We start from the raw sequence: 144,179 nt of genomic DNA, 5'->3' as shown, positions 1-144,179 counted from the left end.
GATACATAGTGGGCAAAACTGAGTACTAGTATTGTTAAGATAATGAATATATGTGTATGTTAATAATTTCTTTATGTTCCATGTACTCTGATGACATGACGGAGTTGATGATGTAACACTGGAAAAAATACTAACTGGAAGGAAAAGAAATAATAAATAAATTAGAAGGTAGAAGACAACAATACCAAGAGTGGACAACCAAAAGTACAATAGAAGGAAGTACCAGGTACAATAAGATAGGACCGAGCTACGCATGTAGAAAATGCTTGCCTAGTACACCTATTAGAAAATCCAAGTACCTATTCCCTAAAATCCAGAACCTGAATCTTCAGAGGTTAACGCAATTGCAATCAAGTAGGGAGAATGCCATTTCTTTATCAGTATGAAAAGCATATTGAGTAAACAACAATTGAGATTACTGTACAATTACATTTAGTTGTATATGCATTCTGTCATGTGTGAAATAGCGCAGAAATAAAATCCAAACAGAGAAAATATTAATTTTGGTAACTGCAGAGGCGTAAAGATTTCTATAATGGATGGGCAAAACAATAACGAAATGTCATTTCAAAATCAAAATGCCAATGTAGCAGACTTGCATTTGCAAAACGTAACAATGAGTGGTTTGGAGCCGTCAAGCAGTGAGTATTTGGATGCTGGGTGTGACATGCCATTGTTGCATTCGACGCCCGTGAATACGGAACATTTCATTACAAGCAATACGTTGATTACAGTAGACGAAATTAATGACACCTCAAGTCAAAGGAATATTTTAAATGAAAGTAGTACACATAGTACAGACACAGATGCTGGTGTAGCCCAGAAGTGACTAGGGGAGATATGCAAGCCTTATTTCGAGCCTTAACAGGAATACAGACATGAGTGCAATGAAAACAGACATAAATTCAAAAATGTCGGTTTTAGAGTCCAATCTGAACACATTAAATTCAAAAATGTCGAGTTCAGAAACAATAAAACTGGACATGACTAATATGAAAGCAGTACAAGATCGGGAAGATAAATACAAACATCACACACGTATCAGGCAAAGTAAAAAATCTGCCCACAGAACTTAATAATCTGGATACGAAGTTCACACAGCAAATTTCGCAAATCTCCACGTAGGTGGATAATAAAATTAACGAAGAAGTACAAACTTCAGTTCACAATATGATCGAGAAATTAAAAGGCACAGTGGAAAGAAAATCTGAAACACTCACAAGCATGTATGGACAAGAGCTATCCAGAATCAGAGAAACACAGGATGATTTACAAGTAATACAAAAGAATACGCATTTTAGCATAGATAATGTACAATCAGAAGTAGCGCATTCATTCTGTGACGACTTACCAGAAAATGCAGAGAAAATCAAAGTGGAGATAGGATTACTTAATTTAGAACATAAAAGAATCAACTCATGCATTGTGCAACTTTACCAAACAGTAAAGGATAATACAAAAGATAAAAATAAATGTCATGTGACTAGGGCCTCCCATTGGGTAGACCATTAGCCGGGTGCAAGTCTTTCTATTTGACGTCTCTTCGGTGACTTGCGCGTCGATGGGGATGAAATGATGATTAGGACAACACAACACCCAGTCCCTGAGTGAAGAAAATCTCCGACCCAGCCGGGAATCGAACCCATGCCCTGATGATTAACATTCTGTCTCACTGACCCTCATCTACCATGGGCGGACAATACAAAATATGAAAACACAACGTTCGCGAAAAAATGCGTACGCAAACAGCGTACTTATGTAGAAGCGGTAAAGGAAGTAATGGCGGATAAGGAAGAAGGAATTTTAAAACGCGAAAAACATGATATCAAACAGGTAAAACAAAGATTAATGGATCAAATAGTTAGCGAACAAAGTACGGTAATATCATTGCCGGGGGCGGTAAGCAGAGCTATAAACAGCCATCCGCCGGTCTCAAGGTCACTCAACCCGGTATCTATAGAGCACTCCAGAGAAAGCTTAAGAAATGTTAATTGGGGAGATGTAAAGAATGAACCAAATGCTAATGATAAATGCAACATATTTCTTAATAGATTTATATCCCTTTTTGAACATTGTTTTCCAAAGAAAATTACTACATGTAACACCACTTCACTTTTCAAAGAAACCTTGTACAAACAAGTTTACGTACAACAATCAAATTATGATCCAGAATTTTAACAAGAAGAGTGCTGAACTGTGGACTGTCCAAAAGTATCAACACTTTTTCATAAATACAATTATTACTTAATTTCTACATGAGACACTGTCTTGCTTCTAGCAATTGCATTATTGTAACATGAAACACGATAGTTTAAACATTAATTATGCTTCTAACAAAACTAATCACACATAGTTTGATGCAGGACCAATTCTGACATAAAATGGTCTCCAGTTTCCTTTGTTTTTTTAAGAAAAAACATTAATATTTCATAGCATTAATTAATTGATGATGATGGAGTGACTTGATGACTGTGTATCAAATAGCGTCTCATTATTGGGTTATACAGAACATAATACGTGTATTGCATACTTTGACTTAATACAAATTTTGATACAAGTTGTTTTTCTTGGAGAATGCTACGAATTTCTTTTGAGTTGGCTTCTGTTGGAGTGAGAGGGACAAACCTTTACAATGCTTCAACCCAGCATTTGCACACAGTCTCTTTGGGAAAGGTCGCCTTTAAAAACCTGATTTGTACTGTAACACAATATCTTGAGGACATCTTCAGGTAACAACTACAGTAGGTTGACAAGACAATTACAGCAGGTTGACAGCAGCAGAAGGTCAGTAAGAACAAGTAGTTGACAGCATGAAGATGGCAATAGCAACATGGTTCCCCATGCTCTTCAGGATTTTGCGATGTTGATCGTGTTGTACATGCAACAGATTGTACAATACATATTAGCTTAATGCTACAGTAAACATCCCGGAAGCATTCACAAACACATACATTCGGGGTGAGGTGGGATGGCAAATAACGTATCAGAAAGTATAACATAAAAATTTGAATATAATACTTATTATCCCCATCATTTGTCAGGAAATTGTCAGAATATGTGATATATTACAGTAAACTGGAGTTGCTAATATTTACAAAATGTACCAGAATTTTTACTTAAGCTGTCCCTGCTAAGATGTTCATCTATAGAGTAGGAGTTGCCTATCAAAATCTGAAATGAAGTTTTTAATGATTGCTGACTTGCAGGTAATTTACTGAAAATGTGTGTTCCTTGAATATTAGACCCCTTTGTGGACCTAGGTAAGTGATTTTAGATCTTTATGTAGATTGTTGTTCTTATTCCTAGTATTGATATTATGTATTAAGCTATTGGTTGGAAATACTTGCAAAAAATTTCATTAAGGAATAAATATACAAAGAAGCAGTGGTGAGAATACGGTGTTCCTTGAACAGGTTTCTGCACGATGTTCTTAAATTTATACCACAAATGATTTTTATTACACGCTTTTACATGTTAAAAACTTTTGCTCGGTGTGTTAGCCCAAAATATGATGCCTTATGACGTAACAAAATAATAGTATGTAAGGTTTTTTATATTTATGTCTCCTACGTCTGATATAATTCTCACTGCAAATACAGACTTGTTTCGGCGCTTCAACAATTCCGTCGTATGCCATGCCCAACTGTATTTAGTATCGAGTTGTAACGCCAGAAATTTAACACTCTCAGCCTCTTTGATCTGCATATTTTCATATTTTATACACATGCTGTAGGTGGAGAAATCGAACAGTTTTCCAAATCTCAAATAAAATTTGGATTAGCGTACTTTCCCCAATAGGACTATCTTGCACAGGAGTATACGAATCTATTACATTACATATATTTTTGTGTTGTATTACAAGGCTGTACACTTATTCTATTAAGTGAACAGCACAAGAAATTAAACTTCGAATTTAACGTAAAATACTCAGCTTACAAATTGCTTCATGCTTAAAAACGCACGTTGTTAACATTTTACTTAAACAGTGCTGTGGCGAGGTTCCGCATACTTTCTGTTGCAGCTGCAAGGATAATACTTCCAATAGCGACCGATAATCTACATACAAATAATATGAAACTCTAATAATCGTTCAAACACCAACTGAAATGTACCAGAAGTTAATTAGCTAAGTTTGTCACGATTCATACATTTCCTGCCATTTCGCACTACTCGCAGTTACACTCCTGGAAATGGAAAAAAGAACACATTGACACCGGTGTGTCAGACCCACCATACTTGCTCCGGACACTGCGAGAGGGCTGTACAAGCAATGATCACACGCACGGCACAGCGGACACACCAGGAACCGCGGTGTTGGCCGCCGAATGGCGCTAGCTGCGCAGCATTTGTGCACCGCCACCGTCAGTGTCAGCCAGTTTGCCGTGGCATACGGAGCTCCATCGCAGTCTTTAACACTGGTAGCATGCCGCGACAGCGTGGACGTGAACCGTATGTGCAGTTGACGGACTTTGAGCGAGGGCGTATAGTGGGCATGCGGGAGGCCGGGTGGACGTACCGCCGAATTGCTCAACACGTGGGGCGTGAGGTCTCCACAGTACATCGATGTTGTCGCCAGTGGTCGGCGGAAGGTGCACGTGCCCGTCGACCTGGGACCGGACCGCAGCGATGCACGGATGCACGCCAAGACCGTAGGATCCTACGCAGTGCCGTAGGGGACCGCACCGCTACTTCCCAGCAAATTAGGGACACTGTTGCTCCTGGGGTATCGGCGAGGACCATTCGCAACCGTCTCCATGAAGCTGGGCTACGGTCCCGCACACCGTTAGGCCGTCTTCCGCTCACGCCCCAACATCGTGCAGCCCGCCTCCAGTGGTGTCGCGACAGGCGTGAATGGAGGGACGAATGGAGACGTGTCGTCTTCAGCGATGAGAGTCGCTTCTGCCTTGGTGCCAATGATGGTCGTATGCGTGTTTGGCGCCGTGCAGGTGAGCGCCACAATCAGGACTGCATACGACCGAGGCACACAGGGCCAACACCCGGCATCATGGTGTGGGGAGCGATCTCCTACACTGGCCGTACACCACTGGTGATCGTCGAGGGGACACTGAATAGTGCACGGTGCATCCAAACCGTCATCGAACCCATCGTTCTACCATTCCTAGACCGGCAAGGGAACTTGCTGTTCCAACAGGACAATGCACGTCCGCATGTATCCCGTGCCACCCAATGTGCTCTAGAAGGTGTAAGTCAACTACCCTGGCCATCAAGATCTCCGGATCTGTCCCCCATTGAGCATGTTTGGGACTGGATGAAGCGTCGTCTCACGCGGTCTGCACGTCCAGCACGAACGCTGGTCCATCTGAGGCGCCAGGTGGAAATGGCATGGCAAGCCGTTCCACAGGACTACATCCAGCATCTCTACGATCGTCTCCATGGGAGAATAGCAGCCTGCATTGCTGCGAAAGGTGGATATACACTGTACTAGTGCCGACATTGTGCATGCTCTGTTGCCTGTGTCCATGTGCCTGTGGTTCTGTCAGTGTGATCATGTGATGTATCTGACCCCAGGAATGTGTCAATAAAGTTTCCCCTTCCTGGGACAATGAATTCACGGTGTTCTTATTTCAATTTCCAGGAGTGTATATTGATAACTAAACTGATGGACTCCACCTACATCGTTATTTAACTGTAGCCCTGTCGTAGTAGTCGCTAGTGAAAAATAACTTGACAACCATTAAAATTAACGGGTATCAAAAAATACCTGGAACCGTGATAACGGTTACTCCAGAATAACCGTTTGGCCTATCTCTATCAGTCATTGGCTGACTGCAATTTGCAGCAAATATCTTTGGAATTGGATGCATTTTGCGAATACTGACTTGACCCGGGGTCTAGCCATCTCCCCCCCACACTGTCTGAGCGCTGTAGCTAGCGACCAATAAGAAGCCACCAGACGACTACCAATGAAAAAGTGCTGTGCATCAGGCGCGCGCGCGCGAAATTAAATTTTGTGTTAGTCACTACTCCCTATTTTGTTTGTTTGTGTATGCATTTCCTGCGTCAGCGTGTCCTCCGTACTGTATTTTCGAAATGATTTCGTTCGAAGATAGTGTTGTGGATGAGCGAAAGGCTGAAGTATTTGTAAGTACCATATTTAGTATGAATTTTCTGCACTTAATGTTTTTTTTAAGCGTTGAAATTCATTGCTTTCAATGATAATGCTGTCGGCGAACGAAAGGCAGAGTGAAATAGTTAATACTATTTCTCAAGTGGGTGTATTCTCTGCTTGCTTTTTGAAGCTATTAATCCAGACTGCTCACTTGACAGTTATTGGCAACTTGGTAATGTTGGCTACTTAAGATTATAGAATTACGGGGATTAAATAAAACATGAAAGATAAGGGTATTGGTAGGGTAAAAATAAAATAAGCACGATCGGGTAAAAATAGCTATTATTAGAGTAAATTATGGACGGAAATAAGGTGAAGGTACAGCCAACTTGTTTACCTGATCAGAAATCCTCATTTAAAAATCTTGCTGCGGACTCCAGTAATTTAAATGGTGTGATAGTAAGCAGGAGATTTAATAACTGTATGAAACAGTGCTCGCAAATCGTAATATAAAACAGCGGTATACCTATTTTGACAGATTTTCATTTCTTGGTACTGTAAAATTACCATTTAATACATGTTTCTGTACTAATTTGGTTTTTATGTTTCTTGTTACCCACATAGACTTTTAATGATCCTTTAAAAGAAGGCTTTTTTCGTAGGCCATTTTTTCTTTATGTTTCACATATATGTGAAACATGTATGTGTGTAAGAAGTTTCAGAATCAGCTAAAACTTGTTAACATTGTGTACTGGAATTTTAAAACACATTTGTATACTAAACTGTGAGTTGTTTTTTCCATTGTTTGGAAAGGTGGAGGAAAAGTGGAGTAAACAGAAGGCAATCATATCTTGAGCAGCTTACTGCGTCCTAAGTTCAGATTAATTACAAATAGTGTTTGCTTTTTTTTAAAAAATTAGTAACTTTTTTGTTTACTCTCTGTATTTCAATTTGGAAATCATTAGACTGTCAGTAGTGTTGAATGCCTAGAAATTACATTAAACTGCAACCTTTAAGAGAAAGACACAGAGTATGCTGTGGTAGTTTAAAATTAATGCCAGGTGTAAATAAAAGCTGTTACTCAACTGTAATTTAAACATACCACTGGTATCTGAGGGTAATACTAAAAATTTCTGAATACACAAAGATCTGTTCTCAGTAAAGATGAATATACTTGCTTGGCTACATGGGCCTTCCTGTAACTTCATTCAAGGTAAAACAGTTTGTTGCTGAGTTTGTTCAGGTACTACAGAAAGCATATTTACCAGAGAAAAGAAGTTTTGCCAGTAAGGATTGGTTTTCAGATTTTACCAAAAACCCAGCTCTAATCACCCAAAAACTTCAGAAATTTTAAATAATCTATAGGAGCACACCAACATGTCCATTTGTCTTTCTCTTAAGATTTGGAATTGGAACTATCAGACTGAAGTGTCTAGAAAAATTTGTTTAGGCCAAAACTATTAGTTTAAATACTGTTTGTAACATTAATGGACATAGTTAATATTTCCTCTGTATAAAAATCTACCCTTTTCCTCAAAACTTATAATACATTAATTTGTTTGACATAGATATGTCTAATAGACCATTATATGAATTCTTTTTATCTTGCCTCATACTTTCATTGTTCTGTCACCTGTGTAGGCACTTTCTTCAGTTTAGTCACTAGGTCTTTTTTCTGTGCCCCCCAAGTATTTTTTCTTTTTTCAGTGAAATGTTTGTGTGAATATGAAACACTTTTAACCATATTCTGACGAGTACAAAATCTTTTCACCCAAAATTTCGAAAGTTTAAATATTATTTTGTTTTTACCCCACCCTACCCAAGGTAAAATGTGTACTTATTGGTTCAAGATTCAAGATTCAAGATTCTTTATTAGCCATTGATCATGCAAGATGAAATAGGCTTCGTCAGTACATAAAATAATATTAATATTCCAGACACTATATATAAGGCATAGATATAATTAGCATATGAGTAACTTACAAATAACATAAACCTTAAGCAGGTGACTACAATGCTTAATACATATTCTTGTTTCAGATACATACAAAGGTACCAAAAATGAGTTACATTGTAGTAGCAAACACAGTAGTTACGTAACACATCATAACACTGGCAAATAAAGTAGTTACCTAACACAGTTGAAATACAAAGGTATTAGATATGAAATATTTTGTAACAGTATATATAGTAGTTAATTAAGTTAATTATGCAATTACAGGTTTATCTCTGTGCTACTCAGATCATAATATTCTTGCATAGAATAAAATGGATTGTCAGATAACCAATTGTACAAATTTTGTTTAAGAATTTTTGTGGGCATGTCCCGAGCAGATTGCGGTAGTTTGTTGAATATTTTTAAGGTATTCACTTTGTGTGAGTTACTACTTTTTGTTAGTAACTCACACAAAGTGAATACCTTAAAATGAATTGTGGTCTGGTCTACCATGTGTCTACATACCTGCTGCACTTCTTATATCAAATGTATGTTACTGTAGGGAGGAAAATTCTGAAATAATTTAAATGAAGCCAAGTACAGAAGTGATAGTAATACATGCTCTTCTCTCTTAACAGGAAATTCTCCCGCAGTGGAAAACACATGTGTTGGAGCTGCACAGAAATGATTGTAATGTGCAAGAAATTAAATCTTTAAACATCCTTGTTGATGTTAAAACAAGGGAGGAGTTTGGACAGTGGTTGGCACAGTTTGAAAACATAACAAAAACAACTTATACAATAAGGTGCACTGAACCTGCATCAGGAAAGTATGTTGTTTTCAAACAAAGGCTGGTCTGTCACCACAATACTCGCAGTATAAAAGTTCATGGTTCAGTGCAAAGGGCAACAAAAAACACTAACTGTCCATCAAAAATGACAGTGACAATTCACGCTGTGCATGATAGATACAGAGGTAAGTCTGTAGAGAAAGCAATGCTCTACAAGGAAATGCCGTGTGAGGTTAACTTGGTGTTGGGTCATAACCACAGTGTTGAGAGTGCTGCTGCTTTAAGATTTAGGCAACCATCAAGTGATGTCAAAGAAAAATTAATATCCCTGTTTGAAAGAGGTCATTCACCAGCCACTGCTCTTGAGTCAATAAAGGTTGAAATTCAGCTGAATTGTTCAGATTACCCTTTAGTCCTTGCAGACAGAAGCAGGTGTCCTGATTACAACTTTTGCCACTATTTGTTCAACAAAGTTTTTAAGAAAAAGTATGGGCCAACAGACTTCAACAAAGAAGGAAAGCAGCTGTTACAACAGAGGTTAGAGGAATACAACAGCGAAGTTGGAGCTGTGTGTGCCAAGATGATTCAGAAAGATGATGATTATATAGTATGGTAAGAGTATATTTACAAATTTGTAGCCTGATGAAAACTTTATGCATATACATTTAGCTACTATTAATATTTGTATAATTGTTTTTCAGCATTTGCTCACCACTGATGCAAAAAGTCCATACTCATGTAAAAGCTGCTTCCAAACTTGTATTTATGGATTCCACTGGTTCCCTGGATCATGATAGCAGCAGAGTGTTCGTTTTACTTACTCACAGTGAGTGTGGAGGTTTACCACTAGGAGTTCTGATTATGTCTTCAGAAAGCTGCGGAGTTATAGAAATGGGACTAGAGTTGCTGAAAGAGATAGTGGGGGAAAATATTTTTGGGGGAAACATCAATGGCCCAAGTGTGTTTCTGACTGACGACAGCCAGTCAGAACAAAATGCAATTAGAAGGTGCTTCCCAAACACAAAAACTTTGTTGTGTATATTCCATGTCCTGCAGGCAGTGTGGCGCTGGCTTCTCAAAGCAAAAAATGCTATACCACAGCAAAAACAGTGTGAGTTCTTCCAGAATTTCAAAAAAATAATGTTTGCGCAAACAAAAAATGAAGCAGTGGTAAACTATAATGTAACAAGAGCGAACATCGGTGAAAATCATCAAAATTTATTGAAATACTTGGAAGGGTATTGGGATAGGAGAGAACTGTGGACCCTTTCACATCAGCGAGGTATGCTTATAGAAGGGCACAACACAAATAATATAAGTGAGGCCTTCATGAGAATTTTAAAGGACAGGATTTTTGAGAGGGTGCGTGCCTTCAATGTGGTTCAGATGGTGAACTTTTTTCTCACAAAGGTGAATTTGTATTTTCAGAGGAGACTTCTTGATGCTGCTAATGGAGCAAGTCCTAAGTCTTTCTGTAGGCCTATAAAGGCTCCTTCACAGGAGATTCTAGCAAAAATCAGACAAGTCAATGAGGATGTTCTGCTCGTTCTCAGTGAAGAAAGGGAGAATAATTATTACATTGTTAATATGGCTGTTCTTGTTTGCACTTGTTGCCAAGGCAATACAGGGAAGATCTGCAAACATATAGACTGGGGCAGTACTGTTTTACCATCAGGAAACTACAGGGAGGTGACTGATAGTGACAGTATACGCAGACTGTATTATTTTATTGCTACAAATGAGGAGCCTCCTGAAGGGTGGCTAGAGCCTCTGTATTGCTCTCAGAATGCAGGGGCTTCAAGTTCTTCGGAACGTTTGGAGCAAATGGACACAGGTTTGCTCTGTGAAAGCCAAGAAGAGATGCCAGAGACACTTCACATGGAGACAGTTCCAGACAATAGAAATAATAATTTAATCGACGAGATAAAAGCTCGTCTCATAGATTTTTCAAATAAATCCCCTGAGGAAATGAGGAAAGGCCTTGAAGTCATGTGCGAAAAATTGAGAAAGCTTAAAACGCCATCTGCATGTGCATCTTATTTGGCAAATTTTGGTGAAGGTAAGTAAAACATACTTTTATATAAATGTTATGGCAAGTAATTCAATATTGTATGAATTCTAATTTTTGTTACAGGAAAATCTAGAAAAAATCGTGGTAACTATATTCCCGTTCAGTCCACTGCAATAAGCAGAAGAAAAAACAAGTTGGCAGGTCGCAGATGTCATCCGGGGGGAAGACAAAGACCACACTCTAAGCAAAGCAAGGAATTTGTAAAGACAGTAGAAATTTCTGAAATGGTAAGTATTACATTTCTAAATTCATGTATGGCATTTTGAAATTTATCTAGCAACTTTCCTTTCCCCAAAGGGCATATTAAGGAATAAAGTAATTATTATTTATTTAACATTTTTAAGTTTGAGGGAGCACTGCTGGACATACAGTGCTATTGGCTAACTTGCATAAATTTAATACTGTGTGCTAATGGTGGTGTAAAGACCGAAACAATCCACAAAAGAAATAAGAAATTGCAACTGAAAACTGCCTCCAGACTGACCTCACATCCAGTATTGATAAAGGCTATGGCATGCAAGTTTCTGGCACCATTTTTAAAATAATTCTTATTTTATCTGAAGGTAGCTCTGTTAGTGTAATTAAAGAAAAAGAAAATACTTAATTATGATTTGATGTGACTGTCACGTGGAATAATTTGTAGACATTGCTATTGAAAAAACTGAAGTCACTCCACACCTTGAACTTGGTGTGGATAATTCCATTACACAGCAAGCCAGCTGAATGATACACTGCAAATCAGTCATAAAGTGTTTACACATTCTGTTTCATTCGAAAAAAAAATTGATGTGTGTACATGATGTTCCCTTCTGTGCAAGCAGCATTGCATATTTCCATTGGCTTGTGACTTTCTCATGCAAACGTGAATGTTCAAACATAGTTCACAACACGTCTTGTTCCAAAGCAGTGGCATTAGTACATTATGGAATAATTGCTGATGGGTAAAAGTGCTCATATCTTGTGTTAACACAACTTCCTGATTGGCAGTTGCCTCAAGTTCCCCATTAGCTTAAAATCTCAGTCCTGACTATAACAAAAAAAATGGCTCTGAGCACTATGGGACTCAACATCTTAGGTCATAAGTCCCCTAGAACTTAGAACTCCGTAAACCTAACTAACCTAAGGACATCACACACACCCATGCCCGAGGCAGGATTCGAACCTGCGACCGTAGCAGTCCCGCGGTTCCGGACTGCAGCACCAGAACCGCTAGACCACCGCGGCCGGCTGACTATAACACCATCTAGGCAGAAAAACTACATCTGGTATTATCACCCATATTAATATACTCACGTTCAAACTGTTTGCTAATCTTGTTTAGATGTTAGGTTATTAACATCATGGCATTTCGTTTCTTTGGTCCAGTATGTCTTGCATGTACAGTAAAATTCTCATTACATGACATCTAAATTGTAACAATTAACTAGGCCTATATTTTTTATTATTAGTTATCTAAGTGTTTTTTTAATGTGTGGCATATACATATTATGACTTTAAGTAGCTAATTACAATATAAAGATGTAAATACACACAAATGTGGAGCCACTTTGAGTTTCATTCCGTCATTGAATATTTTGGTACAGAAATGGATAAGAAAAGCCATGTTACACAAACATTTTTCCCCAACATTAACCCAGTATTAGTGCAACAAACTTAATAATCCATAATTTAGAAATAAAGGTTTTCAGTAATGTTAATGTGGATTTTAATTTCTTTTCAGGCTACCTTTCCATCACCAGCTACGCAATCACCCCAGTCAGCTTCAGACTTTTGAAGGTGCGCGACTGTTTACTGCAGCATAGTGTGTAGGATTTTCTTAATCTGAGATCCAACGTAATGGAACTATTAAGGGAATGATTGTAGTAATTAAGTTTTTTCTTAAAGCTCAGGCCTAGCCTGACTGCTGAGGTATATTAAGTTTTTTTGTTGTAGCTCTGGTCTGACCCGATTATTCCCGGCGGGGTCAGGGATTTTCTCTGCCTCGTGATGACTGGGTGTTGTGTGATGTCCTTAGGTTAGTTAGGTTTAATTAGTTCTAAGTTCTAGGGGACTGATGACCATAGATGTTAAGTCCCATGGTGCTCAGAGCCATTTTCTAACCCGATTATTGAAATAAGTTTTTTCTTAAAGCTCAGACCAAACTTACTATTGAAATATAGAAGTTCTTCTTTAAATTGGGATATCCCAACAATGTGGATACTTATTGTGTATGTTGCACAAGTTTCTGGGAAATGTGAATTATCTTTTCTTAAAATGTAAACTACATTTTATATTCTGCATATGACTTTTTTTATTTACATCTGTTTCTTCAGGTTACATGTAGCTTATTTAATTTGTCATATTATGTCTGCTTTCTGAAGTACTTCTGTCAGCTGATAATGAAAAATGTTTCCTGCATTTTAATATATATTGGCAATAATAAACTAATATTGGCAGGAACGAACTGTTATTTTATTAATTGGTATTAAAACTTTATTTTAGAAGATTAAGTGAAGATATTTTGCAATGTTAATATAAGCATCACATTTAAATAGGAATTATGAACAGACTGCCCCCATTTACACCAAGGTTGGCATAAAGGAATTGCTTATGATGATAGCTTCCTCTGGCATGTAGAGTCTAAACAAAAATTTTCCATCTCAAATTAACTAAAAGGGAAGTAAATTATTTTTTTGCTGGGAGAACACACTTTCAGGCAACCATCCTAAACTAAACAAAAAATGCATTAATGTTGTAAAAAACTTAATTTTTTCATTAAATACCAAGCCAACTAGTCAGACTGCATGTCTTCATATCACAGTTTGTGACTTTAACATTCTGAAAATCAAAGGACAATGAATCTCTTTAAACTTTTATTTGAATAGCAGATAGAAAGCTGAACTAGGTAAGTGTACTCGCCATGAATGTTTATGTCCAGCTTTTGGTGACGCAATGTTCTGCTTCTGGTAAGTGAAGACAAAGGGGAAAAGCAAAGGAGTGTGGAAAAATTGTGAAATATGTGAGAAAGTAATAAGACAGAATGAGGGTCCAAAGAGACCTATGCTTGTGTGGTAAACAACCTGCAGATGAGGGTTGGCATGAGTAGGTGGATGAAAGCCAGATTCTTGTAATTTAACTGTGTGTTTCAAATCACTGCCTAGTCTACAGAGAGCTATTAACTGGACAGGAGAGAGTAATGATTTGTTTAATTTTGTATATGTATTAATGTCCAACTCCATGCATCGATGACAAAGAATAAGAAGATAAATATAGCACTGGCACACATTTACTAAATTCAAGAAACCAATTTAAGAAAGGTATTGACTATAATGATTACAATTTGTACACAACTGCTACAAAACAACACTGACAGTAAAACACAATTTGGGGTTATTCACATTACAGCATTTTTTAAAAATGATACTGTATTGCTATACAGACTGTTGTGTTATTTAAACTAATTGGGATTTCATGTAATGTACTGTAGTGTTTCTGTCCTAACCCATACCAAGCTCACTTAGACCTAGATGTCTGGTGCTCTTAAAACACCACTCAGTGCTGCCTTCAAATTGCCAGCAAGGTTATACATACATCTCTCACTGCCATTTGACTAGTGGAGTTATGTTCAACTTTAGTGATATTACCATCAACAAAAATGCAAAATTAAAAATGTTGAGAATGCAATCATATGTCCAAATTAATTTGTGATGTGTTGCACATCACTACAATCTATAATGCAAAGTAATCCCTGGAACATATTACTAATGAACTGACAGGCTATTTAGTTCACAAGATAGTCCTTTAGGACTTCAGCATAGTAAAATTGTGTTTTAATTGCTCTTTTCATAAAGAATGCCTATTAAGGACTAAAAACTGAACCATGTAATGTCTAAGTAACTTTGATTTTCTAATTTTGCAATTACACACACACACACACACACACACACACACACACACACACACACACAGAGAGAGAGAGAGAGAGAGAGAGAGAGAGAGAGAGAGAGAGAGAGAGAGAGAGAGAGAGAGACAAGCACACCACACATTTACGGATTGCATGCTGTTTGTGTGATCCATATCTGAGCAGGGGGTCATGCTTATCCATCACTGCCAGATATCAGCTTTCAGGTAAGTGATGCACTGTATTTCCTTTATGTATATACATATACAATCTTCAGTCATTATCTTGTGACTTAAGGTGCACAGGAAACAACAGTATGTATCAGGAAAGAAACTGGAATGAGTTACAACAGGACAGGTATACCAGCTTGCCCAGGAAAATGCATTAAACATAACTAATATTATATCAGCTTCACTTTTAAGACTTATGCCTTACAACATTAAGTCTCGGTCATTGTCTTCCTAATGAAACTCCTCCATCACACTTGTCAAACAGGGTGCTTCAAGTTGTTGAGATATCTCACTTCAAAAAAACTTAATAAAACATTTATCATAACCTAAATAGGTGTGTGTCACTCAGGGGACCATATTATACAAAGTCTTTTTCTTCATGAATGTTTCCCACAAACTATCATGCATGGAGGATAAATTCCATTCACTAACGATGGTACTAAGTAATCCCAAATAAAAATCCAAGCCAGCTGACAGAGAAATCAAATAAATGTCTCAAAGATGGTTAAAATTCATCACATAAAGACAAAGTGGCCCTAAACATAAAGAAAACTAACTGTATGAACTTCCATTCAAATAAAAACCATAGTGAGGTTTGACTAATAGTTAACAAAGATCGATTAAAACATGTGAGAGAAAATTTGTGGTCATTAATGTGTTGCCAGCTGGAACAAGGAGAACATGTGAACATTTTAGCAGAGCACATGTTACACTACTCTGAGAATTCTCGAAGTGATCTACTTTGTAAATAAACATTCAAACATCAGTTATGTGATAATATTTTAGGATACCAGTGCTTGGAATGTGTAGATTGTCTTCAAGGCATACACAAACAGAAAAAAGCACTATTGCCCACAGAAAAATCTTTAACTGTATGGAGTAATACTAGACAAATTTTTCCAGATAGATGTAATTTTTAAATCTGAGACAATATGTGGAACAAGCAAGTGAAAGTATATTTCCACATTTTCTGTTGTTCTTAAAATTATATATAGTATAATACAGTTAAAACAAATATTAGGGCCCATTTTTAGATTCAAAGTTGCGGTAAAAATAGAAAGTGGAAGACAAAAGATGGACAGATGTAAAACCTCCATATCATTTAACAGCAATGGGGGTATAAAAAAAGCTGACACCCAACACCTTAATCTGTACTGCACACTCAGTCTGGCATATTTAATTTTAAATCTGAAAGTTGTTACCATTTGAAAAGCCTTAGCCTACTTTGTTTCGCTAAGATCCAAGGTAACTGGTGTTATCATAACACGTTTCTTTACACTTAAACTAATTTAGTAAAATTCTTTAATTTGTATAAAAATAACACAAGTAAGACTTTTGGGCCTGTATGAATGTAGTATTATGAGCTTAGCCTGAACTATTACATGAGCACATGTTATTTTCTGATTCGACTAAAAAAATCTATTGAAGGTAAGTACATTCTATGCTTCTTTATAATGATTCCATCACAACACGCCTATAGTAAGCATATTTTACTGTGCCTTAAAAGCCTTTGAGTTCTGGTACTGGCAATTTACCTAATGTATCATGGCTGACTGTGCTACATTCAACTTCTATTGGGGCAAACAGATATATTAACAAACTGGAAGATTAATACATTTGTTAATGTGTCCATGTTTCATCCTACGTGCATGAAAATGATGTACAGTCCTAGAAACAATTAAAGAGTCAGTTAAATAGTAACATTTAATACTGTAAAAAGGTCATGAAAGAGCAATACACTAATTAGATTGGTTTGACTTTCTTTATCTACAGAAGCTTAAGGCTGCTGCCATGGAATCATTTTTTAGCAAAATTGGGATAAATGTATTGTATTATATTCTACTTGTTTTTATCCAGGATAATGCCCCAAAAATCCCCATAGGTACTGTTGCATACTTACATATGTTGACCTCTCATACATATGTTGTGTGTGCTTTGGAATTTTTTTTTGTGTAATTGAGTTCTTACTCAAGTTTGAGAAAAAAAATCAAGTTCATAATTGTATGAGCAATACACCAAAATACTGGTCAGCAGCTGTGAAACTCTATGTATGGTTTTATTGAGCCTTGGTCAGTCTTTTCTGAAGAGATTACTTTTGCACAGTAAAAAGTTGGGTCGTAAGATCAAAACATCTGCAATACAAATGCAACTTCGAAAAATACTTTTTTAAATAGGTACCTAAAAAAAAAGAAAGTAAATTTAAGAAAACTTTGACCATATTTCATAAATGTCTGACAACAGAATGATGTTCTTATAGATCCAGATGTCTTAGTTTTCTCATAATAAACCAGCTCATAACTCTGTGCCATAATGACGTGTCACACCACAACACCCTTATGTTGCGAGTCAAGGCGCACAGGTGGGATCGGACGCTTCCATTGACCTCTAGTTTTCGATTTTCTGTAATTAGGCTGACATTCCTGATTATGGCACATGTTGTTACATAGTACTGATGAATATGTGGTTGTCCACAGGTATTTCAAATACTCATTTACAGTGCAGTAGCCCAAATGTTAGTTAATAAATTTGTAGATATCTTTGACCAAATGTGTGGGAATCATTTACACCAATAATGTTCTGTGGCATCCTTTGCACTCTTATCGACTCAAAACTAGTAATCTATGTGTAATTTAAAAAATAAACACGTACCATTTAATTAATATTTCTCTGCTGACACATAAATTTTAAAAATTAATAAAAATACCGCAATAATTTGATTTTATGCGTTAGACATGGCTTGTGAAAGCCAGCAACGACTGTGGAAACAATGGCTTTGTTTATAAATAACTACTACCACACGATTTTTACTTTTATTTATATTTTTCACGACGCGTTTCGAGAAATAATTCTCATTTTGAAGTGCACTGTTCTGTATACTGTGCCATTTTTTCGTGGTGTTTGTGTGGGGTTCTGGTTCTTCTGTTGTCCTTAAATTCTTCTGTGGTCCAATTTTCTGAGCACAATACAGGCATACGTAAAAAAATAACAAACGCACATATATGGTTACAAGCGAAAACACCACGAAAAAAAGGCACAGGATGGTGAAGAATGCAATTGAAAATGGTTATTATTTAGCACAATGCTTCGTGCAAAATATAAGAACAGAAAAAATTGTGACTGGTAGCTCAGTTATTTATAAACAAACTCTTAAGGTGCGTTTACACTGCCATTTGTATCGGCACATGTATGAGATACATGTATATGCGACTTTGCGACATGTATCGCGACTTGTATGAGTTGACAAGTATCAACCTCATACATGTATGAGCGTGCGTTTACACTGGTTGATATGTATCACTGTGCGATAGCTTTCGACGACGATTTGGAAGATTTCACATTTTTATGTGCTGGTACACTTGCTCTTTTGGAAGATGATAGGAAGAAAAGGCGGAGGAAGCGTAGGTGGTGGCAGAGAGAGTTTCTCGCGAATTAACGCTAAAGGATGGCGCATATTTTAGAAATTATGTTAGGATGAGTATGAAGGATTTCCGCGGTTTGTTATCACTTGTGGCTCCTCTTGTGTCCAAAACCAACACAAACATTCGGGAAGCGATTCCACCAGAGGATCAGTTGGCACTAACACTCCGTTTTTTGGCCACTGGAGATTCCTCTTTAAACGAATATTTCATTACAAAACATTTGCATTGTCGCGCGATTGCTAATGCCAACGTCTCACACACGATTGTCGGCATCCGTTGTCAACATTATCACGCGAGGCCGCTGGAATAATAGCAAAAAATTGATATACGTGCCACATGCATGAAAAAATTATAGAATGTATTACATACTCTGATATATATATAAAACTTTTACCTTCACTTCTTGGCATAAAACTTGCACAATAGCCTCGCAAACACGAAGAATAATGTTGCATACGGCACTTTTTGATGTTCTATGTCGGCGCCTCCAACTCAAACAGCCGCCAAAGAGCCTGGTACTACGCATGCGCTAATCGTCAAAATAAGCGGCAGGCGACAAGACGACAGGAAATGATAGTACTGCGCATGCGCGAGTTCTTCAAATGTCGCTCATACATGTCGCGTATATGGCCAAAAAGCGATATACAACATGTATACGCGACATGTATGAGCTCGAGGGTCTGCATACAAGTTCCGTGAATTTTTGTATGAGGTGACGTATCGCGACATGTCAAATTGACATGTCGCTCATACATGTCGCGATACATGTATCCCAGTGTAAACGTACCTTTAGCGCAACAAAATTTGTGATTTGTCACGTTTTCTTAAGCTGACAGTTTTATTGTTCTATAGTAGAATGATTATTATATTTCACTGTGTTAATACAGAATCAAGAGTAAATTACATTCGAGGTTTATAGTAACAACCACACCAAAAGCTTTACGTTCTACGCGATAAATCGACAGTTCTCCGAGTTTACGGCGGATAATCATCACTTAGGCACAAGATATTCGTACTTGTTGTAATCTTAGCACACTATTCATAAAGAAGCACGTACAATTTCCGCGAAGAAATATAACTTTCGCAGAAAAAAAACAAGTTTTCACAACTAAATATAAATATCCACGCCTTGGTATGTACTTTCCTACTAGGCTACAACAAACATCAGCTGCTCCCAGCCCGGCAATACAGCTTTTATAAGGCGCTATCTGATTGGATACTCGGTTTCGCCCACTTCTGAACACTCATTGGTCGCTAGCTTGGAGCTTAGAAGGGTTGGAGGGGGTATGGCTAGACCCCGGGTCAAGTCAGGAGTTGCGATGCATTTTAGGTTGGGGAAATAAAAAACTCGTGTAGCAACTAGGGCTGTTGATAGAATATCGATATCTTTTCTAAAATATGTCGATATTTATCGGCGATAATTTTATCCCCAATACATCGATATCGAAATGGTAATTTCAAGTGCTGATATTTTAGTTTTATATTATTTTTTCTCCCAGTTTTTGGTAAATATAAGAAATTGTACTAGAACATAACTTTGCGTTAACTGAGTGAAAGCGTCTTACTGCTTTTTGAGCTTTCATTACGTCCAGTATTTTTTTTTGATTGTGTGAAGCAAGTATAGGTAGCACAAAGAAGTCATATTGCACTGTGGGGGGGGGGGGGGGGTGAATGGAATAACAAGATTTCCAGTGTGAAGAAATAGCATATCAGTTGCGTTAAAAAACAATTTGTAACAAATACTGTACTATTTCTTCACACCGACAATCTTCAAAACAGTTGCTGAAAATGATGAACAAAAATCTAAATGACAAGATTGGTCTTTGCGGTGGACGGAGACGTCTTGGCGGAAATGGTGACGTAATCGGCGCTACCAGCAGAAAAAGCAGCGTTTAACGCAAGTTTGACACTACAACTGCTAAGTAGAAATGAAAAAAACAAAGAAGTCGACATGAAATGTTCTGAATAAATCTGATACATGACGAAACCGAATGACGGACCCATCGGACACCTTTTATTGTGCCACTCAAATGCTCTTACCATTGTTAGCAAACTGAATATCGTTAAGCGTGAATGTGCGTTGTTGTCTTTTCAATTTTTGTTCTAAGGGAGTATAATTAGTCTGTTAGCTTGTTGATGGACAGCATATCTAATAATAAATCCATACATAAATACACAACCCTAATGCCAGCAGTATATTAACAATATTGTTATAGGTCGGTACGTTCATATTTTTTCCTTCGATATATCGATACCTTTTTCGATATACAGAGGACCGATAATTGTATCGTTTTTAAATTTTGATAAATTTGATTCCCAATAATTTTAAAATAGCATACAGTCCTTGTAGAAACCTCCACGCTTACTGGCACTTACAACAGAGAACTCAGAGAACAATCTAGTGAAACTAAAAACATTTATCATTATGGTTCCGTATTTCTCAAGCCGTGGCGTGTATATCACTATAAATAATCTATTGGAGAGCACATTTAGCGCTCTGATATACGTGCAGATGTGAATTTAATTAGAAAGAGGAAGTGTCGTTGCGTCTGCAAACTCCTACATTCGAAGTTACTCAAGTACAGAGTCCATTCACTAATCAAGACATTCGGCTTGTACTGTTGACAGGCACAGACACTTGACTCAAGTGCACGGTCGTAAGTGAGAACTTCTGAATGCTTAAGGCTCCACGGACAAGCACAGATTTAGCTCTCTGATCACAGAGAAACAAACTGATCTGCTTCAAGTGACACCAGAGGTTGTAGAGAGTTTCAGGGAGAGCGTAAGGGAACAAATGCCGGGAATGGGGGAAAGAAGAATGGGTAGCTTTGAGGGATGAAGTAGTGAAGGCAGCAGAGGATCAAGTAGGTAAAACGACGAGAGCTAGTAGAAATCCTTGGGTAACAGAAGAAATATTGAATTTAATTGATGAAAGGAGAAAATATAAAAATGCAGTAAATGAAGCAGGCAAAATGGAATACAAAAGTCTCAAAATTGAGATCGACAGGAAGTGCAAAATGGCTAAGCAGGGATGGCTAGAGGATAAATGTAAGGATGTAGAGGCTTATCTCACTAGGGGTAAGATAGATACCGCCTACAGGAAAACTGAAGAGACCTTTGGAGAAAAGAGAACCACTTGCATGAATATCAAGAGCTCAGATGGAAACCGAGTTCCAAGCAAAGAAGGGAAAGCAGAAAGGTGGAAAGAGTATATAGAGGGTCTATACAAGGGCGATGTACTTGAGGACAATATTATGGAAATGGAAGAAGATGTAGATGAAGATGAAATGGGAGATATGATACTGCGTGAAGAGTTTGACAGAGCACTGAAAGACTTAAGTCGAAACAAGGCCCCGGGAGTAGACAACATTCCATTAGAACTACTGACGGCCTTGGGAGAGCCAGTCCTGACAAAACTCTACCATCTGGTGAGCAAGATGTATGAGACAGGCGAAATTCCTTAGACTTCAAGAAGAATATAATAATTCCAATCCCAAAGAAAGCAGGTGTTGACAGATGTGAAAATTACCGAACTATCAGTTTAATAAGTCATAGCTGCAAAATACTAATGCGAATTCTATACAGACGAATGGAAAAACTGGTAGAATCCTACCTCGGGGAAGATCAGTTTGGTTTCCGTAGAAATGTTGGAGCACGTGAGGCAATAATGACCCTACGGCTTATCTTAGAAGCTTGATTAAGGAAAGGCAAACCTACGTTTCTAGCATTTGTAGACTTAGAGAAAGCTTTTGACAATGTTGACTGGAATACTTTCAAATTCTGAAGGTGGCAGGGGTAAAATACAGGGAGCAAAAGGCTATTTACAATTTGTATGGAAACCAAATGGCAGTTATAAGAGTTGAGAGGTATGAAAGGGAAGTAGTGGTTGGGAAGGGAGTGAGACAGGGTTGTAGCCTCTCCCCAATGTTATTCAATCTGTATATTCAGCAAGCAGTAAAGGAAAACAAAAGAAAGATTCAGAGCAGGTATTAAAATCCATGGAGAAGAAATAAAAACATTGAGGTTCGCCGATGACATTGTAATTCTGTCAGAGACAGCAAAGGACTTGGAAGAGCAGTTAAACGGAATGGACAGTGTCTTGAAAGGAGGATATAAGATGAACATCAACAAAAGCAAAACGAGGATAATGGAATGTAGTCGAATTAAGTCGGGTGATGTTGAGGGTATTAGATTAGGAAATGAGACACTTAAGGTAGTAAAGGAGTTTTGCTATTTGGGGAGCAAAATAACTGATGATGGTCAAAGTAGAGAGGATATAAAATGTAGACTGGCAATGGCAAGGAAAGCATTTCTGAAGAAGAGAAATTTGTTAACATCTAGCGTAGATTTAAGTGTCAGGAAGTCGTTTCTGAAAGTATTTGTATGGAGTGTAGCCATGTATGGAAGTGAAACATGGACGATAAATAGTTTAGACAAGAAGAGAATAGAAGCTTTCGAAATGTGGTGCTACAGAAGAATGCTGAAGATTAGATGGGTAGATCACATAACTAATGAGGAGGTGTTGAATAGGATTGGGGAGAAGAGAAGTTTGTGGCACAACTTGACTAGAAGAAGGGATCGGTTGGTAGGACATGTTATGAGGCATCAAGGGATCACCGATTTAGTATTGGAGGGCAGCATGGAGCGTAAAAATCATAGAGGGAGACCAAGAGATGAATACACCAAGCAGATTCAGAAGGATGTGGGTTGCAGTAGGTACTGGGAGATGAAGCAGCTTGCGCAGGATAGAGTAGCATGGAGGGCTGCATCAAACCAGTTTCATGACCTTCTGCCTTGATATTAGAAATCCTCGGTTCAATAATATGGACTCTCGACTCAGCCAATGATGGTCTTCTTTACAACCTGATTTCCTCCCATTCTTTTTAGACAGGAAACGACTAGCCAGCCCTGAGCAGCTCAAGTAAAAAGCTCCTCAAACAGTTTAAAGTGATGTCTGCATGAAGGGTTTTGCCAGTCACAGTGCCTCTTTGTAACAGTGCCAGGAAAGTGCTATGCGTTGTGTGTGGGAAGAATTCTCAACCATTGATTCCCAAGCTCCTGTGTGGCAACAGGAGATACATTCTGACAAAGTGGAAAACAACTGCAGGCAATTAATGATAGATGGCTCTTTACTGCCTCCTATCAACTTTTGCCCGGGCCCCTGATGACAGAAGGTTGCACTTACTGGACCGTTCCACAGGATAGCTTTGTGGCCAGTTGTAAAAATTCTACCCTTTGCCTGTTGAGAAAAGAAAAAAAAAAAAAGAAACTCCAACTTGCTCGAAGTGCTTCGCTTCCTTGAGCCTGGAGCCCCTCTCACTATACTAGGCAGCGCAAAAATTACTCTTGTAAAGCATGCTGTACTACAGTTGCCAGTGCGAAGCTGTCCAGTATCTACCAGTACAGTTAATAAACTGATAACCTTACCAAACATTTGAAACCAAATGATACAAATATGTTAATGTAATCAACCAAATTAATTGTTGTAACTGATTATGTAAGGAAGCAAAATACTGCTCCCTCACAATACGTGAAATTGATTGCTCTAACACTCCAGTGAGGTTCGTTGAAAATTGCTTTTACATTGATATGTCACAATACATCTTCCACATGTCATCTTTGCCTATACCGTAGGGTATGCCATTTTGATGTAAGCAAATGTCATTGTGAGGAGTGAGTCAAACTGCAACTAATGACGGAGCTGAAAAGGGCTCTTCAGGCACAGCATATTGTGATTTGGGCAATGCGATTTCTCTGTCAGGTGACTGGACTTTGGTATTCTGCTTGGGGTTGCGTATCCAAGAATAAGTTTTTACCTTGGCGGCTCCAGACGATACAAGGCAGCTCGAGCTATTCCTGCTGTGGAAATCTGCAGCTGCCGTGCCTTGGTTAAGAGGAAAGCATGTGTCTTAGAACTACGCAGAGGTACCTTACTTTTGTTCAGTGAATTTGAGGACAGCTTGAGATTCACAAAATGTTTCTTTCTACCGTCTTTCCCAGTGCCTTGCTGTCTGTTTATGTACCTTACCTGCTTTCATGGGTATTATAACCCTAAAAATACCAGATCAGTCTTCCTGCTTGCTTAAGCCCTCATCGTGGGTACATTGAGTGCGAGTTCAAGCCTGTATGTGTTTACATCATGTGTTTATACCAGTGTAACTTTGTAATCTTCTGCAATTAAGATACTGTGTTTTTACCTTCTTGTATGTGATATCTTTGTGGACTTGCTAGTTAACTTGTTAATTCAGAAAAAAAATCATGCCAGTTTCTTGGTATTTCAGGTACTTTCTGCTAATGTAATTGAAGTTCAATTGCCAAGCATGTGCATCCATTCAAATCTTGTTGATTTTCCATCCAGCATGGTGGCCCCTTGCTACCATTAAACCATTGGGTGTTGTTTTGAAACTGAATTGCAGTTGGCAGTTATATCTTATCATCTCCTTGTAAAGAGTTACATGTGTGTTCTGTAGTAAAGCCCGACTGTTTTTCTTGCTATTAATACTGGAGGGCTTGGTTTCTGCCACTTTATTGATATGTGGGTGTGTAATTAAAATTGTAGCCATAATTTGTTCAGTTCCATGATTGAAGGGTTAATCATCATTTATGATTAGATTACTTGTTGAACTTTATCATTTTTATTGCCAGTTATTACTAGCAGTTACTGGCGCCATCCACAGAATTGCCTTGATTATCTGGGAGGTATCTCATTAAAGCTGAGTAACTACCTGTTGGCAGTTGGTTGAATTCTGAGGTCTCAAGTTGCGCTGCCTCTTGATCAACAGTATTCGCATGGCCAAAAAATTTACTTGATGGAACATTATACCCGTCTCTGTTTTTTAAAAAATTACGTATTTTTTAAAATGTGAATGTGAATGCGCGCGTGTGTGTGTATGTGTGTGTGTGTGTGTGTGTGTGTGTGTGTCCTTTTTGGCGAACTGAATGTAAATTTTAAGGTCATTTTTAGTAAGTTTTCATTTCTTTGGTCAGTAAAAATAAATGTCATGTGACAAGCGCCTCCCATCGGGCAGACCGTTCGCCAGATGCAAGTCTTTCGATTTGGCGCCACTTTGGCAAGTTACGCGTCCATGGGGATGAAATGATGATGATTAGGACAACACAACACCCAGTTCCTGAGAACAGAAAATCTCCGACCCAGCCGGAAATCGAACCCAGGACCTTAGGTTTGACATTCTGTCGCACTGACCACTCAGCTACCAGGGGGGCGGGACGTTGGTCAGTAATGTTTTGTAAATCAGTAAACAGACTCTCAGAAAATATGACAAGGTGGATTGCCAAATTGTTTGTGACACAAATTCTTGTTTAGCTGCTGTTTGAACTATAGATACTGTATTAAATTTTTGCATTGTTGTTCTGTCACATAAACATTCCAAAAAAATTTTCTATGTCATAATGATTACAAGGTATCTCATTATAGGAATTGAAACTTAGTGATAAGCGATTAACTCTCAAGGAACTGCCACAAATTTCTTTGTCCCTGTGATGTGGGTTGTTGAAAGTGTTTGCTTCCATAACAGTAATACTTATGTGCAAGGCTCATTTGTTGTCTTTGAACATACATATTTTCATAACCATATATAACATTTTGGGTTTCCCATGTTTTGAATGGTACAGTGGGTGCCAGTGTAATAGTGTATTGAAGTCTTATTTGAATACAAAGTAAACACTGCAGTACATGTTCAGGGACGTGCACATTTATGAAATTTGATCACTGCTGAGACTTGTTACTGTTCTTAAAGTGTTTTTTAATTAACTGTTGAAAGCTTACACATAAATTTTTGTTAATTGGTTGAACTGATCTTCTAAGCATACATTGTTCAATAAATATTTGGTCATGAATGATTTTCAATCCTTACTTGGTCCTACTCCTCCTCTCCCTAGACAACCCCATGCAGTAGCTGGGTACCCATAATTTCTCTCTGTTAAGAATGACATGACATGCAATCTCAACAGAAAATGCAAGACAGCTGAACAATTACAAAACTGTTTGATTGAGCGAAATGTGATTTCTGGACATTCAGTAGCACAGTTGTTAGCAACTAGACTGAACATTAATATAAGTATCTCATAAATAGTATAAAATTGTGTCTCTCACAATATTACTATGATGACATCATCTATACTACAGAATATTTCTGCAACACTGTACTACTAGCAGATGATGCAGACAGTTCACCCAAGGTTAACGATCCTACAAGGTGCACATTACCAAGTGTCTCCACTCAAAATATACTTCTGACATCATGAAATTTAGTAACAAAACCAGCTCTGTCTGACAAAACTATTCTCATTAACATGATGAATAAATTTCATGAACCATATTACATTTAAAAAATGAATCTGAAGTAGTATACTTCATCATTTAAATTTATTTCCAAAAAAAGGGTATATCAATATTTTGTGACATAAAATAGGAATGTAAATACAAACTCTAAAATCTGAAATGCTTAAAAAGTGCATACAAAATATTAATCACTTATAAAAGTTCTAAAATTTGCTCTTGTTTATCTTGAACAACAGTCTACAGTAGAACAACCTCACGCAAAATATAGGCTTATATATATAAAGTAACTAACAGTCTTTAATCTTAGTGAATTATACTTTTTGATTTTTAATACTATATTTCCTGAATTTGTGAAATCTTCTGAACATTTAATTCACAGGAAGGAGATTGACAACTGACAATAGCTAAAACAAGTGAACACAAAAACATTCACAGTAATTCCCAATATCCAATCACAAATGAAATGATATGAGAGCAACGATGTTTAACAGTAAATTATGTAAAATTTTCTCTAGTCTTTACAAAGATGATTATCTTGGCCAGGCACACTGTGATATTCCTTAAGAAATACCCTAAAAATGCCATCAAATTTACAGCCTGTAAAGTATTTCGGTTTCTGAATACATTTAATTACTATGGCACCATATTTCAAGTAGAAATAAATGCATGACTGGGATAAGAAATAATACTGCAAAGCTGCTGCATGTACCTACAATACATGAAAAAGTTACCTCAACATATCACCTTTTACAAAACATCAGGCTGGGGAATACCATACTGAAAAATGAATCTAATGATCAATAACCCAACCCACAGAACATAAGATGAATGTATGAGCACAATTATCAACTGACTAATTTTACAGTCTACATAAATCATTTCTGCACGATGTTGAACAGACTGTTTTCTGCGTAAAAAAGGCACATCATAATATTTTGCATAAGATATGCTCACATATTACAATGGCCATTGACAATCATTACTTACAGTTACACTAACACTTTGTCACAAACATCAATGATATTAAAATGTATGTAAAAAGTATAGAAATCTGTCATTTCATAGGCTTCAAAATTAATTTTCACAGCCAAGGTACACTGCAGAAAATACTTTTAAGACAACATGTAAAAATACCTTTTAAGCATGTAGATGCATACATTAAATGTGTAGAGTTGATATAAAAACATATATTTCTCTTCAATGATTAGTCAGACTGTTTTACAGGGACACAGTAAGAAGCAAATTAGGCCACTGAAAAATGTTGTGGACGAGTTCACACTGTTCATATCAAATGCAGTGTATCTAAACCTGTGTTAGGTGGCATCACACTAAGTATGAAAAGTACCTTATGAATGTTTCTTATCAAGAGAAAATAAGTTACAGTGAAAACGATTACTGTGTCGCACCTTTTTGAAACATACACTGTAAACCAAATGCATCACACTTGAAACTCATTCTCCTATTATTGTACACACAATACTCTGAATACTCATGACATTATCACTTAAGACTGTAATGAGTTAAATGTTGCTTCCGTAAAACAATACAATTTTGTCACAATTAATAAAATCCACAAATTATTGGAGAGAGAAAGCTAAATGAATAAACTGTGTTATTCACCTCATTATTCTCTTCTTTTTACTACTGTAGAAATGACTCCAAATGCACTATGCTTCTTTTCAAATGCTTGAATTATATGTCAAACATTTCCTAAATATAAATCTCATAACCAAGATATGGTTGAATGGAAAATAAATGAACAACATATGGCACATATACCAAGTATTCTCCTTGGCTACATTCAATATGCCCAAATGTAATACATAATTATGATTACATTTCATACAGTTCTATAAGATACCAGATGCCAAAACACACTCCTTGCTACAAAATGGCTGATTTTTCTTCACAGCAAAACGTCCTCCCAGAAGAGATTTATGGCATGAGAAGCAACTGAAACAGTCACCTGACACATGCCAGTGAAGCTCATTCCAACTAACTCTTTGGTCACTGGCACCAATTTTTTTTCCACATGCATGACAACTCTGTAACAAGTAAATTATTGTTATTAGTGTGAACAAAGATTTCAAACTGATTTTGCATAAAGAGAATGCATCCTCAAACTAATGCTATGCATTGAAAATCAATGTTAAGGTACTACTCCAACAATTGCGAAAAGAACAAATTATTCCTAGGTAGCTATGTCTAACATCAAAATCAACTGAGCTCCAGAACTCTTAAAGTACTTGACATTTTGGTGATCTAGGTGTGAGAAAGCATAATGTTCTGTGGGTACACTGACTTCGAACTCACTGAACATGGTACACACAAGTTATTGTGACACTGTTCTCATTCCTTATGAGCATATTTGGTCTTTAAATATGTCTGCTTGTGTCTGTATATGTGTGGATGGATATGTGTGTGTTCGCGAGTGTATACCCGTCCTTTTTTCCCCCTAAGGCAGGTCTTTCCGCTCCCGGGATTGGAATGATTCCTTACCCTCTCCCTTAAAACCCACATCCTTTCGTCTTTCCCTCTCCTTCCCTCTTTCCTGATGAGGCAACAGTTTGTTGCGAAAGCTTGAATTTTGTGTGTATGTTTGTGTTTGTTTGTGTGTCTTTCGACCTGCCAGCGCTTTCGTTCGGTAAGCCACATCATCTTTGTTTTTTGATAAATTTTTCCCACGTGGAATGTTTCCCTCTATTATATTAAGTAGTATGTTAATAAGACATACTGTGGCATGTCCACGTGCACCAATGACCATTCAGCAGTTGTAAACTGCACTGGAGGAGGAATGAAATACCCTACCACAAGAACTCCTTACCCATCTTGTGGCCAGCATGGCAGCATGTTGAAGAGGATGCACTGACATTTGTGCCTATTAGGAACCATACCCTTCCTTTTATAACATCCAAAGGACCATCAAAAATCACAGTGACACCAATGTAATTACCTGCATTGTCTTTGAATAAAAGTGTTATTTCTGTTTGTCTCACTGTGTACTTGCTTCTGTCACATTCTGTACTATAGCAGTTCTTTCAATGTATGATGCTAGTTTCATCCAGGTGCATTACTTGGCAGTGACACATCATGCGAAAGTTACTTTCATCCTTAAGTTTTGCACACCATGGTATATATTCACAGTTTAAATGAGAAATTGAGTTATGAAAGAAACATTTCTTTCTGTTTACAAACAAAATTCCACATTAAAAACATGGTATCTTATTCACACAGTATCCTTATACAAACAATGATTCATGCATACCCCAAATTTAGTTGAAATTGTTCCAGATGTTCCTGAGTTACACTTTTATGCCACCCTTTTTCACTCCCACCCTTAGCCATAGGAGCACTAGTGATGTCTACTGTCATAATAATTTATTTTTTCCAGATACGCTGATATGTTGCTGTCTTTGCATCCCCAAAACTGCCCCACTCCTAGAGGTAAAATGTCGTCAGTACTGCGATCAATGAGCATAGCGAAACTGGAAGCTATAGATTTGATACTAATATCAGTCATCATTTATAATTTTAATGTCTGGGCCTCTCAGTCTTCAGCACTTGGGGTGGTAAGGGTACATTAACTTCACAGTACTTTTACACAAATAATACAACTGATGAGTCACGCACAAAATGTAGTTGAAACTATTCCAGAGGTTCCCGATTTATGGTTCTACATAATCCCCTTTCTGCCTGCACCCTTATACGAGACACGTAGTAGTTCTTCTCATATTGCTTCACTTCAGATAGCACCAAAGTATATCAGTTGGTGGGAGGAGATGTGGTATATAAACACACACACACACACACACACACACACACACACACACACACACACACACACACACTTCCCCTTCTCTCTGTCCATCTTCCCCTCCTCCATCACTCTATCTCTACCGTTCCCCATCTCTGTCCATCTCCTCCTCCCACCATTTCTTGGTTTCTTTTCCTCTCCCTCCTCTCTCTGTCCAACTTCTCCCCCTCCCTTTTCAACCTGCCCACTACCCTCTTCCGTCTTCCATCTGCCTCCTACACCTGCCCACCTCCCCTCCTCCCTCTCTCTATCCATCTTCTTTTCTTTTCTCCTCTCTCGACCCATCTCCTACTCACCTCTATCCCTGTCCTCCTCCTTCTCCACCCCCCTCCTTCCTTTCCACATGCCATTCAACCATCTACCTACTTCCTCTGACCATTTTCTCCCCCTCCCCTCTGTACATGACCTCCTCTCATTCTTTCTGTACATCTCCTTCTTCCCCCTCTCTCTGTCCAGCTCCTCCTCCTCCTCCTCCTCTTCTCTCCATCCATCTCCTCCTCCCCCATCTCTGTGTCTGTCTCCTCCTCCCCCATCTCTGTGTCCATCTTCTCCTCACCCTGTGTCCGTCTTCTCCTCACCCCCCTCTCTGTCTATCCATTTATTTCTCCTACCTCTCTTTGTACAGTACCTATGACACTCACCTCAATGGGAACTAGGTGATTCTTGCCCCAACAAGGCTTCTTTCCTGAAAGTAAGAGTTATGTGTACCAACTTTGGTTGAAAGCAATCCAGTGATTCAGGAGGAGATGTATATATGATGTAGATACTTTTGAGCTAGCATCTATTAGTTCATAATGAATATGTATATTTCTCTGCTACCACAATAATTCTATGCTTTACTTGCCCTGCACTGCTATGCTCACCATGTTGGAGGACACAAGGCTATTCAAAAATTAAATAGAAACTAGAGTCCTTCAAATATTCTGCTTATTTAGTGAATACATAAATTTTATGCAAGCCTTTGTCTTCTATTATCAGATGTAGGAATGAGTGATTCAAAAATCTCATAACTATGTAACATTTTCATTGTGTGTGTGTGTGTGTGTGTGTGTGTGTGTGTGTGTGTGTGTGTGTGTGTGTGTGTACTCCCACACGATAAGTAAACATTTTTATCTGTTTTACCTGTAATTCAGTCAAAATGATCAGTGCTGTCAGTAAAATGTACTTGTCAGAGAGGCTCCTGAAGCGAATTTCAGGCAATAACAAGCTGTGTTGTAGTGATCTAACATAAAAAAATTCAAAGGGCCATTGGTATATTCTTTGAAGTGTAAAGTCATATGCAACATACATGACATTTGGGATATTTTTGTTTGTATGTTTCAGCGGTAGACATCAGTTTGCCATTTATTTCCTCTGGGAGACAGTAAATTTGCTGAAAGATGATGTTCACTTTTCTAATACACTTGTCTGTACCTAGGTCAATCATGCCACAATATACAGTGTTCCATAATACAAGAAAATTTCATTCCATATGGGTCCCTAGCATATCACTATTACAGTCAAGAACAATCATTACAAGCACTGTTACAAAACCATGTGGATGTAGTGTTGTCATTGTCAGTCAAATATTGGGCATTAAGGTAACACTCCCTATTCCAGAAAGAGCTTAGGCATTAAGCTAACACCCCTATTCCCACATCATAGAATGAATTGCTATTTGTATTATTACGTGAAGAGAGAGAACAACCAAATACAAATATCAAGACTTCGAAATCAAAATTAACAAGAAATGTCAGCACCAAATAAATGTGTTCTACATGTTAACACTATGAATGGCCACTTCACAGCCCATGCCATTTGTATCTTTCCAAACAACAGTTCCTGTCCACCACCTACCTACACTCATGCTCATAAATTAAGGATAATGCTGATACATGGTGAAACAATGATCTGGTGGGTTGTTTGTAGGTTTAAATCACCTCAGGGTATGACCATGTGGTGCATTTGACCTGCGGTCATCGCACAGTGGCACTGGCAGCAGTCCACATTCACAGAGGTGTGTTGGTGCTTGTCGGAGTACGGTGCAGCGAGTAAGTGTGCAGATGTTTTCAGATGTGCTAATGGTGACTGTGTGTTGAAAATGGCTCAAAGAACACATATTGATGACATTATGAGCAGCAGAATACTAGGGCGACTAGAGGCTGGTCAACCACAGCAGGTCATAGCACGGGCCCTCTGTGTGACACAAAGTGTGATCTCAAGATTATGGCAATGATTCCAGCAGACAGGAAACGTGTCCCCGCACTACAGCACGGGACGTCCACAGTGTACAACACCACAAGAGGACCGAAATCTCACCATCAGTGCCCGCAGGTGGCCATGGAGTACTGCAGGTGGCCTTGCTCGGGACCTTATCGCAGTCACTGAAACTGTGGTCTCCAAGCACACAGTCTACAGATGACTGAACAGACATTGTTTATTCACCGAGAGACCTGCAAGGTGCATTCCACTGACCTCTGGTCACAGGAGAGCCCGTAAAGCCTGGTGTCAAGAACACAGTACATGGTCATTTGAACAGTGGTCACAGGTTATGTTCACGGACGGGTCCAGGTATAGTCTGAACAGCGATTCTCGCCAGGTTTTCATCTGGCGTGAACCAAGAACCAGATACCAACCCTCAATGTCCTTGAAAGGGACCTGTATAGAGGTCATGATTTGATGGTGTGGGGTGGGATTATGACTGGTGCACGTACACCCCTGCATATCTTTGACGGAGAAACTGTAACAGGTCAGGCGTATCGGGATGTCATTTTTCACCAGTATGTCCGCCTTTTCAGGGGTGCAATGGGTCCCACCTTCCTCCTGATGGATGATAACGCATGGCCCCTCTGAGCTGCCATCGTGAAGGAGTACATTGAAACAGAAGATATCAGGAAAATGGAGTGGCCTACTTGTTTTCCAGACCTAAACCCCATCGAGCATGTCTGGGATGCTCTCAGTTGACGTATCACTGCACGTCTTCAAACCCCTACGACACTTCAGGAGCTACGACACTTCAGGAGCTACGACACTTCAGGAGCTACGACACTTCAGGAGCTACGACACTTCAGGAGCTACGACACTTCAGGAGCTACGACACTTCAGGAGCTACGACACTTCAGGAGCTACGACACTTCAGGAGCTACGACACTTCAGGAGCTACGACACTTCAGGAGCTACGACACTTCAGGAGCTACGACACTTCAGGAGCTACGACACTTCAGGAGCTACGACACTTCAGGAGCTACGACACTTCAGGAGCTACGACACTTCAGGAGCTACGACACTTCAGGAGCTACGACACTTCAGGAGCTACGACACTTCAGGAGCTACGACACTTCAGGAGCTACGACACTTCAGGAGCTACGACACTTCAGGAGCTACGACACTTCAGGAGCTACGACACTTCAGGAGCTACGACACTTCAGGAGCTACGACACTTCAGGAGCTACGACACTTCAGGAGCTACGACACTTCAGGAGCTACGACACTTCAGGAGCTACGACACTTCAGGAGCTACGACACTTCAGGAGCTACGACACTTCAGGAGCTACGACACTTCAGGAGCTACGACACTTCAGGAGCTACGACACTTCAGGAGCTACGACACTTCAGGAGCTACGACACTTCAGGAGCTACGACACTTCAGGAGCTACGACACTTCAGGAGCTACGACACTTCAGGAGCTACGACACTTCAGGAGCTACGACACTTCAGGAGCTACGACACTTCAGGAGCTACGACACTTCAGGAGCTACGACACTTCAGGAGCTACGACACTTCAGGAGCTACGACACTTCAGGAGCTACGACACTTCAGGAGCTACGACACTTCAGGAGCTACGACACTTCAGGAGCTACGACACTTCAGGAGCTACGACACTTCAGGAGCTACGACACTTCAGGAGCTACGACACTTCAGGAGCTACGACACTTCAGGAGCTACGACACTTCAGGAGCTACGACACTTCAGGAGCTACGACACTTCAGGAGCTACGACACTTCAGGAGCTACGACACTTCAGGAGCTACGACACTTCAGGAGCTACGACACTTCAGGAGCTACGACACTTCAGGAGCTACGACACTTCAGGAGCTACGACACTTCAGGAGCTACGACACTTCAGGAGCTACGACACTTCAGGAGCTACGACACTTCAGGAGCTACGACACTTCAGGAGCTACGACACTTCAGGAGCTACGACACTTCAGGAGCTACGACACTTCAGGAGCTACGACACTTCAGGAGCTACGACACTTCAGGAGCTACGACACTTCAGGAGCTACGACACTTCAGGAGCTACGACACTTCAGGAGCTACGACACTTCAGGAGCTACGACACTTCAGGAGCTACGACACTTCAGGAGCTACGACACTTCAGGAGCTACGACACTTCAGGAGCTACGACACTTCAGGAGCTACGACACTTCAGGAGCTACGACACTTCAGGAGCTACGACACTTCAGGAGCTACGACACTTCAGGAGCTACGACACTTCAGGAGCTACGACACTTCAGGAGCTACGACACTTCAGGAGCTACGACACTTCAGGAGCTACGACACTTCAGGAGCTACGACACTTCAGGAGCTACGACACTTCAGGAGCTACGACACTTCAGGAGCTACGACACTTCAGGAGCTACGACACTTCAGGAGCTACGACACTTCAGGAGCTACGACACTTCAGGAGCTACGACACTTCAGGAGCTACGACACTTCAGGAGCTACGACACTTCAGGAGCTACGACACTTCAGGAGCTACGACACTTCAGGAGCTACGACACTTCAGGAGCTACGACACTTCAGGAGCTACGACACTTCAGGAGCTACGACACTTCAGGAGCTACGACACTTCAGGAGCTACGACACTTCAGGAGCTACGACACTTCAGGAGCTACGACACTTCAGGAGCTACGACACTTCAGGAGCTACGACACTTCAGGAGCTACGACACTTCAGGAGCTACGACACTTCAGGAGCTACGACACTTCAGGAGCTACGACACTTCAGGAGCTACGACAGGCACTGGTGCAAGAATGGGAGGCTATACCCCAGCAGCTGCTGGACCACCTGATCCAGAGTACGTCAACCCGTTGTGCAGCCTGTGTACATGTGCATGGTGATCATATACCATATTGATATCGGGGTACATGTGCAGGAAACAGTGGTGTTTTGTAGCACATGTGTTTCGGGATCGTTTCCTCAACTTATCACCAATACCGTGGACTTATAGATCTGTGCCATGTGTGTCGCCATGTGCCTGTGCTATTAGCACCAGTTTTGTGTAGTGCCACATTGTGTGGCACCACATTCTGCAATTATCCTTAATTTATGAGCATGAGTGTATATCTCCTTGCCTACTACCAGTCCAACCTCTAAAATGCTTTCTACTCCCTTTGGCTCATCTGCACAGTGTTGCCCTTTTACCGTCCCCCCTCTCCCCCTTAGTTCCCAACACAGAACTCCCAATGGTACACCTAGCAGTCCACCATCCCATGGATCATCGCTGCACCTTCTTCTCCCACCCTTACCCAGCTAGTCCTCTCTGCCCTCCCTCCCCCATGGTTCTTCTGAAACCCCAATGCCCATGCCAGTTAAGAACGCTAATTGCCGCAGTGGGGCTGCAGTCCACAGAACCAACAGTGGCTGCGAATGTGTAAGCACTTTGTGTGTGTGTGTGTGTGTGTGTGTGTGTGTGTGTGTGTGTTTTGCTCCATCCAATAAAAGGTTTGTCCGATAGCTAAAATCTAAGTCAACATTTAAATATGTGTCTGCTATTCAACACCTATGTGGTAATTAGCAATTCATACTAATATTCATACTGTTATTTCGTCACAAACTTTCCATTCTTTGTCATACATTTTAAGCTTGACATTCAATTTTTTCCACAAACACTGTATGTACATTTGAAATATAAGTATCCAAATGATTATTATAATGTTAAAAAGGAGTGTGCTATTGTATGAAATGAAAACCACACATGAGAAAGCTATAAAATTACCAGGAGACAGAGTGGGTCATCAGAACTCACCACCAGGAGGTGAAATTACTGTACTGCCACCACACACATTTAAAAGTGAATAACCATTCCTCGCTTTTGGAGCTAATAGTTCCTTTCTCAATGAGGAAATAGGAATACGATGGAAGGTTAGAAAAAAGGGCAGATCATTTAGACCCAAGGATGAGGAGCACCCACCTGTATTGAGGATAACAAAAATGAAGGGGGAAGTGCTGTACCTGGACATGTAGCACACCAATTTAACAGGACACTGTAGCAGGTTGCCAAAGTACTGGGCTGGTGATGCTATACCTTTGAGAATGTAACAAACATTCCTGAATGACAGTATTAACACCAGCATGTACCCACAGGCATCTCTGGCAGCTTCCGCTGAAACCAGCAGTGCCTGCTTCGCCAACAGATCACACCCATATTGCCAATAGGAGGCATGGCAATCATGACACTACTTGTGACCACAATGTCACATATCCACAAGTAGTGTACACCATATTCCTCTGCCAGCACAGCATTTAGGACACTGTATGGGCACAGCATGGCAATTCAGACACCAAAACCGATCTGGTGGATTCAGCCATCAAACCAAGATGCAGTTCTTCCAGCTGTCAAACCACAACTGAGTTCAAGATGCCAATTCTGGATGACTTTGCCTGCATCATCACTAAAAGGAGCCAGCTGGACAACAACAAGCTTCCGCCTCACTGACCTGGGCCTCCGTGGACCACAGCATCCACACTTGGTCTCTTAACAGTTCACTGACACTATCCTGGGCACTACTGCCTTCATAGAGTCTATAAGCAGCCACTTGATCTACAATGAGCCATGTTTACTGACCTCAACATCGCAGGACCCAGGGAGCACGACTTTAGTGTTCACCAGTTCATTGACTTTTGTGGTCATATTTATGGACAGCCTGATTTTGTTCATCTGAACTTCGAATTTGTTCTGTTCAAACTCTACACTAACAGTGTGACTGCTTGTCATTAAATTCTAGAAACAATTGTTCAGAATAAAGTGATTCTTGTTTTACATCTATTTGAAGCCTTTTTGTACTGAGTGAGCTTGTGGAAGGACACTTCAGGAGATACCAAAGAGAGGTGGAGGTCAGTGGAGGTACTCACTGTTCCAGTTTCAGTCAAGAGAGGATATAAGGATAGAGTGAAAAATAAAGATGGACAGAGGAAGAGCTATGAGTACTGCAGTTAAGAACTAAGTACAAAGCAGAAAAGGAAACAGGGACAAATCAGAGAGAGTGGGGAGGGGATGGCGGTAGGGAGGAAACCTGGATATTTTCTTTATTCCTTTTTCATCTTCTTCCCCCCACATGGATGCAAGATCCCTCTTCCCCACCCCCATCAAAACACACATGCACAACTAATTTCACTACTAATTTATCTTTCAATATCCATATTCATTCTCTATCCTTGTGTTACCACTGAGATGAAGGTGGGCAAGTGCTTACCAACACTCTGGCTCCAGCTCTCTCTTACTCATTCCCATTAATAATTGTTTTCCCTTGATCTCAGTGTAAGTGGGTCCCTCCCATCCTGGGGGCTCTGTGATATGGTTCTCCACTCTAACCTTCCCCAATCTATCCTCTTTTCTCCCTGATGAAGGAACTAATAGTTCTGAAAGCTAGAAATAATTATTTCACTTAAATTTTATATACTGACAGTACTGGTATTTCATCCCATGGCAGTAAGAATTGCTGTATGCAATGTTAAGAAGTATGAACATCAAATCAAATTTCAGCACAGGAGTGAAAAGCTTAGATTCTATAGAAAAAGAAAACAGTGTTTAAACTGTGGAATGTTAATGTGAGACTGAATACTGAATAAAACAGCTGAAGTGAACAAAGATGTAGGATTTGGAAGGTAGGGTGATCATACTGCAGCAAGAGGATTGTGTCATGAAAAGTAGGATTTATGTCAAAAGGAAGTCAGGGCGAAGGCTTGTACACAGAACCCAGGAAAACGGAGCTATTAAATAATGATGATGATTTTGGTGGTGGTGGTGGTGGTGACTACAAAATGACATGAGATAGTCATAATGGAGAATGATTTTATAATTAATGTAGTATATTTTGGAACTAAGACCCCAGTTATTCCACATAATAATGTTAACCAACTCTGAGATTTGATAGTTGGTGATGTTTCTGAAAGTATCTTGCAATAAAAAACTAATTTACAATATACAACAAGGTTTTACGTCTTACCTTTCCATATTTTTCTTGGAAACAATCAAGACACACTGGTTGACCATCTACTGGAACATATTTCATGCCTCCGAGGGGAATGTCACATTCATAGCAACAGAAATGTTTTACATGGAAAGCCTGTCCCTCTGCCATTGTGTATTCATTGACAAATATCAGCTGAAACACAAATGCAAATTAATACAACTATAATGCCACAGTGATTGTAATTATAATGCTTAAGTCAACAAACAGAAATAACAAATGCTGACTTCATATTCAAAAACTAAAAAACACTCCTATGGTGTGATACTAAAAACCAATGAATGAAGGGGAGAGGTTAGAGCTAAACATCATGTTGATGGCATTGTCATTATAGATGAAACACAAGCATGTAATGGACAAGGATGGGTTAAAGAAGCTGGAAGCATCAATTTCAAACAAACCATCCTGTCATTCACCTTCGGCAGTCTAGGAAACCTAAATACCATACTGCTCAGTAAGGCATGAAGGACGATGTACACACAAACCCCTGAGCATTCACGTAAAATTTTCATTCATTTAATTTAATCTTCCTCTTATGAGCTCTGCTCAATTGTAATATGTTAAATTACGTGCAGTGATGTCAATGTTGCACAAAATTTAAACAATGGAAAATCGAGGGTGGAATGTAACAATATTAGGGAAAGGAAAGTTGCTCCTCATCATATAGCAGAGATGCTGAATTGCAGATAGGCACAACAAAAAGACTCACAAATCAGCTTTCAGCCAGTATGGCCTTCGTCAAAAATAGACGACACACACACACACACACACACACACACACACACACACACACACACACACATTATCTTGTTTTGTTCTACAGGAATTTTTGTACTGTTTCACATCTCTTACTAAAATTACAGTATTTTCTAATGGTGTCAGTACCTCTATTGAAGAATGGCAACCAAGAAATCTGACATTTGTTCAAAAGCATAATTTTTGACAACAATTTACATGCTTAACTTTATCTTTAATCTGGATCTTTCTATGTATTACCAGTCCAAAATTGTGTCCGATTAGGCGTAATTTGTATGTTGCTGTTTGCAAGCTTGTTCTCAGTGCTTCACATAATAATCATGTCACCAGCAGTGGTTATCATCGTATCAGTGTTAAGATGCAATGTTTCTGTTATTGTGTTTCTACTCCCTCAAAATGTCATCCATGTCAATATTAAAATGTTGTATGGGATGCACAGTAACCTCGTCTTACTTCTTTGTTGTAAATTCTCTGTTAGCTGACCATTCGCATCTTAAATTATCAATGTGCTATGATGTGAGATTTTTAAGTGCTGCAAACAGATATCTGGCATAATTTTTCTTTTCTATTCTTGTGCAAAGTTTAGTTCTTTTAACTGTACCAAAAGCATTTTTCCATTCCTTCTTCTTCTTCTTATTATTATTCAACAACTGCAACATTGGATGCATTAATGTTTATGTGCTACACATTCCAAAACAAAGCAAGGCAGTCATCAACCTGAAGAATGGTCTGAATTCCTCTACTAAGCATGCTTCTACTGGATGGGGGGTATGCCCTTGCCTTCCTTCAAGTTTGGAACTGACTTACTCAGTCTCTTATAGGGGTCCTACAGTTTAGTGTGGATTTGGAAACTCAAAATTTTTCACATTAATGAACTTCGTCAGAGGTGAAAGAAGTGATATGTCACAGCTAAAAAAAACCTAGTACTGACCAGCAATCAAACTCAAGATCTTTCCATCCACAGTCCTGCACTTCACCATTGAGCAATTATGATTCCAAAGTAACAACTGCATTTAAGCACAATTTTATTACTCTAAATTCCATCTATTCTTCGACAATTTAACTCATTGTCATTGTGTTCAGTGTAGTTTTTAAACCTGTAGCGCACAATGTGCAGATACTGTTAGCGGGAAGGGTTGATTCTTTCTCCTTTTTGAAAACAGAGACTATTTATGTTTTCCTGGACTTAGGGAACTCCATGGGTGCAGCACATTTGTATGAGGAGAAAACCCACAAGTCCAGTTGCTTTGGATTTTCGGCTTTTCTTACAACTTCTTCCAATTATTTCATGGATACTTCATGGATATAAAATGTACTTGTTATTGGGAACTTTTATTCTGCTACTTTATAGTCCAGCAAAAGCTTTTCACAATAGTTAGTGCATTCTTCAACTTTGATACAATTCAATTTCATTCATTCTTATTGTGCTGCATTCATACAACATTTTCATGGCCTTATATCCTACCCTCTCCACTCTTCACGTATACTAGAAGTCCAACGTTCACTCAGCGTGCTTGCCAGGGGCCTTGTCCAGGATGTGGAAGAGGCTCTTCCAGCAGCTATTGAGAGTGCGGGGTGCAACCAGCTCCAAACTGTTGCACATGTTGGCACCAAAAATGCCAGTCATTGGGGCTCCGAGGAAATCCTTGGGTCCTTTGACGGATGGCTAAATTGGCGAAGGCAGCCTCCATCTCTCGAGAAATGGAAGCCAAGCTGATGACTTGCATCATCATACCCTGGGTGGACCGGGATCCTCTGGTTTCGAGTTGAGTGGAGAACCTACACCAGAGGCTATGTCGACTCTGTGATGAAAATGGTTGTAGATTTCTCGACCTACATTATGCAGTGGAAGGTTGTAGGACACCCCCGATAGATCAGGGGTGCAGTTTTAGGTACTGAAAGCTGGTTGAAACCAGACATAAATAGCAGTCAAATTTTGAACTCTGATTGCACAATGTTTAAGAAGCATAGGACTGATGCTATGGGAGGTAGTGTGCTCATTGCAGTTAAAAGCTGTTTAAGCGCAGTTGAGATTGATACTGAGTCAGAATGTGAAATAATTTGGATAAAGCTGTCAATCAGAGAAGAAGTGACCATTGTATTGGGATATTTTTATAGACCACCAGCATCCACAACAAATGTCACAGAACATTTCAGGGAAAGTCTTGAGTACACAGGAAATAAATATCCAAATTGTCCATTAGTTATAAGTGGAGACTTTAATCTGGCATCCATTGACTCGGAAAATTACATGTTTATCACAGGGGGCAGAGGCAAAGACTTGTGTGAAGTTATTCTAGGAGTGCTCTCAACATAAAACCTTGAGCAATTGGTTATAACAGCAACTTGAAATGGGAACATGTTAGATATCTTGGTGACAAACAGACCTGATCTTTTGGAGGAAGTTAATCTAGAAGAAGGTATTAGCGACCATAATGTCATTGTGGCTTCTATGTCAGTGGAAGTCGGGGGGGGGGGGGGGGGGGTAGAGAATCAAAGAAACAGCATAGAGTTTTCTTGTTTGGCAAAGCAAATAAAAGTGTCATTAATGAATATCTTCATAGTCGGCTCCAAGCATTCACCGTGAGACACAAAGATATTGAGCATCTTTGGCCGGAATTTAAAGGTATTGTCCACCATGTGCTAGAGTAATATGTGCCTAGCAAGAATATAGGAGAGGGAAAGGATCCACCTTGGTTCAACAAACATATTAGGAAGTTGCTGAGAAAGTGGAGAATTTTGTACAGTCGTTTTAATCATAGTCACTGTCCTGCTGAAAAACAGAAATTATGCAAAATGAAGGCAGCTGTCAAAAGGTCACAGAGTTATTCTTTTAACAAATTTGAAAGCAATATTTTTCCTGTAGATTCTAAAAATAACCCCAAAAAATGTTGGTCGTACGTAAAATCTATGAACGCCACAAATAATTCAATACCTACTCTTGCTGACAGTACGGATAATGCAACAGATGATGATAAACAGAAGGCTGAAATTATAAACCTAGCTTTCAAAAACTTATTTACGGCAGAGGACTGCAGCACCATTCCCCCTTTCAATTGTTGAACAAACGCAAGGATGGCTGACATAGTGTTTAGTGTACCTGGGATTGTAAAACAGTTAAGATCCTTAGATGACAGGAAGGCATCTGGCCCAGATTGTATCCCCATAAGATTTTATATCGACTATGGTACAAATATAGCATCATTCTTGTCCATCATCTATCAGAGATCATTGGAACAGCAGAAAGTTCCATGGGACTGGAAAAACGCCCAGGTCAGAGCAATCTATAAAAAGGGTAGAAAATCGCATGCACATAACGACTTTTCTAGACTCTGAGAAGCTAATCTGCAGAAACCAGCACGGTTTTAGCAAACAGCACTCATGCAAGACACAGTTGGTCCTCTTTGTGCATGATATACAACAAGCTCTAGATACCAGCTCCCAGGCTGATATGCAATATTTCTCGACTTTTGAAAGGCATTCGACTCAGTTCCGTACTGTCACTTGCTCCAAAAAGTGCATGCTTACAGTCTATCTGATGACAAATGAGGTTGGATAGAAAGTTTTCTAAGAGACAGAGAGCAGTATGTCATCCTGAATGGGGTGACTTCAACAGACACAAGCGTAACTTCAGGTGTGCCCCAGGGCAAGATAATAGGTCCACTGCTTTTTACGAATAGGTCCACTGCTTTTTACGATTTACATAAACAATCTGGTTGATTGTACTGACAGTGGCATTAGACTGTTTGCTGATGATGCTCTAGTCTACAGGGAAGTAGTGAAGTTGTGAACAAATCAATGAGGATTTGCTGAAAATAAAAGCGTGGTGTAACAACTGGCAGCTATCTCTCAATATTAGTAAGTGTAACGTACTGCATATAACAAGGCGAAAATCCCCATTAATGTACGAGTACAGAATAAATGCCCAGTCTTTGGGAGCAGTAACATCCGTCAAGTGTCTGGGTGTGACTATTTGAAATTATCTCAAATGGAACGATCAGATTACACAAGTAACGGGCAAGGCAAACTCTAGATTGTGGTTTATTGGTAGAGTTCTGAAACGATGCAGTCCTTCAACAAAGGAAATTGCTTACAATACTTTAGTTTGTCCAGTCTTAGAGTATTGTTCGCCTGTATGGGAACCTCACCAGTTGGGTCTCATTCAAGAGATTGAGAAGGTCCAAAGAAGAGCGGGTAAGACTCACGACTGGTACATTTAGCCATTGCGAGAGTGTTACAAATCTCATAGAAAGTTTGAAGTGGGACACACTTGCAGATAGATGACACGCTAAACGGAGGGTGCTGCTTGCTAAATTCCAAAATCCGATCTTTGCCGAGGATGTAGAGCATATATTATTACCACCAGCTTTCAAATCGTGCAACGATCACCATTCAAAGATAAGGAAAATTAGAGCTCGTACTGAGGCATTCAGACCGACAGTTGTTTCTTCCTCACGTGATCCACAAGTGGAACAGAGCAGGGGAGGGGGGGAATATGACTTTGGCATGAATAGTACCCTCCGCCACACACTGCTTGGTGGTTAGCGGAGAATAGATGTAGATATCACATGGTCCAGTCACATTATTGGGACTGTGCTGAAGTAAGCTGTCGCCAGCACACCAGTTGGCAGAGATGTAGCAAGAAGATCGATAGAAGGCACTGGATCAAGCATGCCTATCAGGAGAGAGGCCACAGATAGGCTTGCGAGCAACACGCCACCAACACCCTCTTGATCATAAGTATTTAGATCTCCGCCGCAGACCGGAGGGCTCAGTCTCAGTCTGTCACTACTTCAGTCCGTCTCACACTCCAGTTTGGCATCTGTCATTCATCGCATAGCAGGGCCTGTACTTCACCAGCGGTGAGGCTGTGGACTGTTAGTGAAGAGTTTGTACCACAATACATGGACTCAAAGTTAAGTACTTTGTGTAAATAAAGAACCCTGTCAATACGTGTATGCAGTTGTGTTGTAGAAAGAGGATACCGACCACCAGACAACATCCTCTCCCTTGATCCCTATGGTACAAGACTCTACAGTGGCAATAAGGATACAACAGTGTCAACGAGAATACTAAAGAGGTGATGAGGATGGGATTCAGTGCAGATCGAAGATAATCAACTTGGCTGAAGATTTTGCTTGCTTCTCTTATGTTTTAGCTTGCAGAGGTTTCTAATTGCTAATTTGTTGTTGTGTTCTTGCATGTATTCCATGAGGGGAGCCGCAAAACTAATTAAATTTCTCTTTTCAGAGGCTTTGCTTCCTTTTTTGACAAAGTATTTGGATACCCCATCCCTGAGCCTCAGCCACAGACAGCCAGTGTGATGGATCTAACACAAGCTTTTCAATTTCAGAACCAACAAATTGCTGCCTTACTGATGACAGTACAACTACTGGCTGCACAAGCCGTGTTATCTGCACAACCAACCAACCAGCCAGCCCAAAAAGTACTGCTGATTAGCATACCAGTGTTCTGGCAATTTAACGACACAGAAGAGGAATAGTTTGAACACTTGATTCAGTTCCGAGCACACTGTCAAGTTCATCATGTTGAAGGTACTGTAAAGTTACAATACCTCCTTTCTATTGCAGGGTCACCAGTGTTCTGGTTAATACAAAAACTATTTCCAACCGCGTCCCCTGATGAACTCATCTATGACGAAATAATCACTGCTTTAACTCAATATTATGACCAGCAAGTCCATGTAGCTGCAGCCAGACATCAGTTTTTTTGCTTGCAGAAAAAGCTGGAACAGACATACTGACAGTGGTACACAAATAACATTCAATGTCCCAGATAATAGAATACGGGAATGAATCTTAAAGTACTCTGATCCACCACTTCCCCAAGTACTGCAAATATTAGAGTAATATGGTTCGTGTGCCACAGCGGCCGATAAGTTTGATTAGGCCCCGATTTGTTGGGTCAAGTCACCTCTTGCATGTGACTGCCCCAGACAGACACAACAAGCGTGTACACAGCCGTGTAGGCAGCCACATAGACATGTAAACAAGCCTGTGAATTTTGTGAAGTCTTGCCCTAGATGTTTTGCTAGCCATAAAAGACAGGACTGCCCATCAAGTAATGCAAGGGGTCACACATGTGGAAAAGAAGGCCATGTCCAAGTAGTTTGTTTGCAACAGCACAAAAATGCCAATTCTGCCCGCTCCCAGAAAAAAATACAGGCTCATGCATAGGGAGTGAATGCTGTGTTTTCAAAACCTGTAACAGGTTTTGACAAAAGTAAGATTAAGGTTGTTTCTACTCCTCGCTCTAGTGCTGTGCAACGACGTCCTAACAAACTATTTGTCTCATTACGAATTGCTGGCCCTCATGTGAACTTTCAGTTAGACAGAGGTGCCCCAGTAATTTGCTTAATCATGCCACGTCTGTTTAAGTCTAGAAAGCACTTAACTGCTTACAATGGACAGGAAATTCTAGTGCTTGGACGTTGTAGTTTGCCCGCCACTTACAAATCTCACACTAGGATGGTGAATTTTACTGTTTTGAAATCAAGTGACAGTGAGACCATATTCAGTTTAGATGCCTTTGAATTGCTTGGCCTTAGCATCAAAGACAATGTACTTTCAGTAGCGGCCTGAGCAACAAAAGACAGTGTTGTTAGCAAACTAGCGACACTGTCTTGCTTAAAGAATTTCCTGAAATATTGTCAGAAGGAATGGGAAAACCTAATAACTTTGTAGCACATGTTACATTGAAAGACAATGCACAGCCTAAGTTTTTCCAGGCCTGCCCTGTTCCAATAGCTTTAAGAGAGAAAGTAGCCAGTGAATTGAAAGAATTACAAGATAATGGTTTAATTGCTTCCATTCAAGCTAGTCAATGGGCAAGTCCTCTTGTTTTGCTGCGCAAGTCTTCTGGTAGCATTCAGATTTGTGTTTATTAAGTCTAAAGTCAACCCCACAGACAATAGTTGACACTTATCCATTACCACGCCGTGAGGAATTCATGGACAGGCTTGATGCGGGACATTACTTTTCTAAAGATAGATTTGCATGAGGCCTACTTGCAAATTCCATTGGATGAAGAATCACAGAAAGTGTCTGTTGTAAATACGCACTTAGGACTGTTCACGTATTTGCATTTGCCCTTCGGCAGTGCTTCCACACCTGCCATTTTTCAACTTTATTTGGAACAGCTGACAGCAAAAGTGCCATTTTGTCCAAACTACCTTGATGATATTGTTGTCTCACGTTTGTACACCAGAAGAACATATTGCCAATTTGCATACTCTCTTGAGTGTTGTCAGAAGCAGGACTCAAGTGTCATCTCAAAAAGTGTGACTTTTTTCAAATAGAACTACAGTACTTAGGTCATGCGATAAACGGTTATGATGTGCATCCCCTCCAGTCTCATTTGCTTGAAATCTGTGACCTGCCTGTTCCTCACAATGAGTCTGAACTGCAGTCGCTACTAGGAAAGATAACGTACTACATTCGGTTCATACCAAAAGCTGCTCAGATCATGGCTTCATTGTATTGCTTGCATCACAAAAATATACCTTTTGTGTGGACTGAGAACTGTCAAGACGCATTTGAGAAACTCAAAAATGCTTTGCTTAGGGACAGATGTTTACCGCATTTTGACCCTGCCAAGCCAGTAGTTTTACAAGTCGACGCTTCGTCCGACGGGACCAGCACTGTGCTTTCACACAGAATTGGTGCACAAGACAGACCTATTGCTTTTGCCTGAAAGTTGTTAAACTCGGTGCAATTATTCTCAAATTGAAAAAGAAGCTCTCGGTACTGTGTATGGAGTAATGAAATTCCATCACTATTTGTGTGGTCACACGTTCTACTTAGTGATAAATCACAAGCTTTTGCAGTCCTTGTTTCATCCATCACAGCCGGTTCCTATATGCACTCCTCAAAAATTGCGATGTTGGCCTTTGTTGCTTTCACAGTATCAGTATGAAATTGTATACAGACCTATGGCAAAGCATGGCAATGCAGAAACTGTATCTCAGCTTCAGATTGGCCCAGCCTCTGATTCTGATGCATCTTGTTGCCAAATCAATGTGCAGGACTCTGGATTGCTGGAATCTTTTCTCATGCAGTACAGAAAAATAGCACAGGCCATGGAAGCAGACCCAAATCTGAAGATATTATTGCATTACATTCACAATCTTGGCTTCCTTCATTGAACCGTATACAGAACTCAGTTGTGTGCTGATATTTTGCACATCAGCACAACCTTTCAGTTCAACAGAATGTGACTATTTTAAAATGACAGTGGAGAATTGCATGTGCTTATTCCCTAAGTGTTGCAAAAGGATGTGTTGTGAGTGTTGCTCCACCAAGGAACTGTTTGCACTAAACAATTTGTGCAACGGCACTGTAATTGGCAGGGCGTGGATGCCCACATTAAACAGATGACGGCACAGTGTCACACATGCGCGGGCAACCAATTTGCTCCACCACAGACATTTGAAGCTTGGCCTAAGACTCAATCGCCATGGCAAATAGTGCACACTGACTTTGCTGGATCATTTTGGAACACTCGTTGGCTCATAGTGGCAGATTCTATTAGCAAGTTTCCATTTGCAGTGCCTATGAACTCTACTACATCATGTGGCACCATTCAAGCATTGTCCTCCAGATTTTGCATCAAAGGTTTGCCAGAAATACTTGTGTCCAACAATGAACCACAGTTCACTTCATGTGATTTTGAACAGTTTTGTGAACGAAATGGCATTCGTCATCTAACAAGTGCTCCGTTTCAGCCCCAGTCCATCAGAGAAGCAGAACACTTTGTATGCAGTTTTAAACAACAGATGGCCAAGCTTCGTACCACCCACAACACTTAGGGAATAAGCACATGCAATTCTCCACTGTCATTATAAAATAGTCACATTCTGTTGAGCTGAAAGGTTGTGCTGATGTGCAAAATATCAGCACACAACTGAGTTCTGTATACTGTTCCATGAAGGAAGCCAAGGTGCTGCAACTCTTTCTAGCCTCCTATTGCCCCCACCCACGAGATGGACCATCACCGGCAGAACTTCTGCATGGCCGCTGCTATACTTGCTACACCCACCTATGGTCTGCAAGTATCACTTTGCACTGTGCAATCTTTTCCTTTTCAGGGTTTATGGCAAGCGGAGGATGTTCCTATTGCCTCACAAGCCAGATAGCAGGGTATGGTCAGAAGTATGTCATCCTCCAGTCATGGATCCAGGCTCCTCTCTACGCCAGTGTCCTACCCCCCTTGCTCTCTCTCCGTTGTTTGCATTCTCCCTACACGATGACAGTGGAATGTATATACAGCATGTCAGGGGTACCAGAGAAGAGCATAGTAGTTGTAGTAATGAGATTATTTGACATCAAAAAGGACATGATCATTGGTTTTTGGGCAATTTCCGAAATCGTTAAGTGTGTGGACTGTGTGCATGCCACCATGGTTACAGAATACCGTGCATGCCAAAATAATGCTATCCAAAACTGGCACCAAGGCAACTCTAGTGCACCACAGACCATAGACGACACGAGTGAACAAAGGCTGTGGAGATGTAGTGCACCACAGACCATAGACGACACGAGTGAACAAAGGCTGTGGAGATGTGTATACGCAAATAGACGTGCAACTGCTGAGCAACTGACAGCCCAGATGAATCTAGGGGCTACCAACAGTGTCTTCTCAATGATCATTCAGCAAATGATGTTGCGTATAGGCTTTTGCACAACTATGCGTCTACCCATGAAGATCATGTCCATCTCTACATGCAGTTTGTTTTTCCTTGGCACAATGGCATGTACCATCAGGACAAAGCAACATGTAACAAAGCTAGCAGTATGTGTCTGAGTAGTTCAAAGAGGACCAGGAGGAGTTTACCGTACTCTGTTGACCACTCAACCCCCAGATTTAAACCCGACTGAGAATCCGTGGGTCAACCTCAGTCATACTGTTTGCACCATGGATACTCATCTGAGAAACCTAGCTTAGCTGGCCACAACAATGAGTCAGCATGGCTTCACATCTCTGTCAGTACCCCCCAGAACCTCACTGACTGTGTTCCTGCACATCCGCACTACAAAAGGTGGTTATTCAGGCTTTTTGAAACTTGGTCACATTAATGGGACCAGGCCGTGTGTCATTTGTTTTATTTCCGTTTTACTTACAAGCCTGTGCTTTGATTGTTGTTGAGTTTGACAAAGTGCTTTGAGCCACTTCTTGCTTTTCTGGTGTGGCTTGATGACTCTGCGATAAGTCCCAGACTAGAAATGTAAAGGTTTCAGCTCCAGTCAGTCTTAAGATCGTTTCTGCTACTTATCACTTCTCTCACTTCTAGCAACTGTTTCTTAATGTAAAAAGTGTCAAGTTGTGCCTTGGTTTGGAGACCATTTGAAACTGTAGATCCCTCTATGACTGAGTAAGTTCAAAGGTTGGGGGAAACCAAGAGTATACCACCTCCAACAGTAAAGCACCACAGTAATGGAACAAGCCTTTGGGTTGAGGATGTAATGTGCCAAAATTCGTTTGTCTTTTGTCATGAGCAGGGTTGATTTTCAGGTGCAAATTTCAGATGAAAAAAGAAAAGGAAAAGATGCACAAATAAAGTAAAAAGGGGAACAAAAAGTGCTGGCTTATTCTACTAATTCAGTGATTTCTCTTTCTTCTATTCTACTATTGAATTACAAACAAGTACATCAAATTGCCACTCATCAAAAGTAGCAAAAAACACTAAGCTGTTGTACTTCAAGACATTAAGCATCTCTACATTTTTGAATGTAAGTCTGTTTCTATTAGGAGATAGAATGTCTTTGTAGATGTTAAAGCTTCTTCCCACATCCACAGAAATCAGTGGGGCAAACCTTGTATTCACTTGGAATGACAACTCTACAGATGTGGCGAATTCCTCAATGTCTGGATTCTTCTGAAGACTACATTCAAGTTTGTCTTTGCAATAGCCATCTAACTGCTCCCCCACAGAAGTAATAATATCCCACTGATTTCTCTTTTCCAGACCTTGTTGTTCTAATTGTATAATAGTTGCAGTCAGGTACTTGTAACTATGGACACGGTATAATTCTCTCTGCAAATTATGTATTTTCTCCGGTAACAGAAGTTGCTGTGCCTTGGACATAGCACCTGGGTTGGCTGGAGTCAAAGAAAACACAAACACACTAATTACGTGAAAATTCTCACACAACATACCAGCACACTTAATCCGAGATCCCCAACAAGCAATGATCAGGAAATCTGAAAGCGGCAGGCCAGTGGTATCCCCATAGGAAACAACACGATTTGGAGCTTTCCATAGAATCTTTTTCAGGGAAGAGATGAACTGATTTGCGATGTTGTATTCTTCCTTATGGATTCACAACCCCTATGACGGGCATGAACGAAGCATGTCACATGCTTCAATTTAGGAAATAAAGGTTTCAATTGGTTAACAGATGACCCATAACCACAAGCAGTAGTTTTCCGAACTCGATACCATTAGGCCAGAGTTTCTGGCAGAAGTCCACAATTGATTGCATTACTGTACTGGCATTGGCTTTCTGCAGCTCATACATTTTTTTAACAAGATGGGCTTAACGTACTCCCACGCTAAGGAAAAAACCAAAAATATTCAAAACATTCTATTGAGTATATGGTTTCATCCACAATGCTTCCCACATCATATTCAGACACTTTCTTCTTGTTTCTTTATATGGTTTCTTGGTAAGCAGAGTCCATGTAGCTTTTTCTTAAAGTATTGTCATAAGGCATTGACAGCTTTGTACATTTTTCAAGAAATCTATTGAAGGCTGGGTAGTTCAATTTACTGAGTGGAATTCCTGTTTGTGTAAGAACTGCACACAAATCAATGTTTAATTCCTGCAAATTTTGGCTTTTTGAGGCACTCTGTTGAAATGAATTTTGTAATAGAAGTTGCTGATTTGTTTGCTTGAAGAGCCTTATTCACTTGACACCTAGAGCTGGAAATGTGTTGTTTGATGCAATCTCGCTGGTGTTTTTCATCTAATAAAATTCCTGGATTGCAAATAGTACATCGCACAACAGTTCCACCAGTGTCTATGAAATTTTGTTTGAATTCCTGACCCGGAACAATAAATTGGGCTCTGGACATCTTTGGCATGGCAAAATCGAGTAGTACACTCATTCAGTAATGTAAAAAAAAAGAGAGAAGAAGAAGCTCACACCAGCTCACTTGCTAACTCAATGTGCCTGTCATACATCACTCTTGCACCCACTTGCTCACTTGCTGTCCACACTCTCTTTTGTAATACTGCAACAATTACCAGAATATTCTCATTCATCTGTCTCTGTGATTTCTAGTAGCTTCTACCAGAGCCCTGTCTCAATTTCTGGAACTATGCAGGTGCGGTTACTGCTGTCCCTGTGTAATCAGACTCTGCCTCCATGTGAACAGATGAGGTCTCCCCAGTAACAAACTCACATTCGTGAACAGCAGGCTACTGGTTCTGGTGGGCTAGACTCACTCATTGTCAATTGCATTACTGTGGGCCACTTTATAGTGGTAAAGCAAGAAAAAGAGGTTTTGTCGAGCACAGAATTATTTTCCATTGTTGCAGGTGTGCTCTTAACTCCTGTGCAGCATTTACTGAAGGAGGTAGGCTTACTATTCACATGTACAAAGCAAGGTGAGGAGACTTTAACTAAAAGTTAAATATTTTAAACTAATTAGAAATCTTGTACAATAAATTGGAATGAAACTTCGAAGAAAATGGAGAATTATGGGCATTGTTGGGAGAAAAAGGGATAGAGGTTTCAACAAAGGGAAAAAGGTGCATTTGGTTGGTAAAACCTTAAATGATCATAACCCAATCACTAGCTGATAACAAATCAAATGCAATTTTGTGGATGTGTAAAGCGTGATATTTGGATCGGCATTAGTTCCAACTAGTTCCAGCTTGCAGTAATGGTCCTGCACAGAAGCATTTCGATGGAGAGTGATTTCTGTTTTCATGGTGTAGAAAGGATGTGTTGATTTGCATTACGTAAATGTGTGATACTCAAGACCAGATTCTTGTTGTAGTTGACACTATATTATTATTATTATTATTATTATTATTTCTTTCTTTCCTCAGACGTTATGTCTGGTCAAAAATGGAAAGTGACGCGGACCTTGATCAAGAGTGACTTCCTTTTAACTGTACGGTATATGTTATATTGCATTTAGGAACTTTCGGGTAATTGAACATGTATCAATAATTACGGATTTCTGTAGTTGTATATATATGTTTGGATGTAGCTGTATTGCATTGATGTACTGGTGGATATTGTTTGGTATGACTCCTGTACTTGATAGTATAATTGGTATAATGTCAACTTTATCCTGATGCCACATGTCCTTCACTTCCTCAGCCAGTTGGATTTGTTTTTCAATTTTTTCTCCTGTTTTCTTTTGTATATTTGTTGTATTGGGTATGGATATTTCGATTAGTTGTGTTAATTTCTTCTTTTTATTGGTGAGTATGATGTCAGGTTTGTTATGTGGTGTTGTTTTATCTGTTATAATGGTTCTGTTCCAGTATAATTTGTATTCATCATTCTCCAGTACATTTTGTGGTGCATACTTGTATGTGGGAACATGTTTTATAAGTTTATGTTGTAAGGCAAGCTGTTGATGTATTATTTTTGCTACATTGTCATGTCTTCTGGGGTATTCTGTATTTGCTAGTATTGTACATCCGCTTGTGATGTGATCTACTGTTTCTATTTGTTGTTTGCAAAGTATGCATTTATCTGTTGTGGTATTGGGATCTTAAATAATATGCTTGCTGTAATATCTGGTGTTTATGGTTTGATCCTGTATTGCAATCATGAATCCTTCAGTCTCACTGTATATATTGCCTTTTCTTAGCCATGTGTTGGATGCGTCTTGATCGATGTGTGGCTGTGTTAGATGATACGGGTGCTTGCCATGTAGTGTTTTCTTTTTCCAATTTACTTTCTTCATATCTGTTGATGTTATGTGATCTAAAGGGTTGTAGAAGTGGTTATGAAACTGCAGTGGTGTAGTCGATGTATTTATATGAGTGATTGCTTTGTGTATTTTGCTAGTTTCTTCTCGTTCTATAAAGAATTTTCTTAAATTGTCTACCTGTCCATAATGTAGGTTTTTTATGTCGATAAATCCCCTTCCTCCTTCCTTTCTGCTTAATGTGAATCTTTCTGTTGCTGAATGTATGTGATGTATTCTATATTTGTGGCATTGTGATCGTGTAAGTGTGTTGAGTGCTTCTAGGTCTGTGTTACTCCATTTCACTACTCCAAATGAGTAGGTCAATATTGGTATAGCATAAGTATTTATAGCTTTTGTCTTGTTTCTTGCTGTCAATTCTGTTTTCAGTATTTTTGTTAGTCTTTGTCTATATTTTTCATTTAGTTTTTCTTTAATATTTGTATTATCTATTCCTATTTTTGGAAAATGAGCTACTCCTATATAAAAATCAACATGGATTCTGCAAACAGAGATCCTGCGAAACGCAGCTCACTCTGTTCCTCCATGAGATCCACAGCGGAGTGGACAACAGCACTCAGGTTGATGCTGTATTCCTTGATTTCAGTAAGGCATTTGACACCGTCCCGCATTGCTGTCCAATGAAAAAAAAAAGTGAGCTTATGGAGTATCAGAGCAGACCTGCGATTGGTTCAAGACTTTCTTGCAGATAGAACTCAACATGTCACTCATAACGGAACTAAATCGACAGATGTAAAGGTAATACCCGGAGTACCACAGGGAAGTGTGATAGGACTGTTGCTATTTACATTATATATAAACGAAACAGTACAAACCATTGGATGCTCTTTAAGGCTATTCACAGATGATTCAGCTGTCTACACCAAAGTAGCAAAGCCAGAAGATAGTGAGAATTTGCAGAACGACCTGCAGAGAATTGACGAATGGTCCAGGCTCTGGCAGTTGACCCTGAACGTAAACAAATGCTACATATTGCGCATACATAGGAAAAGAAATCAGCTACTATACAGCTACACTATTGATGACAAACAGCTGGAGACAGCATCTGCCGTAAAATATCTGGCATAACTATCCAGAACGACCTTAAGTGGAATGACCATATAAAACAGATAGTGGGAAAAGCACACACCAGACTCAGATTCATCATAAGAATTTAAGGAAATGTAACTCATACATGAAAGAAGTGGCTTATAAGGCACTTGGTCACCTGATTCTTGAGTAATTGTCACCTATTTGGGATTCCTATCAGGTGGGACTGATAGAGGAGATAGAGAAGATCCAATGAAGTATGGTGCGTTTCGTCACAGGATTGTTTAGCTGGCGAGAGAGCGTTACGGAGATGCTAAACAAACTCCACTGGCAGACGTTATAAGATAGGTGCTGTGCATCACGGAGATATTTACTACTGAAATTTGGGGACAGCACTTTTCAGGAGTTGGACAACATACTACTGCCCCGCACATACATCTCGCGTATTGACCACGAGGAGAAAATTCAAGAAATTAGAGCCAATACAGAGGCTTACTAACAATCATTCTTCCCACACACTACTCATCACTGAAACGGTGTTGGAGGGATCAGAGAGTGGTGCCGAAAGTGCCCTCCGCCACACACCTTTAGGTGGCGTGCGGAGTATGACGTAGATGTAGATGTTGATGTCATTAACTGGATAGTTTACTTCTTTTGGTACATATATTTAATTCCACATCCATCTTGCAAGTAGGCTTTGAGGGCATTTCTCTCTTTTTAAGCACATCAGGTGCTAGTTTTTTCCTAACATTTGAGGAGTGACACCTTCATTGAATAAATATATTTCACAATGCCATATAATCATAGACAAATGCAATAAAACCTGCAGAGGATCAACATTTGGTGCAGCACAAACAAATTTAATCTATGATAAACGATAAAGACCCATTATTGTATCATCGCACCATCGGCAGTCAATCGATGGGAACAGCCAAAACTGCAAATTTCTAAAGAGAATTCTACCAGCGCAGCTTAAGGTGGGATGATCACACAAAACCAGATGCAGCAAAAGTAGACATGAGTCTGCAATTCATTGGAAGAGTCCTAATGTAATTCACCCACAAACGAGGTAACCAACAACACAATGGTATGACCAATTACTGTTTTCCTACTATAAAATGTGAATAAGGAATAACAAACCAACCAGAATAAGAGGAGATGGGGAGTATTACATTGTCAGCAGAGAAGCAACAGCAGCTTGAATTGGCCAGGAGAGTTCTGTGACTTCAAACGTGGATTAGTCATTGGATGTCACCTGAGCAACAAACCCACCAGACACATTTCAACTCTTCTACAACTACCCAAGTCGACTGTCGGTGATATGTTTGTGAAGCACAAATGTGAAGGAACAACCACAGTTGAACCAAGACTAGACAGATCTCATTTACTGACAGACATGGGCCATCGAATATTGTGGAAGGTGGTAGTAAAATATCACACAAAATCAACACAATGAATCACTCATGAGATACAAAGTGCTACTGGCAGTACAGTTAGTGACTCTGCACATGAACTTAAAATTAATGGGATGCAATGGTCGAGCAGCTCTTCATAAGCCACACATTTCTACACTCAGTGCTAAGTGACTATTGAGGTGGTGTAAAAAGAGTGATGCCACTGGGTAGTGGGCGACTGGAAACCAGTCACTTGGGAGTGATGAATCGTGCTAGACCCTGTGACAATCCAATGTAAAGGTTTGGATTTGCGAATGCCTGGAAAACTTTACCTGTCATCATGTGAACAGTGATGTAAAGGGAAGGTGCTGTTACAGTATGGGTTTACCTTCATGGTTAGTATGTGGTCCTCTTATAGTATTGTGCTTAAAAAAACACAAAATGCAGACGGACACGACCAAATTTTACAGTATAGTGTACTGTGTACAGTAGAGGAATAGTCTGCTGATGATGACTGACTGTACTGGTATGACAATGTGCCCTGTCAGAAAGTAGCATCTCTGAGGCAATGGTGTGTGGACAATAACATTATAGAAATGGACTAACCTGCCCATGGTCACAACCTGAACCCAACAGAACAACTTTGGAACGAGTTACATAGCCAATTTCGTTCCAGACTCCAGCATCTAACATTACTATCTTCTCTGGTTTTGGCTCTTGTGGAGGAATGGGATGCCATTCCACAACAAACAATCAGACACCTCACTGAAAGTTTCCCCAACAGAGTTCAAGCTGTCACAGAGGTGAAGGGTTGGACACACCCTCGGATTAATCTTCAGTAGTAGGGGTCTGTTTGCAGCTCATGGTCTTGCGGTAGCATTCTCGCTTCCCATGCACGGGGTCCCGGCTTCGATTCCTGGCGGGGTAAGGGATTTTCCTTGTCTCGAGATGACTGGGTGTTGTGTCATCATCATCATCATCATCATTCATCTCCATTATGATTGGAGAAAGGCAACGGCAAACCACCTCCACTAGGACCTTGCCTAGTCGGCGGTGCGCGTCTCCCGCATCGTCCCCTACGCTCCTCGGAGTATGGGCAGTCATCATCATCATCATCATCATCATCATCATCATCTGTAGGGGCCCAAATACTTTTGATCTAATAAACCATTTAGCAACACGATATGGTCTCTTAATCATGAGAAGCAGTGAGTAGGTTACACAAACAGAACTACGGCAAATGCTAGACCATTACTTTTGTAACCTATGAGGGGAAATCACGTAGCTTATGATACTCTTACTGGAATGATTCTTGCTTATAACTCAACAGTCTGGGATCCTTATTATGGAAGATTTATACAGGGAAGATTTATGGAGAAGTCACAAAAAAAAGTTGTATGTGTCATAGTGGGCTTGTGGAGCATCATTGAGGTACTCCAATGGCACCAGTGACATTCCAAGAAGAATCACAGTTCCTCCCACATATATCTAAAAAAAATGACAATACAGTAAAATCAGAGAAGTTTGAACTTACACAGAGGCTAAAGATAGTCTTCGTTTCTATGCACCATTCACAAATGGAACAGAAATGGAGAAAAATGATGGTAGCACATAAGGTACCTTCTACCATACACCATACGATGGCTTGCAGAGTACATATTGTACGCAACAATGATTTGTATTCCCATCCATGCCACAGCGTATGTCATATACTGTGGATGACAAGTAGGCACAGTTCTTCACTGCTCCTCAGACTATGCAATGAGCACAGTTTTGAGATGAAATACAGGCACTCAGTTGTGTACTGCCATTTGTGGCCTTCAGACCACATCATCTGATACGGTGTGTTGACTATTGCTTGTTTTGGAGTTCTCTCTCTTTCAGTATTCACTCTGAACTGATCTTGAACACTTGTGGAGACAGTGTTGTTGTCTTTTGATCTGTGTTTCTAACTAATCATTCAATACATGAACTTACTTACATTACTGATCGTCTAGAACTACTGTTCATTTCATGGTTTAGTGCACCACAGTGTGGCAAGTGATGCAGAATGCCAAGGAGGATATAAAGTATAAATGTATATGTAGAGCAGTTTACAATGTAAGCTAACATTTTGCAATAATTTACAGCTTTATAACTTAGTTTATATTGCTTAGGGTTACCAAAAAAAAAGATCTCAGAATACCACTGTATAAGCATTTCAGCTTCCAGTTCCTCCAAGTTTACTGTGCATATTTCTCCAGTACAATGAGAACTGGTAATAAGAGCAATGCAAAAAACAGTTTGTAGTACTGTAACATAAGCAAACTTTTGTCTCAGTATTATGTAAATCACAGCAATATGCTGGAGGGGAGATACACTGGTTAACATAAGCAGGCAGGCAGGCAGAGTAATGAGACAACATAATATATTGTGGTAGTTGTCTACTGGTGTTTAACTAGAACTGCTGATCAAGCTTACTTCATCACAGGCAAAGCATCGAGGAATCTTCAGGAGCTCTGCATAATGACGGCCACAGTAAACTTGTCCCTTATTGAAGAAGTAAATGAGGTCCACCAGAAGCTCCTGAAACAGACAGTAGTTTCTGAATGCTAAAAATGATGGTGACAAAATTTTAAAAATTAATCTTAATCAAATGAATGTGACGATTTAAAACAGAAAACTATCAAGATTTGGTTTTTTAAAGCCTTTTTTATCAAAGCACTGTTGATATTAATTTGTGTAAACACATGATTTGTCCTCTTTTACAATGACTTCAAATGCACATCTAAAATTGTTCCACTTGAAGTTCCTTGCAACCCAGAACTGAAGTTTTCAATATTTCACTTTCATAAAGTTGAAGAGTGAATCGTTTCCTGAGTTGCAAGGAGAGGTAGTCTACAGTGGGTGCAAGGTCACGGCTACAAGGAGGTTGGGGCATGTACAAAAGATTCCCACCTTAAGTACTAAAATGTGTGGACAAGGTAAGCATCCACTGTTGAAAATCAAAATAACTCTAATCTCATCTTTACATATTGTCACTGTTAGTTTGATACCAAAATGCAACCATCAGAATTTTGGCTTCAGTAAATTTGAGTGATACCACTGCACAGACTGCTGTTTAAGACTCCGGGCTCCATAACTATTTCATGATCTTCTGCAGTGACTGTAATTCATTTGTGGTAGTACTGTTTATTTTTACAGTCATTTTAATTTACTGTCACACAAAAAGCTATTCCTAACAGATGATCAGTGCAGTCTACTGCACACATGCAAGCTGACCCTAGCAGCCAGTTAAATTTTTCAGCGAATCAGCCACTACTTATAATGCATGCCTTGTACCTCACACTAAATCCTGGCCGCATGGTCCAATTGTGCTTATATACTGCTGTCACTGATCACCTTCAAGCTGTATTACTTAAGATAAAGGACAATTGGATGGTGTGTTGCATAAAAACAAAAAAAGTTGCTGAAAACGAATAAATTAAATTTCTGCAAGAGCATGAAAATCAGAAAATCAGCTCTTACCTTGCAAGTAGTGCAGACAAAGCAGGACGGGTGCCATGCTACATCTTCTCCTGCTCGGTCAGCGAACACAGCTACGTCACCAGCCTGAATTGCACCTTTGCACTCCTTGCAATTAAACTGTGGCTGCTGCACAGCTGGGGTATCATCAGTTTTCATTTCTGCCATGTGACTTGACAACTCTCCAAGTTCCGCATCATGTCTGTGCTGCTGCATTGCTAGAGCTGACTTAGGCAGTGCATCAGTAGGAACACCTTCAGAAAAGACAGTCTCTCCGTGAGGACCCAATGAAGAATAAATGGAACTCTTGGCTGGAAGGGCTTCTGGCATTCCAAAAGGATCATGCCCAGTACCAACAGTGTCAGCAAACCTTCCTTTCTGTTGCCTATGGGCATCACCATGTGATTCACCTGGAATATGCTTTGTTGGAACTGTCTTCCCAGGTGACAAGTTGTTGACTCCTGTCAAAGGTAGAACAGTTTTGTGAGGATAAGTGACTATCAAGATCCACATTTATATCCAAGTTCTGCATGTCATTGCACTTGATTTATAAGAACATGAGGTTCTAAGAAGCTTAGGTTGCAAAAAACACACAAAACAGGATGGATACCAAGACTACTTACTTACTTAATTCTTCTACAGTTTAACTGTGTACAGTAGACAATGAACCAATACTTTTAGTGCTGCATACATTTTTTATACTAAAACAATAATTTTTCAGCTGGAAATAATAATATCTAATTTGTATTATTAAGCACATATGTAACAAGCATGAGTACATATAACAAGCATCAAAGGTTTTTTTTTTTGACACGCCCTCATGGATCGGGACTAGGGCTCAGTCAGATAATATTTTACTGATGATTTGAGTTCATTCTGGTCCATTATTACTTTTGTGTGTCTCAGTAGTGTATCATACAGTTTTTGCTAGGCTGGGGTAAACCTCTTTAGAATAGTGCTGTATTTGTCCACTGAACATGTAAATTATTTGTATTCATTACAAGAATGCGAGGATTACTACTGTTCAGTTTTCCTTTTATAATAATTACATAATCTAATATGTGCATACAGACTGCATGTTACTCTTCCATTTACTTTTAACATTAACCTAATTACCTTTTTCTGTGCTCTGAAATATTTTGGGCTTGCTCTGAAGTTGCCCCAAAATACTATCCCACATTTCAATACCGAGTGAGCATGTCAAATATAGTTCTGACTATTATATGAGATGTAATTTCTTAGAATTTTGGAGTTTGTTGAACATCCCTATAATGTTCTTGTGCAGACTAAATGATCTCATAATGCAACGCACCACTCTTCATAACATCTTCTCTATTTAATCTATTAATCCCACATGGTAAGGGCCCCAGACTGATAAACAATAATCATGAGGCAGTCAAATGAGAGTTTTTTTAAGCCCTTTCTTTCATGGATGAAATATATTTCCTTAAGCTACTCCCAATGAATTTCAGTCTGGCATCTGATTTTCCTATTTATTATTTTATGTGGCCATTTCACAGCAGGTCATTTCAGTAGTAACACCTAGGTATTTTACAATCGTTTGTTTTTCCAGTGATTTGCAATTAATAGTGTAACCACACAGTAATTAATCTATTTTGCCTACTTACATAAATTTATTTACATTCAGGGTCAACAGCCCATTCCTGCACCAATTGTTGACCCTCTGCAGGTCTTCCTGCATTTTGCTACTATCTTCTGGTGTTGCAATCTTGTTATAGACAATAGCATCATCTACGAATAGTCTCATGGAGCCTCCAATGCCATTAACCAGACCATTAATATAAATTGTAAATACACTCCTGGAAATTGAAATAAGAACACCGTGAATTCATTGTCCCAGGAAGGGGAAACTTTATTGACACATTCCTGGGGTCAGATACATCTCATGATCACACTGACAGAACCACAGGCACATAGACACAGGCAACAGAGCATGCACAATGTCGGCACTAGTACAGTGTATATCCACCTTTCGCAGCAATGCAGGCTGCTATTCTCCCATGGAGACGATCCTAGAGATGCTGGATGTAGTCCTGTGGAACGGCTTGCCATGCCATTTCCACCTGGCGCCTCAGTTGGACCAGCGTTCGTGCTGGACGTGCAGACCGCGTGAGACGACGCTTCATCCAGTCCCAAACATGCTCAATGGGGGACAGATCCGGAGATCTTGCTGGCCAGGGTAGTTGACTTACACCTTCTAGAGCACGTTGGGTGGCACGGGATACATGCGGACGTGCATTGTCCTGTTGGAGCAGCAAGTTCCCTTGCCGGTCTAGGAATGGTAGAACGATGGGTTCGATGACGGTTTGGATGTACTGTGCACTATTCAGTGTCCCCTCGACGATCACCAGTGGTGTACGGCCAGTGTAGGAGATCGCTCCCCACACCATGATGCCGGGTGTTGGCCCTGTGTGCCTCAGTCGTATGCAGTCCTGATTGTGGCGCTCACCTGCACGGCGCCAAACACGCATACGACCATCATTGGCACCAAGGCAGAAGCGACTCTCATCGCTGAAGACGACACGTCTCCATTCGTCCCTCCATTCACGCCTGTCGCGACACCACTGGAGACGGGCTGCACGATGTTGGGGCGTGAGCGGAAGACGGCCTAACGGTGTGCGGGACCGTAGCCCAGCTTCATGGAGACGGTTGCAAATGGTCCTCGCCGATACCCCGGGAGCAACAGTGTCCCTAATTTGCTGGGAAGTGGCGGTGCGGTCCCCTACGGCACTGCGTAGGATCCTACGGTCTTGGCGTGCATCCGTGCGTCGCTGCGGTCCGGTCTCAGGTCGACGGGCACGTGCACCTTCCGCTGACCACTGGCGACAACATCGATGTACTGTGGAGACCTCACGCCCCACGTGTTGAGCAATTCGGCGGTACGTCCACCCGGCCTCCCGCATGCCCACTATACGCCCTTGCTCAAAGTCCGTCAACTGCACATATGGTACACGTCCACGCTGTCGCGGCATGCTACCAGTGTTAAAGACTGCGATGGAGCTCCGTATGCCACGGCAAACTGGCTGACACTGACGGCGGCGGTGCACAAATGCTGCGCAGCTAGCGCCATTCGACGGCCAACACCGCGGTTCCTGGTGTGTCCGCTGTGCCATGCGTGTGATCATTGCTTGTACAGTCCTCTCGCAGTGTCCGGAGCAAGTATGGTGGATCTGACACACCGGTGTCAATGTGTTCTTTTTTCCATTTCCAGGAGTGTAGTTATAGATCTTCAGCACTCCATTAGGGTAGTCACAAGATTACTTTTGCATGTTTTGGTTAGTTCCATTAAGAATGACGTGGTGAGTTATATCTACAAGGAAGTCTTGAATACAATTTGGCTTGCTACTCAATGAGCTCATATTTTATTCGTTAAATGACAGTTGGAATTGTAGTGAATGTATTCCATTAAGTCAAGGAAAATGACATCAACTAGTCTAAGGCACTTCGGGTCTCATGGACAAACAGAGAAAGCTGAGTTTCACAAGACCTATATTTGAGGAAGCTATATTGATTTTTGTAGAGATTTTTGTTCTCCAAGAACATCATAATGAATGAGTGTAAAACATGTCACATAATTCTATGACAATGGTATCAGTGATAGAGGATTATAATTATGCAGAACTGTCTGATGATTCTTCTTGAAAACAGAAATGGCTTGCACTTTTTTCCAGTCAGTAGGTACACTCTGTCACTCCAGCAGCCTGTTAGAAGGTTTGTGAGTTCTTTCACACTATCTCTGGAGAACCTCACAGGAGTCTCATCCAGTCCAGTTGGCTTTTCACTGCTGAGCAGTTGCTTTTCTTTTCTGTGATTGCTTATCTCAACAACTGTCATTTTGATATTTGTGTGATGATTGAAAGGGGAAATGATATTCTGTGGTGAAACAATTTCTGAAGACTAAATTTACTACTGTGGCCTTCTCCTGTAATCTTCTGTTTTGGTCCCAGTATGGTCACCCAGAAACTAAATAGACGATTTTGATCTGCTTACCAATTTTACATAAGAATAACACCTATTAGAACTTTTAGTCAATTAGTTTGGCAAAATTTTACTTGTAAATTCATTAAATACTTCTTGCATTACACCCCTCATGCTCATTTTGGCTTCAGTCAGTTCTTGCTTGTCCACTAGGTTTTGACTTCACTTAAATCAGAGATGAACCTCGCTTTGCTTTTGCAAAAACTTTCTAACCTGACTATTGAACCAAAGTGGGTCTAAGCTATCTCTCACAACCTTGTTGGCACATACTTGGCTGAGGCATGTTTTACAATGATTCAGAGTTTCATCTATTTGTCATCCACACCTTTATTCTCAGAGCTGAATATTTCATGATGACTACTTAGATACTCTGCAGTTTGTATCGTGTCACTAATGCTACCAAAAAAATTTTCCTAGTGTTTTTTAAACATTCCTTGTAATACCTATAATAATTGATGCTATCACAGCCTTATGATCGCCGATTTCCTCATTGACATTAATAAGATTCAATAGGTTCGGCCTGTTAGTTACTGGGAGGTCTAGGACACTGTCCTCACATGCTGGTTCTTTAACTATCTGCTCGACGTAATTTTCAGATGAGACATTCAGAAATATTTTACTCAAATCCATTTCTCTGACACCACTTTCATTTCCTGACTCTCCCTTTCTACACCAGACAACCTGATTCCTCCACTACTAAAACAGCACACGATAATAAAACTTATTTGTGATATTCTCCAAGATGTCTCTGAAGCGCTCTGCCACAACAACTCCTGACACAGGGGGTCAACTAAAGCATGCATTATATTCTTTTGCCCACCTTTAATGTAACGCTTTACCCGCATTATTTCACATTTAAAATCTGTAATAACCTCATTATATACTACTGAGTTCTCTATAGCATTAAACATGCTACCACCACCACTTGCGTCTAGCCTACCCTTCCATAAATTAAAATCTTCACTGCTGCACACTTCTATTCCTAATAATGTGTGGGCATTATAATCTTTAATAAGCAAGACTAATTATGAAACTTTACCATGTCTACTTTTGCAGTATACCAATAATAAATTAACATTCTCTCTTTTCGATCTACAAGATGAAGAATTCTCCTTTCAGAGTAATCTGGCTATTCTATCTTTGAATGTGACAGGCATTTTACAATTTCCCCTAAGAAGGGGTACCTCTAACCCAAAAACCCTCATGTGCAAGCCATACATACCCTGCTATCCGAGCAACCACTTCCTTTGTGTGATACTCTTGTGACCTGCCAATGTGGACACTACAATTCTTCCCTCAATAGCGGAAATCAAGAATAGCACTTTTGAAATCACTGCAGAACCATCTGAGCCTCTGGGTATGATGATGGAAATGATGAGCTGTGCTTCCACTCCACATATGATGCTAGATTCGGAGACTGGAAAGTTCTGTTAACTGCATGTCAAGTAGCATTGTTTGCTACAAATCTTCACGAAAAATAATAATGTACAGGAAAAATAACTTCATTTTTACAGATGTAGGTAACTTTTGTTTTTGAAAAGTATCACTGTAATCAATTAACTATTAAGCTACTAGCAGCATACATACAGTAAAACTGAGGAAGTTCCACGTTTTTAAAATTTTTGTTGAGCTGCTGCATTCTAATTCCAGCCACACATTGATGTTGCAGTTTGGGACAGTAATATTTTTCAGGAACAATTGTAATTTAACTTTCTTGCCTTTTCTTTCTTTGTATGTCACCAACTTCCACTGATATACAGGGTGATTATAATTTAAGTTAAACTATCAAAACACTGTAGAAATAACACCACTTGTCAGAATGACGTCAAATTGCAACGGAGTATTATCGGAGAAGAGGGAAAATGTAAGGCAGAAGAAAAAAGATAGTGTGAAAATTGATCAACAGACGGCGCTGTATGTGTCACAATATGTAAATGAAAACACCTGTCATGCACACGACACATAGCTTTTCCTTCTTTCAAGTCTGCGACGTTCGACATGACTGTCTCAATGCAGGATCACACTCTGCTTGTAAAGTTGCATTACAAGAACGATGACTGTGCATACGTTGCTCTGCATAAGTACCGGACACTTAAGGGTTTGAAAAAAGCCGTTGGTCCGATGACTGCTATGGGTCTGGAGAAAATGATTTGGAAATTTGAAAAGACAGGTTCTTTTGGTGTGCAACCTGGTAGATGAAGGAAGCAAATTGATTCGACATCAATGGAAGCAGTGGCCACAGCAAGGAAGGAAGAGATGAGTGGTGGTGGTGTGCAAACGTGTAGTGCACGGAGAACTGCCCGAACACTGGACATACCCGTGAGCATGGTGCATAAAATCATACGAAACATCCTTCTTTGCTATCTATTCAAAATTAACCATGTGCACGAGTTGTTTCCTGCTGACCTGCTAGCATGAGAGACCTTTGCTTCAGAATCTCTTGCTCGGATGGAAGAGGACAATGATTGGCCGTGGAAGATTTTGTGGACAGATGAAGCCCACTTCCATCTGACAGGATATGTCAATACACAGAATTGTCAAATATGGGCAATGGAAAATCCACACGCAAATCAACCAGTACCACTTAATCCTGAAAAGGTCACTGTGTAGTGCGGGCTTACGGCATCATTTGTCATAGGGCCATATTTTTTCGAAGAGACAGGTGCTTCCGGTCCTGTTACCTGTACTGTCACTGGTAAGTGCTACGAGTGTCTTGAGCACACGTCATTCCAGCTCTCCAACAGTGTGGATGTGTGGATGGGATCATTTTTATGCAAGATGCTCCACCTCCGCACACTGCAAATCCAGTTAAGCAGCTGCTGAAGTGCCATTTCAGAAATGCTACAATCATCAGCTGCCATTTCCCTAAAGCCTGGCCATCCCAATCACCTGATCTTAATCCGTGTGACTTCTGGCTGTGGGGCTATCTGAAATATGTAGTGTTCAGTGTTCCGAATGCAAACTTAGCTGCACTGAAGGCATGCACTGTGCAACACATTCTGAATGTGAACCCAGAAACACTTTGATCAGTTGTGGAACACACGGTTTCTCATTTTCAACTCATTGCAGAAGATAGTGGACAGCATACTGAAAATGTTTTGTACCAGTCACATGGAAATTAATAATCCGATTTGATTTTTTATGCGTTTTTGACCTCAGAACAAATAAAAACCGATCTGATTGATGCTTTTTATGCAGTTTTTGGACCAAGGACAATTAAAAACCAATGTGAGTGATGCTTTTTGTGCGGTTTTTGGCTTCAGGACAATTAAAAACTGATTTTTGCCATCCAATGTGATATGACCTTTCTGTGGTGGATGGGCTTACGTAATTAACAGTATCACACCTGTACACCCATGCACACTGAGTAGGCCTAGTACAGTTTGTTAAACGTCAAACGTACACCTTAGGCATTGTTGGATGATTCATTGGTCATTTGAAGTCGACGACTATTAAATTATGATGCTTACAGCGCCATCTATTGCTATATTTTGTAACTATTTATTTTTCTTGTGCCATACATTTCCCCACTTCTCCAATAATATTCTGTTGCAATTTGACGTCATTCTGACCAATGGTGTTATTTCTACAGTGGTTTGAAAGTTTAACTTTAATTATAATCATCCCGTACATTTGCAGATTTTGGTTTGGGCATAATTGTCGGAAACAGCAGATATGTTAATGTTTAACATGTGTGCACAAGCATTTTCACAGTGTCGTTTGATTTTTATTTGTTGGTTGTCACACACAAACTGGATAGTTTCTCTCATATTAAACCACCACTTTCTCTCTGTATAGTCAATATTTCATTTTCTGACACCTCACTTTCATTTTGTAATAACTTAATAATTTTGTTTTCGGAGTCAATTTTAATTGGCAGTTCCTAAGTTCCAACACACAAAAAGTCATGGCATGTCCACAGAAAACTATTACTTAGGAATTCTAGGTATATTTTTGCATCCTTTTCATGTAACCAAAAAATAAATTTACTTGATACTTAAGATGAATTTTATCAGTGTAATATACGAGTGTAATCCCAAAAGTAAGGTCTCCTATTTTTTTACAAGTGCAGAACTCTGTTCGTGTGGCAATTGGTCACACTGTTATGAAGAGTGCTTCACGCGCTATGTGTAAACATGCGCACGCCGTGCTGAGGCGCTCAGTCTCGGCTTGGCAGCCATTGAGAGTGGAGCTCCCATTGGGTGTTACCGCCAAGTACGAATTGCATGCAGTTATTTGGTTTTTGAATGCAAAGGGCACTGTGCCGATCGAAATCCATCGCCAATTGCGGAAGTGTATGGTGAGTCGTGCATGGATGTCAAAAATATTCTTAAGTGGCGTAGAGAGTTTGCAGCTGGTTGGACCAAAATTCACGACGAACAAAGTAGCGGGAAACCATCAATTTCTGAGGAGACAGTGTTGAAAGTTGAGCAAAGCATGCGTGAAGGTCAGCGGATCACCCTGGATGATCTCTGCACATTGGTTCCTGAGGTTTCCCGAAGCAATGCTCACAGAATTTTAACTGAAACATTGAACTACTGGAAGGTGTGAGCAAGATGGGTGCCACACAAGCTGACTGAGGACCACATGCAGCAACGAGTTGATGCTTCCCGTGCATTTCTTCACCACCAGGACAACTTTCTGAACTCAATTGTCACAGGTGATGAAACCTGGGCATACCACTCTACACCTGAGACCAAGCAACAATCACACCAGTTCATAACTTTCTGAACAGCATGGCGGCGAGCTGGTATGACATGGGCATACAAAAACTGCCACAGTGTCTACAAATAAGCATTGGCAGAAATGGTGGTTATGTCAAAAAATAGCTAAATTTTCAAGCTGTAAATCGATGTAAACCATTGTACAAATAAGCAGATCTATGTACTTATAAACAAATAAGAGACCTTACTTTTGGGATGACCCTCGTATATTGGGATTCAAATTAGTGATTAAGAAAGTGATCAAATAATATGTTCAAACAAGGAACTTACAAGCATGAAATATGTATGTATATACAAGAATGAGGTATGAATCACATTCTCTGCGAAACGAATTGTTTAATTTTTTGTCTTTTTGATGACTGGGAGGTGTCACTGCACTTTTCTATTGGCGACATCTTATTTTGCTAAATTACCAGACTGAATAGTAAACTAGTACTTAATAGATTTCAGAATGTCCACAATATGTATTACTAGAATCCCAGCCTATTAGAAGATTACATGTTACTTCCCTCTGTGGCTTTCTGATAGGAGGCTGTTCAGGTTTTTGTTGCAATTAACAAAGATAAAGAAAAGCTGTCAAGATCTTAGACTCTGTGAAACAAGAACCTTGAAATCCACCTCATAGCAGCAGAAGGATGGGGTAGGGTGGGGTGGGGGGTACGATTTGCTCAGCAAGCAGCTAACAGATGCAGGACCTGAATGTCTCCCGGGATATAAAGACACATTTTATCAAGAACGTAGAAGGACAAAAGAGTATTTTATGAGTTATAAGATGCTATGGACTAGAAGATGCACTTTAATTTTTAAGCAAGTTTTTAAAAAACATAACATTTTTACCATTTTTTATTATTAGATTGTGAAGGCAGACTAAAAAAAAAGTTTTAATTTATAAAACTGAATTGACCTTTAAAATCCTTGAAAATTGTCATCTGATCTCTCACTCTACACCACGACTGTTTTATCCACTGACACACTTGTTTCATTGTGGGTTGTTTTAAAGCTCCATTCACCATGAATTCATGCTGGGTTTCATCCATCATCCATTTGTGCCACTCCTCCCTCATATGGTGTATTTACTGAGACATCAAGAGGTTGCAATTGTGACATAAGTCTTCCCAGAATAACAGCAAGCTCTGTATTTCCCTGTCTCAATTTCTCCTTCACAGAATTTTTCAAATGACTACTACACCGATCTATCCAAGAAGAGAACTTTTCTTCAATAAAGCACCTTGGCTTCTCTCCCACACTCTGTTAACCCATAATTTCACACCAATCTCGTCCATCCAGTCCCTGTCATGTACATGAACAACACCACAAGACAGTATTTCAGAAGGTTTTGGCATTTTTTTGAGCTTGAAGGTGATCACTGGATTAAGTTTAGTACTTTCAGCACAAGATGAAAAGACAACAGTGTAGTGCATGTTTTTTTGCATGTACACTAGTTTTTATGTCCGAATCTTGTGGTCTCGTGGTAGCGTTCTCGCTTCCCGAGCATGGGTCCCGGGTTCGATTCCTGGCGGGGTCAGGGATTTTCACCTGCCTTGAGATGACTGGGTGTTGTTGTGTTGTTTTCATCATCATCATCATTCATCTCCATTACAGTCGGAGGAAGGCAATGGCAAACCACCTCCACCAGGACCTTGCCTAGTACAGCAGTGTCGGTCTCCCGCATCGTTCCCCTACGCTCTGTTAAGGAGTATGGGACATCATCATCAGTTGTTTTTATGGTTACAGTTTTAGCACCTTTTATGGCAACAACTCTGTTACTCGGCACATCAAATGTCAGAGTTTCGTCCATATTCACTATTTGGCTTAGTTCCACGATGGTTTTCTTTTGATATTGAATAACAAAGTGATGGAAAGATAATACAAAGGGTGTTCAAAACGTTTTGCACAGTCTTCTCTAATTTTTTTAATTTTTTGCAAGAGGAGAATGAAATTTTTTGTGAACATACTTGGAACTTTTAGCTATAAGTTGGTATATAAAAGTATTTTCTTTTATTTACAGGTGAGCCATAATGGACCGTGAAGTAGATGTCAGGTTGCAACAACGGTCGGTGATAGAGTTCCTCTTCAACATCTCAAGACCTGCGATGACTCTTCCACATCGATTCACAGGAAGTTGTTCCCTGTTTATGGGGAGGACACAGAGGATCACAGCAGTATCCAGCGGTAGTTGCAGAGGTTTAAAGAAGGTGATTTCTCTCTACTGGACAATCCACCATGCAGTAGACCATTGACGGCAGTGAGTGGTGTGAATAAGGAGACCATTGATCAAATCATCCAAAATGACAGATGTGTGACGACACGACAGCTTTCTGAAATGACTTGTTTGTCATGGGGTAGTGTGGTACCACTGCTACAGTCACTAGGGTGCAGAAAACTATGTGCATGTTGGGTGCCTACATTACTGACAAGAGAAATGAAAACGATGAGGAAGAACGTGTGCGAGGATCTCATAAAGACCTTTACCGAAGAGTGGAAACAGTGTTTTGATGATGTCCTTACCCATGATGAAACATGGTTGTTTTTGTCCGAACCTGAGAGCAAAACCCAATCCATGAAGTGGCGTCATCCGGGTTCCGCTCGGAAAAAGAAACCAAGACTTTCATGAACAGCAGGCTGAAAGGTGATGGCCTCCTCCTTCTGGGATCAGTGAGGTGTCATTTTCATTGACTTTTTGGAAACTGGCTCCACAATTAACCGGCACCGTTACTGTTTGTCACTGGACAAGCTGTGATGTGTCATCAAGACTCACAGACCACAGCTTCAGGGTCAGCTCATCAGACTACACCATGACAATGCCAAACCCCATTACAGCCCTTACGACACAGGAGAAAATCGTCAAAATGGGTTGGAAAATTGTTCCTCAACCTCCCTACAGTCCGGACTTGGCTCCATCTCTTTGGTTGTTTGGAGGCCCACCTGCGCGGCAAAACATTTGATAGTGAGAAAGACCTTATTTCCTGTGACAAGTAATGGTGTAAAAGTCAATCCCCAAGAATTTTACCAAAGTGCATTTACATCATGGAAAGAACGTTAAGCCAGATGCGTCACAACTGATGGAGGCTCAAAGTATAGCTAAATGTTCCAAGTATGTTCACAAAAAATTCATTCTCCTCCTGCAAAAAATAAAAAAATTAGAGACGACTGTGCAAAACTTTTTGAACACCCTTTGTATTTTCTCTTCATACTCTTCTGGCATTTTCTGAGATATTTTGGTTTTGGTTCGCATGCAAAGTCTATGACACTTCACAAACTTGACAAACATGTAGCACTAACCAACACTCCTCTTAAAGTCTGTTAAGTTCCACTGTGGCACTAGGTTATGAGCGAGTATTTCACTCACTTCTGTATTAATTCCAATGCCTTTGTGACAGTCCTCAAATCCATTTCAATATGTAATCATCTATTTTTGGCCATTTTGCCTTCAGTCCTGTTGAAGTGTTGGCAGAAGAGCCAACACCGTGTTGCTAGAGGAGGCCGAAATGCACGCGTTTAAGCTCATGCAGACTGGCGTGAGGTCTGGAACAATTAAAGGAGTGAGTCTAATAAGAAAAGAACGTAGTTCTTGGAATACTTAACTTTAATCCATAATTGGTGTACATCGCTCTTGACGGTACATGTTTTACAATCTCAATATAAACTGGTAATGGCGCCTTGCTAGGTCGTAGCAAATGACGTAGCTGAAGGCTATGCTAACTATCGTCTCGGCAAATGAGAGCGTATTTGTCAGTGTAGCATCGCTAGCAAAGTCTGCTGTACAACTGGGGCGAGTGCTAGTAAGTCTCTCTAGACCTGCTGTGTGGCGGCGCTCGGTCTGCAATCACCGACAGTGGCGACATGCGGGTCCAACGTATACTAACGGACCGCGGCCGATTTAAAGGCTACCACCTAGCAAGTGTGGTGTCTGGTGGTGACACCACACCTCTTTTCGCAGATTTTGTCTTCCTCATTTTTTTTTCAATTCTTGTTTACAAGCCTGCCAACCGTGAATGGTTTTTGCTGTTGGTGTAGAGAGGGGGGAGGGGGAGGGGGGGGGGGGAAATGCCACTCCACTGTTCTGTTTCCATGTCCTTCTGCATATGCTATTACTTTCAATTCATAGCCCACATCATATGAATAACCATCAGGTTACCTTCCATTAGGAATGTGGGTGTACTCAATGCAGGAATGTGGGGTGCACTCAGCAACTGTGATCTGATTTAAAAATTATAGATCACAGCAATCAGTCTTCCTCTTTTGCAGGTTTTATTTGGCAAATCTAGATTTCAGCTAGTTTTTGAGCATCAGTCACAGTTCTTTGAAAAAATATTCAAAGAACTGTGACGGATGTCCGAACAACAGGGAACTGACATGCACTGAGACTAGAAAATAGTGCACTGATAATGGCTAGGCACTAGGTGAAATCTGGATTTGCCAAATAAAACCTGCAAAAAAGGATGACTGATTGCTGTGCTCTATAATATATAAATCATATGGATACTTTTTATTTTTTCCCGTTATGAAACTAGCTACTAACAAAAATATTGCACTGTTATTGATAACACAAATTACTTTCAATTCATGTTCACTGGAACCATAGACGGCAATGATGCATCATAGGCTAGACAATGCTCTAGATTTGCGAGAGGTGGGAGGGAGACAGTGTTAGCAAGCTTGTGAATCCCTGCAAATCATGTTCGCCGCATCGGTGCACTGCTGCTGCCAGTTGAATCCAATGTTGCCAGAGATAGGTTTCCCACAGCATCAAATATATGGCTATCTTTAAGACTGGTGCGAATTTTACATCAAAGACTGGACATTTTTATATTAATTTCGAGTAGAAGACATACCTGAATTTTCGAGGCAATTTTTCAAAGAAAAAAGTGAGTCTTATAGTCTGTAAACTACAGTATAGTGCAAGGCAGTCTCTTATCCTTGGAGTGGTAAACTGCTCCTAATGCTGCATGAAGTAGTGTAATCTATGCCACAGGATGGAGAAGGCCACACAGAAACCACTCCATTGAAGACCCACTGGATATGCCTTGCTTCGCAGAAATGATGATTGGCTTTGAAAATCTCTGCTCCCGACGGTATAGAAAAGAAAAAACTCAACTGATTGATCCACATCTATCAACACAACAGCTTACTAGTTAATGTGATGAAACGATGACTCAAGGCAAGGGAGGAAGAGTAAGACCTAGATAGCAGTCTATACCTACATAAATACTCCGCAAGACATCATATGGTGCTTGCGAGGAGGGTGGGGTGGGGTGGGGGGGGGAGGGGTGGTACGATGTATGATAATTAGTCATTCTCTTATCTGTTCCATCTGCAAATGGAGTGAGGGAAAAGCGAACTCTATATGCTTCCATATGAGCCCAGATTTCTCTTATTTTGCCCTCAGGGTCCTTATGTCAGGTGTGTGTTGTGGCAATAGGAGCAGATCAAGTATGGCATTCAGGGAAGTTCATATGAAGAAATGAAGAGACTAACAGGGAACAGAGAGGAATGGAGAAAAGAACTGCTGCCAACCAATCTTCAGGGCACAGGATAGGTATATCTGAAACAGAAAATAGATAAACAAGCACCAGAATGGTTGAACTGCAATGACCATAAAACAAACTAGTACCAGTCAGAGAGAGATTTTGGAGCAAATCTCACCACAAGATTACCATGGTAAAACAAACTTCAAAAGTGGTTACAGGAACAACTCATTCTAAGTTCCCCACACAGATGCATTTATGTACCTAAAAATCCTCCATACCACATGATGCAAGAAAATAGGACTCCTGCTACTGCTTCTGCAAAGGCAATACACGTGTCATGGTTGTGAGAAATTGACACATCAGTGATAAAAGACATTATTGAGAGAGAGTTGCTAGACATTGTTAAGGTAAGCACACTTAATCCTGTAAGCACCATGGACAAGATTTAAAAATATAGTTTTTCTGTTTAATGGTCACTTCCCTTCTATAACAAACTAAATTCAATGGAACTGATGTACAACATAACTCGACAAAAAAGTCAGCAAGCAGTAAAAACAGTCTTATGTTAAAGACTTTCAAAGCACAAATACAAAGTTGCATAAGAAAAGTAACTGCATAAGAAAAGTAATTTCAGAAGACTGAACCAGAGCATGTATACATGTCATCAATATCGACATTCTGGTGCCTTTACAGAACGTGAACATTAAATATTTGTAATATACAGGGTGATTCAAAAATGCATGTAAATATTTTAAGGGTGTATTTGTGAGGTAAATATAAGACAAAAATGTTCTATAAATGTTTTTCCATAAACATTTAATTCCAGAGTTATCGTTAAATACGAAAGTCATGTCCGTATCAAAACGACGGCAGTGCAAGCAGCAGGATGCCATATTCTGGTACGTAATTCACATACGTATCTCCCAACAGTTGATTCGAAACTGCATGAATAGTGTTTGTTTTTGTTTGCACGTGATGTTTACTCCTACTGTACGGAAGATGGCGCTGATGTTGTTGGTAACGGAAAAGTACGTCCTGTCGTTCATTCATCGTCGGAAGGCTAAAGGTTTCGTGCACATGATGTACTCAAACAGTGAGTATGCTGATATGCACCTTGTGTATGGTGCAGCAGATGGAAATGCACTTGCAGCAAGACAAAGGTACAGTGAGCTGTTTCCAGGAAGACGGTTACCAAGTCATCAGACGTTTGTATCTGTGGACAGATGTATGCGGGAGTATGGCATTCGTCCTGGGCCACATTCAGGTCGACCACTTGAGCATGCAGTGAACGTCGAGGAACATGTTTTGGACCTGGTAGACCAAGATCCATCTGTCAGTACGAGACAAAGTAGTGCAGCTGTACGACTTCCACAATCTACTGTATGGCGGCTGCTTCGGAGACAACAGTTGCATCCATTTCACCTGCAAAAAGTGCACGAATTGACACCTGAAGACTATCCTCGCCGTCAGCAATTCTGCCAGTGGTTACAAGAGCGTCATCTGAATGATCCAATGTTCATTCGGCGGATATTATTCACAGATGAGGCCATGTTTACTCGTGCGGGTGTAATCAATTCGCATAATATGCACCAGTGGGCTGTCGAGAATCCTGGCGCGAGAATTGTGCGTGGATATCAACATCAATTCTCCATAAACATTTGGTGTGGTATTGTGGGGAATTACTTACTCGGACCTCATGTTCTGCCTCCAAGGCTGAATGGGCACGCGTACTGCGAATTTTTGGAGGGAGAATTGCCTGGATTGTTACAGGATGTCCCTCTTGCAACACGAGCCACCATGTGGTTTATGCACGATGGTGCTCCCGCCCATTACAGCCGCAACGTAAGGGCGTACCTCAATTCTGCGTATCCACATCGATGGATAGGTCGCGGAGGACCAATTGCTTGGCCAGCCAGATCACCTGACCTGAACCCTTTAGACTTTTATTTATGGGGCCGACTAAAGACATTGGTGTATTCTTCTGCAGTACCGAACAGAGAAGTGCTACAACAAAGAATTGAAGGTGGTTGTGAAATTATTCGTGGAGAGTTGAACGGACTGTGTAATGTGCAGAGATCATTGATGCGACGAGCACGGGTCTGTCTGCAAGTTCAGGGACAGCATTTTGAACATGCATTGCATTAAGATTTGTGCAAATACAGTACAGTACAGTACAGTCTGTAAAATGCTTCAATTTTCCTTAGTTATTGTGCATTGCTGTAGTTCAATCAACAGGACCTAAATTAATACAGTGTTCGCGAGGAATTGTTTCAGTTTGTTACGTCACGTTTATTTATCAGTTTGCGTTGTTAGTCCAAATGCACTGTAATTAAACTGTGAACTCTGGGAATTAAATACCTTACGTTGTATTGAATGTATTATCCTGTTTTGTTCATAACTCTGTAATAAGCCAAGTATGGAAAAAATTGTATAGAACATTTTTGTCTTATATTTACCTCACAAATACACCCTTGAAATATTTACATGCATTTTTGAATCACCCTGTATATTGGGATTCGAAGTAGTGATCAAGAAAGTGATTGAGTAATATGCTCAAACAAGCAACTTACAAGCATTAAATATGTATGCATATACAAGAATGTCCCACATTAAACATGTATGCCACACACATCAGTTAATCATCTCTAGTCGAATTGCTTGTGAAATAGCAACACTGTCTCAAAGAAGTTGGCTACACTAAATTTTATTGGAAAGTTGAGAGCAACTGTGCATTCATGTATCAGTTGTTGTGAGAAGCTTGTATTGCTGGGCTGTTACAGAAATTGGCTATTTGCATCAGAACAGCAAACTGATACTATGGAGTGTTACATACATCAAGGAATGTAAAGAAATGTTTCAAGCACAGTATCCTGGAACGAAATTCCCCACAACCAGCACTATTCAAGATCTGTACAAGAAATAAAGGGCTGTAGGAATATGCAGAGGAATAGGCAACCAACAATGAGGACCCTGAAATTACAGACAGAATTCGCATGGATATTATGAGAAGTCCACAAGTTGGTAAGGAGGTCATTGTAGCAAGATTGTGTACCTTGGCCACTGTGTCACTATGTACTAAAAGATATGAAATTAAAAGCCTACTCTTTGAGTATGGTGCAAGAGTTGAAATTTGAGGACTTGGAAATTTCATTACTGTAATTGGCTGTTAGTATCAAATGCAGATGGTTACTTGGACGCTTGCTTTACTTCATATCAGATGAGGCCTGATTTCATTTGTCAGGTTAAGTAAACTCCCAAAAATGCAGATACTGGTCACAAGATAACCTATGTATTCTCCATGAAGAACACTACCACTCAGAGAAGATAGGTGTCTGGCATGCATTGTCCGGTGTACCCCATATTTTTCAATTACACCTTAAACAATGCAAGATATGTAGAGATCTTTGACTCCTGGATGCATTGATCACCACTTCCAACATCTATTATACACAAGTTACTACATAATTTTTAACATTACTATTATCTATTCTCTTTTAGTTAGTTCACAGTTTCTCAAATCTTGGGTGTGAGGCATACTGAGGTTTTATGTGGGACACACTGTATTTCCCCAATGTCAATAATGTTTGCAAACAGAGTGCACCAGCTGTCTCTTCTGTTTCAGTGGTGGTGCCATTTCTAGGTCAACAAACAACCATGTTCTTGCTGGTGAGAAATAAAGATTCATCAAATAAGCTATACTTATATAAACAAAACAGTCTGGATGAAGTGGACAGTCAATCATATTACAGCAAAGAAATCAATATAGCAACCAAAGTCAATTGAATGGGCTCTTGCTGGTAGCAGTGAGACATTTGATAGTGAACTATGAAATCCCACAAAATACTTTCTGAAGTTCACACAGATATGGTCAATTCTTGCCTTGCCCGTTTTGCAACAATATGGAGGCCAACCACTGTATATGGTATTCTGCAGAGCTGTTGAATACAACTTAGATTTTTGTATAAATAATTCTTACTCAGTTTCTCTCCTTTAATGGCTGTGTCAGCAAATACCAACGAAGTTGAAAATTAAAGTATATACAGAATGCAAACAAGGACGGACAGACAAATGGAAGAACATACCAATAAGACAGATGGACAAACATATACACAGAATAACGAATGGACGAACACAAGAGGACATGCACAAATCGACAACAAAGACATGGACACACAGAAGACTTACCAACTTCCCAATGACTTGAACCAGCATTTCTGGCAGCTATTGGCTCACAAGATGTGCTTTCCACAGGATGGGACATATAATATGGTTTATGGCCTAATAAAGAGCTTGTTCCTTCAGAATTTCCTAACTGAGTTCTGGAGACAGGGCTTTTAATGTTCACTGTATCAGACTGTAAAAGTGCTCCTGGCTGTTGACTGTAAATGTCTTCTTTTTCTGCTGGATGCATTGAATATCCCAAATTTCCCTCTTGAGGGATATCTTTCCCTACCCATTGCTTTACAGGCTCATTATATGGCAGTTTGTCTGGACAGGCATTCTGGTAGCATTCCTGCCCACTAGGATATCTTGAGCCAGCAACTACACCAGCATGTAACGTACCAGTATTTTTATTGTGAGGAACAGACTCATTCTTAAATCCTTCACGTGCTCCACAACTTTGAGATAAAGACGTAGCTACCATTGCAGGTGAGACACCTGGCACATTAGTAGAAACAGACATAATCATTGGATGCGTTGCAAGTGAAACAGTTGCATCAGCTGGTGAGCTCAATACGTTATATCCAGGAATTGATTCACTACGTTTAGTGCTCATGCCTTCCATCCATTCACTTTGCTGTTTTGGAGACACAGGGTCTACTACTGGAAAAATGAAAGTTATCTCAACTACCGTAAATTTCACAGAGCAAAGGATGATATTTTTCACTTTGTAGAGTTACCTCGTAAACCAGTTCTGCGGTATTCAGGCGATAGGGCTGAATGTTTTCCTGGGACAGATTCTGAATACACAGTGTGGTAGTCAGGATGCACTGTGTGAGCGAACGTGGCATCTGCTGGCAAAGTTGCAGCAGTGTTTTCAGGCATTAGCCCGTAGTGTTGATGCTCAACATCATACCGTTGATGTCCAACATCTCCTTGTTGCTGACCTCTCTGTGAAACAGGATCTGCTACTGGAAAAAATGTGATATTACTTTAAAAACCATCAGCTTTTCAAAGACATCTAGTAATCTTGTCTTTTGCTTTAAACAGTTACCTCCTGAACCAGACCTATGATGCTTGGCTGAGGCAAATGAAGGTTTTCCTGGAACAACATCTGAGTAGGCAGTATGAGATTCAGGATGCAGTGTATGTGATACACTGGCATCTGCTGGCAAGCTTGAGACACTCTCACCAGGCAACGTACCAAACTGCTGATGACCCACACTTGCCGATTGTTGGCTATTACCTTTCTGTGACAGACGATCTGCAAAAAAAGTATTTTATTTCCAATATTTTCTTATAAAAGAAAACTACTTTTCGATTTCATTGTGTAGTTACCTGTTGGACCAGCCCTTTCAAATCCTGATGATGTATATGGTTTTCCTGGAAGAGCTTCTGAATATGAAGTTTGCGATTCAGGATTATGGTAAGGCTTCCAACTTGGTGCAAAGTTACTTGGTTTCTTCAGATTTGGTGGCATGGTGTTAGGAAGTGGTGGGGGAGGTGGTGGAAAATCTTCATCTTCTGTGTCAGCTGGCATACGAGGCACTGCTGGGTGGAATGGACGAGGAGCAGAGAAGGCAGATGGTGGAATGCCACGTATGGAATCTGCCGAGTGCGATGCCGGAAGAGATTTTTGGCCAAATGCTTCTGATGCCCACCTCACATCTGCGTGGAGTAATGGCACCTGCAAAAATTCAGACATATTACACTTCTTATATACTGTTTCCACTCTAACTTCTGCTACAACTAATTATAAATCAAACACAAAAATATACTAAACACTGATTGAAGTATTTCCTTCAACTAATTCCAATACAATCCAAAACAGAAGCCTGTTATCTTAGATATACAGGAATTCCAATTGGCAATACATAACTGCACGTTACTGTTCAACACATAACGACACCTGAAACAAGTATCCACAATTACGTAACTATTTATAGTTTCTCAGGAAGACAAGTCAACATTACAGAGGTGGCAAGAATGATCTAGAAATCTTTGTGTGTCAGAGACTGGTGCATCCATGATCACATGTGAGGAAGCAGTACTGCCCACTCACTATTATTTTATTTATTCTTTTCATGCTAACAAGCTATGATTTTTCCTCTCCACCCACAAGACCAGATTTTGAGATGCAGGTATTCTCTATTTTCGTTCATGAACTGCATGATTTATGTCAGCTATATGATGAAACACCTTCTGGTGGTGTCTTGTGGTGGAAAAGATTGTGGTTGTGACAATCTTTGAGGACTAAGTGTACCCATTGGTCGATATGTGGCAGTTTACGAATAGTAATGTATGCCACCAAAATAATGAAGACTTTAAAATGAATAAACAGTGATAAAAAGTATAATACATCTATAATGCGTAGAAATCTGTGATGAAAAAATGACTGTATGTAAAGTAATGGAAAAAAGCTTGCTTTGCTGCTTGTTAATGCAAAAGAGAGGTTTTAAAACAAAAAAGAAAGGAAAAACAACTGCTTGCTTTTGTATCTGGCTCTCCACTTAACATTATGCATGGAAGGAATGGTATGTGATTATATTAATTATGTTTTGGTAGAAACAAACATAAAAGATGTAGTTGAACAGTATCATTTTTGTGACTCAAACATCCTTCTGCTATTTAATGTTTGTTACACTATGTGAGCATAAAGTGTAATACACTGAGAAGAAATTATGCTTCTGAAATTTGTTAATTGTAATGTTCTTGCAGACATCATTTGAATAGTTATATAACTCAAAATTATATCATGGCAGTGCACAGCTGTTTCATACCCATTGTCTTTATTAACCAAAAGATAAAAGCATTGAGGCCTATGCCACACTGGTGGTGAAATGAATATGCAATTGCAGAAAAAAGATCTGGCCACTGGCAATACTTTTCTCTTCGTGTAACTGGATAAAACCTCACAAAAAAGTAAACACAGAAGAAATTCATTATTTTGTTTTTACTATACTATTACACACATGATGTTGTGGACTGGAGCCGAGAATCAAATATAAAAATGCAGGGTATCATCTCACAGAATTCTTAAACATTTTTCTTCCAGTGAAAGACAATAGATGAAAGTTTATAATTACAAATTGGCAGTGCTGTTTCCAGATGTCCAAAAGGAACTCGCATACCCCACCAATTACAGAAGTTGTGGTGGAGACTGTGGAGTAGATCCAACATGTTGGAAGTGTGTTGTATTACATGTAATAAGCAGAACATCCTCTAATTGTCCAGAAAAAAGCTAGTCGTCGTGTTCTGACATTGTTCCTTCAAAATAACAGCACAATTATCAAAAATGTACATTAAATGTATTGTATGTTGGAAATCACTTGGGACAGGACATAAACTTTTAATTTTTTTTCCCAAATGAGAATTTCTGTAGCCTCACAGAATCTTGATCTTTCTTGTTAAGATGCCTTGTATATTGGTTTAGTTTGTTCAATGACTTCTGAAACTAGAGTAGCAGTCTGTAATCTGAGTATCACTCTTTCTAAAACTATGTATCCATTTTCTCTCTGCCTTCTTTCTAATACAATTTTTATTATTGGCTCCTGCCCCACCCTCTCCAGCTATATAACCTATTTTTCACTGTAATGAAGCTTTGCATTTTTTTCGAAAACTGACTTACGTCTTTGAGCTAGTGGTTGCTAGCATCTCATGCTGGCAGTTCAGAATGTTAGTCACAAATTCTATCTCACTGTTACTTCCAGCATTCTTCCTACATTTCATCTCTCTCGTAATCTGTGGTTTGGTGTGACATTTCTCCTTTTTTAAATCTGAGATGTTTCTATTTTAGTGGCTGGTGAGAAAACACTCTTCCTCCTTGTCCAGCATTGTTGATACTCAATTCTGACTTTATTCTTGAATTAGATATTTGTTTTATTTTTTAAATTCCAATAACCAAAAGTAAAATTGCACTATTTATCTAATAAATTTATACACAATCTTTAGCTATAGTTATCTACTGCAAGGAGTAGAGCATAGACTGGATGATGGGCACACAGTATGAACAATCTCCCACCTGTGATTCTGGTAGAACTCTTCCATTACGCGTCAAATCGTCACATTTTATACGAAAATTAAGGTATCGTGGCATTACAATTTTCTTGCAAAAAACACAATTACAGTGCAGAAATCAATCTGTGGATTTATACATTAATCAATACCAGTGCATTTTTATGTAAAATGAATTGCAACAGTTACAGAATATACACAAACACACAAACTTAATAACAATAATATGCTAAAGCACCACAAAATATGAGTGTGATTCATTGCACTTATTTTGCCATGCTTACTAACCCATTTTCAGGATAATATTAGTACTTCACCACTACAAATATTATCTAAATCTTGTTGTTAAAGATGAATAAATACGAAATGAATTCACTCACCTTGGTGACACGTCCTTGTCCAACGACATTGCTCTTTAGATTGTCAAGATATTTCTTCAGCCTATGCATGGAAAATAAATATCATGCAAAAAATGTAATTAAGTGACATTTCTATAGGAAAAAAACTTTGACAAAACAAAAAATTAAAAGAACATAATAACATAAAAACATATATATATAATAAAATTTGCAGTAAAAAGAAAAGCCCTTCAACAGGTTAACTGTAAAACATACAGGCAACACATAGTTGCAATTGAAATACAACTTTATGGAAAAAGGCACTAAATACTGAGATATGACACCAAAATAAGTAATTGTTACTTCAATCGGTGTAAGAGAGTTACAATGGGAATATAGGTAGACAAAAAATGGATATGGTTGGGACGTAGCGAAAGGATGGTATGCAAGAGAGGACTGCATTTTCCCCCAGAAATGTTAAGTGGTGAGTTCCTGTGCAGCTTCATAGAAAATAGCAATAAGAAATATTTAAAACAGTGGAAGGAATGATTTGTGACATCTGTGGATTTCAGTGTGTCCTAGCATGAACGCGACACCCACTAACTGAACATATGTAGCAAATACATGAATTTTTCAGGATAAGTGTTAATTCTTTTGTGTCGGACATTGTACAGTACTTTTCCAGCAGAGCGCAAGAACATATGCGTAATAATCTCCTTATCCACTGTCACTTAGCTGACTGATTTTGATAAAACCTGGCACAGTATAAAGATAAACTTCTAGGGCAAAAACCAGTCACTGATTAATATTTATCTGAGCAATCGTATTTCTTTTGTGTTGAGGCTGTATGTCCACAGTATATTCTGGCTAACAAACTTCAAACCACACGCTAATCAAAAAAGAACCTATAATGACAACAAATAAACCCCTTATCCTTCAGGGTTCTCCAGAAAGAGGGAAGATGACTTTCTTTTTGCAGAACACTATTGAAAAATTAGAGAACCAACATATGAAGTTGACTACAGAACAATTCTACTGTTGTCAACACACATTTCACATAAGGACTGCGAAGATAACATAAGAGCAATTAGGGCTTGTATGGAGGCATAGAGACAGTTGTTTTTCTCTCACTCTATTTGCAAGTGGAACAGGAAAGGCATCCTCCACCTTGCACCAGATTGTGGAGTATGTAATTAAGTATGTATGTATGTATGTAGATGTACACAAAGAAATCTTCAACTATTGATTCTTTATTCCTGAAATCCTTCATATGACTTCCTGAGGCTATCAGTTATGCTAATCTCTAGACAGTAGAGATTAGGCACCCATACTACAAGGGCTCGTCAAAAGAAAACAAGACAGACTACATAACAACCATTGTGCAGGTGCTGGTAGCACAGGTAGGTGTGCGTATAGAAGTGCCCTCTATTAGGAAAGAACAGTGTGAATGTTCACCACTGAGCCATTTGTCTGTTAGACACAACATGAGCAACAAGTCGTGTGTGTGTGTGTGTGTGTGTGTGTGTGTGTGTGTGTGTAGGCGAGGGGTAGTGTGGGTTTTGACTACAGAAGGATTGCCAGGAAGGGAAATTCATGCCCAAATGTCTGCTGTGTATGATGGACAAAGTATATCAAGTGCACCTGTGTCTGTATGGAATAAATGATTTGGAGAAAGTTGAGCGTCACTGAAATACAGAAGTCGGTCAGGACAGAGTCACTGTGCCACAACTCTTTCAGTCATTGTTGTGGAAATGCTGCCATCAGAAACAGCCAAAAGCAGACAATGGAAGATATTCGGCTATGTTGGGAATTGGTCATGGTGCCACTCATGCTTTTTTGACAGAGCATCTGAAAATCTGTGTGCATTGGATTGCCCACAGGGCGATGGAGGAGAAGAATTTGAATGGAATGTCAATATCACTGCAGCACTTAGAATGGTATCATGATGTAGAATATTGTGTCCTGTCCTGTACTGTCACAAGAGATGAAACATGGTGTGAGCATTTTGACCCAGAGACGAAGCATCAGAGCCAACAATGGAAGTACATGGATTCAGCCTCATTCAAAAAATCTAAAGCTGTGCCTGCAAGCTCTAAGCAAGTTATGATGACATTTTTGTTTGGCTGCATGGGCCCGCTGCTGATTTTCTGGAACATGATACTAAAATTAACACACAGCAATAAGTGGACACAATGCAACAGTTCAAGCATATGATCATGTCCAAACACATAGGATATTGACAGATGGCACCATTCTCTTGCAGGGTAATGCCTACCTGCCTGCTGCAAAACACTTAACACTTCCTAGATGCAGTCCCTATCTCTCCCTAGGCGATTTCCATATTTTCAGAGCCCTGAAGAAAGACATCAGTGGCTGTCAATTTGCTTCAGATGAAGAGATGCATACTTGGGTACAATTATAGTTCTTATGCCAACCGAAAACATTTTTGTATGGAGGCATTGCCCATTTTGCCTTACAGTGGGGTAAAAGTATTGACAGCTTTGAAACAATAACAGTTTACCCTTTGTTTACATCTGTCTTTTTTCACTTTTAGGTAGCTCGCTATGCGTACCTGCTGCTACTATGCCTCCCTCCTTCCACACAAAGCAGAAATCTGACATAGGAAACCTATTTCCCTTTAATAAATGAAAATTTATGTAATATATTTTGCACAGGCTATCTACAATGAAATATATCAATTTCGGAGTTTGGATGAGAAAAAAATTCTCTACTTGATTTCTGAAGCTTTCATAGCCTGACTGATAGATGATATCTTTCTGGATACTACCCATGTAAATAGCTCCCTTCTCCCACATTCCACAGAGTTTCAAATATCTACAAGAATTGCCAGACACTGCAAATATAATACCACCATTTTATGCAAAGATACATGTCCAAGAAAAAGGAAGTTGATATGTAATTGTTTGGATTTTGCATTTACGGTGAAGGTGCTAACTGGCTGTCAACTTCTTTCAGAGAACAATGCGTAGAGAGACCTGAGAATAAGAACAGCAACAAGGGCTATGTGGCAGGCCTAAGTTGAAAATATGACAACCTCATAAATCCAATTAATTAGCTTACCGTTCACCTTTACATAAGAAAACTGATATATATTGTTCATTTATGGACATACTGTTGTTCTACACCTTTTCACAGCTGCATGGCCTACAGCCACAGATGCTTTTTGTTATAACGTCAAGTTTAACAAATATATTCCAGAACGACACAACACATATAAGTCACAGAGTAAGCAGGACATGTGTACACATTAGCATTCGAATGAGCACTGAGTCCCAGTCTAGCAGCCGCTGCTCGGCTGGCCGCTTAGGTGGCGCAGCTGCTGCATAGCTGGCAGACAGCGCCGCACGTAGAGGACGCGCGTAATTGCGCGGCGGCGCTTTCAATGATCGGCGAGTCACAACACTTTTCCCCCCTTTGAAATTGTTGCACTGGTCTTGATGGAGGTGTCCTGGAGATGGCTAACGTCCATAGGCGTTGTTTGACTCGCCGTAAAGTCTCGAGGAGGAGGCTTCCCGTATGGACGGAAGTGTCCCCGATGATAAAGGAGCGAGATGACAGGAGATGTAGGGGTCGAATCTGCTGGGGCCCCCTGCACCAATCTGCCCGTTGCGGCAAGTCCAGCTGATATAACAGGAGACATGGGCAATGTGTCGGCGTCCGTTGGAGGAGGAGGCAAGTAGATTTGCTCTGACAGAGGATGGTCATCCGGTTCCTGCATGAGCACGTCTCCTGGTGGTGTCCGTTCTTGCGCTGGCATCGCGATGACGGTGAGAGGGCTATGTTGTGAGTATTGACAGATGACGAGATCCCGAGCGTCAGGTAGGGCCAAAAGTGGTGTAGCGGCATTCGGAACAGGCGTTGCTGGCACACGAGGCCGAAGCAGGTCCGAATGACGCACTGCAACACCCGTGTCTGTCTGGATTTCATACAGGCGTCTGCCACGGTGTCTTAAGATGCGGCCCCGGCTCCATTTTGGCCGCCTGCCATATCCCCGTACCCAGACGAGGTCGTCGGCGGTGAACCGGCCAAGTGAAGGCACCCGCGGCCATGAGGTGGAAGACTGCAGAAGATGAAGTAGCATGCGGGGCTGTCGGCCATGTAAGAGCTCAGCCGGGCTGTGGTCACCCACGGGGGTGAAATGGTAAGACGCCAGAAACTAGAGAAGCGCATCATCAGCAGCAGAAGAAGTCAGAAGTTTCCGCACCTGAGCCTTAAATGTGCGGACCAGTCGTTCAGCCTCACCGTTGGATTGTGGATGGAACGGCGGGACCGTGACATGCATAACGCCATGACGAGCACAAAAATCCGCAAATTCGGAAGAGGCAAATTGCAGACCACTATCAGTAACAAGAGTAGAGGGGAGGCCTTCCAAAGAAAAAATGCGGGCGAGAGCACTGGTGGTTGCCGCGGTGGTAGGCGACGTGCAACGGACAATGAAAGGAAAGTTAGAGTAGGCGTCAATTACGAGGAGCCAATGAGTACCTAAAAAGGGTCCTGCAAAGTCAGCATGAATGCGCTCCCAGGGCTTCTCAGGCGAAGGCCACAGTGACAAAGATGACTTCGAGGCAGCGGCCTGTGACGCACAAGGGCCGCAGGCAGCGACCATGTGTGCTATTTCAGAGTCAATGCCAGGCCAGTACACATGACGGCGCGCCAGAGATTTTGTGCGAGACACACCCCAGTGCCCTTGGTGAAGGAGGCGCAAGACCGAAGCACACAAAGCTGCAGGTACCACAACACGCGGCGAAGCATTGTCACTGGAGAGGAGGATAACACCATCCCTAGCCATGAGGCGGTAGCGCAAATCGTAGTAGTTCCGCAACGGATCAGAAGTCTTAGCGGACGGGCGATCTGGCCAACCCTTCTGAATACAGCGTAAAACCCGGGAGAGGGTAGGGTCAGAACCCGTAGCAGCTGCCAGCCTGCCCCAGTGATGGGGAACCCGTCCACAACCCACTGCTTGGCAACATCCAGGTGGAAACACAAAAGTTTGTCCCTATCGAATGCCTGATCAGGACCCATGGGAAGGCGAGACAGAGCATCAGGATTTGTATGTTGAGCTGTTGGCCGGAAATGAATCTCATAATTGAAACGAGACAAGTAAAGAGCCCAACGCTGGAGGCAGTGTGCAGCCTTGTCGGAAAGTGACGTTGATGGATGAAGCAAGGAAACAAGTGGTTTGTGATCCGTAACAAGATGAAATTTTGAGCCATAGAGAAAAACACCAAACTTATGAAGAGCATAAATAATGGCCAAAGCTTCTTTTTCAATTTGAGAATACTTTTGTTGGGCATCCGTGAGCGTTTTGGAGACATAAGCAATGGGTTGTTCCGAACCGTCAGAAAAACGGTGCGCAAGGACTGCACCGACCCCGTATTGAGAGGTGTCTGTGGCAAGAACAAGATGTTGGCTAGGTCGATAAGTAGCCAGGCACGGGGCCTGTTTCAGCATAGTCTTCAATTTCTGGAAAGCCGCATCGCATGACGCGGACCAGCGACAAGGCACATTTTTATGCAACAGGCGATGCAACGGCTGAGCCACCGAAGCCGCAGACAGTAAAAACTTGTGATAGTATGCTATTTTCCCCAAGAAGGCCTGCAGTTCCTTAACAGATGTAGGGCGAGGAAGGGCATCGATCGCAGCAACAGTTTGCTGAAGCGGACGAATACCATCCCGAGAGAGTTGAAACCCCAAGCACGTGATAGATGCCTGAAAAAAATTGTGATTTCTGAAGATTACACTTAAGACCGGCAGTCTGTAAGACATGAAAAAGTGTGCGAAGATTTTGAAGATGTTCTTCAATGGTGGAGCCAGTGACAACAATGTTGTCCATGTAATTGATACACCCAGGGACAGGGAGCAATAATTGTTCCAAGAATCGCTGAAAGAGAGCAGGGGCGCTAGCAACCCCGAATGGCAAGCGTTGGTATTGATAGAGGCCGAAAGGCGTGTTAAGGACCAGAAACTGCCAGGAAGCAGCGTCGAGAGGAAGTTGATGATAAGCTTCTGACAGGTCAATTTTAGAAAAATACTGGCCTCCAGCAAGTTTAGTGAACAGTTCTCCAGGACAGGGCATAGTGTAAGTGTCGATGAGGCATTGAGCATTTACAGTGGCTTTGAAATCGCCACAGAGATGAATATCACCATTTGGCTTAGCAACGACAATGACAGGAGAGGACCACTCACTGGAAGTGACAGAAAGCAAGACCCCGGAAGTAGTGAGACGATCCAACTCGCGTTTTACCCTATCACGAAGGGCCACAGGAATGGGCCGAGCCCGAAAAAACTTAGGCCGAGCAGTGGGTCTGAGCGTGATATGAGCTTCAAAGTGGTTTGCACGGCCTAACCCAGGAGAAAAAAGGGACGAAAATGTCGTCGACAAGGAATCCAGTTGAGCATAAGCAATAGCATCAGAGACAATATTGACAGAGTCATCTATGGAAAACCCAAAAACGTGAAAGGCATCGAAACCAAAAAGATTTTCTGCGTTGCTCTGGTCGACCACAAATATGGGAACAGTGCGAACGACCAATTTGTAAGATACCTCAGCATTAAACTGTCCCAAGAGAGAAATCTTCTGCTTATTGTACGTCCGTAATTGCCGAGTGGCAAGTGACAGGAGTGGAGAACCCAACTGAAGATACATCTGAGAATTAATTATAGTGGCAGCAGAACCGGTATCCACTTGCATGCGAACATCTCGACCAAGGATTTAGACAGTGAGGAATAACTTCCCTGAAAGGGAAGAAGTGCAATTGACAGACAACACAGAATCAGAATCAGCGTCATGTTCATGTTCATGAACATCATGTATGCGGTCGGATTTGCAAACGGAAGACACGTGACCTTTCTTTTTGCAATTGTGACACACAGCCCAACGTTGGGGACAATCTTCGCGTGAATGTTTCGTAAAACACTGTGGACATGAAGGAAGTTGCCAAGGGTTTTGCTGCAGTTTCTTAGTGGGTTGTTTACGGCTAGGCCGAGGCTGTGCGTGGGAGCGCACTGCGGCCACGTCGGCCGGCGGGGACGCGCCGCACACGTCGTCAACAGCACACAGAGGATGTATTTCCCCCGACATCACCCCATGCCTCTATTTGCGCCCCAGCGGCACGAGAAATTTCAAAAGACTGCGCAATGGAGAGAACTTCATCTAGAGTCGGATTCGCCAACTGAAGGGCACGTTGCCGAACTTCTTTGTCGGGTGCCAACCGGATAATAGCATCCCGTACCATGGAATCGGCATAGGATTCTTTGTGAACATCAGTAATAAATTGACACTTTCGACTGAGGCCGTGAAGTTCAGCAGCCCAAGCGCGATAGGATTGATGGGGCTGTTTTTGACAACGATAAAAGGCAACACGAGAGGCTACCACATGCGTTTGCTTTTGAAAATAGACAGACAGAAGTGAGCACATTTCAGCAAAGGACAAAGGCGCAGGATCCTTCAAAGGTGCCAATTGCGACAACAACCGATACATTTGAGGTGAAATCCAGGAAAGGAACAGAGACTTACATGGTTGTTCGTCCGTGACATGAAATGCCAAGAAGTGCTGTTGAAGACATTTTTCATAATCAGACCAGTCTTCTGTCGTCTCGTCGTAAGGAGGAAAAGGAGGTACAACCAACGACGAGAAACGCCCCGCATTTGACACCGCGACAGAATCACGAATCGCCGCTGTTAGAAGCGTTTGCTGTTCAAGGAGATTTTGCAATAGTTGCTCGACAATAGCCATGGAACCCTGTGGGTCAACGGTGAAAAGGAAAAATCCACTACCTCATCACCAATTGTTATAACGTCAAGTTTAACAAATATATTCCAGAACAACACAACACATATAAGTCAGAGAGTAAGTTGACAAGCAAGACATGTGTACACGTTGGCATTCGAATGAGCACTGAGTCCCGGTCCAGCGGCCACTGCTCGGCTGGCCGCTTAGGTGGCGCAGCTGCTGCATGGCTGGCAGACAGCGCCGCACGTAGAGGACGTGCGTAACTGCGCGGCGGCGCTTTGAATGATCGGCGAGTCACAACACTTTTTCAACACGACTGATTTACACCCCTTGTTTACTACATGGGGGATAAACTCTAGTGGGTACTTTTTTTTTTTATTACAAAAGCATGAACTAAACTATTGATCTCTAATCTCTCCAGCTACTACATTGTTAGGTTTCTATTTTGAGTCAAGAGGAGAACATGTCCAGCTACATAAAGTCTCCAGAATGTATTTGTTTGAATCGTTGATGTGTTGCAACAGCCCTTATGTACAAAGTGGACATTTTAAATGCCTCCAGAAGAACTCAGATACAAATTTCTTCATTTTCTGTTCAATTTCCTTTCCTCTTCCATCTTCTTCTGATAAAAACTCAAATGTTGTGCTTTTCAAACTTGACAATAAGTAGGTCATATTTTTATTTAGTAATCTGATATAACATCCAGAAATTGAGTACTTCAATGTAGATGCCTTGTAAATGAAAATACACTAATACAGTAAAGTGTCTATTATCTGAACAAGTTGAGAGACATGGTTTTTAGAAAAACTGGTTTATTTTGATAACTTAACTGTATAGTTTTATTTGCCGGTAAAGACTACATATATTTATAGTAACATGACTCTCTTTTCTTATTAGAGAGGCAAACATGGTACGAATGTATGTAGTACAACCTAGTAAGCAAAAAAATATGTATTTCATATGCATTTTGTATGTACAGTACATACTTACAGAATTAAAAATCAACAAAAAAAACCTTTAATTTTGGTGTCTTAAGCAGGCCTACCAACTTACGAGTAGCTAAGTCACACACTTTTTCCACCACAGGTATCTAATATTGCTTGCATCTTGTGTTTCCATCCATCACAGAGCAGTATCTAAAAACGTAAATTCTTCAAGCAGTATCTAAAAATGTAAGTTCTTCAGAAGCAGCCAGTGTATTTTCATCTTCATTTTCTGGATCACTAGTTGATGTGATATGCCACAGTCAGCCTTATCAGTGACAAGGTTCACAATGTTGTTATCCTGCATGATTTTGAGAATTTCGGACATATTATTCTGTTGTCATTTTCAATTATACAGACTTTTCACCATACCCAAAATTTTATCCCAGGCTTCTCCACTCATGTAGGATACAGCTTTCAAATCAGATTTTTATGATTTTGAAAAAGACTGACTTCTCTCTCTCTCTCTCTCTCTCTCTCTCTCTCTCTCTCTCTCTCTCTCTCTCTCCCCCCCCCCCCCCCCCCCCCCACCCCACCCCTCTCCCCTCACCCCCCTCTTCTCTTTTTAACAATAACTTATGTATCAGTTCTTTCCTGTAATACCATTTCAAACTCTAAAATAATGCTTTGAACCACAGGCTGTAGTAAAGACTGCATAGTAGCTGATACAACATCACTTTTATGAAGTTGCTCTTTTCATTTAAGGTCTCAGATGATGGACACGTTGGTACATTGTCAGGAGCAGTAATGTTTTCTCCCTTTTGCCATTCTTTAACCTATAAGCTTTTACAAAGGGCACAAAAACTTCCTCAATCCATTGCATGAAAATCGTATTATACATTCAGGTGTTCTTTTGTGATGTGTTAACAACAGGCATCACAGACATATGAAAGCCTTTGAAACAATGCAGTTTCTTACTTTTACCAATGAGAAGTCTATGCAATGGGTGGCTACCAGTAGCATTATCACAAGTGAAAGCATTAATATGATCCTTGCTTATTTTAAGACTAAGTGCTGCTAATTCACAAAACAATGCAAAAACTTTTCTAGGTAAGCTTTCCAATTGGGCCCAGTTTTGTCAGTATTGTAAATGTTTTCAAGAGCATAATCTTTTCCCCTTAACATGCCCCTTAGTTTGATTTTGAAAGAATCAGCTGCTGAAGAATTGGCACACAGTTTTCCTCCTTGTATAGTTGGTTCAAGTGATTGTAGCAGGCTGAAACAGTTTCTATCATAAGTAACTTGGCAATAGTGCGGGGAAGGAGGGGGCTGGGGGACGAAGGGGAGGGGAGGCAAGGCCATAGTGAGAAAGGCAGCATGCCCAAGCGAATAATGGTTCAGTGAAGCTGTAGTGTGGTTGACTAACATTCAGATAATTGATGCTCAATTGTAATAGTTCGAATGAAATACAGAAGGGTCATGCAGTCAAATCATTAACATTTCTGGAATGAATGAAAATCAGTTGAATATAATGAATGGTATCTAGGGACAGGAAAATTTAATGAAAATGATAAATTGGAAAAAAAACACAAATTATTGTTTTGTTGCAAAATAATAGGAAATTTGCAATTTTTATGTGATATCACAGAATCTGGGATTTTGCTGTATAAAAAAAGTTATAATTTTGAGGACACAAATGATAAATTGCAGTTTGTCATCTAGTCTCCTCAAAGTCAAAGTTCATGTATATTCTTAAAATAACAGCATATGTCCGATGTAATTAAGTTTTGTTTGATAATGAAAATAGTGCCAAATTTGGTATGGAGTACCACTGAATTTGGCAAAGAGCATCACAGATTTTGGCAAAATAAATACACAGAATATGGTAAAGAACATGAAACTTGACAAACAATTTTGAGTTTGACAAAAAAATCATCAGATTTGGCAGAACCAACACCGAATTTGGCAGAACCAACACTGAGTTTGGCAGAACACACCAAATTTTGCGAAACACATCGAATTTGGCAAAACAACACAAAATAAAGCAACACCGAATCTGGCAAAAGAAGCCACTGAATTTGGCAAAAAATATCACAAAATTTAGCAAAACAAATTTGGCAAAAATAAAATCATTTTTTTCTGTCCCTAAAGATATCTATCTCATGCAAGTAAATGGTTGTTATAAATTTAACAACTGTATCAGAACAGATAATACCATGCAAATACAAGCAAGCAATGAATTGTGAACTTAATCTTTAGCAATTTATTATCCACATCAATCACAAAAAAGTGTACTTCAGACTTTTACGTTAATATTTTACGAGCACATACCTCTAAAACATTACAAGGAACTCAGCAGCCGAGATTTATTGACAGTCATGTTAACTAATGGGCTCAATTTCATGCTCAAAATTGAAATATCATGTGGTAGCAAACGGTTTGTGGCCATTCAATAAAATGTAGTGTAAAACTGGCTAACTAAAATGTCTAACTCGCACTCATTAGAATGCACTGCAAAACAGAAATATACAAGATGATACCCAAAATTTTTGGAAAAGTGTCAAGCAGAGGCATGCTATACTTTGAAAGAATAGCTCCTAACTTACCCAGAATTTATTTTCTACGATCATTGCAGTTGGTGAGTCCTGGTGCTATGAAGAGGCATGAAATGAAACTGATTTGATGATGTAGAAATGGTTGAGAGGGGAAGAAACAACTAGAGGAAACAGCCAATACTGCAGATCAGCATAAAAATTATTCCCACAATGAATTCACTGACTGAAAAAAATTTATTACGTGTAATGAAGAGCACTCTGAAGTTAATAACGTTGTTTCGTATGAAAAAAACTAAATCTATAACTTAAAAAAAAAATCTTATTGTTTCCATTTCCCCTAATATGCTCAATGAAAAGTGTCTAGGGAAGATGAATCAATACTGAAGCAACTACCTAAGAATGGGAAATAGTACCACAACAAAATATCTACCTCTGACAAGACGTGTGTTGCTTGTTTTCAAGTAGGATTGTACCGACGTCCTTCCTAACACAGTAGTGCAACAATAATGCACAAACTGGAGTGTCCACATACTAAATTGAGTCAGGCTGCAACAACTAACTGCCTTACTGCCTGTTCCTTCTTCAACAAAACTCTGGAGAATGGCATGGCAAATGGATATTGCATTACAAAGTGAGCACATGGCCTCTTACTCTTCCATGCTGCAACTACTTTCATGTCAGTAACTAATTAATATATACACACTGTGTGCATTAAGCACTATCATCTCTAACAACCACTTACAGTACAGTTTTTGATCCAAGGCCACCAAATTAGCTTTAGCTGAGTGTCAACACTGCTGCATATCAGAACTGTTTAATTCTGCAGCATAATAAAATTCATAGTCCTGAGTGCTGCAGGAAATGTGAAATAGAAAAAACACATACACACACACTCTAGCAACATAACTACAGAATAGACATAAAAGCTTTGCATTTACAGACAAAAGTGCAACAGAGGAGTTTAATTTATAGATACTTCTTAAAACACGCTGTTTGTTTATAAAGTTTAATTATAATCTGTCACAAACCCTTCCACCTCCTGTGGAGTCAAATTGTGACAACGGCTGGCATCCAAGTCATGTATTGGTACTTGTCGTTCAAGTTGTTGACGTCGATACAAGGCACCATCGCTACCACTGATTGGCAACTTTGCTGTTGGCAGCTGTTTCATGTATTCCACTGCCTGCACACAATGATCAAAATAAATGTACTTTTATAACAACTGTGCTATTTGCAGTTACAATGCAAGAAGCAGTTACAGACATAAAAAGCAGGTCTTCAACCACAAGTCTATTTTCACTCCCAATTCACTCACTGCCACTCAAAATCATCTTTGACTGCAAGAGAACACGATCAATAAAATAAGTTGTCATGCATAGCAGCCTTGATCCAAATTTTATTAAAAACAAAGCTCTGCCAATATACGAGAGTTGCATAGTTCATTGATATATTGCTAATTATTTACTCTATGGAAAATTTTAAATTGTAAAATTTGTTATCCATCTCCAATGAACACATCATGATGGCACACAAAACATCATTTAGGCACACACAAACTGATGATAATGAGTAAAGCTAACAACTCACCAAATAAATGCAGTGCCAAGATGTCGACAGGCACATAAACAACACTGAGAACTTAGCTGGCTTTCTACTGGTCCAAAAGTTAACCAAAACCTTTTATTCTCTTATTGTGTGAAGTGTTTACCATCCCTGTTTCGCTTTCATAAATGGTTACAAGCCATGCAAATACCTTTAGAAAAGACTTCCTAACACTTAAATCTATATTCGATGTTAACAAATTCCTCTTCTTCAGAAACATTTTTCTTGCCATTGGCAGTTTATCAATGAACATGATCAGGTCCATATAAACAGTTTTTGCATTTAACTATATTCAGCACCAGTGATCTATGTGTAGTGTCTTTGATTAGTAATCAAAACTTTCTCAGTCCTGGGTTCAAACACCACCACTGGCTAAACTTTGAATAAATATTTTTAGCAACAGCAGCTGAAGACTTCTGGCATAAGAAGTCACTCTTATTCTACCAACGGTCTTGTGAAAAAGGATGGAGGAGCGGACAGAAGTTCAGGGCACTCTCCTGCTCTTGTGGTGTGAAACTGCTCCAAAATGCAGAAGAATCATCAGTGATCAATAACATGAGGATGCAGAAGGCAATGGAAACCACTGCATTAAAGGCACACAATGTGTATTCACAGGACATGTGGTGTGAAACTGAAAAAAGTTTCATGATTATCTCAGTGGCAGAAGAGTCTGGACTAGACCCCATCCTACTATCATCTGGGGTGGAAGCAACACTCTAGAGGGGGTGGGGAAGTGGAAGAGAGGAATGCTTTCTGGTTGTATGTGCAGGGGCTGAAATGTGAACAGGCACAGTGTCAGGAGGTTGGGGGAGGGGGAGGGGGGAGCAGGGAGGTGGGGAAAAAAGGAGTGAAAGAAGCTTAGGAGTGAGGAAAGATGGGTGACTGCATTGGCAGAGGGTGGCAAACAAATAGGGTGGCAGATGGGAAGGGGGACAAGTGATACAACAGAGGGGTGGAAACTGTCTGGTGGTATGTTACCATAGGCTGAGGATGAGATAATTACAGGAGAGTGTGTTGTAAGGATGGGGTAACTACCATCTGTGCAGTCCAGAAAAGCTGGTGTTGGAGGGGAGGATCCTGATTGGTAGGGCACTGAAGCAGCCACTGAAATCCAACATGTTATGTTCAGCTGCATGTTGTGCCACAGGGTGGTCTACTTTTTTTGTGTGTGTGTGTGGTTTTCGGGCGCACAACTACAATGGTCATTAGCGCCCAGATTAAGTTAGGAATGCACCGCGAGGCACAAGGTTAAAACAGCAACTAAAAGGGACAATACAGGGTGGTCTACTGTGCTCTTGGTCACAGTTTGGCAATAGCTGTTCATCCTGGTGGACAGCTCTTTGGTTGTCATACCAATATAAAAAGCTGTGCAATGATTGTAGCAGAGCTGGTAAATGACGAAGGTGCTTTCACAGATGGCCCAGTCCCCTATGGGCTAGGATAAATCTGTGACAGGGCTGGAATAAGAAGTGCTGGGAGGATTAGTTTGGCATGTCTAGCACACGGGTCTTCCACAGGGATATGATCCTTGTGGCAAGGGTTGGGATTGAGGGTGGCACAGGGATGGACTAGGAGACTGCAGAGGTTAGGTGGGTGATGGAACACCACTTTAGGCTGGGTGGAAAGAATATCGGGTATGATGTCCCTCATTTCAGGACATGATCACAGGTAATCAAAGCCCTGGTGAAGGATGTGGTTCAGTTGTTCCAGTTTGGGGTAATACTGGAACCTTTGTCTGCAGGTAGGATGATTAGGTCAGGATTTGTTTTCAAGTGTGTATGACTATTCTTTCTTCTACTGAAAGGCAGTTATTCCAAGGAAGGAGCCAGGGAAAGGATGGCGGGGCTAGGTTAGAGGTAAGAAATTCCTGGAAGGTGACCAATGGGTGGTTAAGTGGAAAGAGGAGAGGATCATGCTTGTAATAAACTGGAAGAGGCAGGGTTCAGTATTGGAATTAGGTTGGGTTTGCTTGAAGGGATTAGCTGCAAATAAGTGTTCACTGCAGGGATTGGAAGGAGGAGATGAGGTAATTGCCAAGTCCAGCAAGGTTAAATTTGGGTGTAGGGCTAAAGGTGGGGTCTTTGGGTAGGAGTGAAACTTCTGTAGAACTGAGGGTTTTGGTGGAAAGGTTAACAACAGTGTTACAGGAATGTTTTGGCTCTGTATTTGGAGGAGCGTTGGTGGGGAGTTTTGTGGGATGTGGCAAGTTGAAAAGGTCAACTAGGCAGGGATTAAGTGCTATGAGGGGTGGATGAGAAAGAACACTGCAGATGTGGACACTGGTACACTGAGGCAGCAGTAGAATGTCAGCTGGTTGGATAACTTATGGAGGTGGTGTCTGGAATGCTCCTTCAGGTGCTGGAGAGCAAGGGATTCAGTTTCAGAGATGTGATGTATGCAGCAGGGATTGAACAATAGTAGTATCTTGTGGACGGAGCAGAGGTAGTTCTGGGATGTCTGTGCTATGGAGATTTGTTTGTGCAGCACCAGGTCTGTGAGGGCCGAGGACTGCTGGAATCTGAAAAGGTGAAGGTCCCTCTGAAAGGAGGGATGTGATCCAGAGAAAGCGATTTTTATGGTTAGGCCATTTGCAGGGATTCCATGGTTTAGGCAGCATTTGAGGAATACGATGTGGGACTGGGTTTTAGCCAGTGAAAGGGATACTTCTCTGAACTGGTGCCAAAAGATGGAGCAGGAGACCATTGTGGCAGGAGCCCACTGTGGCAGGAATAGTGTAAAGAAAATAGGAATGATGCAGAAATGGATAAAATAGTTGTTGATATTTGTGACAGGAGTTGGATAAGAAAAAAGATGTGTAAAAATATGTAAAGACATGTAAAAATACTTAAAGACATGCTGAAAAACACACAGACACGCAAAAATATGCACACATATATAAAAATGAACACACATATGTAAAAAAAGTGAGAATGCATGAAACCATTATGAACCACATGAAAATACAAACAAATACATTAGAAACATACTCAAATGTGGGAGAAATGGAACAGATGAGGTAGGGAGTGTGTGGGTTCCAAGAAGGGAAGAGAGAGGGAGAGAGGATGCGTTAGGTTGAAGATCACAAATACATGTGAGATGGGCAGGTATAGAAAATAAATGCTAAAGTACATCAGGATGAGGGATGAAGGAGATCAGTGGTAATAGATAAAATTGTAAAAAATTGTAACCATCAAAGGAAAAAAACTGGAGCATGAGATGCTACATCAACAACTCATGTAGTCACAATGCCTGTGTTGTGCATGGACGATCGTTGATACAGTGTGTCTCTGAAGTAGATGTGGTTAGGGAGGCAATGAATAAGCACACACTGAGAAGAGTAATGCTATAGGCAAGAGCGATAAAGGGTAGCATCACAAGGTTGTAGGATGGAAGAAAAGCAGTTCAGCAAAATCAAACAATGGAAATCAGTAGGAATATCAATAAAGTGGGAAAAGATAGATTGCCATTCACCATAAAGGAGATGTGCAAATCTGCAGATAAGAACAATTAAAAGACAATTACACAAACCTTTCCACCACAGCTATCATCAGCAAAACAGAAATGCACACCATTCATACATACAAGAAAGCACACCACAAAGACACATAACCGACTCTGGCCAGAATGCTACTATCACATGGGATGGAAACGGCAATTTGGAGGGGGTGAGGAAGGGGAAAGGACAGTAGTGTACAGGTGGGGAAAGAGAGGAACACTTTCTTGCAGAGAGTGCAGGAACCAGAATGCAAACAGCTGCAGCATCAGGAGGTTGTGAGGCATGGAGGTGGCAAAGAAAAAGAGTGAGAAAGGAGATGATAATGGGAAAGATGGGCAGGTGGCAAACAGAGAGGGTGGGAGATGAGAATGGGGAGGATGATATGACAGAGGGGGTAGAAACTGTTAGTAGGAGGGTGTGGAGACAGCATGTTACCATAGGTTGAGGCGGGATAATTCTGGGAGCAGAGAATGTGATGTAAGTGTAACTCCCATCTGCGCAGTTCAGAAAAGCTGGTGATGGAGAGAAGGATCCAGATGGCTCTGGTAGTGAAGCAGTCACTGAAATCAAGCACGTTATGTTCAACAGCATGCTGCACCACAAGGTGGTCTACTTTGCTCTCTGCTCAGTGGCTAATCATCCTGGTGGACAGCTGGTTGTTAATCATACCAATATAAAAAGCTGTGCTATGATTGCAGCAGAGTTCGTAAATGGCATGACTACTTTCACAGGTGGCCCAACCCCTGATGGGCAAGGATAAATCAGTGACAAGACTGGAATAGGAAGTGCTCATGTCGTCGATTGGGCAGGTCTTACAACTAGGTCTTCCACAAAGATATGATCCTTGTGGCAAGGGGTTGGGATTGGGAGTGACATAGGGATGGACTAGGATGTTGCAGAGTTTGGATGGGTGAGGGGTGGGAAGTATCTTGGGCAGCGTGCCCTCATTTCACGGCATTATGATAGGTAATCAAAGCCCTGGGAGCATGTGGTTCAGTTGTTCCAGTCCGGGTTGGTACTAGGTAATGAAGGGACACTCCTTTGTGGCTGGTTCCTTGTGGTAGCGGGAGGATTGGGGTGTGAGAGGAAATGGCATGAGAGATCTGTTTGTGGATTAGGTCTGGGACAGTGCCTGTCTGTGAAGGCCTTGGTGAGACCCTCAGCATACTGAGCAAGTGAGTTCCTTTCACTGCAGGAATATAGTCCCAGCATGGCCAGGCTGTATGGGACATACCTTTTGGTGTGAAAGGTGTGACAGCTGTCAAAATGCAGGTTCTGTTTGTTGTCAGTGGGTTTAATGTGGACAGAGGTGTGGAAGAAGTCATCAGAGAGGAGGTGGTCAATGTCCAGGAAGGTGGCACACTGAGTTGAGGAAGACCAGGTGAAATGGATGGGAGAGAAGATGTTGAGACTGTGAAGGAATAATGTTTGTTTATGTTTTGCTGATGAAGGCTGTGGCTGAAAGCTTTGTGTAAGTATTTTTTAATTGTGCCTGTCTGCAACTTAGTGTGTCTTCTTTACAGGAAGTAGCAGTCTATCTTTTTCTGACATTCCTACCTGAGTTTCCACTGTCTGATTTTGCTGAATGGCTTTTCTTCCATCCTACAACCCTGTGATCCTTTCCTTGCTACTCTTCTCTACAGCATTACTCTTCTCAGTCTGTTCTCTCTCTTCCTTCCTCTGTTTATTCACTGCCTTTCGAAATCATGTATCAACAATCATTCGGGAGCAGCACAGACTTCATGACTGCGTGGACTGTTGATGCAGTATCTTATACTCCAGTTTCTATAATTATATTTATTCCTATTGATATTCCTCGCCCTGGTGACGTTAGCATTTCAGTTTCCACACCTGCCCATGTCACAGGAACTTGTTATCCTTTACCTAACCTATGCCCCTCTCTTCCCGCGCGCGCACACACACACACACACACACACACACACACACACACACACACACACACACACACACACACACACACCTCATCCATTACTTTTCTCTCACCTTTCTGTGCATTTTTATTGTAACTGTACACATTTTGATGTGGTTTCATGTCTTTAAATGCATTTTTTCATATTTTTAGATATTTGTGTGTATATTTGAATATCTGTGCATATTTTAGCGCATCTGTGACTGCTTCTGCGTGTCTTTATGTATTTCTTGTGTGTCTTTTCCCTTATTCAGCTCCTCTCACAAACATCAACACCTGTTTTGCTGATTTCTGCATCATTCCCATTTCTTGCCACAATGGATCCCTGCTTCATCTTTCTGCACCAGTTCAGAAAAGAATGCTAAAACTCAGCATTCTTCAAATGCTGCCTAAACCATGAAATCCTGGCAAATGGCGTAACCAACAAAATTGCTTTCTCAGGATCCCACCCTTCCTTTCAGAATGACCACCTTTTCAGATTCCACCGGTCACTGGCCTACACAAACCTGGTACTGCAAAAATACATTTCCATGACACAGGGCACCCCAGAACCACCTCCACTCCCTCTGTGAGATACTACTACTTTACAATCCCTGCTCCATACATCACACCTCGCATGACCTCTAAGTTATCCAAGCTGCTGACATCCTACTGCTGCCTCAGGGAACCACAATCCAACTCCTATCCCCACAGTGTTCCTCCTCATCCACACCACACAGCAACTAATCACTGCCTACTTGACCTTTTCAACTTGCCACATCCTCCAAAACTCCCTACCAAAACTCCACCAAATACAGAGGCAACACATACACATAACACTGTTGTTTACCTTTCCCCCAAAACCCTAAGTTTGAAAGAAGTTTCAGTCCTATCCAATGCCTCACATTTAACCCTACACCCAAATTTCACCATGTGGAACTTGTCAACTACCTACTCTCCTTCTCCAGCCCTTGCAATGGAAGCACTTCTTTGCTGCCAATACCTCCAACAAAAACCAAGCTAATTCCAACACTGAACCCTCCCTCACCCAGTTCATAAGACCATCCAACTGTGACCCTTCCCCTCACACGTAATTAATTGCCGAATACCTTCCAGGAAGTCCTTACCTCCAACTTAGCCTCACCACCCTTTCCCAGGTGCCTTCCTCAGAACACCAATCTTTTAGCAGAAGAAATAAAGGCCATACACAACCTCAAAACACTGTTGACCTAATCATCCTACAGCCTGACAAAGGTTCCACTACTGTTTTTATGAATTGCAGTGACCACCTGACAGAAGGCCTCTGCCAATTATGACTACTCCACATATGGACTCTGCCTGAGTGATCCCATTCCAGAAGTCCAACACAACCTCCAATCCCTACTTAATGCCTCAGGCCCTTCCCAGAACCTCACCCTGAATCCATTTCCCTTCTCACTTCTATAACAGCCCGCACATCAACTTTCTATATGCTCCCCAAAATCCACAATCCAACAATCCTTGATGTCCCATTGTGCTGGTTATTGCGTCCCCTCTGAAAAAATTTCGGCTCTCATTGATCAAAATCTCCAACCAATTGCTGGAACCAAGCCTTCTGCAATGAAGATACCAACTACTTCCTTCATCGACTCTCCACCGTCCCCGACCTTTTACCTCCTAGATTCCTACTCGTCACTATTGATGACACCTCCCTATACATCAACATCCCTCATATCCACGGTCTTACCACTATTGAACACCACCTTTCTCAATGACTTTCAGACTCCAAACTCACTACTTCATTTCCCATACATCTTATTAACCTTATCCTAACCCCCAATTACTACTCCTTTGAAGGTAACATACACAAACAAATCTGCAGCATAGCCATGGACACTTGCAAGACACCCTCCCATGCCACCCTGTTTACAGGCTACCTATAGGAGACCTTGGTAGCCCCACAAAATGCCAAGCCAAGACACCATATCTTCATTCCTTCACAATCCAACACCTTCTCCCCCATCTGCTTCACCCCATCCACCTCAACCCAGCATGCCACCTTCCTAGACATGGACCTACTAACCTCTGTTTACACGAAATCCACCAACCACCAGTGGTACATGCATTTTGACTGCTTCCTTGACTGTGACCCTTCACACCAAAAAATCCACACCATACAGCCTGGCCACAAAGGGATGGGGAATCTGCAATGTCAAGAATTCCATTCCTCAGTGTGCTGAGGGTCTTACCCAGGCCTTCACAGACAGGCACTACCCCCAGACCTAGTCCACAAAAAGATCTCCCGTGCCATATCCCCTCACACCCCTAATCCCTCCTCCTCCTCCTCCTCCCTCCTCCTCCTCCTCCTCCTCCTCCTCCACCACCACCACCACCACCACCACCACCACCACCAACAACAACAACAACAACCACAACCACCATCCACAAAGGAATGCCCCTTTTATCACTCAACAGCATGTCCGACTGGAACCACATCCTTCACCAGGCTTTGATTATCCATCAGCATGCTCTGAAATGAGGCGTATCCTACCCAAGATCCTTCCCATCCCTCCTAAAGTGGTGTTCCATTACCCACCCAACCTCTACAATATCCTAGTCCATCCCTATTCCACTCCTAATTCCAACCCCTTGCCCAAGGATCATATTCCTGTGGAAAACCCAAGTGCAAAAGAAGCCCAATCAGTGCACCGAAAACTTCCCATTACAATTCTGTCACAAGTTTATCACAGCCTATCAGGCATTGGGTCACCTGTGAAAGCATCCATGTCATTTGCCAGCTCCGCTGCAATCATTGCGCTGCTTTTTATATTGGTATGACTACCAATTAGCTGTCCACCAGGATCAGCAGCCATCACTACTGTGGGCTAAAGCACAGTAGACCACCCTGTGGCACAACATGTAACTGAAGATAACATGCTTGATTTCAGTGGCTGCTTCACTGCCCCACCCATGTGGAGCCTCCTCTCCACCAACAGCTCTTCCGAACGGTGCAGATGGGAGTTATCCTTACAACAAAATTCTCTCCTCCCTAATTATCCCGGCCTCAACCTATGGAAACATACTATATCCACACCCTTCACCCAACAGTTTCCACCCCCCCCCCCACCCCCCCCCCACCCCCCAGTCGTACCATCTCCTCGGAATTCTTATCTACATTCTCTTTGTTTGAAACCCTCTGCAACACACCGGCTCATCTTTCCCTGCTCCGCTCCTTTTTCACTGCTTTTTTCCCCACCTCCCTGCACCACAACCTCCTGATGCTGAGCCTGTTGGCATTCTAGTCCCTGCACACTCTGCCAGAAAGTGTTCCTGTCTTCCCCCCACCTGTACACTACTATCCCTTCCCCTTCCCCACCTCCTCCAGGCTGCTGCTTCCATCCCATGGAATAGCTGCATAGTTACTCTAGGATAGTTACTCTAGCTGCTGGAGTTGGTGGTTATGTGTGCATGAGGTGTGCTTTCTTATGTGTATCAATGGTGTGGGTTTCCCTTTTGCTGATGAAGGGAGTGGCCAAAAGGTTCGTGTAATTGTCTTTTAATCATGCCTGTCTGAAACTTAGCATATCCTACTGTGAACAGTTCAGAGATATGGTTATACTCATAAGAATCAACAGCAAACCAACACCAACGACAATAGCTTAGGTGTACACGCCAACATTGCAAGCAGAAGATAGAGAGAGAGAGAGAGAGAGAGAGAGAGAGAGAGAGAGAGAGAGAGAGAGAGAGAGAGAGGAGAAAGTATATGAGGATACTTAATGGGTAATTCAGTATGGAAAGGAAGATGAAATTGTAATAATAATTGGGGATTAGAGTAGAAGAAAGGGTTATGTGAGAATATGGGCTTCTTGGTAGTAGAAATTGGAGAGGAGAAAGACTAATTGACTTCCACAATAAATTTCAGCTAGATGTCATAATTAAATTTTTCTCAAGATATCTTTATCTATCGTGATGACGGAAGCTGAAGAAATGAATTAAAACTTATGGCACAGCTGGGACTTGAACCCGGGTCTCCTTGCATACTAGGCAGGGATGTTGGCCATTACACTACTGCAGCACTACAGTTAGCATTGCTCCATGGACTACCTAAGTTCAACCCCCTCCCCAACAGAAACCTTGATTAACATTTTCAGCTTATTTCCCCTTCTTAGATTGCCACTATTGCTGAGGTTCTCCAGCATTGGAATAGCTCCACATCGTTTGATGAAATGGCGAAATCCTGTACCGCAGGAGTAGGTGATCTATGAATCTTACAATTATTACCATTTTTTTAATTTAGGTATAGTGCTGTTGTTGTGTAATGGCTAGCATTTGTGCCTAGTAAGCAAGAAGACCTGGGTTCAAGTCCTGGCCTTGGCAAGAATTTTAATTCATTTCTTCAGCTTCCATCACTATTATAAATTTCACATAGTAATTACAAATATTCTGTTCGAGAATCACAAGAGAAGCAGGCATACTTGGGAAAGGCTGGGACATACAGGAAGATTCCAGTTAGATTACGTCATGGCCAGGGAGTGTGTCCAAAATCAGATATTGGATTGTAAGACATACTCAGAAGCAGATATAGACCCAGGCCACAATTTGGTAATGATGAAGACTAGACTGAAGTATAAGAGAGTAGCCAGGAAGAATCAGTGTGCAAATACATGGGATACCGAAATACTAAGGAATGAAGAAATACACTTAAAGTTCTCTGAGGCTATATATACTGTGATAATGAATAGCTCAGTACGCATTTCAGTTGAAGAGGAATGTACATCTCTAGAAAGGGTAATCACAGAAGTTGGAAGGAAAATTGTAGGCACAAGAAATGTAGCTGCAGATAAACCACGCCTAATGGCAGAGTACAGGGTAACCAGGGCAAAAAAAAAAAAAAAAAAAAAAAAAAAAAAAAAAAAAAAAAAAAAAAAAAAAAAAAAAAAAGGCTGTTGGAAGGACTGACTCAGAATATGGAAAAGTAAAAACAATCTTCAGTGAAATTTAAAAAAAAGGATGGTAACATTAAGTGTGTCATGGAAATGCAGAGGACAGAGTGGATAGAGTACACTGAAGGAAGGCCTCTATGGGAGGGGTGGGGGGATGGGAGGGTGGGGGGGGGGGGGTGGCATGATAGAAGAAGGGGAGAAGAATCAAGAGCTGACAGGGAAGAGATGGGGGATCCAGTATTAGAATCAGAATTTAAATGAGCTTCGGAAGACATATTTGATATTACGGCAGAAGGGCACGATAAAATTATAGTTGAATTTCTAAAATCATTGAGGGAAGTAGCAACGAAACAACTACTCACATTGGCGTGTAAAATGTATGATACTTGTGATATACCATCACACTTTCTGAATAACATCACCCACACAATTTTGAAGATTGCAAGAGATGACAAGTATGAGAAATATCACACTATTGGCTTAACAGCTCACACATCCAAGTTGCTGACAAGAATAATATTCAGAAAAATGGAAAAGAAAATTGAGAATCCATCAGATGACAGTTTGGCTTTGTTGTTGTTGTGGTGGTCTTCAGTCCAGAGACTGGTTTGATGCAGCTTTCCATGCTATTCTATCCTGTGCAAGCTTCTTCATCTCCAAGTAACTACTGCAACATACATCCTCCTGAATTTGCTTGGTCTACCCATATCTTGGTCTCCCTCTACAATTTTTACCCTCCATGTTCCTCTCCAATACTAAATTGGTGATCCTTGATGCCTCAGAAAATGCCTTACCAACTGATCCCTTCTTCTAGTCAAGTTGTGCCACAAATTCCTCTTTGCCCAATTTCTACTCAGTACCTCCTCAATAGTTATGTAATCTACCTGTCTAATCTTCAGCATACTTTTGTAGCACCACATTTCGAAAGCTTATCTAAACTACTTATCGTCCATGTTTCATTTCCATACATGGCTACACTCCATACAAATACTTTCAGAAAAGACTTCCTGACATTTAAATCTATACTAGATGTTAACAAATTTTTCTTCTTCAGAAACGCTTTCCTTGCCATTGCCATTCTATATTTTATGTCCTCTCTACTTCAACCATCATCAGTTATTTTGCTCCCCAAATAGCAAAACTCCTTTACTACTTTAAGTATTTCATTTCCTAATCTAATTCCCTCCGCATCACCTGATTTAATTAGACTACATTCCATTAACCTTGTTTTGCTTCTGTTGATGTTCTTCCAGGTCTCTGACAGAATTACAATGACATTGGCAAACCTCAAAGTTTTTATTTCTTCTCCATGGATTTTAATTCCTACTCCAAATTTTTCTTTTGTTTTCTTTACTGCCTGCTCAATATACAGATTGAATAACATAGAGGATAAGCTACATCCCTGTCCCACTCCCTTCCCAACTACTGCTTCCTTTTCATGCCCATTGACTCTTATGACTGCCATCTGGTTTCTGTATAAATTGTAAATAGTGTTTCGCTCCCTCTATTTGATCCCCGTCACCTTCAGAATTTCCAGTCAACATTGTCAAAAGCTTTCTCTAAGTCTACAAATGCTATAAATGTAGGTTTGCCTTTCCTTAATCTATCTTCTAAGATAAGTCATAGGGTCAGTATTGCCTCACGTGTTCCAACATTTCTATGCAATTCAAACTGATCTTCCTCGAGGTCAGCTTCTACCAGTTTTTCCATTCATCTGTAAAGAATTCGCGTTAGTATTTTGCAGCCATGACAAACTGATAGTTCGGTAATTTTCACACCTGTCAACACCTGCTTTCTTTGGGATTGGAATTATTATATTCTTCTTTAAGTCTGAAGGTATTTCACCTGTCTCATACATCTTGCTCACCAGATAGTAGAGTTTTGTCAGGGCTGGCTCTCCCAAGGTTTTAGGAAAGATAAAAGCACCAGAGGTAGTTCTCATGTAGTGGCTGATAATGGAAGCAACTATGGAGAAGAATTAAGACATATTCACAGGATTTGTCAACCAAGGAAAAGTGTTTGATAATGTGAAATGCTGCAAGATGTTTGAAATTCTAAGAAAAATAAGGGTAAGCTGTAGGGAAACATGGGTGACACAATATGTACAAGAACTAAAAGGGAACAATAAGAATGGAAGGCGAAGAACAAAGTGCCCAGATTAACAAGACTGAAAAACAGGGATGTAGTCTTTTGCCCCTAATGTACAATCTGTAAATTGAAGACTCAATGATGGAATAAAAAGAAAGATTTAAGAGTGGGATTTAAATTCAAGGTGAAATGTTATCAATGATAAGACTTGCTGATGACATTGTTCTCTTCAATGAAAGTAGAGGAGAATTATAGGATATGTTGAATGGAATGAACAGTCTAATGAGTACAGAAAATGGATTGAGAGTAAATTGATGACGGATGAAAATAATGAGAAGTAGCGAAATGACAACAGTGAGAAACTAAAGATCAGGATTGGTGATCACGATGTAGATGGAGTGAATGAATTCTACTTCCAACGCAGCAAGATAACCCATGACAGACGAAGCACGGGGGACCGAAGAAGCAGACTGGCACTGGCAGGAAGGGCATTTCTGGCCAAGAGAAGTCTACTGGTATCAAACACAAGTCTTAATTTGAGGAAGAAATTTCTGAGAATGTATGTTTGGAGATCAGCATTGTGTGGTAGTGAAACATGGGCTCTGGGAAAACTTGAACACTAGGGAATCAAAGCATCTGATATGAGGTACCACAGAAGAATGTTGAAAATAAGGTGGACTGATAAAGTAAGGAATGAAGAGGTACTCTGTAGAATCGACAAAGAAAGGAATATATGGAAAACACTGACAAGAATAAGGGACAGGATGATAGGACATCTGTTAAGACATCAGGGTACAACTTCCGTGGCACTAGAGGAAGCTGTAGAGGGTAAAAACTGTACAGCAAAACAGAGACTGAAATACATCCAGCCAATAATTGAGGATTTAGGTTGCAAGTGCTGCTGCGAGATGAAAAGGTTGGCAGAGGGGAGGAATTTGTGGTGGACCGCATGAAACCAGTCACAACACTGATGACTTAAAAAAAAAGGGGGGGGGGAGGGGGAATAAGAAGAAGAAGAAGAAGAAGAAGAAGACATCAAAGTTTATACTCAGTGAGCACTGGAGAGACACTATTTGCAAATAGAATAGTACATGAAGTGTTACATGATCTACCCTCTGACATACACCACAGGGCAATAGCATAATATAAATGTAGATGTTTGGCACACAAAGTTTTATTTCTTTATCTCTAAAACATAGAATACAAAACACATTATTTCACTTACCACATCATCAGAAACATTTGGGGGGACCCAATCGAATGCCACTTCAGCACTTTTAACAGTTTTTGCATTGTCGACACCTGGGACTTTGATATTCAGACCTGTAACCATACAATCAGAAATTTTTAGATGTGTCCCACATGAGATAAGCACTTAAAATAAAATAAATTAGCTAGAGTTGAATAAATTATTCTGCCTGGAGTCCAGGAACCGTTGAAGATGACTTGGTCAGTTATTGAGATATTGATCAGAAGAATGGAATCATCAACTTGGATGGAAATTCAAAGACATATCACCATTCAGTCATTCTAAGAAGCCCGCCTGGCTAGCCGTGCGGTCTAACGCACTGCTTCCTGAGCAGGAAGGTGTGCCAGTCTCCGGCACTAGTCCGCCTGGCGGACTAGTGTCGAGGTCCAGTGTGCCAGCCAGCCTGTGGATGGTTTTTAAGGCGGTTTTCCATCTGTCTCGGTGAATGCTGGCTGGTTCCCGTTATTCCACCTCGGTTACACTATGTCAGTGATTGCTGCGCAAACACTGTCTCCATGTACACATACACCATAATTACTCTACCACACAAACATTGGGGTTACACTTAGTTGGAATGAGACATTCGCGGGGGGTCCACTGGGGGCCGAACCATATAATAACCCCGAGTTCGGTGTGGGGCAGCGGTGGGGTAAGTGGACTGCTGTAGCCTGTTGTGGGGTTGTGAACCACTGAGGGCTATGGCAAGGATGAAGCCTCTCCATCGTTTCTAGGTCCCCAGTTCAATACATACATACATACATTCTAAAAAATCTAAGAGGCTGGTATCTCTTCCTTATGAACAATGTCCTTTGTAATCCATGTCACTGATTTTCTCTTCAAGCCTTAATGACAATTCTGTGGTACAATCTGGATCAGAATGGCAAAGATTTCAGTACTACACACAAATTATGCTACTTCATAAAATAGCTTATCTGCTCATTAAGTAAGTTGTAGCTTGCATATTAATGGTGAAGACTGCACATCATACGTAGTGATTGGCCATACTATTATCAACATATGACTAAAGTAATGTTATAGGCTGCACGGTCGATGAAGTGAGTACCTGAATAATATTACGTAAGTGGTTACCCTCCAAGGATCATACAATGCATGTAGCAATAAATTTTCTCACATTCACTGACTTGTATACACTATCACACAAAAATCACACTAAAAATAGAAGTAAGAAAGATTATACACTAATATCTGAAGGGTAAGCATAATCGAGAAAAAGAATACTCAAAGAGAAAAAGTGAAAAGTTACTATATATGACCAAGAACTCAACACATGCAGGAATAATTGTGCTCCACCTAAAAAAAATCTATTTATCTGAATGTCCAAAATGGAGCTACATTTTTGCAGAGAAAATGCATCTTACTAGTAAAACTATTGAACCATTCCACATTATAACAAGTTATTGCAAATATGACCTGCGTAACACATACAAAAGTAAGCAAACTGTACAGCAAAGGAAAGTACCTCTTTTGAATAGCATGCCATTCATAGACAATTAAGAGCAGTGACCTAGATCCATAATGCCTCAAACATGTTTGCACTTTCACTGAGAGTAGGCTTCAGCCTTTTGTTGAATTTTGCAATGTTATTCCAGTCAGATCTTATCTTGAAGCAGAGAATCCTTGGTTATCTTGAAGCAAATCAAACACAAACCAACATCGCAGAAGCACTAAATGTGTCATTATAAAGCTTTCATGATGATTCCCTGACATACGAAAGGCTCACTGTTGCACAGTGCAAGGTAACCAAGGGCAACTATACCAGAACAGGACAGATAGCTGGAATTGATCAATAAAAATAAATTATGTATCTAAAAGAGTTGTTGACAAACCTAGCATGTATTCATCAGTTTAAGGCTGCTGACGACTCGTATATTTGAAGCACAGAGAGGCTGGTCACAGAACATTGCAGAAAAAGACTTGTCTGGTGAAGGTGGAGTCCTCGAGCTGGAACATTAATTGCAGCTGTGCCTCCCTCCCCCCTCCCCCATAACAAGCACCCTTTCAGACTTTGCACAGCTCTTTGTCAGGAAGAGAGTATCCAACTCACTACCCGGCATGTGTGACAATTATTAAAAGTCACCCTTTCTGCCATTAACTGATCACTTGCTGGGAAAGAGATTTTTATCTTTTTCTGAAATGTGCACATTCAGTTTGATTTTTTTCATCATTCATCCTTTGATCATTTAGTACAATGATATGGATAAGGCATTTCCAAAGAGGTACACAATGCCTAGTTCTGTAGCACTTAGCACATACCATTCATGTAACAAGCCCTTATTTCTTTATTATGCTTAATTTATAGCTATCAAATTTCTAGGTGTGATGACTGTTTGTTTCAGAACTTGAATGGGAGAAATCAGTCTGAAACAGAACATAATCGCATAAGGAAATGATATTAAATTAAAACAGTTAAAGGATCACAAAATCTTCTAACATCCTGGGGAGAAACCCATTTACAGCTTTAAACGTAACTACTTGGCACTCTTCAGTGAGTGGAAAAATTCATCTCCTCACCAAGACACACAAACAGACATGACTAGTAATTGTGTCACTTCTTAGGTGTTTAAGCTATAACCATTAATCTTTTCACTCCAAAACGAATAACAATGGTGCAATATCTCAGAAAATGCTTCAGAAAAACTTCTGATCTCACAAGCCACTAGTAAGATGATAACTGATAAGTCACAGTACGTCCCAAACTGTAGTTTCACAACTATGACCTATGCAACTATCAAATAACTCAAAACAGGTCAGGGCAACACTAAGCAAAAGAAACTACAGCTAAAGACAATTATTAATTTTTATTACGGACTGTTGGGATATGTGGCAGTATGTACTTTGATTCCACTGAGACTTGGAGACAGCGAAAGGAGGCAGAATATCATTCAAACTGTCTGCAGAAATGTTTTTAGTTGTGACTTATGAATAGGGGCTCCTTAAATACATGCCCCTAAGGAAAAAATTACTAACCTCACTCACTCAAATACATGCAGATACAAAGCGGTCTTGTCTGTTCATAAAATCACTTAAGACAAGGCGGCTGGTGTTACTTCACCTGTTTAAGTTTTCTATTGACAAAAAACTATTGTCCTCTCGTGAGTCTCTCTTGAACCATTCAGATAAGAATCACACAGAACCTACATCAGTATAAACCCTTATATTATTGTAGTGGAAAAGAAAATAAAGGATTTGTTCAATGATGATCAGTTTGGATTTCAGAGAGGCAAGGGCACCAGAAAGGCAATTCTGACATTGCAATTGGTACAGAAGCAATACTTAATAAAAATCAAGACACAATCATAAGATTTGTCAATCTTGAAAAAGAAGTGTTTGACAATATAAAATAGAGCAAGATGTTCGAAATCCTGAGAAAAGAAGGAGCAAGCCATAAAGAATTATGGATAATATATAATGTATGCAAGAACCAAGAGAGAACAATAAGGACAGAAAAAAGATGAAGTTCTCATATCAAAATGGGTGTAAGATATCAATATCAACTCTTGTCCCAACTGTACAATATACACTATGTGATCAAAAGTATCCAGACACCCCCAAAACCATACATTTTTGATCCTAGGTGCATTGTGCTGCCACCTACTGCCAGGTACTCCATATCAGCGACCTCAGTAATCATTAGACATCATGAGAGAGCACAATGGGACATTCCGTGTCACTTGTGTCATATGTCTGCAAGCGAGATTTCCACACTCCTAAACGTCCCTAGGTCCACTGTTTCTGATGTGATAGTGAAGTGGAAACGTGAAGGGACACGTACAACACAAAAGCGTACAGGCCGACCTCATCTCTTGACTGACAGAGACTGCTGACAGTTGAAGAGGGTCATAATGTGTAATAGGCAGACATCTATCCAGACCATCGCACAGGAATTCCAAACTGCATCAAGAACCACTGCAAGTACTATGACAGTTAGGCGGGAGGTGAGAAAACTTGGATTTCATGCTTGAGCGGCTGCTCATAAGACACACATCACACCAGTAAATGCCAAACGATGACCCGCTTGGTGTAAGGAGCATGAACATTGGATGATTGAACAGTGGAAAAATGTTATGTGGTGTGACAAATCACGGTAAGCGTTTGTAGTACCAACAGTAAAATTTGGAGGTGGTGGTGTTACGATGTGGTCGTGTTTTTCATGGAGGGGGCTTGCACCCCTTGTTGTTTTGCGTGGCACTATCACAGCACAGGCCTACAGTGATGTTTTAAGCACCTTCTTGCTTCCCACTGTGGAAGAGCAATTCGGCGATGGCCATTGCATCTTTCAACACAATCAATCACCTGTTCCTAATGCGCGGCTTGTGGCGGAGTGGTTACACGACAATAACATCCCAGTAATAGACTGGCTTGCACAGAGTCCTGACATGAATCCTATAGAACACCTTTGAGATGTTTTGGAATGCAGATTTCGTGCCAGGCCTCACTGACATTGATATCTCTCCTCAGTACAGCACTCCATGAATAATGGGCTGCCATACACCAAGAAACCTGTGAGAGTGGAAGCTGTCATCAAGGCTAAGGGTGGGCCTACACCATGTTGAATTCCTGCATTACCAATGGAGGGCACCACGAGCTTGTAAGTCATTTTAGCCAGTTGTCTGGATACTCTTGATCACATTGTGTATACATCAAAGCAGCAATAATGGAAATAAAAGAAAGGTTCAAGAGTGGGATTGAAATTTAGGGTGAAAGGATATTAATGGTAACATTCACTGATGACACTGCTATCCTCAGTGAAAGTTAAGAATAGTTACGTGACCTGTTGAACAGAATGAACAGTCTACTGAGTAGAGAGTATGGATTCAGAGTACAGAGAACAAAGCTGCAAGTAATGAGCAGTAGCAGAAATGAGAACAACAAGAGACTTAACATAAAATCTCAGGACTGTGATGTAAACGAGTTCAGGAATCCTGATACTTCGGAATAAAACAAGACATGGTGGATGAAGCGAGGAAGACATGAAAAGCAGATTAGCATACGCAAAACAGGCATTCTTGGCAAAGAGAAATCTGCTAGTTACAAACATGAGCCTCAATCTGAAGAAAACATTTCTAAGAATGTATGTCAGAGCACACCATTGTGTTGTAGTGAATCATGAAATGTGGGAACACCAGAAACGAAAATAACCAAAGCATTTGAGTTGTGGTGCTACAGAAGAATGTTCAAAATGCTGAGACACAAAATGAGGTTGTCTGCAGAATTGGTAAAGAATGGAATATGTGTAAAACACTGATAAGAATAAGGGACTGGATGATATGGCACGTGTTAAAACAGCAAGGACTTACTCCCATGGCACTAGGAGGAGTTGCACAGGGGTAAAAAGTGTAGGGAATGCCAGAGACGGGAATAACAAATAATTTAGGATGTAGGATGTTAAATGCTACTCTGAGATGGAGAGATTTGGCACAAGAGAGAAATTTGTGGCAGGACACACTGAATCAGTCAAAAAACTGTACTGTGTATGCGTGGGTTTGCAGGATGTTATCTCTGATAAACTTTTTCTGCATATGTGACTATACATTGTTTTATAGATGAACATTTCAAATACTATTGCATGTGGTCTTCATCACTGAAGTGTCTTACGATTTTACTACTTTACTATTCCTGAAAGATTATCTGCCATGATAACACAATGAAATCTCTATGTTTATTAACTGTGTGAGATGTCTCATTGGATATGTTAATTGTTTTCATCGATGTACATTAATGATCATACACTAACTTCAGACAGGTAATGTAAGACACAATATACATACAACATTTTGCAGTTACAGTAATTGGTGTCACTAATCTCCAAGACACCCATTTTGTTGCCGACATTGCTCACCACAAGGATAAAAAAGGAAGTTCATTAGCTAGGTGCAAAGTTGACTGTCATGCAATCATTTCAGTCATGTGTCAATAAGGTTTTGTTCGTGTGTCATTTTAGGGTGTTCATGTTGTGTTTAATTAAAATTGATAAACTGGAATACTCTTTCATACTAAAATTCTTTGTTTTGCATCACCAACTGAAATGCATCCAAAGTTGCTTAAGTTTTATAAGGAGTCTGCTCCTTTGTTTTCAATAGGTAAGAAATGTGTGACTCAATCCAGTTGTAGACATATTACCTTGAAGATGATCTCCCTGAAGGTTATCCCAAAATAGCAGTCACATATGAAAATACCGAAAAGTGCAAAATGTGCTATTGGGTGATCAGCGGAAAGGGAAAATAATGGCTAAGCCCCTTTACTGGATAAACTGAACAAGTAACTCACAAAAACATGAGCACTTTCGGTAAGAAAAAAGATAATTCATTTCACGAATCTGCAACTGTCATGCATAGAAATGATTAGCTGCACTAAAAACAGCTACCTCACTGATACTATTCTCTATAGCAACTGGAATATGTCACAACACGGAGATGCTGCCCGAGTGGCCAAGGGCATCAAATGGTGAGTCGCTGAAAATCACTGATGACAAAAACTGTGGGAAAGCAACAAGGCAACACGACAGTATGGTGGTAAGTTCGTATGGGACCAAACTGCTGAGGTCATCGGTCGCTAGGCTTCCACACTAATTAACCTAACGTATACTAAGAGGACACACACACACACACACACACACACACACACACACACACACACGCGCGCACAGAGAGAGAGAGAGAGAGAGAGAGAGAGAGAGAGAGAGAGAGAGAGGGGGGAGGCGCGCGCGGCATGACGATATGACAAGTCCGGCGTATAAACCAAAATGAGAACCAAGTCATAACTACATGAGGCCTATCTAAAACGTATCCGACCTTTGACCAGAAAAAATATTTCCAATACCTGCCTTGTGCTTGCACATACTTTGCCCACCGATACTTCCACTGCCGGGAACACCTCTGGAAGTCTTCTTTTGGAATGGTGTTCAGCTCCGTCATCATGTTCTGCATTCTCTCTTCTCTACTCTCAAAATGGGATCCTTTCAGCGACGTCTTCAATTTTGGAAACAACCAGAAGTCGCAAGGAGCCACGTCTGGAGAGTAGGAAGGTTGAAAAATGGCTGTATTCCATGTTCGGCCAAGAAATTTTGGATAAAGTGGAATGAATGTGCGGGGATGTTGTCGTGATGCAGTTGCCAGTTTTTCGCCATTCACATGTCTGGTCTTTTGCACCGAACTGCATCACAGAGTCACCAGAGAACATGTTGATAGTACTCCTTTGTCACTGTTTGTCCTCCTGGTGCGTATTCGTGATGCAGAATTCCAGGGACATCAAAGAAGACAGTCAGCATCACCTCGATTTTGCTTCACACCTGCCGCACTTTCTTCATCTTTGGAGACTCGGGATGCTGCCATTGCGATGACTATCTTTTTGTTTCTGGGTCATACCCATACACCCATGACTCATCTCCACCTATCACGGTGTTCAGAAATCCAGGATCAGTGTTGGTGGTGTACACATGGTCCTGTGCAATGTCTACTTTTTGTTCCAGCGACAATTACTTGGGCACAAATTTTGCAGCCACTTGGTGCATGTTCAAATCATCACGCAAAATTGCATGTGCAGAATCTTTACTCACTCCAACCTCTTGGGCAATCTCTCGCACAGTCAAACGACAATCTGCCATCACCATTTGCATCCTCTCAATAACTGCTGCACTCCGAGCAATTTGGGGCCCAAAACGCTGGTCATTCTCCGCTGATGTGTGGCCACTTTTGAATCAATTGAACCACTCCTTAATTTGTGTTACACCCATCTCATCTTCTCCAAACACCTGCTGAATGTTACAAATTGTTTCGCTTTGAGAATCACCAAGATTTTGACAAAATTTGATGCAGTATCTCTGCTCAATACTTTCAGTCATCTTGAGAGAATCGGTAATCCGACGAACACATTGTGTAGCGCCTCACTCAACAACCGACAGGCAGCGACAGATGTGCTGGAAGGCGGGGACAAAATTCACGCATGCGCATGAAGGTCTCTTCCTTTACTGCGTACAGTGGGGCCGCGCTATCGTCTCTATTTTGCACAGGAAAATCAAAGGTCGGATACTTTTTAGACAGACCTCGTATGTGAAGCCAAGCAACACAGCATACAAGGAACAATACATAAGTGCAATTGGAACACGACTGAGGACTGGATCGTGGTGTGGCCAGCTTTACAGCATGGCCACATGTACCAACAGTTTGGCACGTGGGGCATGGCCCACACCTAGCGTTGATGCAATGACAGCAGTGTCCGCAAATATCAGGAACATCGCCTAGCGTCTATCATCTAGGTCCACGTGTTCTGGCGGGCTTTCACACTCATTGGGACAGGATACCGATTTTTTGTACAAACTAGGAAAAATCTGAGAAGAATTCTTGTTTGAAATAAAAAGATGATGATCAAAGCTAATTTCCATTTTGCAGATCTTGAGATAACACATTTTTGGGAAATTGGGAGAAGCTGAAATTACAGTTGACAACTTGCATTGCCGCAAGAGACATACTTGAAAAATAAATTACATTTTAGCATGATTAAAAGATATTTTATTTAATGGTTACTAACTTTTCAATTGACCCTCGAACTGTCAGATGTCCAAGAATCAAAATATACTTAAGTGTGGTGTATCCACACGAACAATCATTTTCAGATTCTATGTGACCTCACCTGGCATGCAGCAACTCATTTTCTTAAAATTAATTAACTCCAAAAGTGGTAATGTTGAACTGGAGTGTTTCTAATTTAGAACCATATGGCACAAACCACTCTCACAGATTCTCTGGTTAACCACTTAACAATAAGAACTTAAAATCTAGAATTTATTCGAGCAACTTACAAATAAACCTTACTTACATGTGTTCAGCACTAACAGTTTAGTGTTAGACCGCTAGAGAGTACCCATTCCAGCACCTGTAACTTCCCAGTTGGTGTTTACTGTAACATCTCGACACGACATTCAAAAGTTCGTGCACCCCAGATAGAGATATAACAATGAGAGTTTGATATTGTACGATGGCAGACTTGGCCATGTACCTTTTGAACCACTGAGAAGGGCAAGATTTGGAATCAAAACGTTCACGCTACATAAGGCTACAAGTATGTCTAAATGTAATTTCATTCACTAATGAATGTTTTCATTAATAAAAAAAAGTTATTCTTTGGAACTTACTTAGCAAACAATTAGACATGTTAAGGAGTCAACATATAAGCCCTAAAACTCATTTCATTTCCAACTCTTAATGCTCTTAAAACATTGTGAAGAAAATGATAATGAAAGTGAAAACATAATCTCATTAACAGAGAAGTGATTACTGAATGGTTCCCAGATGTCTAACCACATGAAATCAAAGTAAACTTACAAGCACCACGTTTCCTCTTCTTACTAGCAGGTCCAAGTAGTATTTCAAATTGTTCATATCCTTCATCATCCTTCACATCATGTTCTTCCTTTTTGCACTTGCAATTACGACATAATTTCCTATGTGGCACAGAAAATACAGTATTATAAAATAATAAATGGTAGGTCAACAATACGGAAATTCCTGAATGGAACAGTAGATAAAATAAAGGAAAGGCAACCACTCACCTTTAGCATACTGATGTACGGTGCATACACTACATAACAGAATACAGTACTAACAACAACTAACTTTTTGAGTCCTGGCTTTCCTTCTGGCAGACAGTATACACATATTCACACACACAGATACCCAAATGCACACCAGTGGTACAGTGTGAATGGGCATCTGTGTGGTCTTGCTTTTCCTTTATTTTACATAATGGTATACCATGCACTTTTAGTAAAGATTCAAATAATTTAATAACATCACAAATTAAATTATAGATGCCAACAATAACTTTCATGCAGAAAAAAATGAACAAAACTTTTTAAAAACTCAGCGTGTACCAGGTTATTCAAATATTAATATCACAAAAAAATTTTATTTTGAAAACAAACAAGAAAGCCAGGCAAGAGGGCTTTTACTACATTGAAAGACAATCTAGAAACTGTGGATAGATGCAAGTTGATTAAAAACACGAGATTTCAAAATCACATATTTATTCTTCAAAAGCTTCATTATTTATAAGGCTGCTGATGTTTCACTTTTAACTACTACACAGACAAGATTGAGCCTGAATCTGGATTCTTAAAATTTCTTCTGGCACTGTAAGAAAAACGGGACAAATGGATGACATTAAAATACAATAAGTGGCCAATCTTACAATATAATAATACTTGAAGACATATATCTATGCTTACCATACATAGCAAAGATCAAAAGGACCAACACCATTTGTGAGAGAGAAAAGAAAGGTGCTCAGGGATGGAAACAGGTAAATCTGAATGGTATCTTATTGAGAGATGACACATTTAGAACCGTTACTATAGTGCAATTATAAGGTTTATAATTTACATGGCAATCAGCCATCCACAATAAACTTTTCAAGTTATAAAGTTTATAACGTACATGCGAGTTCTGTAGGCCACAAAACAAAGTACGACAAATGATGTACAACTGGTTTACTTACTATATTAACAGATGTGCACCAAGTATCAGCATAATCTCTCACAATAACACGTTTATTGCAAAAAAAGTATTCATAACCTCGCACAATAACACATGTTTATCGCAGAAAAAATGTATTTCCAGATCCATGTACATTGGACTTATCTCAGAAAGTATGCCTTTCCAGACCCATGTTTAATGGACTTATTTTTCTTGTTTCAATGAGTACTGCCACCTCTGAAAGTATTTGACATTTTATTTTTGAGCACCCTGTATTCCTTACGTGAGGGGTCCATCACAGTTTCACATCCTGGGTTACCCCAAGATACTTCACTACTGCCTCTACAGGTAGAGGTTCACTGAGAAGCTCAAGATTCCAGTACATGTCCTGGACATGTTTCCTTATGAATGGTAATGCAACTGTTTTCTTGCAGCTGACCCTTAGATCCTAGTTAAGACACCAGTTTTTCACAATGTTCAATGTCCATCGAGCCATTGTTCTCATATTACTAGTAAATTTGCTACATATTATGATGATTAAATCATCTTCGTATCCTTAGCAAAAGTAGCCTCTCATGTTTAGCTATCCACGGAGTTCATTCACCACTAAGATTCCTCAGCAGTTCAGCCTAAACCCCTCCTTGTGGACATCCTCTAGTGGTGTTCATTATATTTTTCATTCATTGTGGTGGCTTCTACATCTACATCTACATGACTACTCTGCAATTCACATTTAAGTGCTTGGCAGAGGGTTCATCGAACCACAATCATACTATATCTCTACCATTCCACTCCCGAACAGCGCGCGGGAAAAACAAACACCTAAACCTTTCTGTTCGAGCTCTGATTTCTCTTATTTTATTTTGATGATCATTCCTGCCTATGTAGGTTGGGCTCAACAAAATATTTTCGCATTCGGAAGAGAAAGTTGGTGACTGAAATTTCGTAAATAGATCTCGCTGCGACGAAAAACGTCTTTGCTTTAATGACTTCCATCTCAATTCGCGTATCGTATCTGTCACACTCTCTCCCCTATTACGTGATAATACAAAATGAGCTGCCCTTTTTTGCACCCTTTCGATGTCCTCCGTCAATCCCACCTGGAAAGGATCCCACACCACGCAGCAATATTCTAACAAAGGACGAACGAGTGTAGTGTAAGCTGTCTCTTTAGTGGACTTGTTGCATCTTCTATGTGTCCTGCCAATGAAACACAACCTTTGGCTCGCCTTCCCCACAATATTATCTATGTGGTCTTTCCAACTGAAGTTCTTCGTAATTTTTACACCCAGGTACTTAGTTGAATTGACAGCCTTGAGAATTGTATTATTTATCGAGTAATCAAATTCCAACGAATTTCTTTTGGAACTCATGTGGATCACCTCACACTTTTCGTTATTTAGCGCCAACTGCCACCTGCCACACCATACAGCAATATTTTCTAAATCGCTTTGCAACTGATACTGGTCTTCGGATGACCTTACTAGACGGTAAATTACAGCATCATCTGCGAACAACCTAAGAGAACTGCTCAGATTGTCACCCAGGTCATTTACATAGATCAGGAACAGCAGAGGTCCCAGGACGCTTCCCTGGGGAACACCTGATATCACTTCAGTTTTACTCGATGATTTGCCATCTATTACTACGAACTGCGACCTTCCTGACAAGAAATCACGAATCCAGTCGCACAACTGAGCAATACCCCATAGGTCCGCAGCTTGATTAGAAGTCGCTTGTGAGGAACGGTGTCAAAAGCTTTCCGGAAATCTAGAAATACAGAATCAACTTGAGATCCCCTGTCGATAGCGACCATTACTTCATGCGAATAAAGAGCTAGCTGCGTTGCACAAGAACGATGTTTTCTGAAACCATGCTGATTACGTATCAATAGATCGTTCCCTTCGAGGTGATTCATAATGTTTGAATACAGTATATGCTCCAAAACCCTACTGCAAACCGACGTCAATGATATAGGTCTGTAGTTCGATGGATTACTCCTACTACCCTTCTTAAACACTGGTGCGACCTGCGCAATTTTCCAATCTGTAGGTACAGATCTATCGGTGAGCAAGCGGTTGTGTATGATTGCTAAGTAGGGAGCTATTGTATCAGCGTAATCTGAAAGGAACCTAATCAGTATACAATCTGGACCTGAAGACTTGCCCGTATCAAGCGATTTGAGTTGCTTCGCAACCCCTAAGGTATCTACTTCTAAGAAACTCATGGTGGCAGCTGTTCGTGTTTCAAATTCTGGAATATTCCATTCGTCTTCCCTGGTGAAGGAATTTCGGAAAACTGCGTTCAATAACTCCGCTTTAGCGGCACAGTCGTCGGTAACAGTACCATCGGCACTGCGCAGCGAAGGTATTGACTGCGTCTTGCCGCTTGTGTACTTTACATACGACCAGAATTTCTTCGGATTTTCTACGAAATTTCGAGACAATGTTTCGTTGTGGAACCTATTAAAGGCATCTCGCATTGAAGTCCCTGCCAAATTTCGCGCGTCTGTAAATTTTAGCCAATCTTCGGGATTTCGTATTCTTCTGAACTTCGCATGCTTTCTCCGTTGCCTCTGCAACAGCATTCGGAACTATTTTGTGTACCATGGGGGATCAGTTCCATCTCTTACCAATTTATGAGGTATGAATCTCTCAATTGCTGTTGCTACTATATCTTTGAATTTGTGCCACATCTCGTCTACATTTGCACAGTCAGTTCGGAAGGAATGGAGATTGTCTCTTAGGAAGGCTTCTAGTGACACTTTATCCACTTTTTTAAATAAAATTATTTTGCGTTTGTTTCCGGTGGATTTGGAAGAAACGGTATTGAGCCTAGCTACAACGCCCTTGTGATCACTAATCCCTGTATCAGTCATGATGCTCTCTATCAGCTCTGGATTGTTTGTGGCTAAGAGGTCAAGCGTGTTTTCGCAACCATTTACAATTCGCGTGGGTTCGTGGACTAACTGCTCGAAATAATTTTCGGAGAAAGCATTTAGGACAATCTCGGAAGATGTTTTCTGCCTACCACCGGTTTTGAACAAGTACTTTTGCCAACACATCGAGGGAAGGTTGAAGTCCCCACCAACTATAACCGTATGAGTGGGGTATTTATTTGTTACGAGACTCAAATTTTCTCTGAACTGTTCAGCAACTATATCATCGGAGTCTGGGGGTCGGTAGAAGGAGCCAATTATTAACTTAGTTCGGCTGTTAAGTATAACCTCCACCCATACCAATTCGCACGGAGTATCTACTTCGACTTCACTACAAGATAAACCACTACTGACAGACACAAACACTCCACCACCAATTCTGCCTAATCTATCTTTTCTGAACACCGTCTGAGACTTCGTAAAAATTTCTGCAGAACTTATTTCAGGCTTTAGCCAGCTTTCTGTACCTATAACGATTTCAGCTTCTGTGCTTTCTATTAGCGCTTGAAGTTCAGGGACTTTCCCAGCACAACTACAACAATTTACAACTACAATTCCGACTGTTCCTTGATCCAAGCACGTCCTGTATTTGCCATGCATCCTTTGAGATTGCAGCCCACCCCGTACTTTCCCGAGGCCTTCTAACCTAAAAAACCGCCCCAGTCCACGCCACACAGCCTCCGCTACCCGTGTAGCCACCAGCTGAGTGTAGTGAACTCCTGACCTATTCAGCGGAACCCGGAACCCCACCACCCTATGGCGCAAGTCAAGGAATCTGCAGCCAACACGGTTGCAAAACCATCCGAGTCTCTGATTCAGACCCTCCACCTGGCTCTGCACCAAAGGTCCGCAGTCGGTTCTGTCAACGATGCTGCAAATGGTGAGCTCTGCCTTCATCTCGTAAGCAAGACCGGCAGCCTTCACCAAATCAGATAGCCGCTGGAATCCAGAGAGAATTTCCTCAGATCCAAAGCGACACACGTCATTAGTGCCGACATGTGCCAACACCTGCAGCTGGCTGCACCGTGTGCTCTTCATGGCATCTGGAAGGACCCTTTCCACATCAGGAATGACTCCATCCGGAATGCACACGGAGTGCACATTGGATTTCTTCCCCTCCTTAGCCGCCATATCCCTAAGGGGCCCCATTACGCGCCTAACATTGGAGCTCCCAACTACCAATAAGCCCACCCTCTGTATTGCCCGGACCTTGAAGGCAGAGAATCATCCTCTGAAACAGGACAGGCAGCTGCATCTGGCTCAGCCAGAGACAGTGCCTGAAACCTGTTTGTCAGACGCACCGGGGAGGCTTTCTGATCAGCCTCCGGGGACGTCTTTCGCTGCCTGCCACGCCTTGGAATGACCTCCCAATCAACCACAGGCGAGGGCTCAGCCCCACTGCGGGCAGCAACCGGGGCAACCACAGCAGCAGACCGATCTGGGGACAGACGGGAAGAGGTTGACATCCCCGTGATACCCAAGTCCGGCTCCCCACGGTGGTGCCCATTGGCAACAGCCTCAAGCTGCACGACCGAAGTCAGTGCCGCTCGCAGCTGTGAGCAAAGGGATGCCAACTCAGCCCTCATCCGAACACAGCAATCACAGTCCCTGTCCATTCTGCTTTTCTTCTACTCAACATGATTGTAACCCACCTATATACGATACTCTAAATGCCATGCTCCTCTGCAGCACTAACCATGGATTAGAATGTTGTATTGCTAAAAGCCCCCTTGATATCCAGGAAGAGACACAGAGAAATTTCCTGAAAACATAGAGCTTTTTCCATCCTCCCAACAAGTGAAATGCCGTTTACATGATTTGCCTGGTTGTTATGCATGTTGGTTTACATACACAGGAACGTAAGTTAACCTCTTTTCCCTAATGAGCTCATTCTTAAGAAGAAAGGAGGATAGACTGATCAGTCTAATACCCTTGGCATTGGCATAATCAACTTTCCCCAGATTTGGAATGAAAACAACTCTCACTGTCCTCCAAGCATCAGGAGTGCTGCTAGGCTAACCCTAAACAGCCTACATAGGAGTTTAATTAAACTCTCTCCTGCTTGTTGCAGTAGAGCTGAAAAGATTCCATCTGTGCCTGATGACTTGAACAGTTGACACGTCCCCACTGTCCACTAGATTTTTTTTTGAAAATGACACATTCTCTACCAGTGTCCCACTTCTCTCTTTGATTATCTTAAACCAGTGCCTCTCAGGGACTGAATCTCTATCTATGTTGTCTGCTAGAGAGCACTGAGGGAAGTGTGCCTAGAGGAGCACATCCAGTGTCTCGTACTCTGTCCTTGTATACTCACAATCCTGGCTTAGTTGGTATTCTGGTGAGGATTTTGTAAAGTCTGGCACGAGTAGATGTACCTTCCACTTCCTCATAGAATACCTTCCAGGATGGCAGTTACACTTGCTTAATTGCAAGTTCGTATTTGGCAAGGGCCTCCTGATATTTTGCCCATTGTCCTTTCCTTCTTGCAATGTAGAACAGTATTCTTACCCGTTTCCTTTGGAATTCCAGGTTATTGTTCCACCAAGAGACATTCCTGTTTGCTCAACTTCTTAATGATTGGGCATTTTACTAAAAATAACATCATAATGGCAGACATCTACATTGATACTCTGCATATCACATTTAAGTACCTGGCAGAGGGTTCATTGAACCACCTTTACAGTTCTCTATTATTCCAATCTTGTATAGTGCACGGAAAGAATGAACACATAAATCTTTTTGTACCAGCTCTGATTTCCCTTATTTTATCACGGTGATTATTTTTCGCTATATAGGTCAGTGTCAACAAAATATTTTCACATTCGGAGGAGAAAGTTGGGGATTGGAATTTCGTAAGAAGATTTCTCCGCAATGAAAAAGGACTTTGATTTAATGATGTACATCCCAAATTCTATACCATTTCAGTGACACACTCCCCTATTTCAAGATAATACAAAACATGCTGTCCTCCTTTGAATTTTTTTCAATGTACTCCCATCAATCCCATCTGGTAAGGATAAAACATTGCACAGCTAAAAAAGGATGGACAAGCATAATGTAGGCAGTCTCCTTAGTACATCTACTACATTTCCTAAGTGTCCTGCCAATAAATCACAACCTTTGGTTAGCCTTCCCCACAACATTTTGTGTGTGTTCCTTCCAATTTAAGTTGTTCTAAGGTATTTAGTTGAATTTATGGCCTTTAGATTTGACTAATTTATCATGTAACCGAAGTTTAATGGATTGCTTATAGCACTCGTGGATGACCTCACACTTTTCATTATCTAGGGGCTATTGCCAATTTGCGCACCATACATATATCTTTTCTAAATCTTTTTGCAATTTGATTTGATCTTCCAATGACTTTACTAGTCGATAAATGACAGCGTCATCTGCAAACAACCTAAAATGGTTGCTCAGATTGTCTCCCAAATCATTTATATAGATAAAGAACAACAAACGGCCTATAACACTACCCTGGGGAACAGCAGAAATCACTTCTGTTTTACTCGACGAGTTTCCCCTCAGTTACTACGAACAGTGACCTCTCTGACAAGAAATCACAAATCCAGTCACATAACTGAGACAATATTCCATTGGCATGTAATTTCACCACAAGCTGCTTGTGTGATACACTTCCGGAAATCCAGAAACAAGGAATCAATTTGAAATCCCTTGTCCATAGCACACAACACTTCATGGGAGTAAAGAGCTAGTTGTATTTCACAAGAACAATGTTTTCTAAACCCATGTTGACTGTGTGTTAATAGACTGTTTTCTTCAAGTTAATTCATAATGTTTGAACACAAAATATGTTCCACAATCCTGCTGCATATCAACGTTAATCATATGGGCCTGTAATTTAATGAATTACTCCTACTACCTTTCTTGAATATTGGTGTGACCTATGCAACTTTCCGATCTTTGGGTACTGATCTTTTGTCGAGCGAACGGTTGTATATGATTGTTAAGTATGGAGTTATTACATCAGCATACTCTGAAAGGAACCTAATTGGTAAACAGCCTGCATCAGAAAACTTGCTTTTACTAAGTGATTTAAGCTGCTTCACTACTCCGAGGATATCTACGTTACTCATGTTGGCAGCTGTTCTTGATTCGAATTATGGAATATTTACTTCGTCTTCTTTCATGAAGGCATTTCGGAAGGCTGTGTTTAGTACCCCTGCTTTGGCAACAATGTCTTTGATAGTATCTCCACTGCTATCACGCAGAGAAGGCATTGATTATGTCTTGCCATTAGCATACTTCACATACAACCAGGTTTTAAGACAAAGTTTTGTTGTGGAAACTATTATAAGCATCTCACATTGAAGTCCATGCTGAATTTTGAGCTCCTGTAAAAGATAGTCAATCTTGGAGATTTTGCGTCTGTTTAAATTTGTCATGTTTTTTTCGTTGTTTCTGCAACAGTGTTCTGACCCATTTTGTGTACCAATCGTTTGTCAATTTATTTGGTATAAATATCTCAATTGCTGGAGATACTATTTCTTTGAATTCAAGGCACATCTGATCTGCACTTACATTGTTAATTTGGAAGGGGTGGACATTGTCTCTCAGGAATGCACCAAGTGAATTTTTATCTGCTTTTTTGAATAGGTATATTTTTCGTTTATTTTTGGAATATTTGGGAGTTAAAATACTCAATCTCACTACAACAACCCTGTGTTCACTAATCCCTGTATCCGTTTTGATACTCATTAACAACTCAGAATTATTTGTTGCTAAGAGGTCACGAGTGTTTTCACAACCATTTACCATTCGCATGGGCTCATGAACTAACTGGTCAAAAAATTTTCAGTGAATGCATTTAACATAATTTCGAATTATTTTATGCATACCTTCAGAATTAAACATGTATTTTCGCCAACATATCGAGGGTAAATTAGAGTCTCCAACAACTATAAATGTATGAGTCAGGTACATGTTTGATATTAAACTCAAGCTTTCTTTGAACTTTTCAGCAATTGTATCATATGAATTGGGAGGTCAATAAAAGGATCCAATTGTTATTTTATTCTGGTTGCCAACAATGACCTCTGTCCATACTAACTCACAGGAACTAACTACTTCAATTTCACGAAAAGATAAACTATTTCTAACAGCAACAAACACGCCCCCGCCAACTGTGTTTAACCTATCCTTTCAGTACACCATTAGGTTCTGTGCAAAAAATTTTGGCTGAACCTATTTCCAGTTTTAGTCAGCTTTCAGTGTCTATAATGATTTGAGCATCAGTGTTTTCTATTAGCACTTGGAGCCCTGGTACTTTCCCAACACAGCTACAACAATTTACAACTGTTATACCGATAGTTTCTGTATCTATGTTCTTCCTGTGTTTGGTCTGCACCTTTTGTGACTGAGGCCCTTTGTGTGTTTTCCCAAGACCCTTGAACTTAAAAAACTGCCCAGTCCATGCCTCAGAGCCTCTGCTACCCATGTAGCCGCCTCGTGCACATAATGGACTCCTGACCTATTCAGTGGAACCCAAAACCCAAACACCCTATGGCGCTAGTCGAGGAATCTGCAGACTACACAGTTGCAGAACCGTCTGAGCCTCTGATTGATATTCTCCACTCAACTCTCTGCCACAGGTCCGCAAACAGTCCTGTCGACAATGCTGCAAATGGTCAGCTCGGTTTCATCTCACAAGTAAGACTGGCAGCCTTTACCACTTCTGTTAGCTGCTCGAAACCAGAGAGAATCTTTTCCAATCCACTGTGTCTGATATTTCCTCAAGGTCTACTGGATTCTTTAGAAAAGTTCTGACTTCAGGTAAGCGAGTGCTGAGGCCTTTCCTGTAAGAGCCCTAGTTTGTTTTCCTAGGATTTCTATAGGTCATGGTCTGTTTAACACTCATTTCAACCTCAAATTTTATATACATGTGGTCAGAAAATGATGGTTCCAATGGCACATTCCATATGTTAGGATGCTCTCTTAGTGTTTAATTTCTCAGAAAATATGATTTCATATAAGTAAGTGCAGTCATATTACTCAACCACCAAACTGATTTGACCTGAAAACTGATTAATTTATGTCTTTCTTCAAGTTGATAAAATCAAGGTCCATAGAAAAATAAGGGTGAGCAGTAAGTGTTTTATGTTGCTACTAGCTGACACAGTGACATTGCTAAGGAACAACTTCTGTCTCGGGAAAAGTGCTACAACATGAGGGCCATACGTTTATGCAATGTATTTGTGGTATGCATCAGTTTTTACTCAAATTATTATATGTAATTTGCTATTCCGCAATTGCTAGACTGTTACTACTGCATTTTGTGACTCGTCCAACTTTTAAACAGATACTGGAGATTTTTTTTAAAAAAAAAAATCAAGCACCTATTGAATTGAAATACGCAAAAAAAAGTGCAAACTACATAGTCTGTTTTCACAGTTTTCCGTCAAAGTAAATGTTCAAAATGAGTATGCAATCGCTGAAAGAATTGTAATTTTTCTGTGAAATGGCATGACACTAAGCAACTTGCATATTTCCTCTTTGACCCAACAAACCCGTTTAGACCCCTGCAAAAAATTCATGATTTGATTGAGTGAAGATATTTGGTCCACTATTCAATTAATTTCACGTGACACAAGTGCATTTTAATACTTTCTTCATCGTGCAGACGTCATTTCATTGATGTGAACTGATTTTGAAGATTTTTATTACATGCTCGCAATTTCATGGACTTTTTTCATTCGAGCTTTCCTCCTCTGTGATGCTGTTGCGGAATTCTGTAAAGTGCCTTTACCTGAAAAAACAGCTTCATCTGTAAATGTACATTTATCAGCAATTGTCTTCCCTGGTAGAAGCTTTTCTGAAGTCTCTATGCTGCTTCTATTGATCTATCATTCGTAGCAATGTTCCTTCCTGTCTCCTGTTGCATGTGATGTGCTATCACTGGCGCTACTACTACAAGGCAATCTATGAGATGGAAATGCTTTGCTGTTGAGCACTCATTTTTGTGATACATTTAACACTTCCAAATGCAAGTCTTTAACACAATTAGTTTGTTTGAAATGAGGACAGCATATTCTAACATTTGCAACATTCACAGCGTCTTTTCTACATCATTTCAATAGCCAAATCTTTTGCGGATCTGCATCATGATGGAAAACATGAAGCATTACTTCGGACCCTTTCGTATTGCGATTTTGAGAATTACAACCAACACTAGCACAACTGTGCATTGCTTGCCCATACTCAAAACACTTTCACTTGAAAAATACCACTATGCAAAGTAATTAAGTGAAAACAATAATGCAAATGAATCTGCTCTGTCTCCAGCATACAAAACAGTTACGAAGCGTTCCTCTCTGACATAATGCACACAATGGCAGAAAAGCATTAGCTTCTGTTCAGCACTTATTGCATCTCCCTGGATAAAATACGTCCTGACTCTTACTGACAACTGTATCATATTGAATGCCAATAATTAATTAGAGTGCCTCAAAATAATACACCAACTGGTAAAGTCACTCCACATACAATCTTCAGTGCACCAGCCAGAAAATTACTCACTCCCAGGAAACATCATACTAATGGTGTATATATGCACCTCTAACCAAGATAAAGGACTCAGTTTGACAAGGAAGATTGTCCACAAGTTTCTTCAGGCATGCCTTATTGTGCTGACGCCATTCCTGTATAGCTACCAAATTGCAGAGAGAGTGATTGCCATGTTTCATCTGCTGTTCCCAAATAACAGCAGCCATTTTCTATGGAATTAATATCATGATTGTTAAAGTGATAAAAGATGCCAGAGTATTTGTAGCACCAGAAACATATGCCTGCAACCCTGTTATGCTGTTATACTGAAAGACAGGTGTGTGCACATCATACTCTTCAAGAAGAAGGTGTAAAGGAAAGGGCAATACTTGGTCACCAGGAATATCTAAGTAAATATCATGGTTCATGTTCACAGTAACCTGGAGGTGTGGGCCCAAGTTATGGTACCAAAAATACCCTCAAAACATCATAGAACCATTTCCACAGATTACACACCTTGTTCGACCATTACTGCAATCAACCCTTGGATCATTTGAAAAGAGGCAAAATTGCTACTTGTTAAAACAACAACAAGCCTCCAATCCACATCTATTCTCTGCAAACCACTGTAAAGTAAATGTCAGAGGGTATACCCCATTGTACCAGTTATTATGGTTTCCTCCCATTCCATCCACTTGTGGAGCATGGGATGACTGGCTGTTTAAATGTCTGTTTGTGCTGTAATTAATCTAATCTTCTCCTGATGATTCCTATGTGGGCAATATGAAGGGGATTGTTGTATATCCCTAGAGTCATCACTTAAAGCCAGTTCTTGAAACTGTGTCAGTATGCTTTCTTAGGACAGTTTATGTCGGTCTTCAAGAATATAACAGTTCAGTTCCTTCATCATCTATGTGACACTCTCCTACAGGTCAAACAAACTTGTGACCATTTGTGCTGCCCTTCTCTGTATACATACAACATCTCATGTATTCTACCAACAAACTGAAATCTACCACTTGCTTTACCCACAACGGTGCCTATGTGATCATTCCATTCCATATCCCTACAAAGTATTGCACCCAGGAATTTGTATGAGTTGGCCAATTCTAACTGTGACTCACTGACATTAGATTCTTAACACACTATGTTTTTTTTTTTCCATTTTGTGAATTGCACAACTTTACATTTCTGGACATTTAAAGCAAGTTGTCAATGTTTGCACCACATTGAAATCTTAACATCTGACTGAACATTTATGCAGTTTCTGTTACATAGTATTTCATAACAGATAGCTGCATAATTTGTAAAAGGTCTAATATTACTATTAATATTGTCCGCAAAGTCATTAATACACAACACGAACAGCAAGGGTCCTAACATACTTCCCTGGGGTACACTCAAAGTTACTTCTACATCTGTCAATGACTTGACATCCCAGATAACAAGCTGCCTCCCCCCTACCAAAAAATCATCAATCCAGTCACATATTTCATCTAATCAAAAATAAAGTTACACTGAACATAAAGAGAACAAATGCCATTTATTTCAGTTTGACAAGGGAAAATTATACTGTTACATTAAATGTAAATGAAATGGTAACAAACCCAAATTTTTAGAAAGATGATTGATTCTCAGTTGAAATGATGTGACCATGCAATGATACTTTCAAACAGAATAGCATGTTGTGTCCTGACATCAATATGTGACAGTCAGTGCTTTTTAGTTATCAGTAAACATTATTTATATGTGCTCTCAGTTCTCTGTTAAAGAATTCTTCTCTGGGGAAACAACTGCACAAAATATGTACACAGTTATCAGACTACAAAAAAGAGCCACAAGAATAATAACAAAAATTGGTAACCAAGCTCATCATAAAAATCTCTCCAAAATATGGGATATTTTAACTCCACCATGTGAATACATTTACCGATTTGTTACAACAAGATATAGACAGAAAGTTACCATAAAACAGCATTTTCTACTAAAGAATAAAATTACAAAATAATTTGTGCAAGGAGAGTAAAGAGATTAGTAAAATATATTTATTTAAAAAGCCACTAAAAAGTACCTGTCAAGCAATACATCATATATAGTGAATTGTGATAACCAAAATATACCGCACTGTGAATCTTCTAAATTCCTGGGCATCCTAACTTATGCCAAGTTAAAATGATCTGGGCGTGGTGCCCCACGTGTAATTACCCCTGTTGGCTATGTGAATGTTATTAGAGCTGCTTATTTTGGCTTTTTTCACTCTATCGTGTCATAAGGTACAACTTTTTGGGGTAATTAATCTTTAACAACAAAAAAAACGCTTTATAGGAAAAAGAGGGGAGTTTGAGTCATGAGTGGTATGCATCCAAAATATTCTTGCAGAAACCATTTTTGTAAGCTCCAAAAATTAACCACCATATTTCTATTTTCTTAGACGACTTTTGCCTCTAAAAACCATTCTCTTTTTACGTCTAATAGTACATACCATGACCACAATAAAAGGTCTAAAGACGATTTACACAGGGATCCAAAACAGCTAAGTCTTGCACAAAAAGGTGTTCACTGGTCTGCCACAAAAGCTTTCAATTCTCTTCCATCAGACATTAAAATTCGTCATTAATGTCCCAGCTTCATTTGTATCTAAATTAATAAAATACCCAGAGGATAAGTCATTCTTCTCTCTTTATGAGTATATGAAGATTAATAAATGATTGTTTTTGTAAATTTCTACTGCCATTTGTATTTAAGTTTTGAAACTTTCAATTTCTTAAGAGTTAGTTCTAATTCATTTCCTAGTGTATGATGGTCAATGTATACACACACCCTCTCTCTTTCTGCACTCAATCTCTCACATCTTATGGAGGGATTGTGTCTTGATTTTTTTCAGGCAAGCAAACTGGATGTCTAAATACATAAAATGGAAGCCAAACTCATGGTCCTGATGTTCCCAGTGATCCTGATGTTAGCTGATAGTATACACAACGATAAACTATGCAATAATATGTGAGCCGGGTGGGGTAGCTGCGCGGGCCTTGCCATGGTTTGCGCGACTACCCCCGTCAGAGGTTCAAGCGCTCCCTCGGGCATGAGTGTGTGTGTGTTGTCCTTAACGTAAGTTAGCTTAAGTAGTGTGTAAACCTAAGGTCCAATAACCTCAGCAGTTTGGTCTCATGGTAACTTACCACAAATTTCCAAAAATAACATCTGAACATTATGTGCAATGGGAAATGAACAGATTATTAAATAACAGTATTTTCCACTTGGGATCATAACTAAATTAGTTTGCACACTTTTAAACAGACTGGCCTTGTATTTGAGAGGATGGAGAGACTAACCCCATCTGGCAGACCTGACTTAGATTTCCATGGTTTCTCTAAATAACTCCAGGCAAATGGGGGGGATGATTCCTACTATAAGCCCACCATTGTCAAACTACACCTAAGTATGCACATGCCTGTAAATGTGAATTATGTTCTTATTTGTTTGTTCTTAACCCATAACATCATGACTTGCCCAATATACTTGAAAACGTGATACACAGACAATGTACCGCAGCTTTTAAACTTGGTTTTGAAACCCTGCGAATTACAAAGCATACTTGTACTGATGAAACTTAATTACAGAATACATGTATATCAGTATTTGAATGCCCATTACGCATGTTGCTAGCATCGACAAAATTTTATGTTGCTCTGATACACATACAAATATGCATGAGAGTAGTCTACCACTTTAACATTTTTGTACTCAAGGAAGGTCATGAAAATGACAAAATTATATTGCATTATACTGACAATGAAGTGTTATTACTCAGTGAATGAATTCATATGGGACAAACGGGAAATTTGAGCTGGATGCAATGTGTCGCACATTCCAAGAAATATCATTATAGTGTTTTCATATATTATAGTGCTATTATTTATTAATGTAAACATCACTGTAACTGTTTTATAAATTTCTGACATTTCTCCTGTACGCACACTGAATGGATTGCAAATGTATGTCATGAGATAAATAAAACACAAAACAATTCACTCTGAAGGAAATATGGATGCATGGACATCACAAATGGCATATGAAAGGAATCATGAAAGACAAGCATTCTACATCTACACTTATTCTCTGTAGGCCATCATATGGTATCTAGTGGAGGGTACTTTATGTAAAACTATCACTGCCCACTTTTCCTATTCCAATCATGGATGGTCCAAAATGATCTTTTCATGAGATATAAGTAAGAGGAAGCAATAAATTGGTTAGCTTTTCTAGGAACGGTGCAAACAATCCAATAGTGCTGGTCCCACAGAATCTCTATTAGGTTTAAATCTGGGGTGTTTGTTGGCCAGTGGAGTAAGGCAAATTCATCCTGGTGCTCTTCGAACCACTTGTGTACACTGCAAACTGTGTGACACTTTACATTGTCCTGCTGATAGATGCCATCGTGCCGAGGAAAAAACAAACAGCATGAAGGGGTGGATATGATCCTCAAGGATAGGTACATACTTGTGTCCATCCCTTGTGTCTTGCTGAATGACAAGATCAAACAGGGATTGCCACAAAAACATTCACCAGACCATAAAGCTCACTCCTCCGGCCTGTAACCTTCTGACGATTGTTGCACATCCTTACACAGCCGTCCGTCCGATGGAGCATAAAACATGATTTACCTGAAAAGGCCACCTGTTGCCACTCAGTGAATACCAGTTATGGTATTGGCATGAAAATTCCAGCCTTCACTGCCAATGAACAGCAGTCAGCATGGATGCATGAACCAGGCATCTGCTGTGGTGGCCGATACACAGCAACATTCGCTGAATGGCCATTGAGGAGACACTGGCGATAGCCCTTTTATTAATCTGAACAGTCAGTTGCTCAAAAGTTACACATCGATTTGCCCGTACACATCTCGGCAAACATTGTTTACCCATCACCTACAGCATATGGTGCATCACAGTTGCCTCGGCATCAGTTTCGGATAGTGCCATTTTGCCATATGCAGTATACCTTAACCATGAAGGCAAGCAAACAGTTCGCAAACTTAACCATTTTGCAAATACTTCCACTCTTGGCCAAAAAGCCAATGATCATGCCCTTTTGGATGTCAGATAAATCACTCTGCTTCCACACTATGACGACAAATACATTATTTTCTGCATCCCCCCAACAAGCTTTACATAACCTCCACTGCTACTGCTGCTACCTGTTTTTGATTAGTGTGCACTGACACTAAAGACAGGTGGTGGTCACATTAATGTGACCAGACTGTGTATATCAGTAAAGCATACAGTGATGCAGAACGCTTCTCTCACAGCATCTGCCACTGGAGTTGGATGAGCATCTCCATGACACTTTCGCACTTATTAAATGAAGCTGTAACAAAATGTGCTGCTGGTTGCTAAATCTTCTGTTTCCTCTATCAATTCTATCTGGTATAAATCTCAGACTGACAACCTGTATTTAAATATTGATTCAACAAGGATTTTGTAAGCTACATCTTTGGTGGGTGGACTGATTTCCTGACAATTCTTCCAATGAAACTGCCTGTCATCCACTTTACACGTGATTAGTTTTATGCGGCCACTCTGCTTTAAATTGCTCAATATGTGTATTCCTACATATTCTACTACAGATAAGACTGCTTTCCATGATTGTTCTGCAATCATATAATAACATAACAACAGATCTTCCTGACTATTTACGTGCAATATACTGCTTCTTTTATTTTGAGGGCCAGTTGCCAATCTCTGCATGAAGGATGATCCACTGCAGATCTTCCTGCACTTCACGACCATTTGCTAGCACTCCGGCATCTCTGTACGCAACAGCATCAACAACAAAAAGATGTGGAACTTCTGACGTTGCCCAATAGGTGATTTATCTCTATTGGAATAATTAATAGTCCTACAACACTCCCTTGGGCAACATCTAAAATTACTTTTATATCTGAAGACCTCTCTCTGTTCAGAATGATATGCTGTTCTATTTGCTAGAAACACTAGAGTCCAATCACATGGCGGGTATCATATTTCATACAGTCTTACTTTGTTCATTAGGCTGTAGTGCGGATCTGTATTGAATGCCTTCCAGAAGTAAAGGAACATGGCAGCAACCAACTCACAGGTATCTGTTGCTGTCTTGGTCTCCTGGATGAACAGAGTAACCTGCGTTTCACACAGTCATTATGTTGGAATCCATTTTTCCAGGGGGGAGATTTTTGGTCTCCAGAAGGTTCATAATATGTGAACATAAAATATATTCTATCAAAGGAAATACTAAAACAATTCGAAAAATAAAGTTTAATTTAATGCTGGAATGTGTTCATTGTGTAACTAATACCCAAAGAACATTTATATTTCCCCTTACAGTATAATAAATTGAGAAATCTTTCGCTGGTCAAACTTTTGTAGGACATCTTGTGACCCGTTAAGTTAAGCAATAGTTACTGGTAAACATCTAATATCTTCGAACATGTCGTTACTACCGGTAAAGGAAATATGTCTATATTTTCCGTTAAATAACTAGCTTATTTTCGCAAAGAGTTGGCAGTTGAGCAGTATATTTAGAGCTTTATCATCTTCCATATGATTAGCGTGAAATTGATGAAGTCCAAACAAGTAAAAAAATAAATAAAAGGGAGAATAGAAAACAAGAAAACTGTTACCTCCAGAAATGTAAATCAAGCCCTGGACAAGAATCTCCGCAGCTAAGACATGGAGCACCGGCGCCGATTTCATGAGCCAACCGATTATGCTGGAAGACAAGTTTACATTAATTTACAATTTTTTCGTAACGAACCATCCGCAGAGAACAGGTAAAATGAAACTAGTTTTCGAAGTGATATTTCTGAAAAGCACTTCTACTTACCCTCTTCTTCTTGTTTTCCAGCAACACCAACCACTCTGGCGTCTTTTCTGAAGTTTCAGACATTTTTAAACGACAAACCTCATTACGTTGTTATGCCACACCCGTTTACCTGTCGCTTTTATCGGTTATCGTTCACACTGAATGAGTCACACCTATGACTCAGTCGAACTCATCTGTCAATAATAATAGAGATTATTATGTCGATCAATGCTCTCTGTAGAACTACAAAAATTTCCCAAACGGATTCTGTAGAGCTCTCACCTACCTACCACCGGTGGTCAAACTGTCTGTAGTACTCCAGATGTCAACAAACACAAGCTGTAGCTGTCAACATTACTCACAGATACAATACACTCAACCCATTGCTTACACGGAAGGGAGCATATACCGAGAATGGGAAGACAAATTAGTACATCCCGATTTTCAAATGACACCGAGACATTTTTACACAATAATTGTGCTACATTATTTTAGAATAATTTATTACAAGAATTGTGAATTTATTTAAAAATTTAGATTCTTCTGCAGCGTTAAATTACAATTGAATACTGTTTACTAATCCGTGAATTGATGCTGCTAACGAGCATTATTTTTTCACTACCACAATACTACAAGAAAAACTTTCAAGACATACTATGAATTGCGTCCAGAGTTCAGAACGAAATTTTATACTCTGGTGCAAAAGTTGCTGGTAGGCTTCAGGCAGAGGACTGAAAATATCGACTTATAAGAAAATTGAACTATAGTTCATTGCCCGTGTATGTTAGTTCTGAGAATATACTCCATTTCAAACATGTCTAAAACCGTAAAAATAGGATCTGTAGCTTGTCAGAATTGAGGTCCAGTAGTTTACCTGCCTTCATGAAATCATCATTCGGGACAGCATAAACCGCTCACTTCTAATAGGCATGATTTCACTTACTGCTTGTTTGGAAATTACAGTTGCAAATTCTAGATCCTTGTAACTCCTATTGCCAGTGACCTTGACGTAATCATCAGTTGCTCATGTGGAAATATTTCTCTCATCATCCGAGTTTTTTTTCCGTATTATACCTGAAGTTGGGGAAATGCTAAGGGTCGATCTAGATATAGTGGGGGGGGGGGGGGGGGGGTAGTGAAGTGAAATGGAGACAATACAAGGATTTCTAGTCAGATGAGTGGAGGATAATATCAACAGCAGTAGAAAATAGTATAATGGACTTAGGACTAATTATGAATATGAAAGTAGGGCAGAGAGTAAGTTACTGTGAATAGCTCAGTGACGGGGCTGTTCTCATCAGAATCGACAGCAAACCATCACCAATAATAATAGTTCAGGTATACATGCCGACCTCGCAAGGACAGACAAGGTAAGGAATGAAGAGGTTCCCCGGAGAATCGGCAGGAAAGAAATATATGAAAAAACATTGACAAGAAGAAGAAATCACTAAAAAACTTCCAATGTACTAGACAGAACATTAGAGAATAAAAACCGTAGAGGAAAACAGAGACTAGAATGCATCCAGCAAATAATTGACGATGCGGAATGCAAGTGCTGCTCTGATATGAAAAGGTTGGCACAGGAGAGGAATTCATGACAGACCGCATCACACCAGTCAGAAGACTGATGACTCGAATAATTAAATAAATAAAAAAGGAGTTATGAGCGTTAGAAGATAATTATTTGCCTCTAACTCCATCCTGTGCCCTACAACTCGTGAAGTAAATCTATGTGATAAAACTGCCTTTGCTTAAGCAGCCACTATGTAGATCATTTTGATCTGTCTGTTTATTCTTGAATTTTGTTTGCTTTTGTTTTTTGGAACACAAGCTGCAAATACAGACCGTAATAGAATTTCCAGCAGAAATAAAAAAAATCGTTGAGGTTACTGCACAAGAGTGATAATCGCTTGCCACTGAAATTTCTTTCCTACACCAACAGATAGCGGGCGAGAAGCAGCATGGAACTTGTGTCATGTCAGCATGCCATATTTGCATAGAGTAAATATCTCTGGAGTGAGCATTGCGGTCTGCGCATGTTGTCAACATTAAACCAGGATTGTCACGTGTTTCCGGGACTTCGCTGTGCGTGTGTGCTTTCCTCAGAGTTTGAAGTTTATAATATCAAGAGTTTTTCTTGTGTTCTCACCGTTCGTTGGCAGTGTAACAGCGATGGTGAATTACTGTTGTTGCTACGGATGCAAAGAAAAATATATGAAAGGAGGGATAGTAACTTTTCATGGGTACTATGTTTAAAAATTTCGAGACGCATTATAATTAAGGCTTGATTCTGTAGACCTATTTTTCTACGATTTTATGACTATATAATAGATATTACGGCAAGTACAAAAGCTTACAAACAGTCGCTTCCTCTCGCAAATTTGTTAGTGGAACAGGAGAGGGAATGGTTAGTTGTTTCAGCAAATACTAACCTTCATGCATTTATCAGTGATTTGTCGATTGTGTATATAGATTTGAAAGATGGGGGACAGATAAATTCAATAGAGTGGGAGTCTGTAATTGTCTTTGTATAATATATGTGTCTAAACCTTTTTATTTACTATAAAGTTACAGTAGGAGACCATGTTAAGTGTGTCTAGGACATGGAGAATGATTAGGTGTGATTTATATTTTAGTTTCCTGAAGGATGAACAACGAGCAAAAATGTGGCTCCAGAAAATAAGGAGGAGTAATTTTGTCCCCACAAAATATTCCAAAGTATGTTCAAAACACTTTGAAGAGGAATGTTTAGAAAGAGAAAAATTTGGACGTGTGTGGCTGAAGGTAGATGCTATACCAACAATTTTTAATTTTCCACAGCACCTACTACCAATTTCTGCATTCAGCTTAAATACATTTCCTGCACAAATCAAATGAAAAACAATAGTGTAGCTAATCAAAGTACACATTCATCTTCTTTGGTGTATTTTGCCTTCAATTTATTTTCTTCACCATTTGATTAAGAAGCGTAAAATGTTAGTAAACATGTCCCCAAACTCTTTCATTTGTGTCACTTTCCACTTCCCTTAATGGTGTTATATGGGTTGACTGTTACTTGACCAAATGTATTTGCTGTATTACAATACATTTATTCTCCGATAGCCTTCCCCCCCCCCCCCTTCTTACTGAGTCTACTATTTATTTAATTAACTGGGAGCAAGTACGTAAAATGCGTTAAATAAAAACTTCAGAGTGTCACCAGTAAGGAAAATTGTGCTTTAGGACGCAAAAACGATGAAAATAAATACGCAGAAATATCAGAAAAAAGGACGAATTAGCAGGGATATAATTGCTAATTCCGTTGGAATTTGACTTCATTCCGATCAATGGCGTTATTTCTACAGCGTTTTGAAAGTTTAACTTTAATTACAATCACTCTGTGTATTCAAATTATTACCGTTTCAGTTTGCAGAACCGCAAACGTGGCTTCACATTGTAGAATTAAGTCCGCAGAACTACATTATCATGAAAGACAATGATTAGTTCGTGACAGTGTTAAATGGTTTAACAGTAGTAGTAGTTTCATTATCAAAAAAGTTTGATGTGCTAAAAAATGCTTATTATTCCGTTTATCAAAGTCGCTGGAACTACAGATGCCTCAGACACTTTACAAATTTATACTTGACAATAAGACACCATCACAATTATCGCGGCACTTTCAGCTATCTGTGGGAACTGCCTTCTTGCCCGATGGCACTTTAAGGAAGATCTGGATTCTGAAGATGCCATAGACTTTGGAAACAGTATTAGTCGCCAATCAGAGGGATTCTATCGACAACGAGTTTTGGATTTTGAAAGGAAGCAGAAACTGACGCATGACACTCGTAGAGAGGCGGGAGCGGCAGTTTCAAAAATGATGCTGCCACGTTGTGCTACCTGACATCACTCGGTCCCACAGTGGGTCGGAGCTGCTAAGAGCTGTCCATCTCACCTTCCTCGCATGCTTCGTTTCTGCCCACTCCGTTTGGGGACAGACGCTGCAAAGGAAAACCGCGCCACCCACAGCAGTCAGCGATTTTTACTCCTGACAACGATGGTGGAATAGCCATCGAAGGCTAGAGAATTTTATTCGAATTGGCACAGCTTGAAAACCGAGAAGATTTCATTCAGACAGCAAACTTTATTTAGCAGACATTATCTATCCAATTCAGCAGAGATGAGACGGTCCTATCACACTTCTCTGGGGCACTCCTGACTATACCCTTGCCTATGATGAACACTCGCCATCGAGGACAACATACTGGGTTCTATTATTTCAGAAGTCTTTGAGCGACTCACATATCTGTAATCTTATTCCATATGATCGTACCTCCGTTAACAGCCTGCACTGGGGCACCATGTCAAACGCTTTCTGAAAATCCAGAAACATGGAATCTGCCTGTTGCCCTTTGTCCATGGTTCTCAGTAAATCAAGTGAGAAAAGGGCAAGCTGAGTTTCGCACGAGTGATGCTTTCTAAAACCATGCTGGTTCGTGGACACAAGCTTCGCAGTCTACAGAAGGTTTATTATGTTAGAAATGAGTATATGTTCAAGGATTCTTCAGCAAACAGAAGTTAGGGATATTTGTCTGTAATTTTGCGGGTCCTTTCCGTTACTTTCTTATATACTGGAGTCACCTGTGGTTTTTTTCAGTCACTTGGGACTTTGTTTTGGCGAGAGATTCACGATAAATGCAAGCTAGGTAAGGGGCCAGTGCCGTAGAGTACTCTCTGAATAACTGAACTGGGATTTCATCCGGACCCGGTGATATATTTGTTTTCATATCTTTAGATTGTTTCTCTATGCCAGGTACGCTAATTTCTATGTCGTCCATACGGGATTCTGTCCGATCGTCAAATGACAGTACGTTTGTATGGTTTTCCTGAGTGAACAATTTCTTGAAAGTGAAATTTAAAATTTCGGCTTTCGTTTAGCTGCCTTCAACTGCCACACTACACTGGTCAACAAGGGACTGAATGGAACCCTTAGACCCGCTTAGCGATTTCATATACGATCAAAATTTTCTCGGGTTCTCTGCCAAATCTTCCGCTAAGGTGTGACTGTCGTAGTTGTTGTCTGCTTTGGCATAGATCTTTTCACAAACGCCTCTAATCTGTGTTTCCGATATACGTTCCATGACTCGCTAAGTATCTCAGAGCTTTCCACTTCGGGTTTCAGCCAGTTCTCGGTCCCAAGAATAAAATGAGCACGAGAACTTTTCTGGAGGGCAGTAAATTCGGGAACTTTATTACGAATACCTCGACAGCTTACTGATAAAATTGTGACAGTCGAAATGTCTTTATTCTGAATGCCGTTTAACTTCCCTTGCTGTGTATCGACTGGCGAGTGTCCATCAGAGCAACTCAGACTACTATCTAGCCCAAAAGAATTTTCATATGCACTCTGCAAGTACTCTGCTAACTGAGTAGCTGCTTCCTTTATGTAGTTCACCCCTGACCTATCAAGGGGAGTCCTACAAATCCATGAACGATAACGCAGGTCTAGAAATTTGCAGCCAAGACCATCACCGAGTCGACGAAGCCTTTGGTTGAGGCCCTCCACTCGTATCCAAACCAAAGGACCCCAATGAACTCTGGGAACGATGCTGCAAACTGCAAGCCATGCTTGCACCCCACGCACGAGGCCAGCAGTCTTCACTACCTCTTCCAGCCGCCTGTACAAACTGAATAGCCACTCCACATGGAGTGCACATTGACTTTCTTACTAGTCCTGAATGCTATTTGCCTGAGGGGCTCCATAATGGGACTTACATTGCAGCTCCCAACAACCAGTAAATCACTCCATCCGTATGCCTGCTTGGACCCTGTTGAAGTAGCGGCCACCTGTCCCCTCACGCCGGGCAGAGTGGTCTTGCGGTTGTAGGCGTTACAGTCTGGAACCGAGCGACCGCTACGGTCGCAGGTTCGAATCCTGCCTCGGGCGTGGATGTGTGTGATGTCCTTAGGCTAGTTAGGTTTAATTAGTTCTGAGTTCTAGGCGACTGATGACCTCAGAAGTTAAGTCACACAGTGCTCAGAGCCATTTTTTGTCCCCTCCAGGACGAATGTGCGAGGCCAAGCAGCCAGTCCTCACATTGGTCCTCTGCCTCGAGCAATGCGAACACGTTACCACCCACCACTCATCCTGCTGTGAGGGAGGATCCACCACTCAGAAGCAGAATCTGTGGGCAAAACAAGTGACACCTGAGGTGTCCCATGCAATGCGCCAGATTCTCCACAACCGCTACGCCCTTAACCAGCAGCCTGAAGGTAACTGATCATAACCAACAGCACATTCAGCTGTACGCAAACTGCGGTCAGCTGCTCCTGCAACTGCACACATCAGGCACACATCCTATCTATCCTAGCAACATTAACTGAAGAAATGAACTATGAAAACAGACAGTCCTAGATATGCGACTTGATACGCTCCTGATATGTCACCAATGGATGCTGATGCATTAAAGAGCTACGTAGCTGTTTGGTGAGCAACAACTGCGCTGAAGACGGAATGAATTTACACTTACAAACACGCGAGATTAACCCTCTTAAATAGAGAAACGTGCACCAAATTTAATAAGTATACTACGTGGGAAACACAGGAAAGGATAAACACCTAACTTGTCACTCTGTAGACGCATTTGTATCACAGCCAAGAGCTGGAGCCTGACATCAGGATCATCACACCAATCATCAGCAACTTACCCACCAACAACCACAAGATGAAGAGTAAGGCATCCAGCAACAACTTTTTCCATCAACCACAACAGAAACATCAATCATCATCACAGCAGTGTGAGAGGCAACAGTTCCCATGACCCCTACGAACACATCGCAATTTTTCCTGGTGGGTGTGAGATCCATATCATGTAGCAGCGGCTGTGACGCTGCTGCTGGCACCGCAATCACGTAGCCACAAATGGCAGCTTACTCTACTACCGCAGCAGCAGACATTTTAGCAGGGCCAGTGGCATTCTCTATCACATCAACGACCAAGACAGAAGCTACTAGAAACGGAGGTGCCAGAAGTGATGCACCCACAGAACATTCAAGGCTAGGACAAACTAAAAGAGGCAGGAGCACAGTTTTACACAACGCAAAGTGTCACAGTCAGACAGTGGACGAGCACCCAGTTTTCGCAAGAGTGCACTGACTGGCGGTGGACAGACTTTGAAAGGCTAAGAAAATTGTGGAAAATCTGTTAAATTTAAGAATTATCAGCCCTTCCTCTAGTGCATGGTCTTCCGCAATCCATTTAATCTCAAAGAAGGATGAATCGCTCAGGCTTTGCGCGAATTACTTTGCACTCATTTCCTGTACGGTACCAGATAGGTACCCGATACCGAATCTGCTTTATTTCTCCCTCGCCTTAGCAGGTGCAAAAAAAAGTAATGTAATAGATAGTACAAAAACATGTCACTAGATTTCTATGTTCCTACCCAACATAAATAAGACAGAAATCATTACGCCCTGCAGGGTGTTTGAATTTGTTTGAATGCCATATGGACTTACAAATATTGCCCAAATACGGCAGCATTTCGTTGATTCGATGTTCAGAGGCATGCCATCCTGTTTCTGTTACATAGATGACATTCTGTTTTTGTCCAAATTGGCAGAAGAACATGTACTTTTACTCTAGACTAACATGGTATTCTAGTGAATAAAACGTAATTTACATAAGGAGCAGGTAACATTTTTAGTCCACTTCGTTAGTAGTTAGGGAATCAGACCAACTACAGAGAGGATAGAAATTATCCATCAAATATCACGTCCCACGAATTTCCTGTGTATACCAAATTTTTACAGAAAACAATTACCCCCAGC

The 144,179-nt window shown here is 40.5% G+C and overlaps 1 protein-coding gene across 5 annotated transcripts; it reads right to left on the bottom strand.

Moving 5' to 3' along the window:
* Positions 1–26,770: 26,770 nt before the first annotated feature.
* LOC124711450 (testin) lies at positions 26,771–136,816 on the bottom strand. Of its 5 annotated transcripts, none has more exons than XM_047241533.1 (15): positions 136,663–136,816; positions 136,398–136,570; positions 136,195–136,283; positions 117,947–118,065; positions 108,582–108,679; positions 94,368–94,522; positions 82,150–82,210; positions 79,094–79,442; positions 78,810–79,019; positions 78,496–78,726; positions 77,780–78,418; positions 59,404–59,861; positions 58,357–58,461; positions 38,722–38,880; positions 26,771–28,743 (listed from the first exon to the last, which is right to left on the bottom strand). In XM_047241533.1, exons 2-15 carry the CDS (start codon positions 136,458–136,460, stop codon positions 28,549–28,551), a joined length of 2,931 nt encoding a protein of 976 aa, XP_047097489.1. In that variant the 5' UTR covers positions 136,461–136,570; positions 136,663–136,816; the 3' UTR covers positions 26,771–28,548. The 5 variants fall into 5 exon arrangements, with proteins under 5 accessions (XP_047097489.1, XP_047097491.1, XP_047097492.1 ...); XM_047241535.1 differs by having other exon boundaries at positions 77,780–78,415; XM_047241536.1 differs by having other exon boundaries at positions 78,496–78,723.
* Between the last annotated feature and the right edge of the window lie 7,363 nt (positions 136,817–144,179).

This window comes from Schistocerca piceifrons, chromosome 8 (assembly GCF_021461385.2).
Source record: "Schistocerca piceifrons isolate TAMUIC-IGC-003096 chromosome 8, iqSchPice1.1, whole genome shotgun sequence".
Classification (NCBI taxonomy): Eukaryota; Metazoa; Arthropoda; class Insecta; order Orthoptera; family Acrididae; genus Schistocerca; species Schistocerca piceifrons.
This window is presented reverse-complemented; position numbering and strand designations above follow the sequence as displayed.

Excerpts from the sequence above, each read along its gene's own strand:
- LOC124711450 (XM_047241533.1), bottom strand. The coding sequence starts at position 136,460 with ATGTCTGAAACTTCAGAAAAGACGCCAGAGTGGTTGGTGTTGCTGGAA. Across the intron at positions 118,066-136,194 it reads CTTGATTTACATTTCTGGAG|GAAATTATGTCGTAATTGCA; the intron begins GTAACAGTTTTC and ends TGTGCCACATAG. Across the intron at positions 94,523-108,581 it reads CAAATGTTTCTGATGATGTG|GCAGTGGAATACATGAAACA; the intron begins GTAAGTGAAATA and ends CATTGTGTGCAG.